We start from the raw sequence: 129,247 nt of genomic DNA on the forward strand, positions 1-129,247 counted from the left end.
AAACGGATGAAACATATACATGGGAGCTATAGCTATATCTGAACCGATTTTAACCAAAATTGGAAGTACTGTTTTCTGGGCTAAGTTCCATTGGAAGTGCCAAAACTCAGTACAGTTAGGTGGTTATCAGCCATTTGATGCACAATTAACCCGAAATCGAATTCGAACCGATTTTCACCAATTTCAATAGGGTTCGTGCATGGGCCAAACTAATAATGTTTGCAAAATTGTATCTCAATCGGATAATAAATGCGACCTGCATTTTATTCACAAGGATACATGGACGGACGGACGGACAGACTGAAATGCATGAATCGACTGTGAAAGTGATTCTATAAAGATCCTCAAAAGTAGCTATGGGTCTATCTCGCCTCCTTCTCCATGTTACAAAAAATGCACACACACATAATACCCTTACCAGTATGTGGTGTAGGGTATAAACATTATTTATGTACATATATAGTCTGTAAGGAAATATCCATAGACGAACTAAATTAAATAAATTAAACACCACAATCCGTTCAAGTACTTACAAATTTTGTGAATTTTTGTAATGGTATTCGAGTTTATAAAACCGCTTTGGTTCGTTTATCTTACACAATATCAAATACCCTCATTATAAATTTCAAATTTCCAGTCAGATTTCATCTCTTCAAATACCAAATTGAATACCATTTAGTACTTTTTAGTACATGTTTCCAAAATATCTCCTCCCAACCTCACAAAAAGTGACCCTTATACCAAATTTCAGTTTTCCACATTTTTCAACCATTTCCAAGTCTCACTAACCAATACCAACATTTCCGACTTCAGCCTCATCCGTTCCTCCAAACCCAAGTTACACCAAATTTTATTACCATTTAGTACAGTCCTTACATTAGTTAAAATTTCCAAAAGCACCCACTTTACGTATACAAGAGCTTCAATTCTTAGCAACTTTTAGTTCTGATTTCCAAAAACCCGCATTATATCACGTTGTTTTTATACCCTACACCACATAGAGGTAATTATACACTATACCACATAGTGGTAAGAGTATTATGTCTTTGTGCATTTGTTTGTAACATGAAGAAGGAAGCGAAATAGACCCATAGTTACTTTTGAGGATCTCCATAGAATCACTTTCTGAGTTAATTTATGCATGTCAGTCCGTCTGTCCGTCCGTCTGCCATGTATTCTTGTGAACAAAATGCAGGTCGCATTTATTATCCGATTGAAATGAAATTTTGCACAAATCATTTGTTTGGCCCAAGGACGAACCCTATTGAAATTGGAGATAATCTGTAAAAATTTAGATATAGCTCCCATATATATCTTCGTCCGATTTGCCTTTTATTGTGCACCAAACATATAATATCAGCCAGAATAGTATGTAATTTTGCACATAAAGCCAAATTGGGCCTGAAAATAAGTATGCCAAATTTGATCGAAATCGGTTCAGATATAGCTATAGCTCCCATATATATTGTTCATCCGATTTGTTTTTTTTTTTTTTTTTTGTCCTCCGCAGCCTTAATATGCTCCCTGTAACAACAATATTTGAGGAAATATATCAAATTCAGCTCAGAAATACCTTTGCCAAATTTTATGGAGATCGGTTCAGATTTGGATATAGCTCCTATATATAACTACATCCGATTTACCTTTTATTATGCACCAAACGTCTAATATTTGCCCAAATGGGATAGAATTTGGCACATACGACCGAATTAAGTCTAGAAGCTAGTATGTCAAATTTGGTGAACATCGATTCAGATATAGCTATGGCTCCCATATATTTTGTTCATCCGATTTGTTGTATTTGTTACCCACAGCCTTAATATACACTCCGTAACAACGATATTCAGGGAAATATATGAAATACAGCTCAGAAATATCTTTGCTAAATTTTATTGAGATCGGTTCAGATTTGGATATAGCTCCCATATATATCAAATAGGCAATACAAGTCTGAATTTAAAAGATACAAATGCTTCGGCATATTTAGTCTTTTGAACTTTAAATTATAATCATAGCGTGTAACATTGAATTCTCCCATAAAAACTTTTAATTGTTATGTGGAGCTCTACTAAATTAGCAAAGTGGTGTAGGGTATCATAAAATCGGCCCCGCCCGACTTTGGGACTTTATTTTCTTGTTATAGCATACTGTTGCTGATATTTTGGAAAATTTAAACCACTTTCAAAAATTTTATGGTTGTGAAATAGCTTAGCCTGGGGGTCTGTAACAGCAAATCTACAAAATAATCTACGAGAAAAGAGAAACATAAATTCGCTAAAACAATCATTAATCATTTTCAAACTCTTTTGATTTATGACATACAAACAAATCGGTAACCATCTCTCAAAACATTTCCATTTCACCCTCTTGAGAGCATAAAACTTCTTGCGTAAAGCACCAACCAAAAACTTTAACTTTAAACAAACAAATCACTGCAATTTATTCACGCATACATTCATCCATCCATCCTTCCATCTATCCAGCTATTCATTTTGAGTTTCTGTCATGATATCATTGAAGAATTATATGGCGCATTATAACGCCAATTTCAACTCTCAGGCAAGAAGTCATCGCTCACAGCGTTGCAGACAGATAGACTTCTGGTATCATAACGGCAATGACGAGAACGATGATGATAACGATGATGATGATGAACATCGCCCAAACTCCAAGGAAAAGCAACGCCCACTTTCCATTTGAAAATGCCATATCATCATCGATCAACCAACAAAATAACTTTGAGCCGGAAAATTTTCAACAACACCAAAAACATGCCAATAAAAAATGATGTTAATATTCATCCCCCACACCCGGGTGGCTTGAAAAAACAATGAAGAAGATGAGGAACTTTCGCGTTTCCCACCCCCCCCCCCCTTTATTGAATAATACATATTTTTTGGGGTTTCAATGTTTTCGCATGCTTCATTTGATACTTCGTGAAAAGAAAACATACCCCCTCCGCCACAATACTCTCAACGTAGAGGAGTATTTTCTGAATTTTAAAATATTCATCTACTTTCTTACTTACCAAGAGAACTTTACGAAAATGGCGATGATGATTTTGATGGAATGAATAAATTATGAAATACACGGTAGCCTTTGGGGAAAGTGATAGAAGATGAGAAACAAATAAAAACGCATTCAGTACCCTGCAACTTGTTTAATGCCCTCCACAATGAGGTAAAGGCAATCTTAAAAATAAAAATACATTGTGAGTTCTAAATACCAAATTCGCGGAAAATCTGTGAACAAGGTGGCTAAAATCATTAAAATACCAAATATTTGGAGTAACAGTTATATGGGTCATATATGAAATCATGGCCCTGTTCCAGCAGCCTTCCGCCAAAGAAAACAGAATTCATTATAAAAGCTTTACACTGAAATTTAAATGATTCCGCTGAAAAATGTGGAATCAGAATATCGAATATGGGGAGGTACCATATAGGGGGGCTACAGAAAAATGTGAATCTTACGAACGTTGGAAATTGTGATTTAAATCGTCCGAACATCAAAGGGTACCGTTATATGTGGGCTATACGAAAACTTGGATCACATAATTCATTTACGAACTTAAATTGACGAGAATTTTACGCGGGACGACAGCGTTAATATCAAATTTCAGACTTCAACCACTACCAGTTCACCTAATACCAAATTTTACCAAATATAGTACTAGCTTTCCATCCTTGATTCTCATACAAAGTTTGAAGTTTTTAGCTCTATCCGTTCACATAATACCAACCTTAAAGTTTGATTTCCCAAAAACCCTTACGTACATCTATTCTGCACTCCATCAGCGACTCTCATTTCAAATTTTAGAATCCCAGCTCAATCGGTTCATAAAAATTCCAATTTGTACCAAATTTAGTACACATAAGTACAAATGTCAATAACAACCTTCAACATACAATCCAATATAAATCTTACTTCTCAATTTCTGGATTCCAGCCCTATCGGTTCATCCAAATCTGAATTGTACCAAATTTAACACCATTTAGCATTCATAAGTACGAATTTCCAAAGTTTCCTACATACCCCAATCCTACACTGCCACAGTAATCGCAATTCCAAATTTCAGGCTCCACCCTATCGCCCATATAAAAACTGTACCAAATTTAGTACATTTTAGTAAAATTCCAACATTACACAATCCTACACTCCGACAGTAATTTTTTCCAAATTTCAATATAACAGCTCTATTGGTCACCAAAATCTAAATTGCATCACATTTAGTACCATTTAGTACACATAAGTACAAAATTCCCTTACCAACTACATCATACAATCCAATAGAGGTCTTATTTCCAAAATTCAGGATTTCAACTCTACCGGTTCTCCCAAATTTTAAATTCTAACAAATTTAGTTCTATTTAGTAAAAAAAGTACGACTTTTCAAAACTTTCTACACACTCCAGTCCTACAATGAAATAGCATTCTATCTCTGACGGTTCGTCGAAATTGTACCACATTTAGTGTTTATGTGTATCACCAAAAGTACCTGCATACCGCCGTCCTACAATCCAAAGTAATATTATTTCCAAATTTTGAAATTGTACCAAATGTAGTCCATTTAGTACTTTCGTGTACATAATTAAAAATTACAAAAATTACCTGCATATCCCAATCCTACACCCTGCCAACTCCATATGTTCCTTCAAATTCAAATTGTACCAAATTTAGTACTGCTTAGTATCCCACGTATACGTGAGTTCACACTTCCAAAGTTACCTCCTTACATCGACCCTACTCCTCAACCTTGATTCCCATTCAAGAGATTGGGAGGCGATTTGGAAATGTATATATATATATATATATATATATATATATATATATATATATATATATATATATATATATATATATATATTATATATATATATAGATATATATATATATATATATATATATACTGCAACGAGTATGCAAAAATTCAAGCATACTCGGTTTCTTACCTGATTTTTGTTGATGCAGTCGTTTAGTTTGATCTGAATGAAATGACCGTTTTCGCTTCGGATCGAATCGAACGCTCAGTTTGAATCACTTCACTCACAATCAACATGAGCGTTCGAGACGGTTTGATGTGTTCAGCAACGTGAGTTGATCGAACACATGAATGTAAATGAGCAATCACAACCGTGATTGTCTTCTTTGAATCGAGTTCGCTCAGCGTCATTGTTTATTCAACCATTTAATCAAGTTAGGACAGTTTATTTTGACTTTTTTAATATTTGAATTTGGAAGAATATTGTGATAGTGCGAACGAAATTGTTGCAAGTAGAAACTACACAGGTGTAGGTAAACGAAGAGGTCGAAGTTTGTGAAAAATCTTGACCAATATAGTAAAATAAAAAAAATATTTAAACATCTTTAGTTTTCTAAATACCAATGATGTGTTTCTTTATTAAAAAATTTATTTTTTTTTTTCAAATAAGTCACTGAAGTCTAACACACCAAAAAACCAAATAAAACGAAAACATTGTTTAAATATAATTTGCACCAATTTTTTTATGGGGACAGCTTTTAGTTATGAAATCCTTTGTAAAATTACAATCATGATTTCGCTCAGTTTCGAACATTTGTGTTTTAATCAATCAAATCACTCACTTAACTGGGATGAATCAAACCGACAAGACTCCTCATAGATGATCGACCCGTTATGAACAATTCAACATAAGTTCGTAAACAAATAACTCATGTGAGCTGTTTGATTGCGATCACAAAACTTCGATCAATACATGTTTGATCACAACTTTTTCGTTTGGCTTGAGTAACTCGAATGAACATGTTGCATCTGACCGACTGATTGAGTTTGATTGTATTTCCACTGTGTGTGATCAAGCCTACTCGATCATATATATATATATATATATATATATATATATATATATATATATATATATATATATATATATATTATATATATATAATATATATATATATATATATATATATATATATATAATATATATATAAATAATCTATATATATATATATATATATATATTTAAATATGAAAAGCACTAAATGATGAAGGAATGAAGTTCTGACATTTGATATAGATGCCAAAATTGATCTATTTGGTTCAGATATGGAGGTGATTTTGGAAATGTGTACTATAATTGTTCGAAAAGTACTAAGTTGTACTAAATTAGATATTGGGTGAAGGCATAGTGCTAGAATCCGGAAATAGGATTTTGAAGGCACTGTTAATCGAAAATTATTAAATGCTACTAAATTTGGTATTGGTGAAAGGGAAAGGGCTAGAATTCTTAATTTGATATGGATGCCATTGTTGGTGTGTGTGGTTGAGAGAAATTGTACCAAATGAACTAAATTTGGTAATGGAGGATATTAAAGAGCTGGTTGTGGTTTGTACGTACGATGTTTTTTCGAAAAGTTCTAAATGGTACTAAATTTGGTATTGGGTGAAAAAATAGAGATGAAATTCTGAAATTTGGTAAACATTTTCCTATTATTCTTTCCGAAAAAGAAAAAAAAATTGAATTATACAGGGTGAGATGAAAAAAACTGCAACCATCTTCAGGCTGCTGTCATTTCTAAGCCATTCGTCCGACAGCTGTTAAAATTATTCCAGTGAACCAGCATCCAGCATTTTGGTGAGAATTTTCCAAAAGTTATTCGTGATGGAATTCAACCGTGATAGTGTGATTTCTTTATATTTGGCTGGAACACCACAAGTGGCTATCGTTAGAGCACTCCACCATTTAAATGTGAATAAATCTTCTGTGTCTCGTACCATCGCTCGTAACCGTGATACTGGTAGCGTAACCCGACGTCAAGGAAGTGGACGCAAGAAAACAGCAACATCAGCAGAAATGGTTCGAAACCTAAAGAGGCGATCGAAGCCCGCGTCGCAGTAGACGAAAAATGGCTCGTGAGCTGAACATATCGCATTTGCTGAACATATCGCATTCCATTCGGCAAATATTGAAAAATGAGCTCGTGGTAAAGCCATTCAAATTCCAAAAAATGCAAGAACTTACACCTCAACAGATAGAAAATAGAATCAAAAGAGCTAAAGAGTTGCTTCTTTTGGCCGAAAGTTGCGAACTGCCGAATTTGGTTTTCTCAGATGAGAAAACATTCGTTGTTCAGCAGTTTGTAAACAAACAAAATGATCGTGTTTACTTGTCAAAGTGGTCAGCTGAAAATGTGCACCTTCGGTTGGCCACCAGAACTCAAGCGCCGGCCATGGTGATAGTATAGGCCGCTGATGGTCGCCCTCCGTGGCATCAGAATAAATGCCGAATATTATCGCGAAAATATTCTGAAGGGTGTATAAAAGCCTTGGGCGCGCAAACATTTTGGCCGCAGACCTCCGACATTTCAACAGGACTCAGCACCATCGCACTCAGCACGCGCCACCCAAGAATGGTTACAAACTGAGGTTCCTCGCTTCATTTCCAACGCACAATGGCCACCACAATTTCCGGATACCAATCCGATGAACTATTGTGTCTGGAGTATTTTTGAAAGCAAGGTTGCCACTAAAAAATACCAAAGTGTCGATCACCTCAAGTAAGCGTTTCGCCAGGAATGGGCCAAAATACCGCAGAGCAACATTCGGGCAGCATGTGACGGTTTCATTGGCCGTTTGAAGACCATAATTCGTGCCAAAGGTGACCAATTGGAACAAATCTAAACTTATTCTAAAATTTGATGTCATTTCCGACATTTTTTGCTTTCATTCAATAAAATTTTAAAAAAATGTAAAAATTATAGCCTTTGCATTTTTTTATCTCACCCTGTATATACAAATGTTCTAGTGTATACGAATATACATATACGAAGACCTGTTTCTTCATAAATAATTTATTATCATAGGCTTTAGTACCCATTACGAAATTCAAATACGAAATTTAAAACAATTCTGGTGAATAATTCCGCTAAAATCATTCAAATATTGAATATAGGGAGGTATCGTTATATGAGGGCTATCCGATTTTTGTCATGGGCTGTAGTACCTATTACGAACTTTAAATACGAAATTTGAAAAAATTTCGGTAAAAAATATCTCTAAAAAAATCATCAAAATGCCTAATATTGGGAGGTACTGTTATATAGGGGCTATATGAAAACGTGGACCGACACGGCCCATTTACGATCCTGCCTACTTGATTACAACAAACAGACCGACGGACATCGCTAAATCGACTTCGAATTTGATGCTGATGAAGAATATATACTTTGTTGGGTGTGACACACACAAACGGAATGCCAATGTTAATATATGTTAATATAATGTTAATATACCCTGCATAAAATGGCGGAGGGTACAAAAATGTCTAACAAGAACTATTGGAACGAATATAAAATTTTAAGCCGGGCTTTCGCTGAAGAAGTAGCAAGTGTTTGCTAGTTGTATATTCGTTTCCGTAAAGTTCCCATATAACGGTACCTTTAATATTTCATACACATTTTCTATCATCCTAAAACACAACACCCCGCAAACATCCCTGCAGACCCGTTTTAATGATACATCATTATTTAATCGATCACCAAAAGATTGCATGTTTCAAAGAAATAATGATGCTCCATTATTATATGACGTACAGCTCGGCTTGGGGAGATAAAGTAAGAGCAGCATCAATATCAACAACAACGTCAATAGCCTGGCTCCAGGACATTAATATGAAATCGCACAACCTGGCAGCATTTAAGGGTGTGGAGTAAATATAAAGAAATGAATATAAAGTTGAATTTTGCGCTTTAATGGCACTTCCCCACGAACAAAAGGCAGCTTGATGTAACTCCAAGTAACAACTTTCGTTTTTTCAATTTCTATGAATGACTTCTTCTTCGTCTTAGGCTAAATGAGAAACTTGAATAAAAAACTTTGGCCATTAAATTTGGTGGGTGGGAGTTGGGAGCTGAAATAAAGACAAAATTAAAAGAATTACAGAATATTGATAACATAAAAAATACTGCTGGTGTTGTTCGTTAACTTATATTAATTCAATTTTCTTCAAATTTTCTGGATGTTGAACTTTTAACTTAATCATATTTAGCGTCCGCAGAGAAGAATTATCGCTTTCTATAAATTCCATTCAAATTGATGACTGACATCTTTAGACACACGTCCTTCAATGTTATTGTATAAACATGACATCGTCTTATTTATTTCAGTCATGAATGGTTCCCGGGCAAATTTTCCTGGAAGGTGTGTCACATTAAAATGTTTCATAATTAAATTTCTTTCATTCGGTTTTTACAGGATACACTAGCTAGTTAACAGTCTGTTAGAAAAACTGAATACAATTATTTGTCTTTTTAGCTGATTTTTAATCCACCCTTCGATTTAAGGGTCCATTAGGTTAGGTTGAAAAGAGGGGCGTAAAGATCGCCAAATGTCCTGGTGGACAAACACTTAAGCCAATATATGTCTGGTATGCTCTAGACTAAGAGAAATACAGTTGCCTTAACAAATTCCTTAACTGTTTTCTTTCATTTACCATGATCTGATTTAGTTCCGGTATGGAGACGTTCCCTAAGAATTTGGGTATTTGGGAAAATGCTCCTAAGTTTCATCATCTTCCCCGCATGCCCTGCATATGCTGTTATCTGCACAACCTATCTTGTACAGACCACTAATCTTTGCTTGCCTAATATTAGAAGGTTCTCCCATAGGGGTCGCCCTATAAATTTTTTATGGTTTTCCCCACGCCTTCATTGTTCCATAGGCGTTTCCTGCGCATGTTTTTAACTCTAGACGTGACACATTTTGTGGTATTGGATTGTACAAATTTACTGTTGCTAACCCCCTGTCTGTTTTGGCGAGAGAGTTCGCTATCCCGTTACCTCTAATAAGGTTCCATTATAGAATCCACGTTTAAAAACCTATATCTGTCGCTGCTATCTTAATTCGTTTTTACTCCAGCGTGATTACAACAAAGGGACGGACAGGGCTAAATCGTCTTAGGCTTTTATGCTGTTAGATGTGGAGCATCTTGTAAGTTTAGATTTGTTCGAATTGGTTACCTTTGACACGAATTATGACCATCAAACAGCCAATGAAACCGTAACACGCTGCCCGAAATTTGTTCTGCGGTATTTTGCCCATTCCCGGCGAAGCGTCTGCTTGAGGTGATCGACACTTTGGTATTTTTTAGTGCCAACCTTGTTTTCCAAAACACCAGACACAATAGTCCAACTGATTGGTTTTCGGAGATTTTGGTGGCCATTGTGCGCTGGAAATTAAACTTCATTGGGTGGCGCGTGCTGAGTGCGATAGTGCTGAGTCCGGTTGGAATGTCCAAGGTCTGCGGCCAAAATGTTTGTGTGCCCAAGGCTTTAATACACCTTCCAGAATATTTTCGCGATAATATTCGGCATTTATTCTGATGCCACAGTCGACTAATATGAGCGGAAAGCGACCGTCGGCTGTTATGGTGGCCCACACCATCACCATGGCCGGCGCTTGAGTTCTGATGCCCAACCGAAGGTGCTCATTTACAGCTGACCTCTTTGACATGTAAACACGATCACTTTGTTTGTTTACAAACTGCTGGACAACAAGCCGCCAAGCGAAGCAACTCTTTAGCTCTTTTGAGTCTATTTTCTTTCTGTTGTGGTGGAATTTCAATGGCCTTACCCCGAGCTAATTTTTCAATATTTGTCGAATGGAATATTTCAGCTCACGAGCCATTTTTCGACCACTGCGATGCGGGTTTCGATCAAGTCGCTTCTTTACTCTGTGGAAATCACTCTAGCTTCCGAACGAAATGAAGTTTGTTGATAAAAATTTACTCAAATGTGTATTATATCTGCAGTACTTTTGGTATTGAAAATAGGCCATGTAGGTCCACGTCTTCGTATAGCCCCCATATAAAGGTATATTCGGTATTTTGATGATTTTAGCGACATTATTTACCGGAATTGTTTCAAATTTATCATTTGAAGTTCGTAATGGATAATACAGCATAAGACAGAAAATGGGCTATGTAGGAACACGTCTTCGTATAGTCCCCATATAACGCATTTGAAGTTAGTAATGGATACTACAGCCTATGGCAGAAAATTGTCTGTGCAGGTCCACGTTTTATAACCCTCATGGTACCTCTCTATATTCGGTATTTTGATGATTTTAGATACATTCTAAACAGATTGTTTTCAAGTTTCGCATTTGAATATTGTAATAGCTTATGACAAAAGTTGCCTATGCACGTCGTCGTATAGACCCTAATATACGGCTACTTTCGGTAGTTTTAAGATTGTAGGGTTTTAAGATTGTATTACGAGGTTTTTTACTTGTTTAATATAATCCTTATCGAAGTCATATCATGCACTATACAGCAATGCTATTTGGTTCATAGTAGGTATTTACTTCCCATAAATTCCCAATATAAACTGTTTTTGTTACTAGAGCTTTTCTAAAAGGGTATCATATAGTCGCCCCGCCCGACTTCTGGTTCTTTCTGGTTTAGTATTCGAAATGGAATCTGACATAAATATGACCTATAAATTACCAAACATATTTATTTTTCCAAACATCATAAATCAGGGAAAGGCTTAAACAATCGGATGCCACTTTTATGATTTGGTTTACGTATCATTAGCGCGATCAGCTCCCCCACTATTCGCATAAATATTTCTTTATCCTACGATTAACTTATATGACTCAAACTCCCACGACATGTGGATGAAGACGAAAAATAAATCACTACCGAATATATTTTGTTCTTTTTTTTTAGAACACAAAAAATGATGCCACCATTCCTTAAAAGACCATAAATAAGAATCAATTGATGTTAATCTTGAGATCTTCTGACGAACATCGATGGACACGTGACTACAGTGTTAACACAGTGACAACATGGAAATATGAAAATAAAACAGAAGATTATTGTAAAACAAAAATCGAAATGACAAATGGTGAAGGTAAGAAGAACGAAACAAAATCCCAAAAACTTGTCGATGATATTTGAACGCATGGCCGGGCTACATGGTAAGGAAGGGGTGGTTATTGAGTGTGTGCGTGCGTGTGTGTTTGTAAATGAAAAATGACAAATTTTCCCCGCTTCCGTTATTGTGGTACCAGTTTAGAGGCAAACAAATCGCCCAGTTTAACCTTTTGCCATCCTGCCTTATTTTTAACGCTGCCAGGCAGATTATTCGCCAAAACGTCTCATGGTTTCCAGTTTCCTGCATGTGTTGGAGATCATCATAAAAAAGGATTAAACACAGATTTTTCCTACCGATTGTCAGCCGAACTATCCACCCCAACTCCAGCAGGAATGGCATAACTAACTCCTCCATATTAATGAGTAATTTGATGTTAAACATGAAAATTTGAGCTGTAACGTGTGCCATGCAAAGTCAATACGGAAACAGATTAACATTCTGACAAAACAAGCTGGGAAAATATTGAATGTAAACCAGGCGGCCTATATGCATTTACAATACGCCAGGAAATGTGAGAAAAATGTCTCGTGTCATCGTGACAAACAAATCAAATCTCCAATAGATTTGTTACAACTTTTATTCAAGGAAAAAGGGATGACAGTTTCTGTTCTCCTGCCTAAACGAAGAGTTCTCTGGGGATTTTAATTTTCTCTTTTGTTTACTCGACGTTTTCCTAGAAATAAAATACAATTTACTTTTTTTTTTTTAAATACTGTTGAATCAGTAAAAAAATGTAATTTATTTAACGCCATATCCAAGTAAAAATCTCTTTTGATAGTTGTCCCCAGAGTCTTTAGTGCGGATAAATTAAACGCTTTCTTTTACATCAGAACTTGTCATTCCTTTGACACTTGCTGCTAGAAAGCAAAGCAAACAATGGCTACGAAATGAAAAAAAAAAAACAAAGAAAACTAGTAAAAAAGCAGTAAGTTCGGCCGTGCCGAACTTTGAATACCCTCCACCATTTGGAACGAATTAGAAAATATTCATAAAATAAAATCCATTGAAAATTCTGTTAAAATCCTTAAAATACCTAATATCGGAAGGTGCCGATATACGGGGGATATACGCTATTGTGGACCTATATAGACAAATCAATGTCTGGGGGTAAAGTACTCACAAGGAACTCCTTGTGTGGATTTTCAGATAATTCCATTGGAAAAAGTGGCTAAAATCATCAAAATCCCGAATATCGGGAGTACCGTTATATGGGGGATATACGATATTGTGGACCTATATAGACAAATACCTTTCAGGGGTTAAAGTGATCACAAAAAATCCTTGTGTGGATTTTCAGAGAATACCATTGGAATATATAGCTAAAATCATCAAAATACCGAATAACGGGGGTACCGTTATATGGGGGCTACACGATATCGTTAACCTATATAGAGAACTCTATGTCAGGGGGTAAAGTGCTCACAAAAAACGCCTTGTGTGAAATTTCAGACAATTCCGTTGAAAAATGTGGCTGAAATCATCAAAATACCGAATATCAGAGGGTACCGTTATATGGGGGATAGGCGATATCGTGGACCTATACAGACAATTCTGTTTCAGGGGTAAAGTGCTCACAAAGAACCCCTTGTGTACAAAGAATCCCTTGTGACCATTCCGTTGAAAAATATGGCTAAAAACATCAAAATACCGAATATCGGCGGTACCGTTATATAAGGGCTACACGATATCGAGGACCTATATAGATAATTATCTGTCGAGGCATAAAGTACCCACAAGAAACTCCTTGTGTGGATTTTCAGAATATTTTAAGACAATTCCATTGAAAAATGTGGCTAACATCATCAAAATACCGAATATCGGGGGGTACAGTTATATGGAGGATATACGATATCGTGGACCTATATAGACAATTCTTTTTGAGGGGGTAAAATGCACATGGATATATATATGGAGGCTATACGATATCGTGGACCTATATAGACAATTCTTTTTGAGGGGGTAAAATGCCCACAAGGGACTACTTTTGTGGAATTTCAGACAATTTCATTGAAAAATGTGGATAAAATAATCAAAATACCAAATATCAGGGGTACCGTTATATTGGGGCTATACGATATCGTGGACCTATATAGATAATTCTCTGTCGAGGTATAAAGTACCCACAAGGAACTCCTTGTGTGGATTTTCAGAGAATTCCGTTGAAAAATGTGGATAAAATCATCAAAATACCGAATATCGGGGGTACCGTTATATGGGGGCTATACGATATCGTGGACCGATATACCCCATCTTCGAACTTGACCTGCCTGCAGACAAAAGAGAGATCTGTGCAAAATTTTAGCTTCCTATCTTAATTCGTTTAGACTGTAGCGAGATTACAACAGACGGACAGACGGACGGACAGGGCTAAATCGTCTTAGAATTTTACGCTGATCAAGAATATATATATACTTTGTTGGGTCTAAAATGATTATTTCGATGAGTAGCAAACGGAATGACGAACTTAATATACCCTCCATACCTTTTTTGGTGGAGGGTATAAAAAGAGTTAGTTCGGCAATTTTTATACCCTACACCACAAGGTGGTCAGGGTATTATGTCTTTGTGCATTTGTTTGTAACAGGCAAAAGGAAACGAGATAGACCCATAGTTCCTTTTGATGATCTGCATAGAATCACATTCTGAGTCGATTTATGCATGTCCGTCCGTCCGTCCGTCCGTCCGTCCGTCCGTCTGTCCATGTATTTTTGTAAACAAAGTACAGTTCGCATTTATTGCCCTATCCACATGAAATTTTGCACAAGTCATTTGTTTGGCTTAAGGACGAACCCTATTGAAATTGGAGATAATCGGTCAAAATTTAGATATAGCTCCCATATATATCTTCGTCCGATTTGCCTTTTATTGTGCACCAAACGTGTAATATCAGTCCGAATAGTATGGAATTTTGCAAGTACGATCAGATTGGACCTGAAAATAAGTATGCCAAATTTGATCGAAATCGGTTTAGATATAGCTATAGCTCCCATATATATTGTTCATCCGATTTGCTATTTTTTTCCACCGCAGCCGTAATATGCACCATGTAACAACAATATTTGGGGAAATATATCAAAAACATCTCAGAAATACATTTGCTAAATTTTATCAAGATCGGTTCAGATTTGGATATAGCTCCCATATATAACTTCGTCCGATTTACCTTTGATTGTGCACCAAACGTCTAATTTTATTTTTTTATTTTTTATTTTGCCCAATTTGCCCAAATTGGATGAAATCTGGCACATACGACCGAATTGAGTCTAGAAGTTAGTATGTCAAATTTGGTGAAGATCGGTTCAGATATAGCTATAGCTCCCATATATACTGTTCATCCGATTTGTCATATTTGTTACGCACAGCCGTAATATGCACTCCGTAACAACGATATTCAGGGAAATATATCAAATACAGCTCAGAAATATCTTTGCCAAATTTTATCGAGATCGGTTCCGATTTGGATATAGCTACCATATATATTTTTATCCGATTTCAAATTAATTGTGCACCAAATGGGCAATACATGTCCGAATTTGAACGATACAAATGTTTCGGCATATTTAGTCCTTTGAACTTTAAATTATACTTATAATCATAGCGTGTATGATTGTGTATGTGTATGATCTCTACTAAATTAGCAAGGTGGTGTAGGGTATCATAAAGTCGGCTCCGCCCGACTTTAAGACTTTCTTTACTGGTTTATATTTTCCCTTATGGAACAAAGGAATTCTTTCTATTCATTGAGCAACCTAAACCTCAATTACAGTCAATTTCGTTGGAAATGTAATATTCATTTCATCATTAATTTATATTCAAAAATTCTTGAATAAATTGTATATGTCTATTCACTGCAATCGGAACTTAATCATATGATCCAAATTTCAACCTAATTAGACAAAAGTAGCACGATCTCTATAAAATTTAATAGAGTTATTTTCGAGCTGTATCTGATGACCGGTATCAAATATCATTGTTGTGAGGTGTATATTACGCATATGAGGGACTTTAACAGCTACTCGGATGAAACATATATATATATATGGGAGATATAGCTATATCTGAACCGATTTTCACCAAAATCTGAATCACTTGCTTTTAGGCTAGATTCCATCGGAAGTGCCAAATTCCCTCCATTTGGGCTGATATTAGCCATTTGAAGCACAAAACCCCAAAAATCGGATAAAGATATATGTGGGAGCTGTATTCAAATCTGATCCGATTTTGACAATTTTAAACACTTTTTTCCGAGCTATTTCTGATATCTGGTACCAAATATTTTTGTTGTAGAGTGCATACTACGCATGTGAGGGACTTTAACCCCAAATCAAATGAAACATATATATATATATATATATATTCACCAAATTTAAAGTACCTTTTTCTAGGATGACTTCAGTTGAATTATAAAAAATTAAGTGCATTTGGGAAACCTGATAATCGGATAATTTGGCAGAAGTATTTTCGAGCTCGATAAGTTATCTGGTACCAAACCCCAAATCGGGTGAAGCATATATATGGGAGCTATAGCTATATCTGAACCGGTTTTCACGACATTTGATTTACTTGCTTCGGGACTGAAAATCTTTCAGATGTGCCAAAATACAGGTCATTTAAACTGATATTGGTCATTTTGTGCACAATTAACCCGAAATCGGTATGGGAGCTATATCTAAATTTGAACCGATTCTCACCAACTTCAATGGGGTTCGTCCTTGGGCCAAACAAATCTTATTTGGAAAATTTCATATCAATCGGATAATAGATGCGACCTACATTGATTCTATGTGCATCACGTCTAGAGCTAAAGACATGGACAAAAACGCCCCCTTATCCCTATGGAACAATGAAGATGTTGTAGAAAAAACCACAAAAATCTAGTGCGGATATCCCAAATAGGTAAAAACGAAGAAACTTTTATTACAGGGTGGCCCAGAAAGGCGGAAATGGTACGAATTCCTTATTACTTTTTGATTATAATTTATTTTCATTTTCAGTATTTTGTAAAGAAGACTGGGACAACTTATAATGGATTAAAACACCACTGAACAACGTATCTAAATCGTTGAAATTTACTTTTCATAATAATATTTCCATACAAAATTCAGCTTGTCCAAGAATTGAAACTGACAGATTACCAGCAACCTTACCAGACTTGACAAAAGAATTTATTTCCAGCAAACAGCACAAGATAATCCAAATTTTATATTTAGTTCATTTCGAACAATTATAGTACGAATTTGCTAAGCCACCACCAGATCTCTTAACACGAGATATCAACACAGACTTCCAATATCAAACTTTTGTAGCTCTATAAAATTATATATGCACACATTTCCAAAACCACCTCCATATCTTAATCCTAGATACCAATAGAGATTTTACTATACATTACCAAATTTGGAACTTTTCGTACAATTATAGTGCACATTTCCAAAATCATTTCACAGTAACCAACAGTGACATCTATATAAAATGTCAGGTCTTCAGCTCTATTCCTCCACTTAATACCAAATTGTGTACCATTCAGTACTTTTCGTACAATTATAGTACACATTTCCTAACCCACCTCCATATGCGAGGCTAAAAACTGCACTACATCTGTTCACCCAATACCTAATTGTAGAGTTGCTTCGCTTGGCCGAAAGTGGTGAACTGCCGAGTTTGTTTTTCTCCGATCAGAAAACATTCGTTGTCCAGCAGTTTATAAACAAACAAAATTATCGTGTTTACTTGCCAAAGAGGTCAGCTGAAAATCTGCACCTTCGGTTGGTCACCAGAACTCAAGCGCCGGCCATGGAGATGTGTGGGCCGCCATAACATTCGATGGTCGCTCTCCGTTCGTATTAAGCGACCGTGGCATCAGAATAAATGCCGCGAAAATATTCTGGAGGGTGTATTAAAGCCTTCGGCACAGGAGTCCAACAGGACTCAACACGCGCCGCCCAACAATGGTTACAAAATGAGGTTCCTCGCTTTATTTCCAGCGCACAACGGTCACTAAAATCTTCGGATACCAATCCGTTGGATTATTGTGTCTAGAGTATTTTGAAAAGCAAGGTTGGCACTAAAAAATACCAAAGAGTCGATCGCCTCAAGCAAGCGCTTCGCCGGGAATGAGAGCAACATTCGGGCAGCGTGTGACGGTTTCACTGACCGTTTGAAGGCCATACTTCGTGCCAAATGTGACCAATTCGAATAAATCTAAACTTATTCTAAAATAGAACAGTGTTGGCTTGTTTCCGAAACCTAGGTATTCCCTGCCTTACCCCTGGTAAACATTCTCCACTAATAAACAAACGTTGTTTTTATAAAAACAACAATAAAGGGATAAAGCCTGGCCATTTTGCAACAACAAAATACTACGGTATCCCGAACAAACAAGCCAACACTGTTCTATTAATAGGCACGGTCGACGAAGGGGTTTTTGTTGTAACAGACAAAACCGACTTACATGGTTATGCTACTACGTTCAGGTTGAACGAAAGCATAACAAGTGGAGAAAGCTGCAAATGTTTATAAGTGCGGTTGTAAGATTTAGACGACTTTCCAAAAGAATTTTAGTTTTATTTAATTATTTGGTTCCTCTTCCATTGAGCTTATTCCCTGCCTTACACCCTGGTAAACTTTACCATCGTTCTCCACTAATAAACAAACGTTGTTTTTATAAAAACAACAATAAAGGGATAAAACCTGGCCATTTTGCAACTTATTCTAAATTTTTATGCTACTTCCAACATTTTTTGCTTTCATTCAATACAATTTAAAACCAGTAAGGAAAGCTCAAAAGTCGGGCGGGGCCGACTATATGATACACTACACCACTATACATATTTAGTAGAGCTCTCGTAAAAAGGTTTATACAAAGCATTTCAGAGCTCTATGAGATATTTGGTACAAAATCAAAATCTATCTAATTCTATCGTGCATTTTACGAACTATAGCTATCTCTGAACCGGGTTTCTCCAACGGCCATTTGGTGCACAATAAACCCGAAATCGGATGAAGATATATATGGGAGCTATATCCAAATCTGAACCGATTTCGATAAAATTACAAACAGCTATTTCTGGGCTGTATCTTATATCTGGTACCAAATATCATTCTTGTGGAGTGCATAGTAGGAATGTGAGGGACTTAAAGATCAAACCGGATAAAAGATATATATGGGAGCTATAGCTATATCTGAACCGATTTTCTCCAAACTTTATATACTTGCTTCTAGGCCGAACTCGGTTGGGTGTGCCAAAATTCAGGTAATTTGGACTGATAGTGGACATTTGGTGCACATTTAACCCGAAATCGGATGAAGATATATATGGGAGCTATATCTAAATTTGATCCGATTCTCATCAATTTCAATAGGGTTCGTCCTTGGGCCAAAAAAATATTGTTTGGAAAATTTCATCTCAATCGGATAATAAATGCGACCTGCATTTTGTTCACAAGAATACATGGACAGACGGACTGACATGCATAAATCGACTCAGAAAGTGATTCTATGAAGGTTCTCAAAAGTAACTATGGGTCTATCTCGTTTCCTTCTCCATGTTACAAACAAATGCACAAAGACATAATACCCTTACCACTATGTGGTGTAGGGTATAAAAAAATTATGGCGTTTGACTTTGATAAAGTTTTTTATCTCACCCTGTAGGTCCACGTTTAGGTATAGCACCCATATAACTCTACCTCCCTATATACGGTATTTTGATTATCTTAGCGACATTACTCATCGGAATTGTTTCAAATGTCGTATTTAAAGTTCTTAATAGGTACTACAATCTATGACAGAAAATTGCCTACGCAGATCCAGGTCTCCGTATAGCCCCTAAATATCGGCACCTCCCAATATTCGGTATTTAGATGATATTAGATACATTATTTAGCGGAATTGTTTAAAATTTCGCATTTAAAGTTCGTAATGGGTACTTCAGTCTACGACGGAAAATTGTCTACACAGGCTAGGTATTTGTATAGCCCCCATATAACCGTATCCCCCTATATTCGGTATTTTGCTGATTACAGCGACATTATTTACCGGAATTGTTTCGAATTTCGCATTTGAAGTTCCTAAAGAATACCGTATTCAGTGTCAGAAAATTGTCTATGCAGGTCCAGGTCTCCGCATAGCCCCTAAATATCGGTACCTCCCGATATTCGGTATTTTGATAATTTTATCTACATTATTACCGATTTTTTTTAGTTTCGCATTTGAATACTGTATGACAAAAGTTGCCTATGCAGGTCCACGTCGAAATAATATGATGGCTACATTCAGTATTTTTAAGAATTTAATAGAATTTTTAACGGATTTTATTATTATTTTTTTTTTTTTTAATTGCCAAATTCGTTCCAAATGGTGGAGGATATTCAAGGATGCTTTTTATACCTCTTTTACATATAAAAACGATAGAAAAGAGTTACTTTCCAATGGTGAAAGAAGTTCGACTGAACTGAATTTATTTACCTGAAGGCCATCACATAATATTATATATTTCTTTAGAATATTGAAATATAAAAATCCCGGTTTTATGTACTGTTTAAATCTGACCTAACTTAGTTTACCTTGACTCAAGGAGTATATTCAATGGTTTTTAACCAAATCATCTTCAATTTTTCACTGTCATAGTAAACATACTTACTTCCTTGATTTTCATCACATTTACTACTATTTGTAAAGGACTCTGCTGCCAAGTGGATTTTGTTGACATTGTCAAAAGTAATAAAAATGCATATAAGAAAATATCAGATGTACAGACGAAAAAAAAAGAAAACACCCCCTGACATGTTGCTACAAGCCAATATTTTCATTATTATGACAGGCGAACAAACAAATTTCACGCACTTTATTATCCTGCCAACAGGACATATGAGAAATTGCCACTCATCGTTACAAGTTGAAGCTACTTTGTTTTGTTTTGTTTCGTTTTTTTTTTTTTCATATATTTTTTCCCTCGCAAAAGATGAGAAAACCGGATTGGATCGGCATCCAGTGTCCTGTTGACATTTTTATAAGGACAACAATACGACAATGAACGAAATTGTTTGAATGTGTCGTGCGACGTCTGTCTGTCTGTTTGTTTAACAGCCCTTATCATGTTGAGATTTTTGTCTGTTGTTTGCATGCATTTCCACCAAACGACGTCCTGAGCGGAGCTGAACTGGTAGATGGTGTTGTTTTGTTGGTGTTGGCGTTTTTTACGCGCTTTTATGTTTTTCAATTATTTTACGCACTTTATTTTAAATTAAGTACTTGCCATTTTTTTCCTGTCCACAATCAAAATCGGTGCGTGAGGGAAAGAGAGACAGAGACAGACGGCCATCATCCCCCAGCTATGTCCTTTATGAAGTTGGTTTTTTCCGTTTTTGGTGTGTGTTGTTGTTTTTTAAACGTTTCTTTACTTCCCTATTAAGGGGTGTTTGACATAAGTGGTGTGGTGCAATATCCTGCTGTTATAATTTGTTATTTTTTGTCAACCTAAACACACGTATATTTCAGATTCATAGTCCAATTTTCCAAACGGAATTGTGTTACTTTAGCGTTTTTTATTATTTGTTTGTTCGACTTGAAATTGTAATGTCCCATAAATTATTGAAAACAAATTTGTATTTACTTCAATACAAAATTGGACAACACAGAAAATCGTCACTTTGACATTTTGTCAGTGGTAAATTAACATTCCTCATTGACATTGTTTTATTGGTAAATCTGACACCAAACACCTAAGCTGAACAAATTAATGGGCGTACAAACATAAATTTATAAATATGATGTCCTGTAAAAATTTTAAGTCTTAATTGTATGATACCAAAGTGTCTGTAATTGCAAAGCGTATTTCCAGGTGTCGGATTGGGGAAAAAATCTATTTATACCTTCCACCATTATATAGAGAGTATATTAAGTTTGTCATTACTTTTATAACACCTCGAAATATAAATTTTAGACCCCACAAAGTATATAAAATCCTATGTCGAAATTCGTCCATTTGTCTGTCTCTCCGTCTGTGGAAATTACTCTAGCTCCCAAACGTAATAAGATTGGTTGCTAAAAGTTTACACAGATATGTTTTAGGTTTGCATAGTACTGAAAATGGGCTAGATATTTCCACGTTCAACGGTTTATGGCATTTTGATGGTTTTTTTGTCCGAATTTCCTATAAATTGACAGTTGGTGTTTCCAGCATGAAGGAAACATCATTGCAGGTTAAATTTAGTTATAGTCCCCATATAACGGCACCTACGAATATTCGATATTTTGCTAATTTTTTCAACAGAATTATCTTAAACTTCTTATTTGGAATTCGTAATATTCACCACTTTCTTTGGCATATAATTAGCTGTAGAGATCCACTTATAGCCCTATATAAGTGTCCATATAAGTGTATCACCAGCTTTTCGGTTTTTAAAATGATAACGGCATTTGTAACCGATTTTTTTTTTTGAGATTTTGAAGTTCCTTCCAATAAGTAAAATTTCGGACCCTTAACTGCCTTCTTACTTGTTATGCCCTCCACCTTGGAAAGGAGGGTATATTAACTTTGTCATTCCGTTTGTAACATGTCTAAATATTCGTCGTAGACCCCATAATGTATATATATTCATAATCAGCATAAAATTCTAAGTCTATTTAACGATGTCCGTCTGTCTGTCTGTCCGTCTGTCTGTTGAAATCACGATACAGGTCCACGTTTTGGTTTAGTCCCCATATAACGGTACCTCCGATATTCGGTATTTTGATGATTTTTGTCGCATTTTTCATGGATTTGTCTAAAAATTGGTATTTGTTGGTCATAATGTGTTCTAGCTCCGCTGGCGAAACATTGCATGTATAAGTCCACGTTTTAGTATTTTGATGATTTTTTCCCACATTTTTCAATCGAATTGTCCGAAATTGCAGACAAGGAGGTCTTTATCAGCACTTTACCTCCTGACAGAGAGTTGTCTATATAGGTTCACAATATCGTATAGCCTTCATATAACGGTACCACCGATATTCGGTAGTTTGATGATGTTAGCCACATTTTTCAATGGAATTGTCTGAAATTCTACACAAGGAGTTCCGTGTGAGTACTTTGTCCCCTAAAATGGAATTGTCTATATAGGTCCACAATTTGTAATAAATTTTATTTTTTGAAGATATCCTAATTCGTCCCAAATTGTGGAGGGTATTCAAAGTTCGGCCCGGCCGAACTTAATGTTTTTATACCCTCCACCATACTATGGAGGGTATATTAACATTGTCATTCCGTTTGTAACTCCTCGAAATAATCATGTCAGACCCAACAAAGTATATATATTCTTGATCTGCGTAAAATTCTAAGTCGATTTAGCCATGTCCGTCTGTCTGTCTGTTGTAATCACGCTATCTTTCGAACGAATTGAGATAGAAGGCTAACATTTTGCACACGTGTTTATTTTTCCAGTAGGCAGGTTAAGTTCGTAAATAGGCCATGTAGGTCTACGTTTTCATATAGCCCCCATGTAACGGTACCTCCTGTTATTCGGTATTTTGATGATTTTAGTGACATTTTTCACCGAAATGGTTTCAAATTTGGTATTTAAATTTCGAAATGGATACTCCAGTCTAAGACTGAAAATTGTCTGTGCAGGTCCACGTCTTCGTATAGCCCCCATGTAACGGTACCTCCTGTTATTCGGTATTTTGTTGATTTTAGCGACATTATTCACCGGAATTTTTTCAAATTTGGTAGTTGAAGTTCGTAATGGATACTACAGCCTAAGACACAAAATTATATGTGCACGTCCACGTCTTCATGTAGCCCCCATATAACGGTACATCCCGATATTCGGTATTGTTATGATTTTAGTGACATTATTCACCGGAATTGTTTCAACTTTGGTATTTGAAGTTCGAAATGGATACTACAGCCTATGACAGAAAATTATCTGGGCAGGTCCACGTCTTCGTATAGCCCCCATATAACGGTACCTCCCAAAATTCGGTATTTTGATGATTTTAGCGTTATTATTCACCGAAATTTTTTCAAATGACGTATTTAGAGTTCGTAATGGGAACTACAGCCTGTGACAGAAAATTGCCTCCCTATATTCGGTATTTTGACAAGTTTAGGTACAATATCCACCGAAATTGTTTGAGATATCGTATTTGACGTTAGTAAAGTAAGTATAGCCTGTGGCAAAAAATTGTCTATGCTGGTCCAGGTCTTAGCACAGCTCCGATATATCGATACCTCCCTATAGACCCAATATAACGGCTATATTCGGTATTTTTAACATTTTAACCGAATTTTTTGAGGATTTTATTTTTTGAAAATTTTCAAATTCGTTCCAAATGGTGGTGGGTATTCAAAGTTCGGCCCGGCCGAACTTACTGCTTTTTAACTTGTTTTTACTTGTTTTATTTAAAGATGTATTTATCGGCGCTGTTGTTCCTCTAAAACATAATTAAATCATCAAAAATCGAAAGTTGTGTTGCAGGGCTTTAAAACCTATTAATGACGAGTGTCACGCTGTTATCACACAGCGATCATGTTCAGATGTCAGAATACTAGCATCACTAGTCGAGCACACACATGTGATCTGGGGCCAAAGAAGTGAGCTAAAAATTAAGCACAATTGCATCGAAGTCATATACGCCTAAGCACATTCCCAAAGCAGGAATAACAAGTAAAAAACCCTCCACCATTTGCAACGAATTAGGAAATTTAAAAAAAATAAAGTTCATTAAAAATTCTGTTAAAATCTTAAAAATACCGAATATGGAAGGTACCGATATATGGGAGATATACTATATTGTGGACCTATATAGACAATTCTATTTTAAGGAGTTGTGAGTACCCCATGTTTAGAATTTCAGACAATTCCATTGAAAATGTGGCTAACATCATCGAAATACCGAATATCGGCGGTACCGTTATATGGGAGCTATACGATATCGTGGACCTATGTAGATAATTCTCTTCCAGGGGATAATATACTCAAAAGGAACTCCTTGTGTGGATTTTCAGACAAATGTGGCTAAAATCATCAAAATACCGGATATAGGGAGGTGCCGTTATATGGGGGATATACGATATCGTGGACAATTCTCTGTCAGGTGGTAAAGTGCTCATAAAGAACTCCTTGTCTGCAATTTCGGACAATTCGATTGAAAAATGTGGCTAAAATCATCAAAAAACCTAATATCGGGAGCTGCCGTTATATGGGGGATATACGATATTGTGGACCTATGTAGACAATTTTCTTTCAAGGGGTAAAGTACTCATATAAAACTCCTTGTGTATAATTTCAGAAAATTCCATTGAAAAATGTGGCAAAATCATCAAAATCTCGAATATAGGGAGGTACCGATATATATCCCCCATATATATAGACAATAATCTTCCGGGGGTAAAGTGCTTGGAAGGAACTTCCAGTATGGTTTTTTAGACAATTCCATTGAAAGTTGTAGTTAAAATGATCAAAATTCCGAATATGGGGAGGTACCGTTATATGGGGACCTATATAGACAATTCTATTTCAGGGGTTAAAGTACTTACAAAGAACTCCTTGTCTGCAATTTCGGACAATTCGATTGAAAAATGTGGCTAAAATCATCAAAAAACCTAATATCGGGAGCTGCCGTTATATGGGGGATATACGATATTGTGGACCTATGTAGACAATTTCCTTTCAAGGGGTAAAGTACTCACATAAAACTCCTTGTGTATAATTTCAGAAAATTCCATTGAAAAATGTGGCAAAATCATCAAAATCTCGAATATAGGGAGGTACCGATATATATCCCCCATATATATAGACAATAATCTTCCGGGGGTAAAGTGCTTAGAAGGAACTTCTAGTATGGTTTTTTAGACAATTCCATTGAAAGTTGTAGTTAAAATTATCAAAATTCCGAATATGGGGAGGTACCGTTATATGGGGACCTATATAGACAATTCTATTTCAGGGGTTAAAGTACTTACAAAGAACTCCTTGTGTAGAAGTTCAGACAATTCCATTGAAAAATGTGGCTAACATCATCAAAATACCGAATACCGGAGGGGTACCGTTACATGGGGCTATACGATATCGTGGACCTATATTAATAATTCCTCTCCAGACGATAAGATACTCCTTGTGGGAATTTTCAAACAATTCCGTTGAAAAATGTGGCTAAAATACCGAATATAAGGGGGTACCTTTACAGGGGGGCTATACGATATCGTGGACCTAAATAGACAATTCTCTGTCAGGGGGTAAAGTACTCACATTCCTTGTGTAGAATTTTAGACAATTTCATTAAAAATGTGACTAAAATCATCAAAATACCGAATACCGTGTGGGGGAGGTACATTTATATGGGGGCTATACGAATCGTGGATCGATATAGCCCATCTTCGAACTTGACCTGCCTGCAGACAATAGACAGAACTGTGCAGAAATTTTTGCTTCCTATCTTTATTCGTTTTGACTGTAGCGCGATTACAATAGACAGACAGCCGGGCGGACAGGGATAAATCGTCTTAAAATTTTACGCTGATAAAGAATATATATATATTTGGGTCTAAAATTATTATTTCCATGAGTTACAAACGGAATGACGAACTTAATATACCCTCTATACTGTATAAAATGCATGTAAGGCATCCAAAGGCAAGGCATTCAAGAGGGGTTCAGCTGAGGCAATGGCCAAGAAGTTCATGACGGCAAAGGCGACGACGGCGAAGAAGGTTTTCATTTTGATCTAAGGAAATTTTATATGTAACAAAAAAAAAATAATAGATAAATAATTGAAAGAAAAATTAATAAATAAATAAATCAACGAAAAAATTTACTAATAGTTAATAAAAAAATAATTAACCAATAAATACATATAAACAAATGATTAAATAAATAAAAATAGAAAAAAGTGTAAAAAATATGTTAAATATTTTTTTATTAATCCAATCATTTTCTATATTCTATTTTAAATTAAATGCTAATTATATGTATATATAATTTTTATTTATTTATTTTTTTTATTTAATTAATATTTACTTTTGTTTGTGTTGTCTGAATATTTAAAAAAAAACTGTATGAATTCAGCAACGATATTCAGAGCTTTTATACTCTATTTTGCCATGGTAAAATCAGAAATGTTTAAAGAAAAATTAATTAAAGACAGGCACGACATTTTGTTTCAATAAAATGAAATAGAAAATAAATTTATGACAGTGGTAATAAAAGTAGTAATGTATAAGCAAGCGTAAACAAAGAACATTACATTCTAGATTTTTCACTCTACCTAAACTAATGTTAAAAACCAGCAAGGAAAAGTCAAAAGTCGGGCGGGCCCGACTACATGATACCCTACACCACTTTGCATATTTTGTAGAGCTCCCATAACAAAAGAATTTATTTCAAGTAGATCATAGATATCAACATTTGGCTTTAGAGCAGTTATAGTTTGCTATAGAGTGCATTATATCACACGCAGAAGGATTATATTAAACATGTTAAAAAGCAGTAAGTTCGGCCAGGCCAAACTTTGAATACCCTCCAGCAATTGGAACGAATTTGGAAATTTTCAAAAAATAAAATCTTTAAAAAAAATCTGTTGAAATTTTAAAAATACCGAATAACGGCATTATTCGGTATTTGAGGTCTATACGACGTGGACCTGAACCAGATCAACAGAACGCAAACATGTACTACTGCTACAACAACAACAACAAAATGGAAATGTACGTCCCGAAACTCACCCCATTTGGGCTGATATGAGCCATTATTTGCACAACAAACCGAATTAAGAATATATATGGGAACTATATCCAAATCTTAGGCGTTCTCGATAAAATTTTGCATAGGTATTTCCGAGCTCTTTAAGATATCTGGTACTAAATATCATTTTTGTGGAGTGCATATTACAAATGTGGAGAACTTAAACACAAAACCGGATGAAATCTATGTATGGATGCTATAGCTATATCTTAACCGATGTTTGGTGTACAATTAACCCGAAATTGGTTGAGGATATATGAGGGAGCTATATCCAAATCTGAATCGATCTTGACAAAATTTGATACACTCATTTCAGAGCGGTATCTGATATCTGGTAACAACGATCATTGTTGTGGAATACATATTATGCTTGTGAGGGGCTTTAAACCCCAAATCGGATAAAACATATATATGGAAGCTATAGCTATATCTGAACCGATTTACAAATTTGAAGTACTGGTTTATAGGATGAATACAGTCGTAATTGCCAAAATTCAGCACAATTGGGCTGATATTAGCCATTTAGTGCACAATATATCTGATACCGGATAGATATATATGGAAGCTATATCCTAATCTGAATCGATCTCGATAAAAATTGATCTGATGTCCGGAACCAAATATTATTCTTCTAGAGTGCATATTATGCATGTGAGGGACTTAAAATACCAAATTGGATGAAACGTATATATAGGGTGAGATGCAAAAACTGCAACCAATTTCAGATTGTTGTCATTTCTAAGGCACTCGTCCGACAGCTGTTAAAATTATTGCAGTGACGGCTCATCATATTGTTTACAACCGTACAAAGGCATTTTGGTGAGAATTTTCCCGAAAAAAAGCTATTCGTGATGGAATTCAAGCGTGATAATGTGATTTCTTTATATTTGGCTTGAAAACCACAAGTGGCTATCGTTAGAGTACTCCAGCATTTAAATGTGAATAAATTTTTTGTGTATCATACCATCCATCGTTACCGTTACGGTGATACTGGTAGCGTAGCCCGACGTCAAGGAAGTGGACAGAAGAAAACAGCAACATCAGCAGAAATGGTTCGAAAAGTAAAAAAGCGACCACGTCGCAGTGGCCGAAAAATGACTCGTGAGCTGAACATATCGCAATATTCCATTCGGCAAATATTGACAAATGAGCTCAGGATAAAGCCATTGAAATTCCAAAAAGTGCAAGAACTACACCGCAACCGAAATAAAATAGACTCAAAAGAGCTAAAGAGTTGCTTCGCTTGGCCGAAAATGGTGAACTGCCGAATTTGGGTTTCTCTGATGGGAAAAAATTCGTTGTCCAGCAGTTTGTAAACAAACATGCCCTGGTGATAGTATGGGCGGGTGCTACAACCTATGACAAAGAACTGGGTATGCAGGCCCACGTCTTCGTGTAGCCTTCATATAATGGTACCTCCCAATATTCGGTATTTTGATGATTTTAGCGACATTATTCACCGGAGTTGATTCAAATTTCATATTTAGAGTTCGTAATTGGAACTGCAGTCTATGGCTAATCTAATCGTATAGGCCCCATATATCAGTATCTCCCTATATTCGGTATTTTGATGATTTTAGCTACATTATTCACCGGATTTTTTTTTTTCAATTTTCGTATTTCATTATTGCAATGGCTTATGACAAAAGTTGCACTTCTTCGTATAAACCCCAATATAACGGCTATATTCGATATTTTTAAGATTTTAACAAAATTTGTAGCGGATCTTATCCTTTTGAAAATTTCCAAATTCGTACCAAATGGTAGAGGGTATTCAAAGTTCTGCCCGGTCGAACTTACTGCACACATGTTTATTTTTCCAGTAGGCAGGTTAAGTTCGTAAATGGGCCATGTAGGTCCACGTTTTCATATAGCTCCCATATAACGGTACCTTTGGATATTTGGTATTTTGATGATTTTAGCGACGTTATTCACCGGAATTGTTTCAAATTTGGTATTTGAAGTTCCAAATGGATACTACAACCCTAAGATAGAAAATTGTCTGTGCAAGTCTATGTCTTCGTATAGCCCCCATATAACGGTACCTCCCGATATTCGGTATTTTGATGATTTTAGCGACATTATTCACGGGAATTGTTTCAAATCTGGTATTTGAAGTTCCAAATGGATACTACACCCTAAGACTGAAAATTGTCTGTGCAGGTCCACGTCTTCGTATAGCCCCCATATAACGGCACCCCGCTATGTTCGGTATTTTGATGATTTTAGCGACATTATTAACCGGAATTGTTTAAAATTTGGTATTTGAAGTTCGTTATGGGAACTACAGTCTGTGACAGAAAATTGTCGGTGCGGATCCAGTTTCGAATTTGAATATGGTAATGGCTTATGACAAACAATGCATATGTATGTCCACGTCGTATAGACCCCAATATAACGGCTATATTCGGTATTTTTAAAATTTTAACAGAATTTTTTAAGGATTATATTTTTTGAAAATTTCCAAATTCGTTGTAAATGGGGAGGGTATTAAAAGTTCGGCCCGGCCGAACTTACTGCTTTTTAACTTGTTTACTTGTTAAAATTGTAGCGACATTTTTAAGTAATTTTTTTAGATTTTAAAATTCCTTCCAATAGATAAAATTTCTTCTTTCTTGTTTTATTTAGAGATATCTTTAACGGCGCTGTTGTTCCTCTAAAACATAATTCAATCATCAAAAACCAAAAGTTGTGTTGCAGGACTTTATTTGAATATCATCAAAGGAACTATGGATGTATCTCGTTTCCTTCTGCATGTTGCAAAGAAATGCACAAAGGCCCCACCGTGTGGCGTTCGGTATAAAAAGTACTGAAATCTTAAATTGGTCATGGAATCAATACTAGCTAATGTCTTCTACTTCGTATGCGGGAAAAGTAATTTATATTAAGTGAATTTATGTGTGATTTTTTTACCCAAAGAGACTGCACTGTAGACCACTATTTCTCTTGCATGTTATAACCTTAACGACTTATTTCAATATAAATCGAAGTAGTTACTTTAAATATTGTAAGGAAAGGTCAAAAGTAGGGCTGGCCGACTATATGATACCCTAAACTCTCTCCGTATTTATTTAGTCTCGTAACCAACAAGTTTAAATTGGGAATTTATGTGAAGTAGATCATACCACTCATAGTAAAATTCGATTGAATATAAAAAAATATTAAATTTGAGCTGATATTACATACATGGGGAGCTATAGCTATATCCGAACCGATTTTCTCCAAATTTGATGTAATTGCCTCTAGACTTAATTTGGTTACAATTAAATCATTTGGTTAAAATTCAGATCATTTGGTCAGATATTGGCCATTTGGTGCACAATTAACACGAAATTGTTTGAAGATATATGGGAGCCATATCTATATTTGAACTGACTCCCACCATTTTTAATAGGGCCAAATATGGGGCACTTGCTATCAATAAAGAAAATTTTTTCGCAATGGATTCGACTCATTCATTTATAAGATAACAATAATTATGATGAATTAAGAATTAAATTAAAAACAATATTTAAAAAAATTTAAAAAAGGATTTGAGACTGGATTGTTATTTCCAAAAAACGTACTGATTCGGGCCAATATACCTAAATTGTATTTCTAAACCCAAGCTATTGCCCAAAATTTTCCAAACAACTTTTTTATATTTATTCAAAAACGAGATAGATCGTAAGTAATCTACAGATGTAGAATTTTGATGTTAATTGTATATTACGTAGAAATAATGCCAGAGTTTGGGCTTGTCACCAAAGCTGCCTTTTTTCTCTATTTAATTGAAAATAAGTGAAAAAATCAATCAATAATACTCTAATCCAATTTTCTGTAAAATTTAATTAAAAGTGTCACTTTCCGTGCTGTACGCGTGACGTTTAACGCAAAATGATCTGAATAAATGAATTTCATCACAGCAGGCGGTTGCTCGAGTCATTTTAGAAATTATCATGAGGTAGACGACGACTTTCCAGTTTTTTTAAAGGTTTTGTGTGTTTGCACAAAATATTAACCAAACATTTATGTGCAATTTTATAGTCTTGTCGTTTCTTTTTCGTATAACCCTTCTTTTTTGTCATTAGCACCCCTTGAGGTGTAAGCACCCTGCCACTGGGTGGTGAAGTTGGTTGATAACATCATCAGTGCGTTTACCCTTTTGCTATATTCAATTTGTTGGCATTTTAAAGTTACAAAAAAATTAAAAACCATAATTTGTCATTTATCGTGTCTCCGGGGGTTTCATGTGGCGCCCAAATGGAATGCGGGAAATGGTTGTGGATTTAGTTTTTATAATCTACACCACATAGTGGTAAGGGCATTATGTCTTTGGTCATTTGTTTGTAACATGGAGAAGGAAGCGAGATAGACCCTTAGATACTATTGAGGATCTTCATAGAATCACTTTCTGAGCCGATTTAGTCCGTCATTCCATCCGTCCATGTATTTTTGTAAACAAAATGCAGATCGCATCCACCACCATACATAGTATGGAGGGTATATTAAGTTCGTCATTCCGTTTGTAACTTATCGAAATAATCATTTTAGACCCAACAAAATGTATATATTCTTGATCAGCGTAAAATTCTAAGACGATTTAGCACTGTCCGTCCGTCTGTTGTAATCACGCTACAGTCTAAACGAATTAAGATAGGAAGCTAAAATTTTGCACAGATCTCTCTTTTGTCTGCAGGCAGGTCAAGTTCGAAGATGGGCTATATCGGTCCACGATATCATATAGCCCCCATATAACGGTACCCCCCGATATTCGGTATTTTGATGATTTTAGCCACATTTTTCAACGGAATGGTCTGAAAATCCACACAAGGAGTTCCATATAAGTACTTTACACCCTGAAAGAGAATTGCCTATATAGGTCCACGATATCGCATATTCCCCATATAACGGTACCCCGCGATATTCGTTATTTTTATGATTTTAGATACATTTTTCAACGGAAATGTCTGAAATTCCACACAAGGAGTTCTTTGTGGGCACTTTACCCCCTGACAGAGAATTCTCTTTATAGGTTAACGATATCGTATATCCCCCATATGACGGTACCCCCGATATTCGGTATTTTGATGATTTTAACTGAGTTTTTAATGGATTTTTTTTTTTTTTTTGAAAATTTTCTAATTCGTTTCAAACGGTGGAGGGTATTCAAAGTTCGGCCCGGCCCAACTTACTGCTTTTTTACTTGTTATCCGATTGAGATGAAATTTTCCAAAAAATATTTGTTTGGCCCAAGGACGAACCCTATTGAAATTGGTGATAATCGGATCAGATTTAGATATAGCTCCCATATATCTTCAACCGATTTCGGGTTTATTGTGCGCCAAATGGCCAATATCAGTTCAAATGACCTGGCACATCTGAGCGAATTCAGTCTGGAAGCAATTTCGCGAAATTTGATAAAAATCAGTTCAGATATAGCTATAGCCCCTATATATATATGTTTCATCCGATTTGGGGTTTTAAGTCCCTCACATGCGTAATATGCACTCCACAAGAATGACATTTGGTACCAGATATCAGACACAGCCCAGAAATACGTCTGCCAAATTGTATTAAGATCGGTGGAGATTTAGATATAGCTCCTATATGTATCTTCAACCGATTTCTGGTTTAATGTACACCAAATGGCTAATATCAGCGCAAAAGATGCGAATTTTGGCAATTCCGACTGAATTCAGCCTGAAAGCAAGTACTTCAAATTTTGGTGAAAATTGGTTCAGATATAACTATAGCTGTTATATACAGGGGGAGATAAAAATACTGCAACAAAGTCAAACCCCATAATTTTTACATTTTTTTTAATTTCATTGAATGAAAACAAAAAATTTCGGAGATAGCATCAAATTTTGCAATAAGTTTAGATTTATTCGAATTGGTCACCTTTGGCACGAACTATGGTTTTCAAACGGCCAATGAAACCGTCACACGCTGCCCGAATGTTGCTCTCCGGTATTTTGGCCCATTCCCAGCTAATCGACACTTTGGTATTTTTTGCCATGCTTTTCAAAATACTCCAGAAACAATAATCCAACGGATTGGTATCCGGAGATTTTGGTGACCATTGTGCGCTGGAAATGAAGCGAGGAACACCATTTTGTAACCATTCTTTGGTGGCGCATGCTGAGTGCGATGGTGCTGAGTCATGTTGGAATGTCCAAGGTCTGCGGGCAAAATGTTTGCGCGCCCAATGCTTTAATACACCCTCCAGAATATTTTCGCGATAATATTCGGCATTTATTCTGATGCCACGGTCGATTAATACGAGCGGAGAGCGACCATCGGCTATTATGGCGGCCCACACCATCACCATGACCGGCGCTTGAGTTCTGGTTCCCAAACGAAGGTGCACATTTTCAGCAGACCTCTTTGGCAAGTAAACACGATCATTTCGTTTGTTTACAAACTGCTGGACAACAGATGTTTTCTCATCGGAGAAAACCAAATTTGGCAGTTCACCACTTTCGGCCAAGCGAAGCAACTCTCTCAATCTCTTTTGAGTCTATATTCTTTTTGTTGCGGTGTAAGTTCTTGCATTTTTGGAATTTCAATGGCTTTAGCCCGACCTCATTTTTCAATATTTGCCGAATGGAATATTGAGGAGTGCTCTAACGATAGCGACTTGTGGTTTTCCAGCCAAATATAAAGAAATCGCACTATCCCGCTTGAATTCCATCACGAATAACTTTTTTTCTGGAAAATTTTCACCAAAATGATTTTGTACGTTTGTAAACAATATAATTAGCTGTCACTGGAATAATTTTAACAGCAGTCGGACGAGTGGCTTAGAAATGACAGCAGTCTGAAGTTGGTTGCAATTTTTTCATCCCGACCTGTATATTTGATATAATATCAGCCCAAATAGACTGAATTTCGGGACGTACGTTTCCATGTGGAACTCGCCTTCTCGAAGTGATATCATACACTCTATAGCAATGTTAATCGGTATAAAAGATTAAAATGTCTCCGACGAATTTAGTGAAAATCGATTCAGAATTGGATATGCCCCCTATATTTAGTTCCCACTGAAACCAAACTATAATTGCTCTAAAGCCAAATGTTGATAGGTGGTATGATCTACTTGAAATAAATTATTTTGTTACGGGAGCTCTACTAAATATGCATAGTAATGTACTGGTTTCATATAATCCTTATCGAAGTCATATCAGGCACTATACAGCAATGTTATTTGGTTCATAGTTGGTATGATCTACTTCTCATAAATTCCCAAGAGAAACTTTTTGCTTACGGGAGCTCTACTAAATATGCATACTGGTGTAGGGTGTCATATAGTCAGCCCCGCCCGTCTTTTGATCTTTACTTACTGGTTGTAATAATTGTTATATGACATATCAGATTCCTTGGGAGGTATGCATTTCGAAGTTTTAAATTGGCCTGTGCGGATTAACAATTTACAATCAGATATTAATTTTAGGAAGACGTCGAGGAGTGGAAAGCGTATATAAAAAATAGATCGGATTTTTTCTACTCCCCACTAAAATTATCTCGGCAGACACAGGTTTTCAATTTTGTCAGTAGTTCAAAATCTGAGTTAATTAAAAAAATTTACGCAATATTTTTTTTTAAAACTGTGTGTTTGTTGATAAATATACCTATTCTCCAAAGAAGCAGGATGTATTATTATTTATTTATTTATATTTATTTTTATTATTTATTTTATTTTATTTATTTTTTTTTTTTTTTTTTGAAAATGTTTATTACCGTTTCCAACTTCCTTCTGATGGCCCATGAACGATATTTTCTAGGTATTAATAATAAAACTGCTTATTCTTACAAAATTCCAACATCCTATTTATGTACCTTCACACAAAATAATATATCCGACTGCAATAAATTCGAACCATCTTGTTTATTCCTTATCTACTCCCCCTATTCATTCCTAACATCCTTTTCACAACATCCATGATATTGTCACATAAAAACAAGTAACAAGTATTCCCCAAAGGCTAAATATATGAAGATTTCAACATATGACTGAATATATCCGCACTCAATCTAGCTATCCATAACCGATTATGGCATAGTTGTCAATAACAATTTTCTACGCATATTATCAACAGGGTCACAGATGTTTTTATTTTCCACTTATTTGGCACGATGGCATGAGGGAACAGTTTACGACCTGTGGACAAGTCCATAAATTGCAATTTGACAAACTACCGAGCGACCGACCGAACAACTAACCAATCAAACAACCAACCCCCCACCCATTGGCATTGCACTGAACCTTGACACTGTTGACCGTTGCAATTCGCACACAACAAATACATAATTGGTCACATCCACTTTACTTGTAATGGATACCCTTAGTCTTTGTTACTAAACAATTCAACAGACACCCTTAACGAAGTACTCTCCATGGTGCAAAAAAAAAAAAACAATTCCAATATTGGGTGTTTTTAACCCAAAAAATAAAATTTGTTTTATGAAAGGAACACCAATTTTTTGCATTAACAACGCAGAGATGAAAAAGATAAAATTGTTTTTTTGTTGCATCGAAGGTGTTGTTGGGGGAGAGGGGGTGTTTATCTTATACAGAATACACATTCTTAGACATACAACAACGGTATAAAACAACCTAATAGAATGCTCTGTAAGAGTAGAATCGGCTCGACATCAAAAAATTGAGTTTGCTCGATTTTTTTTCTTTAATCAAATTCAACCGAGTTTTTCGGAGGCCTAATGGCAATACCTTCACTGGAATTGCCAGAGTCAGTCAAAGTTGTTCTTGCTTATCAAACTATGTTCATAATTTCTTTGAAAATAATTTATTGGCATTAACTGCTATACGGTCAGCCAAAATAGATGCTAAAATTACCACAAAACTAAATTTTGGTATGAAGTTAAAATTTAAAATGATAGATATAGTTCGCTCTAAGAGTAAAATCTAATAGAAACCAGTAAGGAAAGGTCAAAAGTCGGGCGGGGACGACTATATGATACCCTACACCACTATGATGTTACATATACAGGGTGAGATAGATAATCTGCAAACGCCATAATTTTTACATTTTTTTTTTAATTTTATTGAATGAAAGCAGAAATTTCGGAAATAGTATCAAATTTTAGAATAAGTTTAGATTTGTTCGAATTGGTCACCTTTGGCACGAATTATGGCCTTCAAACGGCCAATGAAACCGACACATGCTGTTCGAATGTTGCTCTGCGGTATTTTGGCCCAATCCCGGCGAAGCGCTTGCTTAAGGTGATCGACACTTTGGTATATTTTAGTCCCAACCTTGATTTCCAAAATACTCCAGACACAATAGTCCAACGAATTGGTATCCGGAGATTTTGGTGGTCATTGTGCGCTGGAAATGAAGCGAGGAACCTCTATTTGTAACTATTCTTGGGTGGCGCGTGCCACTGCCGATTACTACGACCGAAGGTGCACATTTATAGGTGACCTCTTTGGCAAGTAAACACGATCATTTCGTTTGTTTACAAACTGCTGGACAACGAATGTTTTCTCATCAAAAAAAAAAACAAATTCGGCAGTTCACCACTTTCGGCCAAGCTAAGCAACTCTTTAGCTCTTTTGAACCTATTTTCTCTCTCTTGCGGTGTAAGTTCTTGCACATTTTGGAATTTCAATGGCTTAACCCCGAGCTCATTTTTCAGTATTTGTCGAGTGGAATATTGCGATGGGCTACGCTACCAGTATCACGGTAACTAGCGACGGTACGAGACACAAAATATTTATTCACATTTAAATGCTGGAGTGCTCTAATGATAGCCACCTTTGGGTTTCCAGCCAAATATTAAGAAATCACACTATCACGCTTGTATTCCATCACGAATAACTTTTTTCTGGAAAATTCTCACCAAAATGCTTTTGTACGCTTGTAAACAATATAGTGAGCTGTCCCTGGAATAATTTTAACAGCTGTCGGACGAGTGGCTTAGAAATGACAGCAGTCTGAAGTTGTTTGCAGTTTTTTCATCTCCCTGTATGGTGAGCAATAACTGTACAATCGGATGAAGATGTATATCGAAGCAACATAAAAACCTGAACCGATCTCGATAAAATTTGGCAAAGGTATTTTCGAGCCGTATCTGATGCTCTGTACCAAATATCATTGTTGTGGAGTGCTCAATAAACATGTAAGACACTTTAACACTAAAGCGGATTAAACACGCATATATCGGAATATTGTTTGGAAATTTCATCTCAATCGGGTAATAAATGAAACCTGCATTTTGTTCACAAAAATAAATGAACAGACAGACGGAAGGACTGAAATGCATAAATCGACTCAGAAAGTGATTCTATGAAGATCCACAAAAGTAACTATGGGTCTGTCTTATTTCCTTCTCCATGTTACAAACAAATGCACAAAGACATAATGCCCTTACCACTATGTGCTATAGGGTGTAAGAAACCTCCATATCCCAACCTCAGATATCAATGAAATCAAATTTAAGCTCTTTAATTTCCCCCCATTACCAAATTTAGTACCATTTTGTACAATTATTGTACGCATATCCAAAATTGGCACCTTCTCTCAACCACAGACATCAACAGTGACATCCATATCAAATTTCAGGATTCCAGCTCTATTCAGAAAATATTCAGTGGTTCGTTTTTATAGCATTTTCAAACAAAATATTATTGGGCGGACCGTTTATTTACAGTTCTTACACTTAGCACACATTTTTTGAAGACGCCTGCTCATATCAACTCTACTTCCCAAAATTGATTCTCAAGCCAAATGTCAAGATTTTAGCTATATCAGGTTAACATAATTAACTTTTGGTTCGTCTATCCTACACAATATCAATTGCAGAATTAAAGCTTTCCAAAAAGCTTGATTTTTCGCCCCTATACCCTACATGTAAAACTTCACGTTCTAGCTTCAGTTGTTTCGCCACCCCCTTCTCAATAGCATGCATATTTGCCACGCAGTCGTTTATCAAAGTTTGTTGTCTTTCCACCAAAAGTCGTTAATTATTTTTGGTCCCCAATAAATAACCGATTTTGGGCGTAATTAGAATTTATTCGAACATCAGCATTTATTTGTAGAGACATTTTAATGTAAACGAGTGTAATTTGGTAATTCTTTAGTTTTTCTTTTGCTGTGAATTAACGTCTACACTTTGTCAGGTCATTGGTTGTCGATAAATAATTTTCTTGTGACACAAAAAAAACTGATGTTGCAAATAAAACATTAATTCAAAACTTCTGCAATAGAAGAATAAATGCTTATATGCCAATACATATGTAAACAATTGAGATTTTTCGGAAATTGTATATGTCTAATATATTGTCATAAAGGAGTAGAAATATTGGAATGATAGAAAATATGCTATTGTTTATTTTTGGACACTTCGTGTGTAAAAAGTCTTTTGAGAACCTATTGTTGATTCGAAACTATGAAACTATTCACAGAAGTAGTAGGTCTATAGATTTTGCCATATATAAACATGGAAATGTTTAGCAGAACTGTAAAAACATAAGAAAATCGGAATATAATTCTTCAAATTCGATTCTACCTTAAACACAAACCCTTTTTTTCTTATTCTCGAATTCCGCACTTTTCATCCCCAAAAGAAACCCACTTATTTACGTCTCCCCTTTAAATTCTATCACCCCACCGCTGTAATATTGAACAAATTTTTTCTGTAATATAATTTAGAGGTGGCAACCGAAAAACACACGGAATTACACACAAATACAGGCATGCACGTGAATAGGCCATATCTAAGATTGTAAATAGGTCCCTGGTGACTAATAAATTTACAATTACAATATTTAACATTAACATATGAACATTTATAATGTACGTGTATTTGTAAATGCTAGTTGAAGTGACTAAGTTTTATGGAGCAGGACATCAACAACGCCCCATTTGCTACACCTACCCTATGTTTCTAAAAGAAGGTTTTTGGTGGTATTTGCAAAAAAAATGTACAGGAAGACCAAGAAAAATATATTTCATTATCAGAGGTCATTTATCAACCGGCGGAGGTTTGTTTGTGTGTGGCAGGGAAGTTTATTTGTGTTTTAAATTAAAGGTTTATAAATTCTAACTCTAACTTTGAATAGCTCCTTCACTGACACCATATTTATATACCCTCCACCATAGTATGGAGGGTATATTAAGTTTGTCATTCCGTTTGTAACACCTCGAAATATACATTTTAGCCCCCACAAAGTATGTATATTATTGATCAGCATAAAATTCTATGTCGATTTAGCGATGTCCGTCCGTCTCTCCGTCTGTGGAAATCACTCTAGCTTCCGAACGAAATGAATTGGCGAATTAGCGATATTATTCACCGGAATTGTTCCAAACTAGGCATATGAAGTTCATAATAGATACTACAGGACACATCTTCGTATAGCCCCCATATAACGATACATCCCGCTATTCGGTATTTTAGCGACATTATTCACTGAAATTGTTTCAAATTTGGTATTTAAAGTTCGTAATGGATACTACAGCTTTTGACAGAAAATTGTATATACAAGTCCACGTCTTCGTATAGCACCCATGTAATACTACATCCCTATATTCGGTATTTTGATGAAAACGTGCACCGATATATCTCATTTTCAATACCATCCTACACACAATACAAAGCTCTACGTCAAATAATGTGGGCTGTATCGTAATGTCAACAGACAGACGGTCATAGTTAAATCGACTTAGAATTTGATGCTGATAATGAATATATATATACTTTATGGGGTCTACGACGAATATTTAGGGATGTTACACCTTTTCAAGGGCATAACAAGCAAAAAAGCAGTAAGTCAAATCACTCCACCATTTGGAACGAATTTGGAAATTTTCAAAAAATAATATCCGTTAAAAAATCATTTTATATCTTAAAACTATCGAATATAGCCACCATATTGAGGTCTATACGAAGACGTGGACCCGCATAGACACCTTTTGTTATGGCCATTACAATATTCAAATACGAAACATGAAAAAAATCCTGTGAATAATGTAGCTAAAATCATCAGAATACCGCATATGCGGGCTATACGAAGACGTGGATCTGCATAGACAATCAGAGGTTGTAGTACCTATTAGGTACTTCAAATACGAAATTTCAAACAATTTCGGTGAATATTGTAATTAAAATCGTCAAAATACCGAATATAGGCAGGTACCGATACATGAGGCTATACGAAGACTTGGACCTGCATAGACAATTCCTGTCATAGACTGTAGTTCATATTACGACAAGATCAAGACTGATCTTTGCAAAATTTAACTTCCTATCTATATTCATTTTGACTCTATCGTGAACTAGGGGGTAGTAAATTTGATAGATCTGGAATTCCGAAATTTTGATATTGGGGTCTCTATTGGCATCTAGGATTAAGATATGGAGATGGTTTTGGAAGCGTGTTATATAATTGTACGAAAAGTACTAAAGAGTACTAAATTAAGTATTGTGTGAAGGGATAGAGTGGAAATCCTGAAATTTGATATTGAGGTCTCTGATAGTATCTGGAAATAAAATATGGAGGTGGTACTGGAAATGTGTACTATAATTGTACGAATAGTACAAAATAGTGCTATTTTGAGTATTGGGTGAAGGAATAAAGCTGAAATAAAATTTTTATGTATTGATCGATTAGGGATACTGTCTTCAAATTTGGAATGCGTAACGGAATTTGGAACAAAAATAAATTTGCCAAATTATATTGAAATCGGTTCAGATTTGGATATAGCTTCTATATATATTTTTTTAAATGGTGACCTTTCCTAAGTAGAATTTGCATCTAGCTTTCCATCCCTAGGACCTACATTGTGCTTCAGCTGGAAGATGCGAACACATTCAAATAAAAAAGGCCGACACAGCTGTGTGAGACTCATATCAAAATGTGGACCTACTTATTTCATATGGCAATAATCCATCGAAAGGAAACTCAAAATGTAAGATTCATGGGGACTGCAATGAGTGCAATGAAGAGGCGCTGCAATATGTGGACTATACAAATTGAAAGAGGGAATTAAACCTGTAATAAGAAAAGGATTCATGTTCTCCGTAAATTCTTCCGAACCCTAAAAACACACTGTGCCACAAACAATCATTGTTTTGGGATAAAAATCCCAGTCCAATATGTTACATGTAGAATCATTTGTTCAAAAATAGGTGTTGGGATAGCCACCATTTAAAGTATTTTTTAGTCATCTTAGCCATATTTTTCAAACTAATTTCAGAAAATGTTTGGTAATTTGAGCAGTCTATAAAAATCATTATAGAGGTTACATTTTTCAAGATAAATGAATGAAATTAGACATTAGTCTCATTAAAATGATACAATCCCCTTTTTCGTTGTTTTGAAGATTTCATCTCACCTCATATATAATTGGACATTTCGTGTTCCCAGTGGGTAGCTTAACTTCTAAAAAATATTCAATTTAATTATAGCCTCATGTTACAGAACTTCCACATTTTAAAGATTTTAAGGAAAGACGATTTGAATGTTACAAGCAAACATATAATACCCTATTCCACAATATCATGTATTTTATGGTACTTAGAAAACTGGCTAAATAATGCAGCATTACTTTGCTGGCAATTTATTGGAATCTTGTAATTTGGCGCCTTAAAATATGCTACAAATTTCCAAAACAAATTACTCGTCAACACAATACCAATTTTCCAATTTCAAAGCAAGTCGCTATCTTCAAATTTTATTATTTCAACATTCATACAAAAAAGCAGCTAAGCGATAAAGCCTCGCGTATCCTTTGTACACATACATACACAGATGTGTATACAATATATGGTTATCCTTATTTATTTAAATTTTATTCATAAAAATAAGAAACACATATTTATGTTTCCACATATCTTCAGATAGGCTTAGTAATCTTATGAATACGAAAGAAGAAAAAATACATCTCGTTGATATAAATGTGAAATCCTATTTAAGCCGCGTCATAAGCAATAATGTGACGTCGTTTTCGTTTTAGCTATGCGGATTCTTATGTTTTTTTTTTTTTTTTTTTCTTCTTCTTTTATTTCTTTCTCGACATCACCCAAAATGACAAAACAAAATTGCATTTCCTTTGGTTTTATGTATTACGAGCAGAGTTTTTATCTGTTAAATATGGTTGCCTTCCTTCTTCTACTGCTTTGTGATGGGCTCCATCCACCGCCTGCTCGCCCTCGCCATGTTATTGGTTGGTACATGGTGTTTAGGTTTAATACTTGACGATGATTTTTTCCATCAGATATAAATGAAAACAGACAAACAAAAATTGCCATAAGATTTGCTTATGTCGGTTATAACCAAAAACAAAAAAATGGCAATCCAACTACGTGAGAGAGGGCAGGAGAGAATAACTGAAAGGGAAAACTGATGCAGAAATGGAAAATTGGATTTCGTTTCTATGAGAAATATGTGTTGCCGTTTTAGCTTTTACACATATCTCGGAGAGCTTAGTTTAATACATAAATATGTGTGGGTTTGTCTCTCGCTGTGTCTGTGTGTGTGTGCATGCGAATATAAGTGAACATAAATGTTTATGGCAAGTCATATCTGAAAGATATAAAAATGCAAAAAGGCAAGCATATGCAAACGTTACAGCCTGGATGAGATTGATAGCAGGCGAGGGGTGTAATCAGAGAGAATCTATTTTGAGGGATTATTGAATATATCCATAGCTAGTAAAAATATAGCAATCTAATTCTATCTATACTTTTGATATCCTCTGCTATTAGAAAATTAAATGATTTGGAGATATGTCTAAAGGAAAGCATTTTAAATAATCAGGACATTTTTGCTTTATTGCAATCCTAACTTCCGATAGGTTAAGTTATCCTTATAAGTGGACTATTCCAAGAAGTTGAGCGATATGACCCATTTTCTGTGTCAATGATTCTGTATGTAATCCAAAGATCTCTATCAAATGTCAAAGCTCTATCCTAAATATTGCGAAATATATCTCAAGTTATAGAGGTCCCCCTATTTCAGAATTAAAAAAGCCCTCAGCCAAATGGCTAGTTATATATCATTTGGTACGGCTAAAATGTGCCTTATCGAAATAACGATTTTAGACCCTAGGTTTCTTTGGACCAAATCCGTTTCAGGATATTTGGAGTCAATATAGCGATGTCTGCCGGACCGTCTGTCTGTCTCTCTGGCTGGCTGGTGCGCACGATAACCCTCGAAGGGAGTATCCGATTAGGTCCAACTTGGTACGTCATAATAGGATTATCAAATTTAAATCAAGTTCGGAGATGGGCAATATTGGTGCACTCCTTCTGGTACCTCCCCCACAAAAAGTCGATATTTTCAAAGAAAATTTTACTGCACAGAATGATAAAAGTTGATCCGATTTTGCTACAACTTTGCAAATCCTAATATTTGCATCAGTGCTTCGTCAGGTGCGAAAATGGACAATATCGGCCCACTTCATCATGTAAAGGGTAAACATTTTGAATAATTACAACTCTTATAAAATGTGATGTAAGAGTCTGATTGTCTTCAAATTGCACACATCACAATATTTTTATTAACGCAAGGTCTGGTATTAAGATGGAATATATCGCTTTACTCCTTCTGCTACCTCCCCCTCAAAGGGTCAAAATATCCATGAAGCTCATAAAACGCGAAATTAACATCCACTTCCATTCAGACTTGGTACATCTCAATATTTCCATCAACACAAGATCTCTTATAAAGATGGTAGAGAAACTTGAACCGTATGTGGGGAAGGTATCAAAAGAAATGGTCCGATCTCTACCATCTTTACAACAGATCTTGTCTTTCGCACATGCAAACATTTTTGCTGTTGTGAAGATGACATATATCTGTGAACCCCTTCTGGTACCTCAGTCACAAAAGGTCACAATTTTCAATATTTTTATCTGTCATAACATGCGAAACTAGTCAGCGATTCTTTACAACTTGCCATATCTAAATATTTCTCTCAAACAGAAACCTGAGATGAATATAGAATTTATGATTTCGAATAAAATTGGATATAAATGTTCGATTTTCTTGTAATTTTGCTCATACCAATATTTTTGTCGGTATTAGATAAGATTGAAATGGAAAATGGTCGACTATATCTGGTAGCACACGCACATTTTAACATTTTCTATAAATTATCACAAATTTTGATCTAGAATAATTCCTCCTTTTAGATTTTAACTCGAATTTAACGTGTTAAATTAACAGTACAAAAGCAAATACATAATTTTCACTTTTAGAAGAATATTTCTTCCTTTGACACCTTTCGCCTGAAACGAAATTTTATGTAACTTTCAGTTTTCAACTCGAAAAAAGTCCGAGGAAAAATTAATCAAAAAAATAGCAATTTTTTTTTATTTTTTTGATATGCATTCGAAATAGAGAATTCTTTTCCTTGGTGACTTGTAGTAAAATTTGATGTAGAATATTTTTGCCTTTGACGTCATTCTTCTAAAATAATGCTTTGTTACAGATTTTTGCACAAACAGTACGACTTTAATCCTAAAATGTGTTTCTCATATGATTTCCTGATATTTGGGTAAATTGCAGATTTTTGATGTCTTCTAGGACCTAGAATACTTCGACTTTTAACGATCCAATTCAAAGGAAGTTTTCAACCAAATTAAAAAAAGACCAATAAGCCCCTTTGTTGAGGGTTAAAACTTTCAACCAAAATCTGCCTCCTATTTTTATCTGCAATTCCAAAAAAAACCTAAAATGCACGAATTCCGAGCAATCTTAATCTGAAAATTTCCAAAAGTGTAGAAGAGGGGGGAAGTAGCCCCCCTATTTTGTTTACCTTTCGATGTAAACTTTCCCAGCTCCGACACGCGTGTCTTCTTTTTTTGGCTCTTCTTTCATAACCTGCTAGATTTTCCCCATAATTATTGAAAACCAGTAAGGAAAAGTCAAAAGTCGGGCGGGCCGTATATGATACCCCGCACCACTATGAACATTTAGTAGAGCTCCCGCAACAAAAGAATTTATTTGAAGTAGATCATACCACCTTACAACATTTGGCTTTAGTGCCCAAATAGAAACGTACGTCCTGAAATTCACTCCATTTGGGCTAATATTAGCCTTTATTTGCACAATAAACCTAAAATCGGTTGAACATATATATGAGAGCTATACCCAAATCTGAACCAATCTTGATAAAATTTGGCGGAGGTATTTTCGAGCTTTATAAGATATCTGGTATTAAATATCATTGTTGTCGAATGCATATTACGAATGTGGTGGACTTAAAACCCCAAATCGGTTGAAACATATATATGGGAGCTATAGCTATATCTGAACCGATTTTCTCTATATTTGACGTACTTGCTTCTAGACTGAATTCGGTCGGATGTGCCAAAATTCAGGCCATTTGGACTGACATTGGCCATTTGGTGCACAATTAACCCGAAATCGGTTGAGGATATATATGGGAGCTATATCGAAATCTGATCAATCTTGACAACATTTGATACACTTATTTAAGAGCAGTATTTGATATCCGGTACCAAATTTCATTTTTCTGGAGTGCATATTACGGGACTTAAAACCCCAAATCGGATGAAACATATACATGAGAGCTATAGCTATATCTGAACCCATTATCTCCATATTGGATATACTTGTTTCTAGACTGAATTCGGTGGAATGTACCAAAATACAAGTCATTTGGACTTATATTGAGTATTTGGTGCACAATTAACCCGAAATCGGTTGAAGATATATGGAAGCTATATCTAAATCTGATCCGATTATCGTCCGCTCGTCCTTGGGTCAAACAAATATTGTTTGGAAATTTTCATCTCAATCGTGTAATACATGGGACCTGCATTTTGTTTACAAGACTACATGGACGGACTAAGAAACTGATTCTAAGAATATCCTCAAAAGCAACTATGGGTCTATCTCGCTTCCTTCTCCAAGTTACAAAGAAATGCACAAAGACACTATACCCTTACCACTATGTGGTGTAGGGTATAAAAAAGTATTTAGTCGCACGGTGTTATCAATTGAGAAGTCTAAAAATCGGAAATTGTTGTTGTCATTACTAGTAAGGCCGAGAGTGATACCCTTTCGCTGGGTATGAATTTTCCTTACTGAAATTGTGGAGATAAGTAAAGGCTTATCATCCAGGCATTAGTATATTAAAAATCCTAGTCATATTTTCCACCCGTAGAAACTGTAGTTCATGTCTCTATTTCATTTTCTTTCAAAAAGTTTTCAACTCGGAAATTTTTCATATTTTTTTATTATAGCATAACCGATTATTTATTAAAATTGTCAGCCTTATCGAATTTTTCTTAGATTCTAACAATGCCAATACCAACTGCTACATTTCCCCACACAGCTGTACCTTAATATCTTTTAATATATATAAACACGAAATAATCGAAATCATTGAAACAACAAAAAATACAGAAGGAGAATTCGAAAACATGAATACCATTTTGTAAATGCCATCATATAACTGGAAATGGGCTACAATCGAATGGCATCGTCATCAACATCACATCCAGCGAGGACAACGCCAAGAAGATACCAAGTTACGAGTGTGAACAGATACCAAAATAAACATTCATATGATTATACCACCAAACAAACCATCGAACCGACCAAACAACCAACCATCCGACGAATATCCACAAATAAAGAAAATGGTGGAATCAAGTTTATTCTTAACAATATTTAAGGATCTTTTTATGGTTATTTTATACAAGAAGAAGAAGAAGAAAAATAAGAGGGCTATGATGAAAAAATAATAAAATAGAAACTTATGTTACAAAACATAAGTTCAGCAGGCATACACATATATACATACATATTTATTATATTCATTCATATATATGGTGTTGCAGATTGCTGGGGTGGGTGATGTTTTTCTATTGAGATATATGAAACCGAAAAAAAATATCCATATCGGAAATGAAGATCTCTGGGCATTTAGTTGTAGCGAAATGTTTATTGGCTGAGCGGCTTCATATTTATTCATTTTATTTATTCGTTTTTCGTTTATCTTCCATATTAGAAAATTGTCCCAATATAATGAAATGCAAACCCTATTGGCTGTATTTCCAATTCATAAAAGCCATATATTTCAGCCTTGTTAATATAATTTTTACAACTTTTATGCAAAATGAAAAGAGCCCTACACTCCGAAATTTAATTTCAAATCATTTGCAAAATTTATAGCAGGGTCAAGCAAATGCCCTCAAGGAGCGTAAATCTCTCCACAATCAGAACTATTGAACACGTTAAAAAGCAGTAAGTTTGGCCGGGCCGAACTTTTAATACCCTCCACCATTTGCAACGAATTTGGAAATTTTCAAAAAATAAAATCCTTAAAAAATTCTGTTAAAATTTTAAAAATACCTAATATAGCCGTTATATTGGGGTCTATACGACGTGGACATACATAAGCATTGTTTGTCATAAGCCATTACCATATTCAAATTCGAAACTTGAAATAAACGGTGAATAATGTAGCTAAAATCATCAAAACATCGTATATAAGGAGGTGCCGTTAAATTGGAGCTGTGCGAAGACCTGGACCAGCATAGACAATTTTCTGTCACAGGCTGTAGCATCTATTACGAACTTCAAGTACCACATCTCAAACAATTTCGGTGGGTATTGTACCTAAAATCGTCAAAATACCGAACATAGGGAGGTACTGATATATGGGACCTATACGAAGACCTGGACCCGCATAGACAATTTTCTGTCACAGACTGAAGTTCCCATAACGTACTCCAAATACCAATTTTGAAACAATTCCGGTGAATAATGTAGCTAAAATCATCAAAATACCAAATATGGGGAGGTACCGTTATATGGGGGCTATATGAAGACGTGGACCTGCACAGACAATTTTCTGTCTTAGGGTGTAGTATCCATTTTGAACTTCAAATACCAAACTTGAAACAATTCCCGTGAATAATGTCGCTAAAATCATCAAAATACCGAATATCGGGAGGTACCGTTATATGGGGGCTATATGAAAACGTGGACCTTTACGAACTTAACCTGCCTACTGGAAAAATAAACACGTGTGCAAAATTTTAGCCATCTATCTCAATTCATTCGAAAGATAGCGTGAATACAACAGACAGACGGACAGACGGACATCCCTAAATCGACTTAGAATTTTACGCTGATCAAGAATGTATATACTTTGTTGGGTCTGATATGAGTATTTCGAGGAGTTACAAACGGAATGACAAAGTTAATATACCCTCCATAGTATGGTGGAGGGTATAATAATGTAATTAGAGATAAATAAAATTGTGAGGACATGAATGTTCGACTCTGTGCCGTGTTGTGTTTTCAATATATATAGAGTTATTTGCCTTATCCGCGGTTAGAGACATACCACTGATTCTTGCCGAGCAGATATATTTCGAATTAGTTAGTCCAAATTAGTTGGTCACCAAACAAATCACCAAATAAACTCAAAGCTTGGGGCCTTGGAATTACTACCCATTTCGAACGACATACCCTTGTTTAAATAATGGGTTAGGAATCGGATTTGAAATCGTTTTTTTCCTGGGTAGTATTTTGTAGTTAAGGAATGACTACCAATTTCGAGTTCATGCTCTACTTAAAATAATGGTTTTGAAATCCGATTTGTAATAAATTCATTATCCACTACACCACATAGTTGCAAGGTGTCTTTGTAAATTTGTTTGTAACATGAAGAAAGAGGCGAGATAGACCAATAGATAATTTTGAGGATCTTCATTGAAACAGTTTCTGAGTCGATTTATGCAAGTCACTCCGTCCATCCGTCCGTCTGTCCATGTATTTTTGTGAACAAAATGCAGGTCGCATTTATTATCCGATTGAGAAATTTTCTACAAATCATTTGTTTGGCCCAAGGACGAACCTTATTGAAATTTGGTGAGAATCGATTCAAATTTAGATATAGCTCCCATAAATATTTTCAACCGATTTCGTGTTAATTGTGCAACAAATGTCCACTATCACTCCAAATGACCTGAATCTTGGCACATCCGACAGAATTCTGTCTATAAGCAAGTAGATCAAAATCGGTTCAGGTATAACTATAGCTCCCATCTATATCTATAAAAGAGGAAAATGTTTGTATGTTTGTTTGTTTCTTTGTTTGTTTGTAATTTATGGACTCGAAAACCGCTGAACAAATCTTCCTGAAAATTTGCATGTATACTGCAACATCGCCTGAAAGTAACATAGGCTATATACATTTTTGAAATTACACTTGGAAGTGGAGATATAGCATCAGAATCGGAGGTACCTCCCAAAAATTTAGATTTTGTAGGCACATATCTATTGATCGATTACAGATACAGTCTCCAAATTTGGAATGCGTAACGGAATTTGGAACAAAAATATATTTGCCAAATTATATTGAAATCGCTTCAGATTTGGATATAGCTCCCATATATGTTTTCGACCGATTTCAAGCATTTGATGCACCAAACACGCTATGTATCCCAAATTTCAATGAAATTTGAAACGTGTGATGGATTTTATCTAAAAAATTGATTTCCCAAATTATATTGAAATCGGTTCAGATTTGGATATAGCTTCCATATATATTTTCGACCGATTTCGTTCATTTGATGACTCAAACACGATATGAATGTTCGATTCCAATGAAATTTTGAATGTTTAACGGGATTTGATCCGAAAATAAATTTATCAATTTATATTGAAATCGGTTCAGATTTGGATATAGCTCCCATATACATTTTCGGCCGCACCAAACACGATATGTATGTCCAATTTTAATGAAATTTAAAATAAGTAACGAAATTGGGAGCAAAAATGAATTTGTCAAATTATATTGAAATCGGTTCAGATTTGGATATAGCTCCCATATATATCTTCAGCCGATTTCGTTTATTTGATGCACCAAACACGATATGTACGTTCGATTCCAATGAAATTGGGAATGTGTGACGGGATTTTGATTAGAAAATAAATTAGTCAAATTATATTAAAATCGGTTTAGATTTGGATTAGCTCTCATATATATTTTCGACCGATTTCATGTATTTTATGCACCATAAACGATATGTATGTTCGATTCCAAAAAAAATTGGAATATGTGACGGGATTTTGATTAGAAAATAAATTAGTAAAATTATATTAAAATCGGTTCACATTTGGATATAGCTCACATATTTGACGCACCAATTCCAATGAAATATGAAAGTTGTGGGGGAATTTAGTGTAAAAGTAAATTTTTTAAAATTATATTTAAATCGGATCAGATTGGGATATGATTTTAATAAGAACCATTAACAACCCACAACGCCTTAGGCTAACACTAAAAAACAACACAACAATTTATTTGAAATATGCTTATTACGGGGAAGTATGTTGCTACCTCGAATTCACTAATTGGAATAGAAATGCCACTCAACTTGGTCACTGCACGCTTGGTATTTGCTATGAAATAAATAAATCCAAAGGACAAACCCTTCGTGTATGCATGTCATGTTACTGCTTTTCTAATGGTTTTGTTTATTAACGCATTAAAGTAGTGCAATATTTTTTTTTTCATTTTTAAATTTGTTTTTTTTTTATCCAACATATATTCGTAAATAAAATTTTGAATGCATATAAAATCAAAAGGGGTAGCGAAGCGCACCGGGTTCAGCATATATATATATATATATATATATATATATATATATATATATATATATATATATATATATATATATATATATATATGTCATCTGATTTGGGGTTTTAAGTCTCTCACATGCGTAATATGCACTCCACAAGAATGATATTTGGTACCAGATAACTTATGGAACTCAACAAAAGCTCTGTCAAAATTTATCGAAATCGGATCAGATTAGGATATAGCTGCCATATATATATTTTTCCGATTTCAGGTTTTTTGTGCACCAAATGACTAATATCAGCCCAAATGAAGTGAATTGTGGCACTTCGGACGCAAAGGAAGAGCTTCAAATTTTGGTGAAAATCGGTTCAGGTATAGCTGTAGCTCTGTCATTTCTAAGCCACTCGTCCGACAGCTGTTAAAACTATTCCATGGACAGCTCATTATATTGTTTATAAGCGTACAAAATCATTTTCGTAAGAATTTTCCAGAAAAAAAGTTATTCGTGATGGAATACAAGCGTGATAGTGTGATTTCTTTTTATTTGGCTGAAAAAACACAAGTGGCTATCGTTAGAGCACTCCAGCATTTGAATGTGACTAAAAGTTTTGGGTCTCGTACTATCGCTCGTTACCGTGATACTGGTAGCGCAGCTCGACGTCAAGGAAGTGGACGGAAGAAAACAGCAACATCAGCAGAAATGGTTCGAAAAGTAAAGAAGCGACTTGATCAAAACCCGCGTCGCAATATTCCATTCGGCAAATATTGAAAAAATGAGCTCGGGGTAAAGCCGAAAATGGTGAACTGCCGAATTTGGTTTTCTCCGATGAGAAAACATTCATTGTCCAGGAGTTTGTAAACAAACTCGTGTTTACTTTCCAAAGAGGTCATCTAAAAATGTGCACCTTCGGTTGACCACCAGAACTCAAGCGCTGTCCATGGTGATGATGTGGGCCGCCATAACAGCCGATGGTCGCTCTCCGTTCGTATTAATCGACCGTGGCATCAGAATAAATGCCGTATAATATTGCGAAAATATTCTGAAGGGTGTATTAAAGCCTTGGGAACGCAAACATTTTGGTCGCAGACTTTGGACATTCCAACAGGACTCAACACCATCGCACTCAGCATGCGCCACCCAAGAATGGTTACAAAATGAGGTTCCTCGCTTCATTTCCAGCGCACAATGGCCACCAAAATTTCGGGATACCAATCCGGACTATTGTTGAACTATTGTGTCTGGAGTATTTTGGAAAGAAAGTTTGGCAGAAAAAAGCGTTGTTGCTATGAGAACACGTTATATTTGACAGTACCTATGTTAGAACCCCTATCACCTGAAAATCATTCATGTATATTAAATGAAAGCAGCCAAGAATACAATACAGAAAGGCAAATGAAACTGTCAGAAAAAAAGTATAAACGTTTTCAAGACATTCATGCCACCCTGAAAAGTACATCAAAAATATAAATGTATATAAAGACTGTATTTGAAAGCTCCGCCCTCCTCTCTCTCCTCAAACTGAACATGCAGACTAGTTGAAAAAAAAAGAATTTAAAAATTTTGTCAGATATGAAAAAAGGAAAAAAGAAAAATAACATTTTGTTAACAATATTCTTTAACAAGCATACAAAAAAAAACGGCCACCAACATTCCTAACACTCACCTCCCAACATCTAACCATGATTTGAGTTTTTCTTCTACTTCATTTTTTTTTTGGTTGCATAGGAAAGTGTTTCCTTATTCTCCATTACACCCAAATAAGGCGCATAGATATGTTTTGTATTTGGGGTTCGGGGTGGTGAGACAAGCTATGAAAAGAATATTCATGTTTTCCACATTCATAAAAAACCAACACCAAACTCCTGAAAACTGTTTTTTCCCAACAAAATTGCTTTTCATCCGGCAACAACAGCAAAAAAATGAAAAAGCAATGAAACCAAATAAATAAATAGAAAACCGTTTCTGGATTTTTTTGTTGATGGTTCCTTATCCTAAACACACACCCACCCACCAATTGCTGATATTCAACGATGATATCCTCCTTGTAGGTATATTGCCTTTACCGTTATCCAACCATCACGACCACACACTCTTTGCGCCCATTTATGTTTTCTTATTTTATTTATTTACATTTTTATTTTCCAAAAAAAGGAAATACCAATATTGCTTAAGTACGTGTCGGTATGCCATAAATACAAAAGTATAAATGTTATATTTTCCATTTTATTCGGAGGAATATTTTGGGGGGAAGTGGGCTGGTCTCGGAAGTTTGGATATTTAACCAGTAAAGAAAGTCAAAAATTGGGCGGGGCCGACTACATGATACACAACTAGGCATATTAAGTAGAGCTTTCCGTAACACAAAAAGATTTATATTGGTAAATTATGTGAATTTGATCTCAACTATGAACATTTTTGGAATGCCTATATTGCCTTAAGAGCAGTTATAATTTGGAATCAGAGCGAACCAACATATGGGAGGTATATCCCAATCTGAATCTACTTCCACGAAATTTTACGGTATCTTTCGTACCAAATAACATTGCTATAGAATGCATTATATGACTTCGACAAAAGTTTATTTTAAAAAACTAGGAAGTGCCCGCTATTTCATCAGCGAAAAGTCCAACAAAAAATTTTAGATTCAACCCAACAGTTCGTGTTAGGCCTGTTTAGTGCCCAAAATGTACAATTTGTTCAGTTTGACAAATATATTTAATCAAATCTTCATACATCGTATTAAGTTTTCAGACACTCAGGGTTTTATACAGGGTGAGATAAAAATACTGAAACAAAGTAATTTTTTTTTAATTTTATTGAATGAAAACAGGCAATGTCGAAAGTAGCATCACATTTTGGAATAAGTTTAGATTTGTTCAAATTGGTCAACTTTGGCACGAATTATGGTCTTCAAACGGCCAATGAAACCGTCACACGAATGTTGCTCTGCGGTATTTTGGCCCATTCCCGGTGAAGCGCTTGCTTGAGGTGATCGACACATTTGGAATTTTTTAGTGCCAACCTTACTGTCCAATATATTCCAGACACAATAGTCCAACGGATTGGTATCCGGAGATTGTGGTGGCCATTGTGCGCTGGAAATGAAGCGAGAAACCTCATTTTGTAACCATTCTTGGGTGGTGCGTGCTGAGTGCGATGTTGCTGAGTCCTGTTGGAATGTCCAAGATCTGCGGCCAAATTTTGGAGTGCCCAAGGCTTTAATACACCCTCCAGAAAATTTTCGCGATAATATTCGGCATTTATTCTGATGCCACAGTCGATCAATACGAGCGAAGAGCGACCATCGGCTGTTTTGGCGTCCCACACTATCACTATGGCCGGCACTTAAGTTCTGCTCATCGAAGAAAACCATATTCGACAGTTCACCATTCTCGGCCAAGCGAAGCAACTCTTTAACTCTTTTGAATCTATTTTCTTTCTGTTGCGGTGTAAGTTCTTCCACGAATTGGACTTTCAATGGCTTTACCCCGATCTTATATTTTAATATTTGCCGAATGGAATATTGCGATATGTTCAGCTTACAAGCCATTTTCGGCCAATGCGACGCGTGTTTCGATCAAGTCGCTGATGTTGCTGTTTTCTTCCGTCCACTTCCTTGACATCGAGCCACGCTACCAGTATCACGGTAAGGAGCTATGGTACGAGACAAAAAAGATTTATTCACATTTAAATGCTGGAGTGTCTAACGATAGGCACATGCGGTTTTCCAGCCAAATATAAAAAAAATCACTCTATCACGCTTGAATTCCATCATTTTATCTCCCCTGTATTTTATTCAAGTTTTTCCTTTTTCGCAAAGAATAATAGGAAAATGGGTACCTTTTCCACCAAAATGTCTTTAAAATCTGTCATTTTGAAGTTTTCCGAGGAGGAAATTAGTATCCTCCAAAATCCAATTTTCAGTCAAAAACGATTTCAACGTCTCCATAACGCATATCCCAATCAATCTGCATTTCTTCATCGTACACACCAACAGCCATTTAGTACATTTCGTATATTTATAGTTTTAAATACCTTTCCAAAATCACCTCCAATCTCAATTACAGATACTAACAGAGACCTTAATATCAAATTTGAGGCTCCTGCCCTATCCCTTCACTCAAGACCAAATATAGTACCATATAGTAGTTTTCGTACAATTTTAGTACTCATTTGCAAACCCACCTCCACATCTCAATTCCAGATACCAACAGAGACGTCAATATCAAATTTCGGGACTCCAGTCATATCCCTTTACCCAATGCCAAATTTAGTACAATTTAGTTCTTTTTATACAAATATGGGACACATTTCCAAGTTACCTCCAGACATCAAACACAGATACCACCGGTAATTTAAATATCACATTTCTGAGTTGTATCTCTTGTATTTGCATAATTTGTAATTGTATCTCTATTCCTTACCAATACCAAATATAGTACCATTCAGTACAATTATAGTACACATCGAAACCACTTTCATGTGTCCAAATTTCAGATTTCAAGCACTATCTGTTCACACAACACCATATTGTACCAGAAATAGTCCTTTTTGGTACTTTTCTTGCACTTGTGGTACACTTTTACAAGACCAACTCTTTATCTTAACCCAACCAACCAGCAGTGACCCCAATACCAACATTTTACATTTCCCGTACAATCTGTTCAACTAAAACCAAATTGTACCAAATTTAGTACAGTTTAGTATAGCTCGCACACTTAGACAAACATTTCCAAAACCACCTACTTACATCAACCGCATTTCTAAGAATTGATTATCATACCAAATTTCAAGATTTTACCCTCTATCTGTTCACATAATTCCAAATGGTACCAAAGTTAGTGCATTTTTGTACTTTTGGTACGCGTTTTGTTAGAATTTCGAAAAACATTTTAGTTTGTGTATCCTACACAATATTAAAGACTCTCACTTCAAAATTTCCTTCCCTAAATACCAAAGTTAATACTATTTAGTACTTTTCGCACTTTTTAGTACGTATTTCCAAATCTCTCGCCATATATCAACATAAACCGCACAAAATGTGATCCTTATATCAAATTTTAGACTTTCAAATCAATCCCTTACCCAAATACAAAATTTACTACCTTTTACTACGTATTTCCAAACCCACCTCCAAATCTCATCTCTAAACATTAAAAGTGATCATAATGCCTAATTTCAGATTCCATATAGTATCCGTTCACGCAATTGTAAATTTAATACCTTTCGTACGTTTGTTGAACGAATTTCCAACCCCATTTCTTTATATTAACCCTACCAGCAAGCAATGACCTCAATATCAACATTTTAAATTTCCAGCGCTTTTTAGTACTTCTACTCCCACATGCCAAATTTCAAAATTCTATCCATTTAGCCTGGGGGTAGATAAATCAGTCACTTATTTTTTAATCTATTTTATATATAGAGAAAATATATATCGGAGCAATAGATATACAGGGTGAGATGAAAAAACTGCAACCAACTTCAGACTGCTGTCATTTCTAAGCCACTCGTGCGACAGATGTTAAATTTATTCCAGTGACAGGTCATTATATTGTTTGCAAGCGTACAAAAGCATTTTGGTGAGAATTTTCCAAAAAAAAAAATTTATTCGTGATGGAATTCTAGCGTGATAGTGTGATTTCCCTATATTTGGCTGGAAAACCACAAGTGGCTATCGTTAGAGCACTCCGGCATTCAAATGTGAATAAATCTTTGTGTCTCGTACCATCGCTTGTTACCGCGATACTGGTAGTGTAGCCCGACTTCAAGGAAATGGACGGAAAAGAACAGCAACATCAGCAGAAGTGGTTCGCAAAGTTAAGAAGCGACTTGATCGAAACCCGCGTCGCAGTGACGGAAAATGGCTCATGAGCTGAACATATCGCAATATTCCATTCGGCAAATATTGAAAAATGAGCTCGGGGGTAAAGTCATTGAAATTCCATGAAGTGCCAGAACTTATACCGCAACAGAAAGAAAATAGACTCAAAAGAGCTATAAAGTTGCTTCGCTTGGCCGAAATTGGTTAACTGCCGAACTGGGTTTTCTTCGATGAGAAAACATTCGTTGTCCAGTAGTTTGTAAACAAAGAAAATGATTGTGTTTACTTGCCAAAGAGGTCAGCTGAAAATGTGCACCTTTGGTTGGCCATCAAAACTCCAGCACCGGCCATGCTGATGGTGTGGGCAGCCATGACAGCCGATGGTCGCTCTCCGCTCGTATTAATCGACCGTGGCATCAGAATAAATGCAGAATATTATTGCGAAAATATTTTGGAGGGTGTATTAAAGCCTTGGCCACGCAAACATTTTGGCCGCAGACCTTGAACATTCCAACAGGACTCAGCACCATCGCACTCAGCATGCGCTACCAAAGAATAGTTACAAAATGAGGTTCCTCGCTTCATTTCCAGCGCACAATGGCCACCAAAATCTCCGGATACCAATCCGTTAGACTATTATGTCTGTAGTATTTTGGAAAGCAAGGTTGGCACTAAAAAATACTAAACTGTCGATCACCTCAAGCAAACGGTTTCATTGGCCTTTGAAGGCCATAATTCGTGCCAAAGGTGATCAATTCGAACAAATCTAAACTTATTTATTCTAAAATTTGATGTTATTTCCGACATGTTTTGCTCTCATTAAATTTTTATACCCTCCACCATTGGAGGGTATATTAACTTTGTCATTCCGTATGTAACTCCTCGAAATATTTATGATAGACCCTACAAAGTATATATATTCTGGATCAGCGTAAGATTCTAAGGCGATCTAGCGACGTCCGTCTATCTGTCTTTCTGCCCGTTTGTCTGTCCGTCTCTATGTTGTAACCACGCTATCTTTCGAACGAATTGAGATTGAAGGCTAAAATTAAAAATATAGCCCCCATATAACGGTACCTCCCGATATGGGGTATTTTCATGATTTTAGCGACAGTATTTACCGGAATTATTTCAAATTTCATATTTAAAGTTCGTAATGGGTATTACAGCCTATGACAAAATTTTTTTTTCGCAGGTCCACGTCTTCGCGTAGCCCCCATATGACGGTACCTCTCAATACTCGGCATTTTTATGATTTGTGTATTTAAAGTTCGTAATGGGTACTACACCCTATGACAAAAATATAAAGGTACATCCCGATATTCGGTATTATAATGATTTTAGCGGCATTATTCACCGGAAGGACAAACAATTTTGTAAGCAGGTCCATGCTCCATATAACAGTTTTCATTTTAGTGGTAGTTTCAGGAAGTTTTTTGACATTTTTCAAGTTCCAAATGGTGGAGTGTATTAAAAGTTCGACCCGGCCGAACTTTGCTGCTGTTTTACTTGTTTTAATTTTGTATCTCACCTTGTATGGTGCACAGTAACCATGAAATCGGATGGAGATATATATGGAAGCTTTATCCATTATAACATTTGGCAGATGTATTTCTGAGCTGTATCTGATACACAATATTATTGTATTAGAAAGCATGTTGAGTGCCTCAAAATAAAATGGAAATTGGACGAACATACATATGGGTTTGTCCTGGTATTTTTACTCGCAAGAAAAGTACCTCTCAACTTCTTCTTCTGCTGCCTTTTTCTCTCCTTGGCATTTTTACATGTCTTTAACAGTTTTTGGTTAAAATCTTGAAATTTTCCAGAGGTTTTCAAATATGACTTTGGCAAACTTCCGCCAAACCCCACCGGTAATATAATTTTCTATGAAAAAACATATCTTGTTTTCAAAAATTCCTCAAACCGAAGAAACACTTTGCAACAAACATACGTTCTGTACGCTCTTCCCAAACACAGGCCCGTAGAAGTAACACAAAAAGCTGGAGCTGATAATGGTGGCGGTGGTGGTGATGGTATGTGGTAACAATTTATTTACATTTTACAAACGCCCCAAATAATCTTCCTCTCTTTCCCTTCCTACCCCAAAAAAATGCTTCTCCCTTACGGGGTGCAATCATAAAAATCCAGCAACAACGACGACGTCGATAAACGAAAAAAGAAAAACAAGAATATTTTGTTTCCATTTAATACCACCACAAATAAACGAAATAAATAAAATATGCAAACACAGACATTGATAGGAAAATACACAACGCATTCTATTGCAAAGCGAACAATATAGGGGTTCTGGGGGCGGTGTTGGGTGGTGAGGGGTTGGAGTATAGCGCAACAGTACTTGATACAAAATCAAATTAGAAAAGTCTACAATTCATTGGCAAACATACATACAGTCAAACACAACGGTGTCATAGACACTCACTCACTCACACACACACGCACGCACGCACATACAAACACAAGGTGTGTCAATCTTTTGTAACACAGGCATATTTACATTGGACCCATAATTCAATTTGAAAACGATATCGAATTTTTTAAACTTGCCAATATTTCTTTCTTGATTTGAAAATACGTTAAGGTAAAGTTGTTGATAGATTTAAATTTGGGATATTGCGAGTATATTTTTACAAAGAAAGTTTTTTTTTTGCCTGGAAGATATATATGTAGAAGCTAGAAACATGAAGTCTTTGTGCATAGGCCTGTGATAAGGCTTAGTTTTTTAAAAATCCGTACTTAAAGGGTACAAAATGTACTAAAATATATTAAAAAATATTTTATAGGGCGCCAACGGAATAAGCTGGTATTCGGAAATTTAGAATGAGAAAAATGAAATGAAATGCGAAGAGGTTTTTGAATTACGAAAAGTTCCAAATGGTACTTAACTTCTATAATGGTACCATATGGTATTATTTGAACGGATAGAGCTAAAAACTTGAAATTTGGTATGAGAATCAAGATTGGAAAGAAAGTTTGATATACGAAGGTAGTGCTAATGTGCGAACTGTAATAAACTTGGAACAGTTTGGTTTACGAAGATGGAACTTTAAGATTTTGTAAAGGGGTCTCTGTTGGTTGTAGGTGTGAGAATTTTTTGAAAATGTGTACCAGAATTACTAAATGGCACTAATCTGATACAATTTAGTGAATGGTGAACAGATGGTACCTGTAGTTTGCAATTTTTCATTGGGCTCGCTGTTCATGTGCAGTCACGACATATGGAAGTGATATTGGACGAGTGTATTATAATTGTACGAAAAGTACTAAATGGCACTTAATTTGATAGTAGGCGAAGGGATAGAGCTGGAATCCCGAAATTTGATATTGAGGTCTCTGTTGGTGGTTTGGGAAATATGTACTATAATTGGACGAAACTTGCCAAGTGGTACTAAATTTGGTATTGGGTGAAGGAATAGGACTGAAATCCTGAAATTGCATATAGATGTCATTTTAATGTCTGTGGTTGCGTACTTTAATTAGGTCTAGAATTACATATTGAGTCGTTGAAATAAATTTGGACAAAAAATTGGTCTTGATATAATAAGTTTTCGCCATTACTACAGCTTATTTTAAATCCTATATTTATGTATGACTGCATAGCGTTAAATCCTGATTTTCGGTTTTATGGTGAGCATGAAGTTGTGTATCGAAGCTATTTAAAAATCTGAACCGATCTCAATAAAATTTGGCAGAGGTGTTTGTGAGCAGTATTTGATGCCCGATATCAAATATTATTGTTGTGGAGTGCATATTACGCATATGAGGGACTTTAATACCTAATCGGATGAAACATACATATGGAAGTTATAGCTATATCTTAACCGATTTTCACCAAATTTGATGTACTTGCTACTAGACTTAATTTGGTCGGTTGTGCCAAAATTCAGGTCATTTGGGCTAATATTCGCGATTTGGTGCACAATTAACCCGAAATCGAAATTGGAACCGATTCTCACCAATTTCTATTGGGTTCGTCCTTGGGCAAACAAATATTTTTTTTTTTTTTTGGAAATTCCATTCCAATTGGATAATAAATGCGACCTGCATTATGTTCACAAAAATACATGGACAGACGGACTGACATGCATAAATCGACTCAGAAAGTGATTCTATGAATATCCTTAAATGTAACTGTGGGTCTATCCTTCTTCCTTCCTTCTTCCTGTTACAAACAATTGCTCTCAATTTGGTCTCTTTGGACCAAATCCGTTTCAGGACACTTAGAGTCGATATAGCGATGTCCGTCTGTCTGGCTGGTGCGCACGATAATTTTCGAAGGGAGTATCTGATTTAGTGCAAATTTGGTACATTGCAATATTATTATCAAACTTAGATCGAGTTTGGAGATGGGCAATATCGGTCCACTCCTTCTGGCAGCTCCCCCACAAAAGGTCGAAATTTTCAAAAAGAAAACATATTCTATTGCACAGAAAGAGAAAAGATTATCCGATTTTGGTCTTACTTTGTAAATCCTAATACTTGCATCAGTTATATGTCAGGAGCGAAAATGGACAACATAGGTCCACTTCATCAAGTACCCAAGGGTCAAAATTGTGGAAAATTATAACTCTTATAAAATATGATGTAAGAGTCCGATTGTCTTCAAATTTCACACATCCTAATATTTTTATTTTTATTAACCCAATGTCTGGTGATATGATGGAATACATCTGTACACTCCTTCTGGTACCTCCCCGACAAGAGGTCGAAATTTTCAAAAAAAAATATATAATTTCTGCATAGAAAGAGAAGCAGTAATCCGATTTTGCTTTAACTTTGCAAATCCTAATATTTGCGTCAGTTCTAGCTCAGGTGCAAAAAAATGGATAGTATCGACCCCCACAAGGGGTCAACATTTTGAATAATTACAACTCTTATAAGATGTAAAATTAACCCCAGGTCTGGCGTTAAGATGGAATATATTGGTCCACTCCTTCTGGAACCTCCCCCACAACAGGTCGAAATTTTGTATATCCACTAAGCTCATAAAACGCGAAATTACCATCCGATTACATTCAGACTTGGCACATCTGAATATTTCCATCAACACAAGATCTGTTATAAAGATGGTAGAAAAGGGTCAAAGTTTTGAATAACCAAAACGAATATAAAATCCGAAATATGCATCCGGTTCTCTTCATATTTCACACATCCCGTTATATCTACCAACACAAGATCTGTGAAGATGGGATGTATCGGCCACTCCTTCTATTACCTGCCCCACAAAGGCTCAAAATTTTAAATATCCATGAAGCTCACAAAACGTGAAATTAACATCCGATTCCATTTAGACTTGATACATCTAAATTCAGACTTGGTTCATCTCAATATTTCCATCAACACAAGATCTCTTATAAAGATGGTAGAAATCGGACCATTTCTTCTGATACCTCCCCAAGATTTTGAAAAACAAAACGCTCAAAGAAAGCGAAATAAGCATCCAACTCTCTTCAAATTTCACACACACAAACATTTTTGCTAATACAAGATCTGTTGTGAAGATGATATATATCTGCGAACCCCTTTTGGTACCTCACTCACCAAGGGTCACAATTTCCATTTTATTTATTTATTTTTATACCCTCCACCAAAAAAGTATGGAGGGTATATTAAGTTCGTCATTCCGTTTGTAACTCATCGAAATAATCATTTTAGACCCAACAAAGTATATATATATTTTTGATCAGCGTAAAATTCTAAGACGATTTAGCCCTGTCCGTCCGTCCGTCTGTCCGTCTGTTGTAATCAGGCTACAGTCTAAACGAATTAAGATAGGAAGCTAAATTTTTGCACAGATCTCTCTTTTGCCTGCAGGCAGGTCAAGTTCGAAGATGGGTATATCGGTCCACGATATCGTATAGCCCCCATATAACGGTACCCCCGATATTCGGTATTTTGATGATGTTAGCCACATTTTTCAATGGAATTGTCTGAAAATCCACACAAGGAGTTCCTTGTGGGTACATTATACCTCCGCAGAGAATTATCTATATAGGTCCCCGATATCGTATATCCCCCATATAACGGTACCCCCCGATATTCGGTATTTTGATGATTTTAGACACATTTTTCCAACGGAATTGTCTGAAAATCCACACAAGGAGTTCCTTGTGGGTACTTTATACCTCGGCAGAGAATTATCTATATAGGACCACGATATCGTATAGCCCCCATATAACGGTGCCCCCGATATTTGGTATTTTGATGATTTATCCACATTTTTCAATGGGACTGTCTGAAATTCCACAAAAGGAGTATTTACCCCCTCATAAAGAATTGTCTATATAGGTCCACGATATCGTATATCCCCTATATAACGGTACCCCCCGATATTCGGTATTTTTGTGATTTTACCCACATTTTTATCGGAATTGTCTGAAAATCCACACAAGGAGTTCCTTGTGGGTACTTTATACCTCGACAGAGAATTATCTATATAGGTCCACGATATCGTATAGCCCTTATATAACTGTACCCCCGTTATTCGGTATTTTGGTGTTTTTGGCCATATTTTTGAACGGAATGGTCACAAGGGGTTCTTTGTACACAAGGGGTTCTTTGTGAGCACTTTACCCCCAGACATAGATTTGCCTATATAGGTCCACAATAGCGTACATCCCCCATATATCGGCACCTTCCGATATTAAGTATTTTAAAGATTTTAACAGAATTTTGAATGGATTTTATTTTTTTGAATATTTTCTAATTCGTTCCAAATGGTGGAGGGTATTCAAAGTTCGGCCGAACTTATTGCTTTTTTACTTGATTTTTTTTTTTTTTTTTTTTTTTTTTTTTTTTTTTTTTGTTTTGTTAATTTAACCCTCTTTGCGTAGTCGTTTCTTCAATGCTTTTTTGGCATATTAGAAACACAAACACATATTTAAATGATAAAACAATTAAGACAATTTAAGAATAAATTTAAAACAACCAAAGCAAAGGAAATGAGCATCAGTCAAAAGTTATCTCTCCGAATGAATTTGAAAACTGTTGATTAATTCACATGTCTGGTTGCAAAACTTGTGATTATGTTTAAGATATGTGTTGTATGTAGATGTGTGTGTGTGTGTGTTTGTACGTCTGGTTTTGTTGCTTCCATCAATGTGTCATCATTATCATAACACTTCTCCTCCGAATCTGAAAATTTCAAAAAAGTCTAGACAGTCCATAACCAAAATGGACTAACAACTGCACCTGTAATTATGTGAATGAAATGATTTTGGTTTCGCAACCACATGCAAGGTTAGTCGTTGTGTTCGGTTTGATGCTAAGCATTTTGAAATGAGTCCTTTTGGCTCCGTTATTATGACAGATGACAAGAGAAATTATTTTTAATTTCAACTAAAAGTATGAATGGAAATTTTGGTTCTTGGACCATTTTTAGTTTTGGGTTGTGTTACGGCAACGACGAATGTTTGTCCCGCAAAAGACAATGTCTTCTTGGGTTGCTGTTGAGTGGACCCTTGTCAAAACTACGTCAGCATAATTTGTTGCTATACCTTTGAGAATATTATTTAAACTATTAAATCGAAACTTAATTTTAATACATCAAATTAAAATTTAAAATATTTGACACTTTAAAGCCAATGGCTAGTTCCTGTTTTGACAGTTTCAATAGAGATTCCTTTCTTCTTGGAGGCAAATGGCAGATGGTTAAATATTGCACATGAGTTTATTTTTAAAATGTTATTATAATAAGCGAATCAGACAAAGAATTATTTTTGATGCATTTGATTTAAGGCAGATCCAAACAGGTACAGCAGATAGATGATGAATTAAAAAATATAAAGTTCGAAAAAAAATTAATGAATAGTTACCAATTTCGAGAGCAAGTTGAATTTAATTTATTCCTAATTATTTTCTTAGTCAGGAAATGAAAATATTACCTCAAGAGAAGATCCATCCATCCTTTTGAGAATATAAACAAGTTAGAAAGTATCAGTCGGTTTTGCCGACAGATGTATACCCTCAGCCAATGTTCGATTATTTAAATATATTTTGACTTCTGTTATGATTATTCAAATTACTGACCCTTTATGGAGTAGGTTCCGAAGAAATGGGCCAATATTGTCCATTTCGTATCGGACCTAAAAAAAATATGATATAAATATTGCGACGTGTCAGGTTTGGAATATATCGACTAAAGTGAAGGAACTTTGTACGAGATATGTGAAAATGTTCAGAAAATGTTAAAATATGCGTGCAGTACTAGATATAGTCGACCGAAGTATTCCATTATCATACGTCATTTAATACAGATAAAAAGTTAAAAAGCAGTAAGTTCGGCCGGGCCGAACTTTGAATACCCTCCACCATTTGGAACGAATTTGGAAATTTTCAAAAAATAAAATCCTTAAAAAATTCCGTTAAAATTTTAAAAATACCGAATATAGCAGTTATATTGGGGTCTAACGATGTGGACCTACATAGGCATTGTTTGTCATAAGCCATTACCATATTCAAATTCGAAACTTGAAATAAACGGTGAATAATGTACCTAAAATCATTAAAATATCGTATATAGGGAGGTTCCGTTATATCGGAGCTGTACGAAGACCTGGACCAGCATAGACAATTTTCTGTCACAGGCTATAACATCCATTACGAACTTCAAATACGACATCTCAAACAATTTCGGAGGGTTTTGTACCTAAGGTACTGATATATGGGGCCTATACGAAGACCTGGACCTGCATAGACAATTTTCTGTCACAGACTGTAGTTCCGATTACGAACTTCAAATACCAAATTTGAAACAATTCCGGTAAATAATTACGCTAAAATCATCAAAATACTGAATATAGGGAGGTACCGTTATATGGGGGCTATACGAAGATGGGGACCTGCACAGACAATTTTCTCTCATAGGCTGTAGTATCAATTACGAATCTCAAATACCAAATTTGAAACAATTCCGGTGAATAATGTCGCTAAAATCATCAAAATAACGAATATCGGGAGGTACCGGTATATGGGGGCTATATGAAAACGTGGACCTACATGGCCCATTTACGAACTTAACCTGCCTACTGGAAAAATAAACATGTGTTCAAAATTTTAGCTTTATATCTCAATTCGTTCGAAAGATAGCGTGATTAAAACAGACATACCCACAGACGGACATAGCTAAACCGACTTAGAATTTTACGCTGATCAAGAATATATATAAAGAATCGCTGACTGGTTTCGCAAGTTATGACAGATAAAAGTATTGAAAATTGTGACCCTTTGTAGGTGAAGTACCAGAAGGGGTTCGCAGATATATAGCATCTTCACAACAGATCTTGTGTTAGCAGAAATGTTTGTGTGTATGGAATTTGAAGAGAGTTGGATGTTTATTTCCCTTTCTTCGAGCGTTCGGTTTTTAAAAATCTTGAACCCTATTAGGGAGAGGTACCACAAGAAATGTTCCGATCTCAACCATCTTTATAACAGATCTTGTGTTGATGGAAATATTGAGATGTGGCAACTCTGAATGGAATCGGATGGTAATTTCGCGTTTTATGAGCTTTATGGATATTCCAAATTCTGACCCTTTATGGAGAGGTACCAAAAGGAGTGAATCGATATATTCCATCTTCACAGCAGATCTTGTGTTAGTAGAAATAATAGGATGTGTGAAATATGAAGAGAGCCGAATGCTTATTTCGGATTTTATGATCCTTTTTATACCCTCCACCCTCCAATAAGTTTGTCATTCCGTTTGTAACACCTAGAAATATATATTTTAGACCCCACAAAAGTATATATATTCTTAATCAGCATAAAATTCTATGTCTTTTTAGCGATGTCAGTCCATCTATCCGTCTGTGGAAATCACTCTAACTTCCGAACGAGTTGAAGTAGAATTTTACTCAAATGTATGTTAATATAACGGTACCTCGCGATATTCGGTATTTTGATGATTTTAGCGACATTATTCACCGGAATTGTCTCAAATTTGGTATTTGAGTTTTTTTTTTGAAAATTTCTACCTTTTGCGGGGGAGCTACCAAAAGGAGTGGACCGATATTGCCCATCTCCGAACTCGATTTAAGTTTGACAATAATATTACAATGTACCAACTTTGGACGGACGGATCGACTCCAAATATCCTGAAACGGATTTGGTCCAAAGACACCTGGGGTCTAAAACCGTTATTTCGATGAGGCACGTTTTGGCCATATCAAATGATATATACCCTCTCTGACCATATGGCTGAGAGTATAATGACTAGCAAGTGCTCGCTACTTCGTCAGCTAAAATCCCAGTTTAAAACTTTAGATTATATCCAACAATTCGTGTTAGGTATTTTTTCGTCAAAATTCCATGCATCGTTTCAAATTTTCAGATATTCAAGCTTTTCTCTTTTCGCGAAGAATATTAGAAAAATTTCAACTTTTTACACCTAAAAAAATCTTAAAATTTTTTAATTATACCCTCCACCATACTATGGGGGGTATATTAACTTTGTCATTCCGTTTGTAACTCCGTTTGTAATACTCATGTCAGACCCAACAAAGTATATATATTCTTGATCAGCGTAAAATTTTAAGTCGATTTAGCCATGTCCGTCCGTCTGTCTGTCTCTCTGTTGTAATCACACTATCTTTCGAACGAATTGAGATAGAAGGCTAAAATTTTGCACACGTGTTTTTTTCAGTAGGCAGGTAAGTTCGTAAATAGGCCAGGTAGGTCCACGTTTTCATATAGCGGTACCTCCCTATATTCGGTATTTTGACGATTTTAGCTTCATTATTCACCGGAATTGTTTCAAATTTGGTATTTGAAGTTCGAAATAGATACTACACCCTAAGACAGAAAATTGTCTGTGCAAGTCCACGTCTTCGTATAGCCCCCATATAACGGTACCTCCCAAAATTCGGTATTTTGATGATTTTAGCGACATTATTCACCGGAATTGTTTCAACTTTGGTATTTCAAGTTCGAAATGGATACTACAGCCTATGACAGAAAATTATCTGGGCAGGTCCACGTCTTCTTATAGCTCCCATAAAACGGGTTTTTGCGGCATTATTCACCGGAATTGTTTCAAATTTGGTATATGAGATTCGTGATGATACTACAGCCTATGACAGAAAATTGTCTGTGCAGGTCCACGTCTACGTATAACCCCCATATAACGGTACCTCCCAAAATTCGGTATTTTGATTATTTTAGCTCCATTATTCACCGGATTTGTTTCAAATTACGTATTTAGAGTTCGTAATGGGAACTACAGTCTGTGACAGAAAAATGTCTATGCAGGTCCAGGTCTTCGTATAGCCCCCATAGCGCCATTATTCACCGGAATTGTTTCAAATTACGTATTTAGAGTTCGTAATGGGAACTACAGTCTGTGACAGAAAAATGTCTATGCTGGTCCAGGTCTTCGCACAGCTCCGATATAATGGTGCCTCCCTATATACGATATTTTGATGATTTTAGCTACATTATTCACCGTTTATTTCAAGTTTCCAATTTGAATATGGTAAGGGCTAATGCCAAAAAATGCCAATGTAGGTCCACGTCGTATAGACCCCAATATAACGGCAATATTCGGAATTTTTTAAGTATTTTATTTTTTTAAAATTTCAAAATTCGTTCCAAATGGTGGAGGGTATTAAAAGTTCGGCCCGGCCGAACTTACTGCTTTTTAACTTGTTTGTAAATAAATTTTCACACCAAAATTAAACTTCATGTAAGGTATACAGAAATTATACGAATTGTTCGACTTATTCGATTAATCGAATTATTCGAGCAATTTAAAACTTTTAATGGATTAATCGAACAAATTAAAAACCCCAAAATCGATTAATTTTTTAATCGTACAAAACCTAACCCCGATTAATTGGCTACTCTAGTAAATAGAATATCGATGTAAGCAAAAATTGAATACATCGAAAGAATCTCCTTAAAGTTATTTGAAAGACAATTTGCTTTTCTTTGAAAAGGATTGATTGTTTAGCTTTTAAATATTATTCTTAGATGTCATAAGGCAAATATAATTAAAACGCTCGAGGAAAAACTTATTTTAATTCTTTACCAACAAACAAACTAAAAAAACTAGTATTAAGTGATCCAACATCAGATGGCCATTTTTGGCAAATAATAAGTTCTTATATTCAATATTTCTTTAAAAATACTCAAAATCAAGTTCGAATGTGGTTTCATCTAAATTGGCAATCCTTATATATTTTGTAATGTTTAATTTTTTTGTTATGTAACAAATATTTTCTCTGAGTTAACAACAGAAAAATGTGTTCTTTCAATTTTAAGCAAATATTTACCAACATAAGTCTATTTAATAATAGTCTTAAGATTGTGGCTAAAAACGAAAGTAAATATGAAGACTTGGCATTGCCAAATGTCCAGATATGTGTGTGTGTGTGTGTCTATGTTTGTTCGAGTAAACATCTTTGAAATATATGTGTTACATACGTACATTTCTAGAATTGTGGATACTTTCATTATTGTTGTGTATGTCAATTACAATAAAAATAGTAGTTATCATCAATAATCTGCTAGACATGATATAAACAAGAAATTTTCCTGGTCGCTTAATTGGAAAATTGCTGTATTGTTTTCAGTATATGTGTGTAGTTATACGAAATATATATTTGGGTGGAACGGATTGAAATTGAAAAGGAAAGAGATTAAAAAAAACTATTTACTTTAACATGTTTTTAATAAAAAAAAACAGTAAAGAAAGTTCTAAAGTCGGGCGGGCCGACTTTATGATACCCTACACCACTTTGCTAATTTTGTAGAGATCCACATAACAATTAAACGATTTTGTGGGAAAATTTAATCATAAACGCTTTGATTATAATTGTAATTTAAAGTTCAAAGGACTAAATATGCCGAAGCATTTGTATCTTTTAAATTCGGACTTGGATTGCCCATTTGGTGCAAAATTAATTTGAAATCAGATAAAGATATATATGGGAGCTATATCCAAATCTGAACCGATCTCGATAAAACTTGGCAAAGATATTTCTGAGCTGTATTTGATATATTTCCCTGAATATCGTTGTTACAGAGTGCATATTGCGGCTGTGGGTAACAAATACAACAAATCGGATGAACAATATATATGGGAGCTATACCTATATCTGAACCGATCTTCACCAAATTTGGCAGCTTCTAGCTTCTAGACTCAATTCGGTCGCATGTGTCCAATTCCATTCCATTTGGGCAAATATAAGACGTTTGGTGTACAATAAAAGGTAAATCAGACGAAGTTATATATGGGAGCTATATCCAAATCTGAAGCGATCTCGATAAAATTTAGCAAAAGTATTTCTGAGCTACATTTGATATATTTCCCCAAATATTGTTGTTACAGAGTGCATATTACGGCTGCGGAGGACAACAATAACACATCGGATGAACAATATATATGGGAGCTATAGCTATATCAGAACCGATTTCGATCAAATTTGGCATACTTATTTTCAGGCCTAATTTGGTGGTATGTGCAAAATTCCATACAATTCGGGCAGATATTACACGTTTGGTGCACAATAAAAAGCAAACCGGACGAAAATATATATGGGAGCTATATCTAATATTTTACCGATTATCTCCAATTTCAATGGGGTTGTCCTTGGGCCAAATTTCATCTCAATCGGATAATAAATGCGACCTGCATTTTGTTCACAAGAATACATGGACAGACGGACGGACGGACGGACATGCATAAATCAACTTAGAAAGTGATTCTATGGAGATCCTCAAAAGTAGCTATGGGTCTATCTCGCTTCCTTCTCCATGTTACAAACAAATGCACAAAGACATAATACCCTTACCACTATGTGGCGTAGGACATAATAATATGATTTAGTATAATATAATATAATATAATATAATATAATATAATATAATATAATATAATATAATATAATATAATATAATATAATATAATATAATATAATATAATATAATATAATATAATATAATATAATATAATATAATATAATATAATATAATATAATATAATATAATATAATATAATATAATATAATATAATATAATATAATATAATATAATATAATATAATATAATATAATATAATATATATAATATAATATAATATAATATAATATAATATAATATAATATAATATAATATAATATAATATAATATAATATAATATAATATAATATAATATAATATAATATAATATAATATAATATAATATAATATAATATAATATAATATAATATAATATAATATAATATAATATATAATATAATATAATATAATATAATATAATATAATATAATATAATATAATATAATATAATATAATATAATATATATAATATAATATAATATAATATAATATAATATAATATAATATAATATAATAATATAATATAATATAATATAATATAATATAATATAATATAATATAGTATAACACAGTATAATGTAATATAATATAGCATAATATTTATATAACCTTATCCTAATATATATCTCCCAACCACAAAAGGTAAATCTAATGAATATTCCATACGAAAGTAAACTATAATTTCTTTGTATGTATGTGCGCAAAGAAAGTTGCACACTCTGCCAAACATATGTATGTATATATATATTTGCTAAGAAAAATCTGAAAAAGACAATTTGATTGATGTCTTACAGACAAAATATTTTGTTTGCTCTAAGGATGATTGGTTGTTGGCCGTTCAAGTGTTTGACTTAAAAAGAAAAGAAAAATAATTTTGAGGTATTCCCAACAATAATGTTTATTCAAGCAAAACTTTTATACCAACACACGCACATGAACGCATGCACGAACTCACACTCACGCATATACGAGATATACACATGCATGACAAAAACATGATTATTGTTGAGGTGAATGAACATCGTTGGGAAAATCAATCAATGTTTAGATCAAAGGAAATCCCCCCGAACCACAAACGGTGTGGGATTTTAATGAAAATCTTCATTGAAAAATAAAAACGGGTGTCAACAGCCACCCCCTTGTAATACAAAAGCGGTTATTTTACATGCGCAGTTTTTTCTGAAGAAAACAAAAACAAACGTCTTGAACTGCATTTCTTTAACGTTTTTATAACAGGAAATTATGATTGGCCAACCCCCATATCCATAATTTTCTGAACATTCATAACCACAATATTTCATAACTTTTGATAACATGCGCATTAGTTCCCCATGTACACAGGGGGGTTGTAAAAATGTAGTATTTTGGGGGTTGCATCAACTTATGACTATGAATGTCACAAGTCATAACCACAGAAATCATATTCATATTTTGGTGGTGTTTATCAACTAATGATTCCCTTCTTTGGTTACCACCCACAAATATATATAAAATGGCGGAAAGAATTTCAGTCACCTGTATTAAAAAATGCACATAAGTATTAATATTTCATGCGCCTGCCTTTTGGTTTGTCGAGATATTAAGCTTTTGGGCTTTAGAAAAAGCTAATCTCACCGAAAAGTCCACCTAAAAATTTTAGATTCGTTCCAACAGTTCGTATTAGGCCTTTTTTTACCCTTCACCATAGTATGGAGGGTATATTAAGTTTGTCATTCCGTTTGTAACACCTCGAATATATTTACAAAGAATATATATTCTTGATCCGCATTAAATTCTATATCGATTTAGCGATGTCCGCTGTACGTTTGTGGAAACCACTCTAGCTTCCGAACGAAATGAAGTAGGTTGATAACATTTTACTCAAATGTATATTATGTCTACAGGACTTTTGGTATTGAAAATGGTAGGTCCACGTTTTGGTATAGCATCCATATAACGGTACCTTCCGATATGCGGTATTTAGATGATTTTAGCGACATTATTTATCGAAATTGTCTCAAAATTGGTATTTGAAGTTCGTAACGGATACTACGGCTTAAGACACAAAATGGGCCATGTATGTCCACGTCTTCGTATAGCCCCCATATAACGGTACCTCCCGATATTCGGTATTTTGATGATTTTAGCGACATTATTTACCGGAATTTTTTCAAATTTGGTATTTGAAGTTCGTAATGGATACTACAGCAGAAAACAGAAAATGGGCCATGTAGGTCCACGTCTGCGTATAGCACCCATATAACGGTACCCCCCCCCCCCCATATTTTCGATATTTTGATGATTTTATCAACATTATTTACCGGAATTATTTCAATTTTGGTGTTTGAGGTTTGTAATGGATACTACATCCTACTACAGAAAATGAGCCATGTAGGTCCACTTCTTCGTATAGCCCCAATATAACGGTAGCTGCCAATATTCGGTATTTTGATGATTTTAGAGACATTATTTACCGGAACTATCTCAAATTTAGAATTTGAAGTTTGTAATGAATACTACAGCCTATGGCAGAAAATTGTCTGTGCAGGTCCATGTCTTCGTATAACCCTCATATAACGGTAACCCCCGATATTCGATATTTTGATGATTTTGGCAACATTATTCACCAAAATTGTTTCAAATTTGTTATTTGAAGTTCGTAATGGATGCTACAGCCTACGACAGAAAATTGTCTGTGCAGGTCCACGTTTTGGTATAGCACCCATATAAGTGCACCTCCCTATATTCGGTACTTTGATGATTTTTGCAACATTATTCACCGATTTTTTTCAGTTTGACAAAATGTTTAAATCAAAGCTTCATACATCGTATAACATTTTCAGGCTTCCAAAATTCACACACAGAAGCCTTAATATCAACATTTCGGGATTCCCGCTCTATTCCTTCATCCAATACCAAATTTAGTATTTTTCGTACAATTATAGTACGCATATCCGAAACCAGCTCCTTCTCCCAATCACAGACACCATCAGTGACATTCATATCAAATTTCAGGATTCAAGAAGTTCTATTCCTTCACCCAACACCAAATTTAGTACTAATTAATACTGTTCGTACGCATTTCCAAACCTACCTCCATATCTCAAAGATCTCAATATCAAATTTGAGGATTCCAACCCTATCCCTTCACCGAATTCCAAATTTAATAACATTTATGATCACTTTTCGAAAAAAATCATAATGCAAAACCAACACCAGATAACTAACAGGGACCTCAAGATCAAATTTCGAGATTCCAGCTATAAACATTTACACATTACCGAATTTAGTACTTTTTAGAATATTTCGTACAATTATAGGACACATTTACAAAATCATCCCCATATCTTTATTCCTGAGACCAACAATGACCTCTATTTCAAATTTGAAGATTCCAGCCCTATCCCTGCACCCAATACCAAATTTAGCACCATTTAGTACTTTTCGTACAAATACAGGACACATTTGCAAAACAAGCACCAAATATCAAACACAGATACCAACAGTAATCTAAATATCAAATTCCTATACTTTTCGTGCACTTGTAATATACATTTCGAAAAACACATCTTTAGCAGAAACCTTCCACCAACAGGGACCCCGATACAAATTTAAAAATTCCACATTAATCCGGTCACTCCAAAGTAAACTGTTCCACATTTAGTACCATTTAACACAGTTCGAACACAAACTTACTTTATAACCTTGATTCTTATAGCAAATTGCAAGTTTTTAGGCCTGTTCCTTCACATAGTACCAAACGGGACCAGTTTAGTACCATTTTAATACCTCAGTGACTCTCACTCCAAATTTCAATTCTAGATCATTCCGTTTGTCCAATACAAAGTATTAAATTTTCGTATCTTTTTAGTACGAATTTCGAAAAACCCAGCCTTATTACGTGCCTACTCAACAAGACTGATCTTCGCGCAAAATGTCCAGATTCTAGCTTCAGCCGTTTCTACTGGGCGTTCATTTGCGATCAGTCAGTCAGTTTCTTTACTACTTTCAGTTGGCCTATTTGATTGCTATATCGAAAATTATTATTACCCCACAATTCCCTGCCTGCACAAGAGGAGAAATCTCTAATTTATCAAATCAAACCTGACAAAAAATTATCCATTTAAGAGATTAAATTCGGGTAATCAAGTACAACATCCCCGTGTAAATGCAACATGGCAAATATTTTCAACGGACATTAATTTTCAACATTCAGACGCTGGAAAACACAGCTAACCACCATTCGAATAACTGCTGTTGTTGCTGGTGATGTACGGAGCAGGAGAAGAATAATTAGAGGCATAAAGACAAAATAGACAAGTCAGTCATTGTGGACAAGAGAATTCCTCCTCAACCACCACAGCAAGTAAGAGAGAGAGGAAGTAAGAGTAGCTGGCGATGGCTAAAAGGATACCAAACACCCCACAAAAAAATAATCCGTTATTAAAAGCATCACACGAAGGCCGAAAGTCTGAAGACAATCGTCAGCAAAACAATTGCTCAAATAAGGATCATTGTCGGTCATGCGAATAAATGATTTGTTGTACTTTTGTTATCCAGCACGCACGGCAACCCAACCACACACATGTATAAATCTCCCCCCGAACACACACATTCCAATAACTCGAAGCTAGAGGATGAGTTAGAATCCTTCGTTACAAAGGGAAATAATAGACGACAAAGACGGCGGTGTTAGTGGTGGTGGTTCTAAAAGCCAGAAGTTCAATTTTGGATGATGCGTTTATTGTCTGCTGCCTGCAATTTAGTGGGTGTCATTATCCTGCTTTTTTGGTGTTGTTGCTGTTGTCTTTTGATGACGATGATGATGACAACGGGTGCTTGTCTTTTGGCTTTTTGTTCGATTTCAAGTATTTTATTTTTGTGAATTCATATTCATGAGCATGAGTATGTGGGTGTGTATGTGTGTACGTTTGAGCTATACTGATACACTTGTATTTACTTGTGTTCCAACATATGCCAGAATTTTCACTATCACTTACAATAGAAATATGTTGAGGCTTAATAGAATAGAAAATGATGAAATAAAATTGACATCACGCTTGGTGGCAAAAGGACAATGAGGAAAATTTAAAGAGATTATCTGCAGAAGAAAAAGACGAAGCTTTGTCATAATTTTTGGTCACATGGTGTCAGGAAATTCGATTATAAATAATGTTTTTTTTTTTCAAATTTTTCCTAACTTTTTATACCCTCCCCCATGTTAAAAAAATATATTATAGCGATAACGATTGTCTTAAATTTTCTAAAATTTGTGGCTTCGGTCACATATCCAAACTTGTGAAAATGCTGAAATTTAATGTATTCAGTTTTTAGAAACTTAGCAATTAAAAAAGTATCAGTCGATTTTGCCACAGATATCAATGTCCGATAATTAAAAAAAAATATGTATATATATATATATATACAGATAAAAATATTGGTATACGCAAAATTACAAGAAATTCGACCCTTTTTCCCCAATTTTATGAGAAATCATAAATTCCACATTCATCTCAGGTTTCTGGTTGAGAGAAATATTTAGATATAGCAAGTTGTTAAGAATCGCTGACTTGTTTCCCAAGTTATGACAGATAAAAGTATTGAAAATTGTGACCCTTTGTGGGTGAGGTACCAAAAGGGGTTTCCAGATATATATCATTTTCACAACAGATCTTGTGTTAGCAAAATTTTTTATAGGTGTGAAATTTAAAAATAGTTGGATGTTTATTTCGCTTTCTTTCAGCGCTTGGTTTTTGAAAATCTTAAACCCTACGTGGGGGAGGTACCAGAAGGAATGGTCCGATCTCTACCATCTTTATAACAGATCTTGTGTTGATGGAAATATTGAGATGTGCCAAGTCTGAATGGAATCGGATGTTAATTTCGTGTTATATAAGCTTCATGAGTATTGACCCTTTGTTGAGACGGTACCAGAAGGATTGAACCGATATATTCCAGCTTCACACCAGACATTGGGTTAATAAAAAACATTGTGATTTGTGTAATTTGGAGACAATCGGACTCTTACATCAAATTTTATGAGAGTTATATTTATTCAAATTTTTGACCCTTTGTGGGGTAGGTACTTGATGGAGTGAACATATATCTATATATACATATATATATCTTGAAATTTTGGGTGAGGAACACTCTTGGTCCAAAGGCTAGGTATTTGGAACGGTACGAAAAACACAAAAATTTACGAACCAGTAGAGCTTTCTTTGGAATGAGGTTACCAAAGTGTTATTGAAAATTCGCACTATAAGTGTACGAAAAGTACTAAAATGTACCATAGTTGATACCATTTCTTATCATGTGAACGGTAAGAGCTAAAAACGTGAAATCTGTAATGGCAATCAAGGTTGAGGAGTAGGGTCGATGTTTGAAGGTAGTTTTAAAAGTGTGTACTTATGTGCAGGAAAAATACTAAATGGCACCTGGAATGCTGAAATTTCGAAACAAGATTACTATACTATTGGAAATTCGTACCAAAATTGTACTAAATTTGGTACAATTTACATTTTTGGAGAACCGAAATTTGGAATTAAGATGGAAGTTTTGGAAATTCGTACTTATATGCATTAAATTTGGTACAAATTGGAATTGTGGTGAACCCATAGAGCTGAAATCTGAAATTTGATATTAGGGTCGCTAATAATGTGTAGCCTGGACACATGGAGGTGGTCTCAGCAATTTGCACGAAAAATGCTGAATGGTACTGCATTTGGTATTGGGTGAAGGAATAGAGATAAAATTCTGAAATTTGATACTAAGATCACTGATTGTATCTGTGTTTGATATTTGACAGTAGTTTGGAAATGTGCCCTATATTTGTACGAAAAGTATTAAGTGATACTTAATTTGGCCTAGCGTGACGGAATAGAACTAGAATCCTCAAATTTGTTGGTAACTGGAATTGAGATATGGAGGTGGTTTTGGAAATGTGTACTATAATTGTAAGAAAAGTACTAAGTATTACTAGAATTGGTATTGGGTGAAGGAATGGTTCTGTGGTTCAGATTTGAAGGTGGTTTTGGCGATGTGTTGTATAATTGTTAGAAATGTACTTAGTGGTACTAAATTGGAAATTGGGTGAAGGGATAAAGCTGAAATCCTAAAATATGATATTGAAGTCATTGTTTGTATCTGCGATTGGGATATGGAGGAAGTTTTGGAAATGTGTACTTTAATTGTACGAAAAGGATCTTCATAGAATCACTTTCTGAGTCGATTTATGCATGTCTCTCCGCCCCTCCATGTATTTTTGTGAACAAAATGCAGGTCGTATTTATTATCCGATTAGGATGAAATTTTCCCAACAATATTTGTTTGGCCCAAGGACTAACCCTATTGAAATTGGTATCGGATCAGATTTAGATATAGCTCCCATATATCTCCAACCGATTTCGGGTTTATTGTGCACCAAATGGCCAATATAATTCCAAATAACCTGAATTTTGGTACATCTGACCGAATTCAATCTAAAAGCAAAAACATCTAATTTGGAGAAAATCACTTCAGATATAGCTATAGCTCCAATATACATGTTTTATCCGATTTGGGGTTTAAAGACCCCCACAAGCGTAATATGCATTCGACTACAATAATATTTGGTACCATATATCTTATAGAGCTCGGAAATCCCCTTGTCAAAGAAAACGAGAACGGCTAGGATTTGGATTTAGCTCCCATATATATCTTCAACCGATTTCGGATTTACTGTGCAAATAATGACTAATATCAGCCCATATGGAGGGAATTTCGGGACGTATGTTTCCATTTTGTGAAACTCGGCCCGATATACATTTTTTTAAAGATAATCCGAAGTGATATCATACATCCTATAAAAGATTAAAATGTATCCGTCAAATTTAGTGAAAATCGATTCAGAATTGAATATGCCTCCCATATATTAGTTCCTTCTGAAACCGAACTATAACTGCTCTAAGGCCAAATGTTGATGGGTGGTATGATCTACTTCAAATAAATTCTGTTGTTACGGGAGCTGTACTAAATATACATAGTGTTGTAGGGTAGGGTATCATATAGTCGGCCCCGTCCAACTTTTGACTTTTGCTTATTGGGTTTTTTGGGAACATTAAAGCAAGCATTTTGTTGATATACGTTGGAAATAGAGATTTCTTCCCATTGATGACTTATAGTTAAATATGATGACGAATATTTTTGTAGTTAACGTCATCCTTCGAAAATAATGCTTTGTAGGAGATTTTTGCATAAACTGACGTAAACTAATGTTTTAATCCCAAAATGTTTATACCCTACACCACAAGGTGGTCAGGGTATTATGTGTTTGTGCATTTGTTTGTAACAGGCAAAAGGAATCGAGATAGACCCATAGTTCCGTCCGCCTGTCCGTCCGTCTGTCCATGTATTTTTGTAAACAAAGTACAGTTCGCATTTATTGCCCTATCCAGATGAAATTTTGCACAAATCATTTGTTTAGCCCAAGGACGAACCCTATTGAAATTGGAGATAATCGGTCAAAATTTAGATATAGCTCCCATATATATCTTCGTCCGATTTGCCTTTTATTGTGCACCAAACGTGTAATATCAGTCCGAATAGTATGGAATTTTGCACGTACGATCAGATTGGACCTAAAAATAAGTGTGCCAAATTTGATCGAAATCGGTTCACATATAGCTATAGCTCCCATATATATTGTTCATCCGATTTGTTATTTTTGTCCTCCGCAGCCGTAATATGCACTCTGTAACAACAATATTTAGGGAAATATATCAAATACATCTCAGAAATACATTTGCTAAATTTTATCGAGATCGGTTCAGATTTGGATATAGCTCCCATATATAACTTCGTCCGATTTACGTTTTATTGTACATCAAACTTCTAATATTTGCCCAAATGGGCACTTACGACCGAATTGAGTCTAGAAGCTAGTATGTCAAATTTGGTGAAGATCGGTTCAGATATAGCTATAGCTCCCATATATACTGTTCATCCGATTTGTCATATTTGTTACCCACAGCCGTAATATGCATTCCGTAACAACGATATTCAAGGAAATATATCAAATACAGCTCAAAAATATATTTGCCAAATTTTATCGAGATCGGTTCCGATTGGGATATAGCTCCCATATATATTTTTATCCGATTTCAAATTAATTGTGCACCAAATGTGCAATACAAGTCCGAATTTAACAGATACAAATGCTTCGGCATATTTAGTCCTTTGAACTTTAAATTATAATTATAATCATAACGTGTATGCTTGAATTCTCCCATAAAAATTTTTAATTGTTATGCGCAGCTCTACTTAATTAGCAAAGTGGTGTAGGGTATCATAAAGTAGGCCGGACCGACTTTAAGACTTTCTTTACTGGTTTTTTTTATTGTTATGAGTTCCTGTCTTTTAGGCATTTTATGACAAATAATTTTGTGGAATATTTTGACTTACTATTATCCTATTTAAAGGGTGTTTTAGCCATAACAAAAGATACCCTTTCGGTGACTCGCTTGAGGCTTAAATTTTTCAAAATAATCTTCATATTGTTATCTGCAATATTGTCGAAGACATTATATACCTACAATGAACCGATTCCAAGGAATCTTCTCTCTCTCTACTTAGCTTACTTTGCAATGTAAACTTTCAAAATGCCTATGTACGTGTCTTCTAATTTTAACTTCACATTCATAACCTGCTGCATTTTCTCCGTAATTCTCTGTAAATATAAAATTAAATTATTTTTAATATAAATATATTTAAATTAAATTAATTATTTTAGAAATAAATGATGAGAAATTCGTGTTTGGACCAGGAAAATCGAAATCTCAATCACTGTGCGTCGTCTACGTCGCTAGTCAAAAGAATCGTTTTAATAACTTTTATTCTAGCCACTAATCACCTTGAAGTGAGAGTAGATATTATTAATGTCTGTCTCCATTACTACCCGCAACAATTTATTTCAAATTCATTGACATGAATTTCTTGTTGTTGTTATTGTCTTTCTGTCTAAATGTTCTTCAAGACTGAATGAAAACAAAATCATTAACGCCAGTGTTCAGTTTTGCAGTTTGCCAATATGAAATTCAATTTCACCCAGTGGGCCAGTGCACCAAATGCATTGTTTGTGGCTCGTTTACTTCGAACGGCGACGGTGTCGGAGTTGGAGTCGTAGACACTACCAACGCTAATTGTTGCTGTTGCATTTTCCTCCTCAACCAAGCGTTTGTTTTTTTTTCTTCTTTTTTTCCCACTTTCTGCGATTAAAAAACAAATCTTTCTGAAATTGATGGAAAACAATTTGAAACGAAAACACGCATCACGTGCCCAAGGTTTTCTTCTTGCCATGGATCTGCATTTAATGATGAGTGTCTAAGTTAATCAACTCATGAGGAGGGGGTAGAAAACCCTATTAAAAACAAGCGTACTTTAAAATGGAAATTATAGAAATATTTGGAAATTCAAAATTCATTGACCGCTAATTGTGAATGGCGATCATTAAACTTCAATGGAAAAGTGATTATTCGATGATTTATTGAAACGTCTTTTCAAGATGTTAGCCAAGCTGCTGTAACTTAATCGGTTATTGTTCCTTTGGCCTCGTGGAATAAACATATGGTAATATACATTTACAAGATACGAAAAAAATAGATTAAGCCTAAAGCTTGAGAAAGTGAAGTTTAGAAGAAAAAATATAAAAAAAAAACTTAAAAATAAAAAAATATTTAAATATTTCTTATAATTCCTTTTAAGGAATAAAAATATATATTCATTCATTTTCATATGGTTACTGGCCCTGAATCCCTCAATAATAGCCAGGAAAAATCCTTGCTTAGAGCTCCAATACCCTCAAAAATAGCAAGGCTCTTGGAAATTAGCAAAGTCTTAAATTTGGAATGAGAGTCACTAATGGCGCTACGAATGCACAAAAGGAATTTTTTGAAATACCAACTTTAAGGTTACAAAAAGTTCTAAAACGGTACTTTTTGGTATTATGCGAACGGTATGAGAATCCAGGTTGGAAAGTAACTTTACTATAAACCAGTAAAGAAAGTATTAAAGTCGGGCGGGGCCGACTTTATGAAACCCTACACCACTTTGCTAATTTAGTAGAGCTCCACATAACAATTAAAAGTTTGATTATAATTATAATTTAAAGTTCAAAATACTAAATATACCGAAGCATTTGTATCTTTTAAATTCGGACATGTATTGCCCATTTGATATACATGGGAGCTATATCCAAATCTGAATCGATCTTGATAAAATTTTGCAAACATATTTTTGAGCTGTATTTCATATATTTCCCTGAATTTTGTTGTTACGGAGTGCATATTACGGCTGTGAATAACAAATATTACAAATCGGATGATCAATATATATTGGAGTAATAGCTATATCTGAACCTATCTTCACCAAATTTGACATAATAGCTTCTAGTCTCAATTCGGTCGTAAGTGCCAAATTTCATCTCATTTGGGCAAATATTAGCAAAGGTATTTCTGAGCTGTATTTGATATATTTCCCCAAATATTTTTGTCACAGAGTGCATATTACGGCTGCGGAGGAATTTGGCATACTTATTTTCAGGCCTAATTTGGTTGCATGTTCAAAATTCCATACAATTCGGACTGATATTACACGTTTGGTGCACAATGAAAGGCAAATCGGACGAAAATATATATGGGAGCTATGTCTAAATTTTGACCGATTATCTCAATTTCAATAGGGTTCGTCCTTGGGCCAAATAAATGATTTGTGCAAAATTACATCTGGACGAATGCGAACTGTACTTTGTTCACATGACTGTTTGTTTGTTCATGGACAGACGGACGGACGGACATGCATAAATCGACTCAGAATGTGATTCTATGCAGATCATCAAAAGGAACTATGGGTCTATCTCGTTTCTTTGTCCCTGTTACAAATAAATGCACAAAGACATAATACCCTGACCACCTTGCGGTGTAGTAAAAAAGCAGTTAGTTCGGCCGAGCCGAACTTTGAATACCCACCACCATTTGGAAGGAATTTTTAAATTTTCCAAAAAAAAAAAATAACGTCCGCTGAAAATTCTGTTAAAATCTTCAAAATATCGATTATAGCCATTATATTGGGGTATATACGAAGACGTAGACAACTTTTGTCATAAGCCATTACAATATTCAAAAAAATTCCCAAAATATCGAATAGTGGATGGTACTGTTATATGGAGGCTATACGAAGACGTGGGCCTGCATACGCAATTTTTTATCATAGGCTGTAGTACGTAAACACGTAATTTGAAACAATTCAGGAAAATAATGTCCATAAAATTGACAAAATATCGAATATCGGGGGATACCGTTGTATGTGGGCAATACAATATCGTGGACCTATATAGACATTTCTCTTCCAGGAAGTAAAGTGCTTGGAAAAAACCGCTGTATGGGGGATATACGATATCTTAGACCTATATAGACAATATTCTTTCAGGTGCTAAGGTAGTCACGAAGAACTCTTTGTGTAAAATTTTAGACAATTCCATTGAAAATGTGGCTAAAATCATCAAAATATCGAATATCGGGAGGTATAGTTTGTTTTTCTACTTGTTGTTGTTTTTTTTTTTTTTTTGTGAATGCGTGTTATAGCTTTAGAGCAGTTATAGTTTTTGAATCAGAGGGGCTAACATTTGGGAGGTATATCCAACCCTGAATCGATTTCCACCAAATATGTTGCAGGCATTTGTACCTCTCGTATCAAATAACTTTGCTATAGAGTGCATAATAGGACTTCGAGCAGGATTGTAATAAAAAAATATATATCGGAGTAATAGATATATGGGAACCGAATGTCAGCAAATGTTTTTATTTGCTTCCAGGATAAAGACAGTTGATTGTGCACCAAATTTTGGGCTGATATTACATATTTGGTGGCAATAACAATCTAATTGGATGAAGATATATTTGGGACCTATAATAATCTGTGCTATAATCTGAACCGATATCGATATCTAAGCTGTATCTGATATCTGGTCGTATGTGCAAAAATCTAATTCATTTGTGCTGGCATTAACCATCTGATGCAGAATAAACGTCAAATCGGATACAAAATACATATGGGAGCTATATCCAAATTGCAATCGATCTTTATGAAATTTGGCAGAAGTATTTTCGGGGCATAAAATCGGATGGCACTATATAAAAATATAGCCAAATACGATCCGATTATCACAAATTTCAATATAATTCGTCCTTGGGCCTGACAAATGATTTGTGGAGAATTTAAGGTCAATCGGACAGTTAATACGATACATAATACCCTGTACAACAGTGCGGCGTAGGATATAAAATTCCCAATTAAATTTTCTTAAAAACTATTGTACTTGGATGTGTGATTTATGTGAAGAATACATCTTCTTTTGATAGATTTTACCTAGCATTAACTCCGTGCACATATACCTTTAGCTTCCATATATTTATTTCGTCTGATTTGGTGTTTAAGTCCCTGACATGCGTAATATGCACTGTACAATTATGATATTTGGTACCAGATATAATATACAGCCCAGAAACACCTCTGTCACATTTTATTGAGATCGAATCAGATTATATATATAGCTCCCATATATATCTTTTTCCGATATCAGGTGCATTATGCACCAAATGGCTAACATCAGCATCGGATGCAGCTCGAAAATACCTCTGTCAAATTTAATTGAGATCGGTTCAGATTTTTATACAGCTTCGATATATATCTTCATCAGATTTTAGCTCCCATATATATCTTTTTCCGATATCAAGTTTTTTTGTGCACCAAATGGCTAACATCAGCATCGGATACAGCTCGAAAATACCTCTGTCAAATTTAATTGAGATCGTTTCAGATTTTTATACAGCTTCGATATATATCTTCATCAGATTTTACGGTTATTGCTCACCATATCATATTCAACCGAATTTTACCATTTGGTGAAACTCAGTCCGGTATTTCTATCGTCTTGCGTGATTGATCCGTTATCCCTTCAATTCCTATATAGTACCTTTTTCCTGACTGTTATTTATATGGGTTTCCAATATGTAAAAATTCTGTTATTGTATCTTTATTAAATTTGTCTTTTTTTTAATTTCATCAAGACTTCGAAGCGTCCACTTGCCAAAAATGAAACTAGTATACTGCAATCACCAATTCAGCCATCATTCCGGCCAGCATCATGTGTGGTCACTTCATGAATATGGACATTTCTTTTCACTCCAAATAGAATTCGGCACAGAGCTAAAGATATCTGATATACTCCAATTGTTCATTTTCCATTTATTGGCCATACTTTTACTACGAAGCTAGCAGAGCACCGGCACACATACATATGTATGTACAATAATTTGTTGTTCTAGATTATCGTGAAATGTTAATTCATAAAAATCGCCAATCCCATTGGTCATAAAAATCCAAAAACAGCAACAACATAGAATCAGAAGAACTTTCGGCAATTATGTTGTTAAACTGAATCATAAACCATAAATTAATCAAGGCTGAACACACACACACACACATGAAGACGAAAAAGAAGAAAGATATTAACACGAGAGCAAAAACATCGGCAGCGCTTAAAGAAAGTGCAAACAAAAATAAGCAACAACCGAAACAGTTAATAATTTCGTTTCTCATTTATCAAAAGGAAAATATTGCAAAGAAAAACAGAAGAATGAACTAAGTGGCGAATGTTTATTTTTGAAATGTGAGCATGGACTGAAAAAAAACATGTCAGCTCATTGAAAATCTATTTTAATGCCATTTATGATAGCCAGAGAAGAACAAATGACGGCACTCAAAATTTAGTATGTTTACAAATTCGATCATTTAAAAGTCCGTTAAATTAAAGTAGGTTGGGTTGACACTTTCACAGAGAGTTACTGAGGTTTGCAATTTTTTATTGGGAAAATTTCTCTGTTATGATTTGATAGTTTTATCAGCTGGTTTGTGCCAGATGAGAAAATGCCAGATTATTACACTGTGTCATAAAAAACCAGAAAGGAAAAGGCAAAAGTCGGGCGAGGCCGAATATATGATACCGTACACCACTATGCATATTTAGTAGAGCTCCCGTAACAAAAGAATTTATTTCAAGTAGATCATACCACTTATCAACATTTGGCTTTAGAGCAGTTATAGTTTGGTTCCAGAGGCAACTAATATATGGGAGACACATCCAATTCTGAATCGATTTTCACTAAATTTGACGGAGACATTTTAATCTTTTATACCAAATAACATTGCTATAGAGAGTGTGATATCACGTCGAGAAGGGCCGAACTTTGAATACCCTCCACCATTTGGAACGAATTTGGAAATTTACAAAAAATAAAATCCTTAAAAAACGGTGAATAATGTAGCTAAAATCATCAAAATATCGTATATAGGGATCAGAGGGCTGCAATGAGTATGATTGAGTAGGCTTGATCACACACAGTGGAAATACAATCAAACTCAATCAGTCGGTCAGATGCAACATGTTCATACGAGTTACTCAAGCCAAACGAAAAAGTTGTGATCAAATATGTATTGATCGAAGTTTTGTGATCGCAATCAAACAGCTCACATGAGTTATTTGTTTACGAACTTATGGTGAATTGTTCATAACGGGTCGATCATCTATGATGAGTCTGATCGGTTTTATTTATCCTAGTTAAGTGAGTGATTTGATTTGATTAAAACACAAATGTACGAATTTGAGCGAAATCATGATTGTAATTTTATTTACTTCATAACTAAAAGATGTCCCCATTAAAGAAATTGGTACAAATTATATTTAATAAGCATACAATTTTTCATTTAATTTGGGTTTTTGGTATGCTAGACTTCAGTAACTTATTTGAAAAAAAAAAAAAAAACACAAAATTGAATTTTTTTATAAAGAAACACATCATTGGTATTTAGAAAACTAGAAATGTTTAAATATTTTTTTATTTTACAATATTGGTCAAGATTTTTTTACAAACTTCGACCTTTTCGTTTACCTACACCTGTGTAGTTTCTACTTGCAACAATTTCGGTCGCACTATTCGGTCGCTTGAATTTTTGCATACTCGTTGCAGCCCTCTGATAGGGATGTACCGTTACATCGGAGCTGTGCCAAGACCTGGACCAGCATAGACTATTTTCTGTCATAGGTTGTAGCATCCATTACAAAGTTCAAATACGACATTTCAAACAATTTCGGTGGGTATTGTACCTAAACTCGTCTAAATACCAAATATAGGGAGGTACTTATATGTGGGACCTGGACCTGCATAGACAATTTTCTGTCACAGACTGTAGATCCCATTACGATATCTAAATACGTAATTTAAAACAATTCCGGTGAACAATGACGATAAAATCATCAAAATACCGAATATTATTAGGAGGAACCGTTATATAGGGGCTATACGAAGACGTGGATCTGCACAGTAAATTATCTGTCTTAGGCTGTAATATGCCTTTGGAACTTCAAATGTCAAATTTGAAACAATTCCGTAAAAAAATGTCGCTAAAATCATCAAAATACCAAATATCGGGAGGTACCGTTATATGGGGGCTATATGAAGACGTGGACATGCACATATAATTTTCTGTCTTAGGCTGTAGTATCCATTACGAACTTCAACTACCAAATTTGAAAAAATTCCGGTGAATAATGTCGCTAAAATCAACAAAATACCGAATATCGGGAGGTACCGTTATATGCGGGCTATACGAAGACGTGGACTTACATGGCCCATTTAATAACTTAACCTGCCTACTGGAAAAATAAATATGTGTGCAAAATTTTAGCCTTCTATCTCAATTCGTTCGAAAGATAGCGTGATTGCAACAGAAAGACAGACAGACAGACAGACACACAGACAGACAGACGGACATGGCTAAATCGTCTTAGAATTTTACGCTGATCAAGAATATATATACTTTGTTGGGTCTGACATGAGTATTTCGAGGAGTTACAAACGGAATGACAAAATTAATATACCCTCCATAGTATGGTGGAGGGTATAAAAATATGTATCGGAGCCGAGTTGCAAAATATAGAATCGTACGTCCCGAAATTCACTCCATTTGGGCTGATATCATCTGTTATTTGCACAATAAACCTCAAATCGGATTAAGGATATATATGGGAGCTATATCCAAATCTTAGCCGATCTCAATAAAATTTGGCAAAGGTATTTCCGAGCTCTATAAGATATCTGGTACCAAATATCATTGTTGTCGAATGTGAGGGACTTAAAACCAAATCGGATGAAACGTATATAAGCGAGCTATAGCTATATGTGAACCAATTTTCTCCAAATTTGATGTACTTGCTTCTGACTGAATTCGGTCGGATTTTTTGACAGATATTGTCTATTTGGTGCACAATTAACCCGAAATCGGTTGAAGATATATATGGGGGCTATAGGTATATCTTAACCGATTTCAAATTTGATGCACTTACTTCTATACTGAATTCGGTTGCATATGCCAAAATTCAGGTCATTTGGACTTATATTAGCCATTTGGTGCACAATTAACCCGACATCGGTTGAAGATATATGGGAGCTACATATAAATCTGATCTGATTATCACCAACTCCAATAGAGTTCGTCCTTGGGCCAAATAAATATTGTTTGCAAGATTTCATCTCAATCGGATAATAAATGCGACCTGCATTTTGTTCACAAGAATACATGGACAGACGGCGGACTGACATGCAAAAATCGACTTTGAAAGTGATTCTATGAAGATCCTCTAAAGTAAGTATGGGTCTATCTCGCTTCCTTCTCCATGTTACAAACATATGCCCAAAGTCATAATACCCTTAGCACTATGTGATGTAGGCTGTAAATATTTCAAACAATGTTCCAAAAAAACAAAAAAAAACTTTTAAGTCAATTTTTCTCGACCTTTTCCGAGTTTACCCCTGAAAGTTACATAATTTATTTTAGATGGAAAGTATTAAGATATGAAATATTCTACATAAAATTTCACCGAAAATCTCGAAATAAACCATACACATAGGTACAATAGTTTTTAGGAAATTAAATTCGAAATTTATATACTGCAAGTTAAAACTTTTTTAATACCCTCCACCCTACATAGTATGGAGGGTATATTAAGTTCGTCATTCCGTTTATAACTCAACGAAATAATAATTTTAGACCTAACAAAGTATAAAACTTCTTGATTAGCGTAAAATTCTAAGGCGATTTAGACCTGTCCGTCCGTTGTAATCACGCTAGAGTCAAAACAAATTAAGATAGGAAGCTAAAATTTTGCACAAATTTGCACAGATTAGTAATTTGTGTGCAGGCAGGTGAAGTTTCGATACCCCATTTAACGATACCTTCCGATATTCGGTATTTTGATGATTTAAGCCACATTTTTTGATGGAATTGTCTCCAAATCCACACAAGGAGTTCCTTCTGAGTACTTTACCTCTCGCAAGAGAATTGTCTATATAGGTCCACGATACCGATATATCCCCATATAACGGTACCTTCCGATATTCGATATTTTGACGATTCACCGGAGTTATTTCAAATTTCGTATTTAGAATTCGTAATGGATACTACAGCCTATGACAAAAAATTGCATATACACTGGTGGCCAAAACTAAAGCAACTGCAATTACAAGGAGAATAAATGCCCTGTAACTTTTTCAAATATTAAGAAAATGAGAAAGTTTTCTTGTTTTAAATTAGGTACTTTATTCACTTTTTAAAAACCTAAAACATAAAACCAAAATTCATTTTTATATAAAAAATAATGTTTGGTAAAATCAATTAACCCGATTTTGGCTTGGACAAAACAAAAGCAACTCTGTTGTCCACTCATATAACCGCTGCGATTCCAGTTGTTTTTACTGTGATATTTATCGCTTTTTGCTTCCTTCGGCAATTTCGCTTGTCATAAATCCTTTTTGAGAAGTTTTTTACAACAGTATGTGTTTTTCTTTTCGTTTTTTAAGTACTGCCCAAAAAAATTTTAAAAATGGCTAAAAGCAAATACAGTACCTGAATAAAACAGCAATTCATCAGTTACTATATAGAAACAACATATCACAGAAAATGATTTACGAGAAATATTTCATAAATATTTATGTGATTTCATAATTATTTCTGTATACTAATTAGGTTTTTTGAAATTGGATCAGTAGTAACAGTCTATAACGGATGAAGGCCGTGAAAAACTTCAGCCCGTACTGATCCACAAATTGTGAGAGAAATTAAAAACAACTATTTAAGAGTTCAACTGGATTGGTGAGAGAGCAATCATTGGATATAAGCTCGAGATCAATGCGTAGACGAGTAGTGGCAGCTGTTCTGGATGCCCGTAAGACATCAAAAAACCATTCATATCTGAAAAAATCAAAAAGGCTTTCGAAAACGATAATATTAAGTGGAATCAAGCTCAATGGAAAAACCATTATTTCTACGTTTAATATTAAAAGATCAGACGTGAAAAATTTTACGGTGAGAAGACAAAAAAAAAGAAGGACTCAAGCCGCAGTACAGTGAAGCATGAGGGAGGGTCAAAAATGGCGTGGCGCTGTTTTTCTTCCTATGGGCTTGGGCCTATCCATGAAATAAAGGAAGTTGTGGAACGGTTTGCTTACAAAGATGTGTTAGACATCGCGTTGTTCCCTTACGCTGAGTGAAATATTCGGCTGATTTGGGTGTTTCAGCATGACAATGATCCCAAACTTGTATCAAAACTTGTCAAATATTGGTTGCGGGAGTCAAAAATTCATGTTTTGTTATGGCCGGCACAAACACCTGACCTAAACTCCTTAGAAAACCTTTGGAGTATCGTAGATAGGAAGATCTAGAGAGATTCGGAAATAAATAAGCACAACATTTTCTAAAGAATTCGGGGTGCCTGGGAAAGCACACCCAAGGATCAAATTTAGCGTGTTATAGATTCAATGCCTCGTAGGTGTGCAGCTGCTATCAAAAATAGTGGTTATGCTATCGACTACTAGCCAAAATTTAATTATTTTAAAATAAAACCAAAAGTTGCTTTAGTTTTGACCAAGCAAAAATTGGGTCATTTTAGCTTTCCACATATTATTTTTCGTTCAAAATTATTTTTGTATTTTTATTTTTAGTTTCTTAAAAGTGAATTAAATCCCTCATTTAAAACTGGAAAAATAATTACGATTTGTTTATTTTTGTAAAAGTTACAGGACATTTATTGTCTTTGCGATTTAAGTTGCTTTAGTTTTGGCCACCAGGGTATATACGTACCACGCAACATTCGGTATTTCGATGATTTTGACGACATTAGTCACCGGAGTTGTTACAAATTTCGTATTCAGAATTCGTAATAGGAACTACAGTCTATGACAGAAAATTGTCTATGCACGTCCAGGTTTTTATATAGGCCCCATATATCAGAACCTCCCTATATTCGGTATTTTGACGATTTTAGGTACAATATTCACCAAAATTGTTTGAAATTCCGTATTTGAAGTTTCTGATAGGTACTACAGCCTGTGACAGAAATTTGCCTATGCAGGTCCAGGCCTTCGAATAGCCCTGATAAAAAGGTACCTCCCCATATTCGGCATTTTGATGATTTTAGCTACATTATTCAGCGGATTTTTTTCAAGTTTTGTATTCAAATATTGTAATGGCTTATGACAAAAAATAGACCCCAATATAACGGGTATATTCGGTATTTTTAAAGATTTGTAAAGGAATTTATTTATTTATTTATTATTATTTTTTAAAATTTCAAAATTCCTTCCAAATGTTGGAGGGCATTCAAAGTTCGGCCCGCCGAGCTCACTGCTTTTTTCCATGTTAATCCTTAGAGTGCTCCTGCTCCAATTCAAGCTAGTTTTACTATTTATTCAAACTCCAACGTGTTTTTCGGAGGTATGCATCAGTTTTACGAAATGACACATAATTCATTCGGTACTTTCTTGAATGTGTTGAAAATAGTACCATTGTACTGGAATTTCCATTCCTTCCAGATATAATTATAATCAATTTATTCTACTCCCTCCCTTTCTCATTTAGCTCATTAAAATAGAGAGAGAGAGAAATAAAGAATGAGAGAGATAGTGCTTCTCTTAAACCAAGCAATGCTCTCTGACCTTACATGAGATATTTTATACATCGTAATACAAATGTTCCCTCCCATCCCTTCTCTTAAGTTTGGACAACCCAGACAACATGCCGCTAGGGTGAATAAATAAAAACTAATTAAACATCTATGAAACATTAGACGCTCTGGAGAAACATTAAACGCTGATTGTTCGATGGAAAATTATGAAGAAATAGAAAATATGTATAGCACGAAAATTTGTTTTCGTTTGTTTTCTTTTTGTAAATTTTTTTTATTTATTTTATTCGCCAATCCAGGCAGGCAGTCAGCCAGCCAAAATACCTAAAAGATGCTTAAGAAACACGCTAACATTTTCCATATCAGTGATTAGCAGCAGCAATGCTAGAGAGGAGAAAATGCTGCTTAATTTATAAAAGCCGGTATCATCGGAAAATCCAATTGCAGTTGCATTTAGAAAACAGTTGAGTGGTGGTGAGAGACACGAGATAAAAATAGCAAAAGAACCAAAAAAAGGAAACAATTAAAAAATTATTGCAATCCCCATATCCTAGAAAGTGTGAAAGTGAAAGGATTTGGCAAAACGAAAAAATTTATTTTTAAGATCTGTTATAAGATCGACGAACGAACGAAGCGATACGAAACAAATTTTTATAGTGGATTAAAAAAAATTGAAATATCCCGAAATGTCTAGCAATAGAAAGCTAACAGGATTACTATTCCTGGCCTATTGTGTGGTCACAAATATCCATGGCATTGAAGGACATCAAAGGACACACAGAACTGCTGGCCGGACCACTACGGCATCTTCGCTCAAGACCAATGCCATACCGGCCTCCAAAAGCAGCAGCACTGGAGCTCACAACACACCCACATCCTGGCTGGGTCCTGAATTTCAAATTATACGACGTGTCTATGATGACTGCCAAGCCAAAGATGATTTTATGAATTGCCTGAAGCAGAAGGCCTTAAATGGTCTTGGTCGGGCCATAGAACAGGATTCCATTAAGATATTCGATGGTGTTGTTTTGGAGAAACAAAATCAAACCGAAAAACAGAGTATTATTGGTATGTTGGCCGATGCCAGGTCGTTAAATAGCCTAGGGCCCTTGGATCGAGCTCTATTGTCGAAAATTGATAAACTTGTGCGCACCCATTCGCTTAAGGTCGATATGAGTGTGGCCCGTTACGGCGGCGGGGGAGATGACAAACATAAGGAAAAGAAAAAGGAAGAAGGTGGCCATGTTAAATATGTCATTGCAGCCTTACTTACAGCCATGGGAATAGCCGGACCAATTGGCCTTAAAGCTTTGGCCGCCATAGCAGGCAAGGCTTTGGTTATTAGTAAGGTTGCCTTGACCATTGCCAGTATTATTGCCCTGAAGAAACTCTTCTCACATGACGGGCATGAGGAGACCAGTTTTCAGGTTCATGCCGGTGATCACAATAGGTAAGTCTGCTAAAAAATATTCGAATTAATTTCCTGCTTTAATTAATTAATTATTTTTCTTATCGTTTTTTGCAGACGCAACACCTATGTCATACGTCCCGTACCCAAAACTGCCGGCATTCCTGCAGGTGTGGGCGAGACTCCCGTTGTAGATCCATATCGTTATTATTATGAATATCACTGATTGCCTCGCCGTTAACATTACCTTGTCTGTCTGTCTGTATGTCGGTCTGTCTGCCTGTTTGTAATTATATATATTTTTTGGTCATACATTGATGAGACATTTATTAGAGTAAATTATAAGTTCTTAAATAGAAAGAAGAAGTTAATAAAGAAGACACAGCTAATAAACCAAAGATTGGGAACTATTTATGTTTATGAAATAAATGTTAACATTTGTAATCGAAAAGAAAATGTACCTATCTCTAAGGAAATATTAAACAAATAAATGTAAAAAACGATTTGTTACAAAAGAAGCGAAAGTTGTACACATTTCTAATTTGCAGTGCTTTTTATGTCATGAGAAAAACTCAAAAACTTTTAAGTATCATTGGGAGACAAAATTATTTTTTTTTCAATAATTACAGGAAAAATCTAGCAGATTATTAAAGCAGAGCTAAAACTGCAAGACAAAGTAACCTATATAGAGAGGGCAAGTCACCTTCCCTCCCACATTTTTGGAAATTTTTGAATTAAGATTCTTGCATTTTAGGTATATGGTGTCTTCGGCAATATTTGATCCTTTTTTTCAAAACATGGTTAAAAACTCCATGTTCATGGGATCTTAGCAAGTCAAAATATTTTACAAATTTATTTGTCATAAACATCAAACACCCAGAAAACTAAAGCTTACCAAATGCCAGGAATTTCTATATATTAACCAGTAAGGAAAGGTCGAGCGGGGCCGACTGTATAATACCCTACACCACCATGCGTATTTAGTAGAGCTCCCGTAAAAAATATATGTGCAATAGATCATACCAACCTTATTTAAAGGCGTATCATAGTAGTAGTCACAACTTGGGACCTATATACAACACTGAATCGATTTTTAACAAAGTTAACGGAGGCTTTTGTACCTCTAGTACCAAATAAAATTGCTGTTTAGTGATATGACTTCAATAAAAATCATATTAAAAATATTTATTGGAGAATATCTATTGCTTTCAAATGGAAAACTGCAGAATATGAAAAAATCGGCAGAATATGAAAAAAATCTATCCCAAATTGGGCTAATATTACATATATGGTGGGCAATAACCGTAAAATCGGATGAACTTTGAGACGATCTTAACAAAATTTTAGACACTAATTTCTGAGCTGTAACTGATATCTGGTACCAAAGATCATATTACGCATGTGAGGGACTTAATACCTCAAATCGAAGGAAACTTTATATGGGAGCTATAGTTATATCAGAACCGATTTTCAACAAATTTGAAGTACTTGTTTCTAGGATAAATTCAGTCGGAACTGCCAAGATACAGTTAATTTGGATTGCCATTTGGTGCACAATAACCCTGATATCGGATAAAGATATATATGGGAGCTATATCTAAAATTTAAACCGATCCTCACAAATTTCAATAGGGTTCGTCCTTGGGCCAAACTAATTTTGTTTGAAAATTTCATCTCAATCGGATAATAATCGCGACCAGCATCTTGTTCACAAAAATACAGGGACGGACATACTCATAAGTGTTACAAACCAATGCACAGACATTATACCCTTACCACTATGTGGTGTAAGGTATGAAAACACATTTAAGTGTTAAAGCCATAGTCATGTTTTCAGTCATGTGTGTTAATGCAAAATTCTTCTATAAACCATCATTCATCATCAAATTTCACTATAAGTCATTAACGCAAAGATATCTGTATTTCATTTGCATCAATGTCACCAAAAACAAGTAAAAAAGCAGTAAGTCCGGCCCGGACAGAACTTTTAATACCCCCCACCATTTGGAAGGAATATGGAAATTTTCAAAAAAAAAAATAATAACATTCTCCAAAAATTCTGTTAAAATCTTAAAAATACTGAATATAGCCGTTAATTTGGGCCCTATACGAAGACGTGGACTTGCATTGGCAACTTTTGTCATAAGCCATTACAATATTGAAATACGAAACTTTAAAAAAATACACAAAAAGCTGAATATCAAAGGAAATGTGGTAACACGCAAAATATTCATTCATTCACATGAATACCAAACATTCTAGACGTTATACAAATTCATGTAGCAAATTTCAAAGATGAACATTAATAATGTATTGTCTGTTCCAATCTTAATTGGATACCGATATAGGATTTTACTTTCATCTCAAATATAGACAATGTTGAGGTCTCAGGCAATTAACGACAACATTTATTGGGATTTTCTACCAGCTCAGAATTGATGATTAATTCTAAAAACATTATTCTGCCATCTATTTATCAAACTGAGAACAAATTTTATGTTTACTTGTTATCGCCCTGTATGTTTGTAGCTCATACAACAACCTCTTAAGAATTTCCTTACATTTGGTGTTATAGTAGTACAGGCAACAACAATAATCTCATAGCTATGTCGCAACAATATGGCAGCATTACAGTTCAACAACGAAGCATAGCATATCTGTAAAATATTAATTTTTGGAAGTATCCATGTTAAAATTGCGAATTTTTTCATAAAATTCGTATTTTCATTAATTGTATTATTTTTACGAAAAATACAAACCACGTTTGTAATTTTCGTAAAAAAAATTAAACATTGTTTTGCTCAGAGCAATCATTCCAGAAAAGTCGATTTCTAGATCCCTCATCAATTCGGATTCGTTTTCGATCTGTTGAACTCTATTCATATTTCTGTCATTCCATCGTCATTCTAAACAAAACGTGCATTTTTAGGAAAGCTATGGAATTTCGAAATAAAGGTAGGGAAAATATGAAATATTTGTGGATTCCTGACAAGTTCAGTGTTTGCTGTTAAAGGTCAAGGCTAGGACCATCAAAATTCCGAATATCTGTGGGTACCGTTATATGAAAACCTTTAAGGAATGTGGACAATGTTTTGGCACCTGTCGTAGAACCCATTATGAACTATAAATACCCAATTTGGAACGATTCCATGCAAAAATGGGGCTTAAACCGTCAAAAACCAAACATCCAATGATACCGTTGTATGGGTGCAGAAGGCAGAACTTCCCAACATACCAAAATGGCTTGAGAATAATATTACAATAAGCTTATGAACATAAGCCTTAAGCTTGAGAAAATCTTGAGAAAACATTGAAAAATGTTTGTATAACAAGTATAGAATAATCGAAACTGAACCCTTATTTATAAGCTTATACTTGAAATTGTAGAATAAGCTTACAAAAATAATATTATAATAAGCTTATTTTTGTAATAGTATAAAATATTATTTTTTTTTAGTTTTTAATCATTTTTAACGTTTTTTCTTGATGGACATCCCAGTAGTCACTGCCGCATGTGGCCTTGATACCCTGACGCTTTCTTCTCCCTTATTTGAACTTCTGCATCTCTTCCACTAAGACTACACATTTATTGAATTCCTGCAACTTTTTTGATGCTTCCAATCTGAAATGGGATTGGAATAATTTATGTGAAAGATTCCCGGATTTATTATTCATCCATACCTTAAGGGTTCGGTCCACAAATGGGTCCTAAATTCGCGTGATTTTGTTTTTTGCCAAAGAAAATAATTTCTTGCTGACAATTTTCACAAAAAATCAAAACTAATTTGTCAACAAGGGACAGACTTGAGAAATGTTTGTGGAACATAAGTGTTTCTCAAGCATTGTTGAAAAATTATATTTTTATAATATTGTTCTCAAGCTGTATTGTATTTTTGGTATGTTGGGTTGTTACAAACACTCAATACCAATTTGAGGCTAAAACAAGTAAAAAAACATTAAGTTCGGCCGGGCCAAACTTTTAATACCCTCCACCTTAGGGTAAAATAAACATTAGAAGAAATGTGGCAAAAACCATTAAAATGCCGATTATGGGGAGGTACCGTAATATGGGGGCTACACCAAAACGTGGACCTATAATTACAATGTTTCGCCACACGAACTAGGACCCATTATGGCCCACAAATACCAATTTTTAGACAAATCAGTGAAAAAATGTGGCAAAAACCATCAAAATACCGAATATCAGGAGGTACCTTTATATGGGGGCTATATCAAATAATGGACCCATGCATGCAATGTTTCGCCACCGAAGCTGGAACCAATTATGACCAACAAATACCACATTTCAGACAAATCCGTGAAAAAAATGTGGCAAAAATCATCAAATTACCGAATATCGGGAGGTCCCGTTATATGGGGGCTATACCAAAACGTGGACCTATAATTACAATGTTTCGCCACACGAACTAGGACTCATTATGACCCACAAATACCAATTTTTAGGCAAATCAGTGAAAAAATGTGGCAAAAACCACCAAAATACCGGGAGGTACCGTTATATGAGGGCTATACCAAATCATGGACCCATACATGCAATGTTTCGCCACCGGAGCTGGAACCCATTATGACCAACAAATACCGATTTTCAGACAAATCCGTGAAAAAATGTTGCAAAAATCATCAAATTACCGAATATCGGGAGGTACCGTTATATGGGGGCTATACCAAATTTTGGACCCATACATGCAATGTTTTGCCACACGCTCAGGGACCTGCTATGACCTACAAATACCAATTTTAAGGCAAATCCGTGAAAAAACGTGGCATAAATCATCAAAATACCGAATATCGGGAGGAACCGTTATATGGGGACTATACCAGAAGATATATCTCATTTTCAATACCAACCATCCTAGACACAATGCAAATAGCTCTGCTAAATTTTGGAGCTCTACGTCAAATAATGTGGGCTGTATCGTGATTTCAACAGACAGACAGACGGACAGACAGACAGACAGACGGACATCGTTAAATCGACTTAGAATTTTATGCTGATTATGAATATATATACTTTATGGGGTCTAAGACGAATATTTAAGGATGTTACAAACGGAATGACAAAGTTAATATACCCTCCTTTCCAAGGGGGAGGGTATAATTATGTGCGCTATAGGAAAACGTAGACCTATATATAGCCAATGTTAGACATACCAAGAGGATAATTCGCAAGCTCCGCCAAATGCTGGCCACTTAAGTAATAAATTTAAAACAAAAAACTGCGTCTCGTAGATTGTGTTGGACATAAGCAGAATAAAAGTCTCCCGAATTTAGGCTTCTTAAAATATTAATTTTATAAAAACGTAGACATGTTCAATGAATAAATATAAAAAGAGGCTTTACTCTGAGCTTTTGAGCCCTATATGTCGGGAAGTAAGAAGTTTTACTACTTCAGATTATAACATCACCTTATCCGATTACGTTCTCTTATGGACATGATAAAAACTGTGCAGCATAATTCTAATAAAGTAAAACTTTCTTGTACATATCTGTTTTGAAAATATAAAAGAGAGCTTATCAATTTTTGCTGTTTGCTTCCCCACGTAGAGAATACCTACTTGGCTTTCATTGAATAAATACGATTTTCAGAAAGTAGAACATAATAAACTATTTTTAGCATTAAACTATTTTTAGTTGTAGATGTCGGTAAATACGACGAATTTTGTAGAATTCTACGTGTCAGGATAATTTCAACACCCACTGTGCCTCAGCTAAGATATTTCTGCCAAGACAATATTAGTATCGGTGAAATGCTTATAAAGAGCTAACCAAATATTAAAAAGTTTAAGATTCTATGAAAAATTCGCTGAATAAAATTCAGGTCCAAATGTCCTGAATTTTGGCATATCCAACCGAATTCAACCTAGAAGCAAGTACATCAAATTTGGTTCAAATAGGTTCAGATATAGCTCTCATATATATGTTTCATCCGATTTGGTGTTTAAGTCCCCCACATTCGTAATATGCATTCAACAACAATGATATTTGGTACCAGATATCTTATAGAGCTCAAAAATACCTTCGGCTCCGATATATATTTATACTCTCAGCCATATGGCTACAGGGGGTATATATCATTTGATACGCCCAAAACGTGCCTCATCGTCAGGTGCGAAAATTGGCAATATCGGTCCACCCCATCAAGTACCTCCCCCACAAACGGTCAAAATTTTGAATAATTACAACTCTTATAAAATGTGATGTAAGAGTCCGATTGTCTTCAAATTTCACACATCCCAATATTTTTATCAACCCAAGATCTGGTGTTAATATGGAATATATCGGTCCGCTCCTTCTGGTACCTCCCCCACAAAGGATCAACATTTTTAATATCCATGAAGCTCATGAGACGCGAAATGAACCTCCGATTCCATTCAGACTTGGTACATCGCAAGATCTATTATAAAGATGGTAAAGATCGGACGATTTCTTCTGGTACCTTCCCACATAGCGTTCAATATTTTAAAAATTTTACACATACAAACATTTTTGTTAACAAAAGATCTGTTATTAAAATGACATATATCTGCGAACCCCTTCTGGTACCCCACCCACAAATGAGCACAATTTTCAAAACTTTTATCTTTACAACTTGCTATGTATATATATATATATATATATACATTAGGGGCCAATCGAAAAATTTATAGCATTTTCTGATAGGAGGATTACTTTTGCCCCACCTGTTTTATAAACGACTAGTATAGAATCATAAACCAAAAACATTTCTTAAACATTTGTGAACACGTATCTGATATAGATATTCCGATCGGAACTCTTAGAAATCGTTAAATTTTGAAGTCTTACCAGTTCTACTATTATGAGGTCTGAAGCGATTATCTACTTCTTTCGGTCCATACCTGCTGCATGATCAGTTAAATTTATGAATTACTCCATATATATGTTTAATGAATAGATTTTGTATGGTATTTGAACAATGTCCAGTTTCTGTATCGGAAAAACCCTGAAATTATATTGGTTAGATCTTTTTCTGAGCCATGGCCTTAAAAATCAATTTCTTCCAAAGCAAATATTTTTACAAAATTACTCGCAGATTACTTTTAAAGGCAGGGGTTTCTTCATGCGGTCTTAAAAGGAAGGAATTTAGCAACGCCGCTAAAAATACTCTGTCCTCAATAGCATTGCCTTTTGTGTGATATTTTCTTCTTCCGTTTGCTAGACACAACATCTTCTTATTCAATACTTGCGGTCTTTTATCTGCTCGGCGTATATGATCCAAATCACAATGAATTTGATTAACTTTCTGTTTTCTGCAAAATAACTTAAGGATTTTTTCAAATGAAATAAGTTTATTTAAATTATATTTCAAAGCCAACTGATCCAGACTCAAGTTACAAAATCCATACGAATTGCTTAGCCAGACTATGTATCCAATGCAGGGCTAGGCAGAGAGCCTCAAAAATTTTTTGTGATTGTATGTGTTTTGAAATAACAAAATATTGCAAGTGTTTTTTGCCTCTCTTTACACAGTGAGAAATAATTTGTTATCTTTATATTTTCAATTTATAATTTTTCCGTTTTAAAAACAACTTCGTTATTAAAAATTATTATTTTGATCAGACAATTCGGAGATATATTTGCACAGTTATTTCAATTATGTTTCATTTTAAAATAAAAAAATATATAAAATAAAATTTTATATAATTTTTATTTAAAAAAAATATTAAACACAAATAATAATTTCGGACTTAACATCCTAACCATCTAAGTTGATCCTTTAAAAATTAATACCGATTACCACAGGCTGACATACGCAAATAGTTGTAGAATTGTATGCTGATCAGAAACGCATATCCTGCGTTGGGTCCTAAAATATTATGTCTATGAATTACAAACAGAATGACAAACATCACATCCTGTTATTTTCCCTAATATTGACTAAGAACGTACATATAATTTCAGAGAAATCAAGGGATATGAAAATGTCCATTAATTTGGAAGGACAATAAATGTGTCTAACAATATGAAATAAATCCCTATTCCTGAATTCGTATGTAAATTTCGTCAAATAAAATTCAATTAAAAAAAGAAAAATCTTAAAATTTATAATTTTTACAAATTCGGAAATATTTGTTCCAAATATGTAGTAAGATATATTTGTGCTCCAATATTTCTTACGATGTATTCATAAAAATATCCGACAGCACCTTCCTCAACGACTGCTCGAACAAAACTAAATATTCTCCCAAAACCATTTTGACAGAAAATTCAAAACAATTTATTTTTTACAATTGTGTTGGTGAACACACAGATATCCCAAGGGATACTCTTTGCCTAGCCTTGATCCAATGTATATTCCATAATTTAAAACCAGTAAGGAAAGGTCAAAGGTCGTGCGGGGCCGACTATATGATACACTACACCACTATGCGTACTTAGCAGAGCTCCTGTAACAAAAAAGTTTATTTTAGGACTTTATGTAAAGTAGATCATACCAACTATGAACCAAATAACATTGTTGTCTAGTGCATGATATGACTTCGATAAGGATTATATTATAAAATATTTATTGGAGCAATGGATATACCGGACCGAATTTCACCAAATGGTACAATTCCGTTGAATATAAACAATCTATTCAATTTTGGCTGGTATTACAGACAGGGTGAGATAAAAAACTGCATCAAAGTCAAACGCAATAATTTTTACATTTTTTAAATTATATTGAACGAAAGCAAAAAATGTCGGAAATAGCATCAAATTTTAGAATACGTTTAGATTTGTTCGACTTGGTCACCTTTGGCACGAATTATGGCCTTAATTCGGCCAATGAAACCGTCACACGCTGCCCGAATGTTGCTCTGCGGTATTTTGACCCATTCCCGGCAAAGCGCTTGCTTGAGTTGATCGACACTTTGGTATTTTTTAGTGCCAACCTTGCTTTCCAAAATACTCCAGACACAATAGTCCAACGAATTGGTATCCGGAGATTTTGGTGGCCATTGTGCGCTGGAAATGAAGGAGGAACCTCATTTTGTAACCATTCTTGGGTGGCGCGTGCTGAGTGCGATGTTGCTGAGTCCTGTTGGAATGCCCAAGGTCTGCGGCCAAAATGTTTGTGTGCTCAAGGCTTTAATACACCCTCCACAATATTTTCGCGATAATATTCGGCATTTATTCTGATGCCACGGTCGATTAATACGAGCGGAGAACGACCATCGGCTGTTATGACGGCCCACACCATCACCATGGCCGGCGGTTGAGTTCTGGTGGCCAAGCGAAGGTGCACATTTTCAGCTGACCTCTTTGGCAAGTAAACACGATCCTTTGGTTTGTTTACAAACTGCTAGACAACGAATGTTTTCTCATCGGAGAAAACTTAATTCGACAGTTCACCACTTTTGGCCAAGCGAAGCAACTCTTTAGCTCTTTTGAGTCTATTTTTTTTTCTGTTGCGTTGTAAGTTCTTAAACTTTTTGGAATTTCAATGGCTTTACCGCGAACTCATTTTTCAATATCTGCCGAATAGAATATTGCGATATGTTCAGCGCACGAGCCATTTTACGGCCACTGTGACGCGGGTTTCGATCGAACCGATCTTGATAAAATTTGGCATTATCTGATGGCCGGTATCGAATATCATTCTTGTGGAGTGCATATTACGAATACCAAATCGGATGAAACATATATATAAGAGCTATAGCAATATCTGAACCGATTTTCAATAAATTAGATTTACTTGTTTCTAGACTGAATTTGGTCGGATGTGCCAAAATTCAGGTCATTTGGACAAATATTAATCCGAAATCGGTTGAATATATATGGGAGCTATATCCAAATTTGAAATGATTCTCACCAATTTCAATAGGGTTCGTCCTTGGACCGAAAAAAATATTGTTTGGAAAATTTCATCTCAACCAGATACTAAATGCGACCTGCATTTTGGTCCGTATATCCATACGGATGGACGGACTGACATGCATAAATCTACTCAGAAAGTGATTCTATGAAGATCCTCAAAAGTAACTATAGGTCTATCTCGCTTCCTTCTCCCTGTTACAAACAAATGCACAAAGACATAATACCTTTTCCACTATGGGGTGTAGGGTCTAATTAGAGACCAAATGTAGCCGAACAATTAATACAATTTATATACAATTTTAATTATTTTTAAAATGTATCAACTTTTTTTGTATTTTCTAAAACAAAACAGATCCTGGAGCTGTGCAATATGGAAACTTCATCAATTATTATCAATTTAATTCCGCAGAAGAACGTCTCAAACTGTTGCCTGCAGACCAATGGACCACTGACGATAACGCACCCAACGTGCCCTATCTTGTTCTAGATGTAGGCTGCAATTCTGGTGTTTTCACACAACTTTTACGTGATTATCTTAGCAAATTACTACCTCAACGTGACATTCTCATATATGGAGTAGATATTGACGATGCCCTAATTAAAAGAGCTAAAGCCGAAAACAATTGTGACGCAATAACATTTGAGTGTGTTGACGTTATGGACAATGAAGCTTTCGAAAAAATCAACGATTATTTGGCGAAACATCAACGATCGCATTTCGATGCAGTTTGTTGTTTTTCCATAACCATGTGGATACATTTGAATCATCATGACAGTGGTTTGCAGGAATTTCTACGCAAATTGTCTTCGTTGGCCAAATTATTTGTTGTAGAACCACAACCCTGGAAATGTTATCAAACTGCAGAGAGAAGACTAAAGAAATCGGGAGAAGTATTTCCTTTATTTCCAGAGTTGAAATGGCGTTCACAGGTCGAAGATGAAATCCAAAATTATCTTGAACTGACATTGCAAAGAAGAAAAGTCTACGAATCGTGTCCAACAAAGTGGAAGAGAAAAATTTGTTTTTACAGATAATTAAAAACAGATTTAGAAAATGGTAAAACAATTGTGTTTTTTTAAGTTTGTAGCTCTAGCAGTCATGTCGACCTAATGGTTTTAATAATCTAAATTAGATTTCGAGTTTAAATCGCACTATTCTCGAATAAAGTTCCCTCTTAGATCATATATATATATATATATATATATATATATATATATATATATATATATATATATATATATATATATATAAATGTATATTTTGATGTGTTACAAACGGATATATATATATATATATATATATTGTTATTCCGATTGTAACACCTCAAAATATACATTTTTGACCCCACAAAGTATTTATATTCTTGATCAGCATAAAATTCTATGTCCGATGCGATGTCCGTCTGTGGAAATCACTATAGCTTCCGAACGAAATGAAGTAGATTGATAAAATTTTACTCAAATGTATATTATGTCTGCAGGACTTTTGGTATTGAAAATGGGTCCTGTAGGTACACGTTTTGGTATAGCCCCCATATAACGGTACCTCCCGATATTCAGTATTTTGATGATTTTAGCGATATTATTCAACGAAATTGTTTCAAATTCGGTATTTAAAGTTCGTAATGGATACTACAGTCTAAGACAGAAAATTGTCTGTGCAGGTCCACGTCCTCGTATAGCCCCCATATAACCTTACCTCCCGATATTCGGTATTTTGATGATTTTAGCGGCATTATTCACCGGAATTGTTTCAAATTCGGTATTTAAAGTTCGTAATGGATGATACAGTCTAAGACAGAAAATTTTCTGTGCAGGTACACGTCTTCGAATAGCCCCCATATAACGGTACCTCCTGATATTTGCTATTTTGATGATTTTAGAGACATTATTCACCGAAATTGTTTCAAATTTGGTATTTGATGTTCGCAATGGATACTACAGCCTAAGACAAAAAAATTGTCTGTGCAGGTCCACGTGTTCGTATAGCTCCATATAACTGTACCTCCCAATATTCGATATTTTGATGATTTTAGCGACATTATTCACCGATTTCTTTTTAAATTTCGCATTTAAATATTGTAATGGCCTATGACAAAAGTTACCTATGCAGGGCCATGTCGTGGTATAAACCCCAATTTAAAAAAGCTATATTCGGTATTTTTAAGATTTTAACAGAATTTTTAACGGAATTTATAGTTTTTGAGGATTGGCAAATTCGTTACAAATGGTGGAGGATATTAAAAATTCGGCCCGGCCTTACAGCTTTTTAACTTGTTTTTTAATTTCTTTGATTCCCCCTTTACACAAAAACAAAGCACACATTTTTCATTATTATTTTTTCTTTTTGTTTATTAATTTGTACACTTTTATACACTAATTAAAGATCCTAAAACACATTTGTTTCTCTTAATTTTTTAACCTTTTTTTCTGTTAATTTTATAGATTTTAATTATCATTTCTCTTAAATAACTTTTAAATGATTTATTTCGTTAAAAATAAACGTATGTATTTTTTAATTAAAAAATTTATAAATTTAAATCGAAAGAAAAAAGTCCATTGGGAGGAGAAAAGGAAAGGAATTTGGAGGGGGTTGGAAAATAAAACAAAAAATATAATTCAAATGTTCAAAATGAAAACCTATTTTATTTTAAAAGGGGGAAACCAAGTATTTTTTTGGAAAAATGAATTATCTGTTGTAATTTGTTTTTGTTTCTTCACCTCGATTAAAAGTACACATACTTTATGAGAATAATTTTATAAAATATTAACAGTGATAAATTGTTTTGTTTTGGTTACTTTTTTTTGAAAAATAATGGGAAGCAGATTTACTTTGTGGGGAAGTAATATTTCAATGACAACTAGGAGGAAGGAGGAGGGTGGAATTTTTTCTTTTCAAAAGTAGAAATCTTCTTCGATAACATCTGTGGCATGACAATTGGTGCCGGTTATTACTTCTTCTCCTTCTTCGATATCTGTAACTACAACGTTATGCTGCATAACATTGGCTAATTCTAAATTATCCACAGTTGAAGATAAATGACGTTCTGGCTGTTGATCTAAACAAAGTCGCTGCTGCTGTTGTTGTTGCTGATGGGATGATACTACTGATGTTGGCGGTGATTGTTGAAGCGTTGATGTACTGACTGTGGATGTTAATGCTAGGGTTGATGGTAGCGGCGACGTTGTTGATCCTCGTTGTAACGCCCGTATACTTTTTGAAGTATAATTTCACCCGGCCACTTCTTCGCCGGCAAAGTCCAACTTAACGACATCTCCGGGCAAACACTCTTCAACATCAACTTCATGTTCCGCGGTATTAATGCGATTCAAGGTCATCGTAACATCGGGACCGGATGACTTCAGGGCCACACTGGTTCCTGTGGTGGCTACAGCCATGGTGGTAGTTGGGCTGGGAACAACGGATGTTGATCCAGGCGATACTATTGTGGTTGACTGCGTTACCAATGCCGCATTTGTAGAGTTGCTTACCAAATTGTTGGTAACCGTTGGGGACATTGCATTGGTGGTAACGGCAGCGTTGTGGCCCGAGGACAATGAAATTGTACCGCCTACCATTTGGGCCCCACCGCCTGTGCTGTTAGTGGGTTGTTGTAAAACAATATTCTCGGTTACTGTTACCGTAGAAGCTGTAGGCGGGGTAGATAATGCATTGGTTAAGTTTGTGTTCAATGATGTGGCTGCTGAAGATGGGGTCGATGCCAGCACATTTGTTGTTGCTGCAGCATTGTTAAGTGTAACGCCTGTAGATGTGACCACCGTTGCCGCTTGTTGTTGCTGCTGGGGATGCTGTAGCACAGTTAGAATACCTTTGGAGGCTTGTATTTGCTGGAACTGCTGTAGCGTTACACTAGTTGGCGCAATACTCGCATGGGTGGGTTGCAAAATATGTGTTTGCTGCTGTTGTTGTTGATGTTGCGCTTGAGCTTGTTGTAATTGCTGAAATTGTTGCGGCTGCAAGTGAACAATTTGTGGCTGGGTCAATTGGGGTGAACTTGCTGTTGTTACATTATTCAAGTTCACAATACTGGCGGCTGCACCACTTGCCCCACCACCTCCACCACTACCTCCAAGTGAAGTTGCACTGTGTGGCGATGCTTGAATTATAATTTGTTTAGGCGCTGTTTGAATGATTTGTGTAGGTGTTGAGGTTGTTGATGATTGTTGTTGCTGTTGTAATAATTGTTGTAAAGGTACAATATGTTGTATATTTTGTATGTGCACCGTTTGGGGCTGCGTTGTCGTTTGATGATGCTGCTGTTGCTGGGTCTGATGGTGCTGAGATGTTTGCTGTGCATTTAACACTCCCGTGGCAATTACAGTTTGCTGCTGCTGTTGTTGTTGCTGCTGCGATGGCTGATGTTGCTGCTGTACAATATGTTGTTTCAAAATCTGATGTGTTGGCTGCTGTATCTGCAATGTTTGCGGCTGCTGCTGTTGTTGTTGCTGTTGTGACTGATGTTGGTGCGTTACCGTCGTTGTTTGCGAAATTTGCTGCACCGTTTGTACCACATGCTGAACCTGTTGCATTGGTACTTGTTTCGCTGGTATACCGGCATCTTCAAAAGCTTTCTTCTTTAATGCCTGTCTGATTTGAGTCCTGCCAATGGGAAGAAAAAGAAAGATGCAAAATGTAATGTTAGTCATCTCTATTGTTAATAATATGTGAAAATGCCCTCTCGCTATATCCCTGTGAGAGGTTAAGAGGCTAATTAGGTTTATTTTCAACTTACACTGTCCTATTTTTTATGCTTAAACTGATTTTATTTAAATCATCTGAGAATCGTATTATTGATGCATGCAGCATATCAATTTCTTCATCAGTCCATTTTCTGTAAGATTTTTCAAATGGGAATTCCCGAGTTTGCAGAGTATATTTCAACAGAGAGTTGAAGGGTAGGTATTGTGGAATGATGGACGGACATAGCGAGAGAACAGAAAATAAGAATTAGTTTTTTCATAGGTTTTATATTCGTATAAAATATTGTGAAAATTTGTATTTGTATTATGTATCTGAAATTCTGCTGTGATTATAACATTTGGTGGGAGAAATTTTTTTTGGTAGGCCTAAGTATTCAGCTCAGCTCAATTCTTCTTCGTTTTCAAACAACTTTGAGGTTTTTCTTTTTAATTTTGGTAAAGATTTTTGACCAAATGTTTGACTGATGTGTCCTGAATGTTCTATAGATTTTCTTAAAATTACTTTTAATGTTTAGAAAAATACTACTTCCATATAAGTTTCATATAATGTGAGCTTGGCTTGGCAGTTTTATCTACATCTTTATTAAAATTTGTTATTTGCACTTGAAAGAGGGTCTGAGGGTGTCATAAAGGCTCTTCTAAAAGTCCAAAACAATGAGAGAAATGTGTTAACAAAGCGGACTTATTTAGGTGGTAAATGGATAGGAATCCATCCACATATAGCATAATAGCCTTCCTACTGTTATTTTATTGACAAGGTTTATCAGGATCAGCCACTCGGTGAAAATCAGAAAAAGAGATGGGATGTAAAAACAAAATTTAATAAAGGGAGATGATTGAGCGTCTTCCAGGAAGAGTTCTATAAATCAGACTTCATTTTAACTTTTCTGACTCCTATTATCTTATGAAACTTGTTCGTATTCTTCGGGATAACAACAATGAAGCGATATCAGCCGAGGAATGGCATTCGGAAAAAGGTAATAACTGCCCATATTAATACAATTTGTGATATTATCCTCATGGACTTTACTGACTTTGTGCTTTGTTGGATCTATAGAGATGTACTTGGAAAGTAGATGCAAGGTTTATTAGGATCAGCCATTCCGAACAAATCAGAAATCTAGATACATCCCAAGGCAAAAGAAAATAAATAAAAGGAGATGACTGAGCGTCTTCCAGCAAGTGTTCTATATACCGGGCCGAGGAAGAGCCTTCATTTAAACTTTTCTGACTCCTATTATCCTATGAATCTTGAGTCCAGCCCAGAAATGGAATTGAATTTGTGTTTTGTTGGATCTATGGAGATGACACTTGAAAACTGGATGCAAGACCATCTGGTCGTTTAGCTCGAGAAGAACCTCTGGGCATATTGACATGGCAGTATCAGAATATGACCTCTAAACATAACTGCTCCAGATTATTATAGGCTTCCGAGTATGAAGAATATATACGTTTGAGCTGCTACTATGCAAATGTCCCATGTTATCAAACTGGAGACATAAGTTACTTGGTACTTGGGAGGTAGAAACCCTAACGTTCTTTCTATTGCTAAAATCATATTCTACCTCCTACTACCAAAATACGTCCTCTTCCCTTTCCTATCGCCACTTCCTACGATGAACGAGCTGTAGATGAACATCCATCAACCAACCTAAGAACTAAGCACTGAATTTATTTTATAACCAGTTTTTTGTATTCTACATTACGACTAACATCAAATTTAAGATCTTAAGCTACGTTGACAAATATTTTCTAAAATTTTTACAAATTTGTAATTTTTTAGTATAATTGATGTACAAATGTGTAATCTTTTTTATACAAATCATTTTTAATTATAGTTGTCTTGTGAATAAGGCATGGCTGGACGACCTAAGACGCTAGACCCATATTTTCTACTGACGGTATTGTATAAAAAAACTTTTTTTTTTTGAAAATCTATTCAAATAAAAATCTATTGTTTTTGGAATTAATTTTAATAAAAAATTGAAAATTAATAACATCTCTATAAAATACATTGCATATAAAACAAAGTATATACAATATTATGACTTAATTTCACATATTCCAAATGTTTTAAATTCTGGTTGCTCCTGGAATTAATACTTCAAAACAAGACGAAAATTATTAGTTTATTTTCGTATCGACCTTGTTTAATAACTATTATGAGTTTTTCAATTCAATTTCAATTTTTGAAGTTGGCCAAGAATTGGACTAACTCTTCTTGATTGAATATCTTTTATATATTTCAGCAGAAATCACGAATATTAGAGTCTACTATTAATAGGTATATTAAATAACGAGCAAATCGGACCATAGCATGTCTTTTTTAAATATTTCTGTACAATAAATTTAATACTCATGTAATCCTTTCTCTATTTAAGACAGTTCTAAACATAATTCTAAAAATATTTCAGATACATAAACATCATTTAAAATATTTACATAAAATTAAAGATAAAATTAATAAATAGAACAAAAATACATACCCCGCTGGTGATTCTGCATTTGGATGTAATTGCATAGTTAAATCTCCTAAGCGACTAAAAGCCTGACCAGCAGCAGTGAATATTTCACCCACCTAAAATGGAATTGATAAAACAACAACAACATTCATGTAAACAAATCGAATAAAATTCGTTATCAAAATAAAGCAAAACAACTGGTATGCAAATCTCTTCTTGTTCCTGGTTGTAAACAAACAAATCTCCAATGTCCGTCCTTTTGTTATAGAAGAGTTTAGCCCACCTAGGGGATACCCATTCTGCGGTAGAAGTTCACGCAGAAGCCCTGTACCACTCGAAGTGCCTGTTATGGACGGACGATTGTTTTTTAAACAAATTCATTAGTTTGTTTGCAAACAATTTTTGTCGTTCTTTCCTCTTGACCGCCCTAAGGAATTCAGACGATCTGACACTTGCCGAGCGAGAGTTGTTTTGGTGTTGTGGTGTGTGACATGAGTGAGTCGTCGTCGAGTTTTCCCGCACAAATTTTTTTAGAAGTTATTTTATTGGCAAACACTGCAGACGATGTTATTTGTTAAATTCCGATCAAAAAAACTTACTTTTGTGGCTGAATTCATGGTATTTTAATGAAAAAATCTTGAGATTTTCTAAATTATTCTGTGAAAATTATAATATTGTACAGTTGTCAAAAACAGCGTAGGTAACAGCGTTGTAAAAAAAATTGACTGCTACATGGGTTATGTTGGGTTGGCAATCACAGGGTGATTCGTAGTAAGACAAAAGTAGCAATAAAAAAGACGCGAAATGAAATCAGCTAAATTAGATTTATGATATATTTTAAAATATAAGTAACTTAATTGTAAGGAATAAAAAATATATATTTTAAGTAGTAATATTTGCTTTTAGTGTTTTCGCAAGATATGTACGATTTATTGTACAACATTTTATTAAGATTAAGGAAATAAAAGTGATTTTTTGAGAGAGAAGAACGAAGTATAAGAACAATTTTTTTTTTATATTGGTAAAAAATATGAATTTATAAAGATTTTTTTTAATTGAATATGAAGAAAAAACTCTATTCTCAATAAAACTTGCTCAGCGTTTACAAAAGATATCGTCCTGTCTTTGTAGACGCAGTAATAGCACATTTATACAATTGAAGATTAACCCACTGAATCTATTTTAGTACATTTACATATAAATGGGTTAACACACTGGATTTGGATCAAAATTGTCATATCTATTTCTTATATTTCAAATAAATTCTCTTAAAGTAAGTTAACCCAACAAAAGGCATTGCATCCATTGGGTTAATCTTGTTTTTTAGATACACCCATGGCTCAACTTCAAAGAAACTTGGAAAAATGCAACTCTGTACTGGAACCTTATTATGTCAAATGGACTTTTAAATATACATAAATGATAAATTATATACAACAATTGGTTTGGTTTATTTTGCATTTTTCTCCACAAAAAAAATATATATTGGGGAAAATTCACAAAACATGAATGAAATATTGGCTTTTTCCACAAAATTGAAACCAAGATTCATTGACAATATTGCTTTATTCCAAATTTGTACATTTTGTTGCCTGTTAACCATGGTAAAATAATACAGGCAACAGCAAGTGTTGTTGTACAACAATTGTAACAACAACCAAATTCAAATTTGTTTTTGTAAATAATACATGTGTCAGAGTTATGTGTCCAAAAAAGTAAACAAAATAATTAGTTTTCAATAAATTATTTTAATTTAAAAAAAAAAAAATTGGAATTTGGATTATTAAATCGAAAATGCAGAAGAATTCTTCTTAAAATATTTAATGTTAATGCTTACATATCATTTTCCTGAATGTATAGTTGTTAGCTGTAGGTCCAATTCTCTGGCAATCCATCTGGCAACGCCATAACTTTTGACAGAGATGTCACATCGCTTAAGGACATACCGCGTTTGAAGCGTCAGTCCAAGCAGATTTTTACCATGAACCAATACACGACACGCGAGCGCTCTGAAATAATTAAAATTTACATTCAACAGAAGAAGTCAATCTTGAAAATCCAACGTGCTTTTAAAACATTAAAAAATGCGAAAAGTGCGCCTTCTAAGAACACCATTAAGCGTTTATACGAAAAATTTACGACTGGTAAGGCTCTTTCAAATCCGAAGAGGCCATATAAAAGTCGACCAAGGCGATCGGACGAGAATATCGCTGCCGTACGAGCCAGTGTTTAGAAGGTCTATATAAAAGTCGACCAAGGCGATCGGCCGAGAATATCGCTGCCGTACGAGCCAGTGTTGGTAGAAGAATATAGGTAGATGCATCAACGTTTGGGAACATTGATATGTCAAAATTTTTAAAATGTTTTATGAAAAATAAGTGGATTTTTAGATGTTTTTTATACGACGCAAATCAGAGGTTGTTAAAATATGAATTTTTCAAAAATTTTTACAAATTTTAATAAATTTTCATTTAAAATTTGCAATTCCAAAATCGACAGTTGACAGTTCATTGTCCCAGCAGCAGTGTCGATGCGACTACCTGTATTCTTCTACCATGGTTTATAGCTAATATGTTTAAACAGCTTACGTTTCATTGTGACACATCTTCAGTTCGGTCTATAATATAACCATAAATCGTCATAAAACGAAGAACGCTTGGAAATCATTAAATTTGAATAAGCCACAGTTTGGCTTATGAGTTGGTAGCCTCATTGAACCGTACTTCTTCAAAGATCGTAAAGTAAATGTGAATGGTGAGCGTTACTCAGCGAAGATATCCAATCTTTTGCCCAAAATGGAAAAGCTTTCTTGCATGACATGTACTTTCAATAAGACGGTGTCAGATGCTATATAGAACAGAAGAATTACCTTTCGGACAAAAATAATGAAATTTGTTACAATTTCGTTTTACTTATTTTTTTTAACCAAATTGAAGATGCCTCTGCGATAAAAATGCAGTGACAGTCAATTACATTTACAGAAACTAATAATTTTATTTCTATATCTCTGAAATTTTTTTTTTATTTTAAAGGAAATGAAAACCATATACTGTGAACTTGGCTTAAGTCATCGGCTGGCTTCTTTGTAAATGAACAAAGAAGCGTAGGATGCGCAAGCATAAATTATGGGCGCAATTGAACTAAGCCAACCTAGAACTCCTTTGTTCTTTTACGAAGAAGTCAGCCGACAACTTAAGCCAGTTTAAAGGTAAGAATACATAAAACGTTTTATTACAACCTTAAGCAAAATTTGTTATTTAAATTGTTATTAAATTTAAAACGACAAAAAAAATCTCTATTCTCAATAAAACGTACTCGGCGTTTGAAAACCCAGTAATAGTGCATTTATACAATAGAAGATTAAAGCTGAGAATACATGAAACGTTTTTGACTGGCTTGAGCCATAGGCTGGCTTCTTCGGAAAAGAACAGTAGAGCGTTGGGCCAAAATCGAACTAAGTCAACCTGAAAGCCCTTTATTCCTCTACGAAGAAGCCAGCCTATGACTTAGGCTGCAAATACATAAAGAGCATATTTGGCTGGCTTAAGTCATCGGCTTGCTTCTTCGTACATGAACAAAGTAGTTTTAGGTTGACATAGTTCGATTTTGGCCCTAGGCTCCTTTGTTCATCTACGAAGAAGCCAGCCGATGACTTAAGCCAGCCAAATATGCGCTTTATGTATTTCTGCTCTGAGGCCCTGGACCTTCAAAGACAATTTTTTGTCATATACTGAAGTACCCATTAGGAACTTCAAATACGAAATTTGAAACAATTTCGATGAATAATGTTCCGAATATTGGGAGGTACCGATATTTAGGGAGCTATACGAAGACCTCGACCTGAATAGACAATTTGCTAACATAGACTTCGGGTAAAAAATATCTCTAAAATCATCAAAATACCGAATATTGGGAGATTTGTTATAAGGGGACTATATGAAGACATGCACCGATATAGCCCATTTACGAACATAACCTGCCTACTGACAAAATACATATGTGTGCAAAACTTTAGCCTTCTATCTGACTAAGAATTTTACGCTGATCAAGAATATGTATACTAAGTTGGTTCTGACATGAGAATTTCGAGGTGTTACCAACGGGATGACAGAGTTTATATACCCTCCATAGAATAGTGGAGGGTATAAAAAGCAATCCTAAAATGTAAATTGCACATTCATTCTCTTCGAGTTTCCCAATATCCCAATATATCTACTAAAACAATATGTGGTGCAAAGATGGAATATATAGGACCACTCCTTGTGATACCTCCGCCACAACGCCAACGTGTCAAAATTTAGAATTACCAAAATTCTTATAAAATGTGAAATAAACAACTAATCTAAACTTCACACATTTCAATATTTCTTCCAGCACTACCTGGTTTGAAAATGGAATATATATGGTTCAATTCTTCTGGTACATTTCCCACAACTGGCCAACATTTTATCTAAATATTTCGCTCAACCAGATATCTACTGTGAACAAGTCAGCGATGTTCATCAAACTTCGTGTACCTCAATATGTCTGTTAACCATAGACCAATATTTATTTCGGTTCATTCCTTCTGGCTAAACGTTTCACTAAAGAGTACTCCTATATAATTGTAAATAAGTGTTCGATTTTCTTTAAAATTTACACAATCCAATATTTTTATCAGTATTACAAGAAGTGGAATACTTCGGTCCACTGTATAAAATATCGCATATCTCATATAGAGTGAGATATGTCCAAATCTGGCAACGTGTAATATTTACATAAGACTTAGGTTAGATAAGAAATGAACAATATTGACCAATCTTTTCGAAAACTCCTCCCATAAAGCATCAAAAGCTTAAATAATCATAACGCAAGTTAATATATATGTAAACAAACAGACATTGGCTGGGGGTATACATCTGTCGGCAAAACCGACTGATAGTTTTTAACTTGTTATCCGTATTAGATGAAGTGGAATACTTCGGTGCATTTGAACATTTTCGAACGATTATCGCGTATAAACTAGAGGAAAAAGTAATTATAAAAATCTGTCACATTCTAATATTTATATCAGATTTAAGTCAGATACGAAATAGACACTTTTGCCCACTTCTTCGAAAATCGTCGATGAAAATTCCATTGACTACTTATCGTGCCCTCTTTTATTGTGTAGTTCCAATATTTTATAGCAAACGTGACGCACCATCTAGCGGTGGATAGTGCACATTTTTCATCACATAAGAATTTTAGAATAGATATTATAATTAAAGCATATTTTAGGGGTTACTGTTTTTAATAAAAAATACCCGCCACAACATACTCTTCAAATTATACATTTAAATAAAGGCAGTTACTGATTTATTGACAAGTTTAGCAATATGAGAAAATAATTTTTATACCCTACACCACATAGTGGTAAGGATATTATGTCTTTGTCCATTTGTTTGTAACATGGAAATCGGAGCGAGATAGACCCATAGATACTTTTGAGGATCTTCATAAAATCACTTTTTGAGTCGATTTATGCATGTTAGTCCGGTCGTACGTCCGCCTGCCCATGTATTTTTGTGAACAAAATTCAGGTCGCATTTATTATCCGATTGTGATGAAATTTTGCAAACAATATTTGTTTGACCTAAGGACGAACCCTTTTGAAATTGGTGGAAATCGGTTCAAATTTAGATATAGCTCCAATATATATCTTCAATCGATTTCGGGTTAATTATGCACTAAATGGCTAGTTTCAACCCAAATAACCTGAATTTTTGCACATCCGACCAAATTCAGTCTGGGAGGAGGTATATAGAATTTGGTAAAAATCGATTCAGATATATCTATATCACTCATACATATGTTTTATCCGATGTGGGGTTTTAATTGCCTCACATGCACTCCACAACAATGATCTTTGGTACCAAATATCAGATACAGCCCAAAAATAAATTTTTAAACTTTTTTTCAAAATAGCTTCCATATATATCTTTATCCGATTTCAGGTTTTTTGTGCATCAAATGACCAATATCATGCCAAATGATCCAAATTTTGGCACATACGAACAAATTACATAAAATTTTGTGAAAATCGGTTCAGATATAGCTATTGCTCCCATATATATGTTTTATACGATTTGAGGTTTTAAGTCCCTCACATTCGTAAAATGCACCCCATAGGGATGATATTTAGTGACAGATATCAGATACCTATGCCAAATTTTATCAATCCCATATACATCTTCAAACGATTTCAGGTTAATTGTGCACCAAATGGCCAATATCAGTTAAAATGACCTGCATTTTGATACATCCGACCGAACTCAGACTAGAAGCAAGTATATACATTTTTGTGAAAATCAGTTCAGATATAGATATAGTTCCCATATATATGTTTCATTCGATTTGGTGTTTAAGTCCCTCACATTTGTAATATGCATTTGATAACAATGATGTCTTACAGAGCTCGGAAATACCCTTGCTAAATTTTATCGAGATCGGCTAAGATTTGGATATAGCTTCCATATAAATCGTTATATCACGTCAAATGGAGCGAATTTCGAGACGTACGTTTCCATTTGGCGGAATTCGGGTCCGATATACATACATTTTTTTAATATAATCTTTCTCGAAGTGATATCATGCACACTATAAAGATAAAAATGCCTCCGTCAGATTTAGTGAAAATCGTTTGAGAATTGGATATGCCTTCCATAATTTTTTTTCCCTCTGAAACCAAACTATAACTGCTCTAAAGCCAAATGTTGATGGGAGGTAAGGTCTACTTCAAATAAATTATTTTGTTACGGGAGTTCTACTAAATACGCATAGTGGTGTAGGGTATCATATAGTCGGCCCTGCCCGACTTTTGACTTTTCCTTACTGGTTTTTTTTTCGTTCCAAATGGTGTAGACTTTCAAAGTATCGATTATCAGCAGATTTCAAAAATTAGGGTACATTTGTACAATTAGGTACATACCAAATATATATATATATATATATATATATATATATATATATATATATATATATATATATATATATATATATTAAAAATAATATACAAACCATATTGAAATCACAATTCCATTTTCAATAAAACACTGTTTTCGTTTTCTTTTTTTTTCTTTTTTTGTTATTTTTATAGCAACAAGTTTATTGAATTCTTACTTTTGTTTCCAATATACTGAAGAAGATTTATGTAGTTCATTTATTCTGTTTTGTTTTTCTTTTCATTTGTTTTATTTACCATTCAATACCATTTAATTTTTCATTTTAGTTTTACTTTGCATTCATAGACATATTCCGATACAAGTATGTGGTGAGTTTGTTTTGGACTGGGGAGAGCGGGAAGGAAGTTTGGAATTCTTCATATACTTTAATATTTTTATTTAATTTTATTATTATTCTTTTTGTTTTTTTTTTGTGAGTGTGTTTGTGTAATTTTACATATACTTCTTGTTACCAAATACGTAATGTGTGTTTGTGTTGTCTGCGTAAAGTTTGTTTTATTTCACTCGAAAAAAAAATTATTTACTTTTTCGCATTTTTTTAGTTTTATTTATTTGTAATAATTTATAAAAAAAATTAATGTGATAAATTAAGAAAAAGTTTTTTTTTATTTTTCTTCCAAAAAAACTTTTCTTCTTCTGCACAATCAGACTTTGTTTTAATGAACATATTATTTAAATGAGGGGAAGAAAGTTAGCATATTTTTATTTTTTAATTCATATTTGGTTAAATATTTTTTTCTCTCTTTTTTTACTATTTCTTTAAAAAATCACAGCTTAATATAAAGTTTATTTTTATTTTTATGTTTATTTTTTTGTTTTTTAAATTAAAATAATGTGTTTTATAATAAAAGTTCATTTAAATAAAAATATATATTTCTATGAAAACCACAATTTTTGTAAATATAGCTTTTATAAGATTCACGAAACAGTCTCTCTTAATCCTTTTTTTCTTGAGATCAAACATTTCATTCATTAATTTTTTTTTTACTATTTAAATGCTATTATTATAAGATTTCTTTCACTCGCAATATTCACAATCAGGTCCTTATTTCAATTAACTGATTACTGTTGAACTGAAAATTCTACCAGAGAGAAACCCTGACCCAATTAATTATAATGACCAAATTGTTTTCAATTCGGGTCTTAAATACAATTATAAGAGTTAAACATAATTTTTAACCATAACACTGTGTTACAAAATTATTATTTTTTTTTCAATAATTACTGGAAAAAATCCTGACGACTATGAACATAGAGCTTAACAAAAATATGTACGTGTATTGACATTTTGAAAGTTTACATCACAAAATAACCTAAATAGAGAAGACACCTTCCCTCCTCTTAATCATTTTTTGAAAATTTCGGACTAAGATACCTTTCTTCCGTTCATTTTAGTTATATAGTGTCTTTGGCAATATTACAAAAAAACAGTACTAGGTTTGTAAATGAAAGCCTCAAAAGAGATTCAGGTTCTTATTTCAAACGTTTTAAAGGAAAGCTCAACCTAGAATCTTGAAATTCTTCACGAGAGTCAGTATTGGAGCTTAGTCGTGTATTAAGGCTGGTTTTTGGAAATTCGCGCTAAAAGCATAGGAGAAGTAAAAAACAGCAAAAGTAAGGAAAAGTAAAAAAACTGAAAAAAGAAAAAACTGCAACCAACTTCAGACTGCTGTCATTTCTAAGCCATCCGAAAGCTGTTAAAATTATTCCAGTTTACAAGCGTACAAAAGCATTTTTGTGACAATTTTCCAGAAAAAAGTTGTTCGTGATGGAATTCAAGCGTGATTTCTTTATATTTGGCTGGAAAACTAAAAGTGGCTATCGTTAGAGCACTCCAGCATTTAAATGTGAATAAATCTTTTGTGTCTCGTACCATCGCTAGTTACCGTGATACTGTTAGCATAGCCCGACGTCAAGGAATTGGATGGAAGAAAACAGCAACATCATCGGAAATGGTTTGAAATGTAAAGAAGCGACTTGATCGAAATCCGCGTCGCAGTGGCCGAAAAATGGCCCGTGAGCTGAACATATCGCAATATATTAAGCCATTGAAATTCCAAAAAGTGCAAGAACTTACACCGCAACAGAAAGAAAAGCGACTCAAAAGAGCTAGAGATTGACTTCGCTTGGCCGAAAGTGGTGAACTGCCGAATTTGCTTTTCTCCGATGAGAAAACAATCGTTGTCCAGCAGTTTGTAAACAAACAAAATGATCGTGTTTACTTGCCAAAGAGGTCAGCTGAAAATGTGCACCTTCGGTTGGCCAACAGAACTCAAGCGCCGGACATGGTGATGGTGTCGGCCGCCATAACAGGCGATGGTCGCTCTCCGTTCGTATTAATCGACCGTGGCGTCAGAATAAATGCCGAATATTATCGCGAAAATATTCTGGAGGGTGTATTAAAGCCTTGGTGCTAGCAAACATTTTGGCCGCGGACTTTGGACATTCCAACAGGGCTCAGCACCATCGCACTCAGCACGCGCCATCCAAGAATGGTTACAAAATGAGATTCCTCGCTTGAGTTTCAGCGCACAATGGCCACCAAAATCTCCGGATACCAGATGCCTTCTTTATTTCAGCTCCTCTTTCATAATCAACTGGGTATTTCCTTATTATTTTTTGTGTTGCACAGTGTTATAAAAATTAGCTCTCTTTTAAGCTAAATATTGCTAGATTTAGCCAAATATTTATAGTTATTATTTTTTTTATTTTCCTTATAAAATTTTATAGACACAAAAAAGCAATTATTATTTAAAAAAAACTGTGGTTTTCCTAGAAACATAAAATTTTATTTTAATTTTAAAGAAAACAAAAGGTTTTATGAATTTTGTTTAAAATCAAAACTCACTACTTACTCAAACTGGCCAACTGTCTGTGGCTCTCTCTCTCTCTCTCTCTCTCTCTGATTTGACTTACAATTTCAATTTCTTATTACCATACATTTGCCCTTTATTTTGTGTTTTGTTTTTCTTTTTGTTTGTTTTGTTTCTTAACTTTTATTACATACATATGAACTTTTCTTACATGCCTTTTTTGTTGTTGTTGTTGACCGACTCAGATTTTGTTTTGGTTACTTTCCTTATAAACTTTAGTTGCTATTTACGTATATGTTTTGTTGTTGTTGTTCTTTTTTTAATATATTGCACAATTATTGAAAATGTTTATTTTTGAATTTCTTATTTTGCTCAATTTTGGTTTTATTTTGTAGAAATTTTATTTCTATTTGTTATAACTATTTATTTATTTATTTATTTTCTTTTTTTGCTCTATAAGTTAGTACCTGAGAAGTTCATATTCGTTTTATTTATTATTTATTAATAAATAAAAATTACACTCAAAAACTGAAAATTAAACAAAAACGAATAAATATTAAATTTATAAATGCATGTATATAAGTGTTGTTGTTGGTGTGTATTTATATTTTAAGATTATTTTTTTAATGTATATATTATGAGTCTTTAATATGCCCTGAGTTTGCAATATTATAGATTATTTTATATTTAGAAAAAAAAATAAATTAAACTAAAAATAAATAAATAAATACTTGACGCAAGGTGCTTATATAGTGTACATATGTATACAAACATATGCATGTATGTACTAATAATCCTTAACATATGCAGATAATACTGAGTAGATTTGAATTTCACTTTTGCTTGATATAAAAAAATCTTTTCAAAACTCAGTAAGACCTGTGCATATCATACTACACAAGTTTTATATATCACCTTTTTTTAAATAAATCTAATACCTTTGTCTATACAGGGTGAGATAAAAAAACTGCAACCAACTTCAGACTGCTGTCATTTCTAAGCCACTCGTCCGACAGCTGTTAGAATTATTCCAGTGACAGCTCATTATATTGTTTAGCTCTCCACCCGTATTAATCGACCGTTGCATCAGAATAAATGCCGAATATTATAGCGAAAATATTCTGGAGGGTGTATTAAAGACAAAATGAGGTTCCTCGCTTCATTTCCAGCGCACAATGACCAACAAAATCTCGGGATACCAATCCGTTGGACTACTGTGTCTGGAGTATTTTGGAAAGCAAGGTTAGCACTATCTACTTAGCACAATCTAAACTTATTTTAGAATTTGATGCTACTTCCGCTACTGCTACTTTTGCTACTTTTTGACTCCCATTCAATAAAATTAAAAAAAATATGTAAAAATTATGGCCTTTGACTTTGTAGCAGTTTTGTTTTATCTCACCCTGTATTCTCATACCATTTATTTATATATACCAACTTCTTATGTTTTTCTGGTAAATTTTGCTTACTCAGCAGTTCAGAACATTCTTGGAATAAAAAGGGGTTTTTTCATAATGTAATTGTTTGTAATGTGTAACTCAAGTTTAATTGTATAATTTAAAGAAAAAACAACAAACTTCATTACAAATATTTGACATTTTTTTTTGCTCATTTTATTTGAATAAATAGCGAGAGAGGAAATAAGAAAGGGACAATTACTCAAAGAGAGTAACCAGAGTAACTTTTCGCTCCTTCTAAGGAAATATTTTTTTTACTTAAAACCAATTGAAAGGGCTCCTAAAAATTTCAAATATTTGTAAAACAAATTCAAACTAAAATAAAGAAATCATTTTTTATTTAATTTAATTTCTGCCTTGGCTTATCATAATTCTAGTTAAAACAGTCACACTTCTTAAAAATTACTATAGATTGGCTGTATAGCGTGTATGTATGTATCTATCTCACAATGTTTTATATATACACTTGAAAAATGTTGTTTTTTGTGTGGTATAAATTTTAGATTCATTTAAAAAAATTGATGTTTGTCGTATTCCTGAAAATTTTGTACTCATTTAATCCGAAAATGGTGTGTTTTTTGTTTTTAATAGCGTGTGACTTAAATTTAAAACTAAAATAAAAACCATTAATTTAATTCAAATCTAATAATACCACATTAATAGAGTTTTCTTGTTGTTGTTCTTATTGTAAGCCAATATAAATTACAAATCAAAAAATTTGTACTTTTTTAGGGGAGTATTTTTCTTTAATAAATATTTTAATTCTTAAGGATTTACACACAACTTGATTTACACATTGTGTTTTTTTTGGTTTTGGGTTTTAAGAATTTTTTTCTTGTATTTAAATCAAATATTGTATTTAATAATTTATAAGTATTTAATATTGTTTTTTCATTTTATATTACAATAAACATTGTTCTGAACTCTTCGTAATTGTTTAGGCCTAAAAGTGTTCGGTTTGTTTATGGTTTTTATGAATCAAATAAAAATTAAGAAAAATAATTAACAAATGGAAATAACGTGTTTATATTTATTATAAGATAAGAGGTTATTGCAAATGCAATTCTATTGAGTTTCAATGCCAAGTTTACATTTAAGGACCCTAATAAAAAACATAATCTAAAGAGGCTGAAGAAAACGCATATACCTTACATGAACATGCATATTACCTGAAATTTAGTTATAAGTGATAACTTTATAGTGCAAATGAGTATAATTGTAACAAGTAAAGAAGCAGCAAGCCTTGCCGAACTTTGAATACCCTCAACCATTTGGAACGAATTTGGACCTGCAAAGGCAATATTCTGTCACAGACTGTAGTACTTATTACAAAGTCCAAATACGAAATATGAAACAATTCCGGCGAAAAATGTAGCCAAAATCATCAAAATACCAAATAGACCGATATTTAGGGACTATACGAAGACCTGTCATAGGCTGTAGTACCCATTATGAAATTCATACAATATATATGTCGCTAAAATCATCAAAATACCGAATATGGGGAGGTACCGTTATATGGGGGCTATACGAAGAAGTGGACCTGCACAGACAATTTTCTGTCATAGACTGTAGTATCCATTTCGAACATGAAATACCAAATTTGAAAGAATTGCGGTGAATAATGTCGCTAAAATCGTCAAAATACCGAATATAGGGAGGTACTGATATATGGGGCCTATACGAAGACCTGGACCTGCATAGACAAAATAGGTTGTAGTAACCTTTACGAATTCTAAATACGAGATTTGAAACAATTCCGGTGAATAATGTCCCTAAAATCATCAAAATATCGAATATCGGGAGGTACCGTTGTATTTGGGCTATACGATATCGTGGACCTATACTTCTTGTATGCCAAGATTCAGTCCATTTGAGCTGATATTAACCATTTGGTGCGCAATAAACCTGATATCGGATAAAGATATATGTGGGAGCTATATCCAAATCTGAACCGATCTTGATACAATTTGGCAGAGGTATTTCTGGGCTAAATCTGATATCTGATACCAAACTTCATTCTTGTGGGGTGCATATTACGAATATGGGGGACTTAACCACCAAATCGGATGAAACCTACATATGGGAGCTCTAGCTATATCTGAACCGATTTTCTCCGAATTCGATGTACTTACTTCTAGACTGAATTCGGTCTGATATTGCTCATTTGGGGCACAAATAACGGACGGACGGACTATCATGCATAAATCGACTCAAAAAGTGATTCTATGAAGATTCTCAAAAGTAACTATGGGTCTATCTCGCTTCCTTCTCCATGTTACAACAAATACACAAAGACGTGATACCTTTACCACTATGTGGTGTAGGTAATAAAAAGTATGTTTTCAAAACAAAGTAATGTTGTCCAATGAGTTGTTGTCTGCAACTGTTTTTAGGAAACAATCGACCTAGAAACCCCTACATTGGGTTTGTAGTTAAAGTACGTTCATATATAGAATATTTACCCGCACTTACCCTAATAATTGACCAATCACAATAAATTTGACTATAGAAAATTACATAAACTTTATAGTGATCAGTAAATTGTCAGATTTTTGTATGTGAACGTACTTTTATAATTTACCGGATTTAGTAAACCCAGTTAATTTGAATTTCCAATTACATTTCTTACACGAAAAAAATCCTCATTGAGAATGCTAAACCTGCTAAGGAATTTTGATGTACGTTTACTATAATGCTATCATGGTAAAATAATAATATTGTAAAAATCCGCGACTTTCCATACATTTCTCACGATTTTCTCTTAAATTAAAATATTGTGAGAAAAGTTTCAAATAAACAAAACAATATGTTGCATAAAACGCTTTTTCGACTAGGCTTCTTCGTAAAAGAACAAATTAGCTTTTTTTGATTTAAGGTGAGAGTACATGAAATGCTTTTTTGACTGGCTTAAGTCATCGGCTGGAGGAACAAAGGAGTTTTAGGTTGTCTTAGTTCGATTTTGGCCCACCGCTAATTTGTTTTTTTTTTTCCGAAGAAGCCAGTCAAAATAGCGTTATATGTATTCTCACCTTTAGTTCAATTTCGGCCCATAATTTATTCTTGTTAAGGTGAGAGTACAAAAAACGTTTTTGTCAGTGGTTGGCTTTTTCGTAAAAAAGGGTGTAGGCTCAAAATCGAACTAATTCAAAAACTCCTTTGTTCTTTTATGTAGAAGCCAGTCGATGACTTAAGCTAGCCAAAAAAAAAACTTTTTTATGTACTCTCACCCTAAGGGTGGAAATACATAAAGCGCTTATCTGGCTGCCTTCTTCATAAATGATCAAAGGAGCCTAGGGCTAAAATCGAACTAAGTCAACCTAAAACTCCTTTATTCATCTATGAAGAAGCCAGCCGATGACTTAAGCCAGCCAGATAAGCGCTTTATGTATTTCCAGCCTAAGCCTGTCAAAAATCGCTTTATGTATTCTCACCTTAGGGTATTTTTATTTTCATTTATAACAGAACCCCTTGGGTAACCAGACAGACCTAATATCTCATTTTCATTGTATTGTGCATTGTATTTCCGTTAAATGTTTTGTGAATAAATACATAAACGTTGTTTTGTTTTCAAATTTTGAAAAAAGAATGAATTAAATGCCAATTGGGTTTATTTAAATATAATTTTATTTTCATCTTTATCCATATTCGAATACATTTAAAACTAAACAAAAAAAAATTGTATTTAAAAATTATAATAACTATGTAGATTTTGGTATATTTTTAAACTAATATATACTATATTATAAAAATTTGTATTTATTTTAAAGTTATTTAAAATAACTGAATACAACTAAAGAGGAATACTCAAAAGAAATATATAAATTAATTAAAATCATATTGAAATAGCAATTATGTATGGGAAAACTTATGTTAAATCTTGTTTAGCTCTTTAATTTTATGTTTTTTGCTTTACTCTATGGTTCACCTGAGATTGTTGGATATTTACTTCTAATGTTTATTATTTTTATGTTTATGATTTTATTCTTTCATGAACATTGCAATATGTATGTATGTGGGCCTAAAATACTTTATTTTACAATGGATTTATTATTAATTTGAATGGATACCACAAGCAAAGTTGTCAATGTCGATTGCCATAGGAGAGAATGACAAAAATTTGGAGGAATAGGATGGACATAACACAGCTTGAGTGGCAAGAAATTATAAAATACGTAAAGATCTTCTTGATCATATTTCTGAAAGAAAATCACTCCAATTTATTCATTGCTCGCGAATTTTAGTTAATTAAAAAAAATTGAAACACTTGTTGCATGTAATTTTAAATAATTTTGAAATGCACATGAACATGGCAACAGGGTTGTATTTTAATAGTATTTACGAAACTGTTTTACCTCCTTCTATTCTATATTTTCCTATGAGTATTTGACAATGAAAACTTTGCATCGCATCCATTCAAATGCTGTTATGTTATTATAAATGCATGTATGGTAGGAAGAAGTATTTTATTTCTACAATTTAGATTGGTCTGTACCAGTATGTCGTGGAATGGTGTAATGCTGTCATGGAGTTTTGTTCATATTGGAACCAACAAGAGCTTTATTTATAAGTTTTAACCGAAACAAAAATTTATATTTTCTGGAAAATCAGGATTATAAATCCTCATAAAGGAGGTTGATACGGCAAATTAATATTAAGTTTGTTTACGTGCTTTTTAAATAGTATTTACTCAGTAATTTCCTTCAAGAGACAAAAAGGCATTTTGCACTAAATCTTATCTAAAATTAGGTAAGTCTCGGTAAGAAACAGGGAAATTTTAGAAAAATTTGACGACTAAAAGTAAGTTTACATTAAAAATCTGAAAAATTAATGGAATCGAAAATTAATGGACAATATCGTGTTCCTAATATGATTACAATTCTTTTCATCCCGAAACGCGTTTGCAAAAGCGATAAATGTGAATTGAATTTTCATCAGAATTCAAAAAACTTTCAAAATTATTGTGTTTATTATTTAAAACATTATATACACATACAAAAACGGTGTACATGTTTTGTCATTAGAAGACTACCAAAAGAAGAAACAAAGACATAGAAGTATAAAGATGGGACAAGACAGAGTCAAAATATTGTCACCAGGTGTAAATACCTCTGTTGTTACGATATCATAACAACATAATCACCAATGTTAAAGGAATTTAACAGCAAATGCAATTTTCAATTAATTGAAAACTTCAAGGAATGCAATTTTTAGTCCAAATTTTTGCTTTACAGAAAATGTTATTCTTAAAATTGCTCTGTAAATATGATTTTTCTGCCAACATGTCCCTGTTGTGAGCAGCGCCCCTATATATTTTTCACATTAACTATTTTTCCATTATGCATTTTGTCCAGTCTTTACCATTTGAGGTCTTTGGAAGAAAATGTAATCAGGTGCTTGAGTAGGGTCCAAATCGAACTAGGTCAACCTAAAACTCATTTGTTCTATTGCGAATGACTTATGGTGAGAACACAGAAAAAGCTTTTTTGACTGGCATAAGTCATCAGCTGGCTTCTTCGTAGAGGAACAAAGGAGTTTTAGGATAACTTAGTTCGATTTTGGCTCTACGTTCCGTTGTTCTTTTCTGAAGAATCCAGCCGACGACTTAAGCCAGTCGAAAAAGCTTTTTATGTATTCTCACCTTGAAATTCATTACGAATGGGTCCATATATGTTGACATTTGAAAAATATGAAAACATTTGTTGTGTGTTATTTGGCAATCCTTCAAGCTGGCAACCATGCTACTTTTTTGTTTGGCTTAAGTCATCGTTCACCCTACGCTGCTTTGTTCTTTTACGAAGAAGCCAGCAGATGACCTTTAAGCTATTGGCTGGCTTCTTCGTAAAAGAACAAAGCAGCGTAGGGCGAACAAGTATAAATTGTGGGCCGTAGTTGAACTAAGGGTGAGAATACATAAAACGCTTATTTGACTGGTTTAAATCATTGGCTTCTTTGGAAAAGAACAAAGGAGCGTTGGGCCATTCAAATAAGCGTTTTAGGTATTCTCATGAATTCAAAGGAGCGTAGGGTACACAAGTATAAATTATGGGTCGAAATTGAACTAAGTCAACCTAAAACTCCTTTGCTCTTTTACGAAGAAGCCAGCCGATGACTTTAGCCAGTCAAAAAAGCCTTCTATGTATTCTCACCTTTAAGCCCACAATAAACTTCTTCTATGCGCTTTCACCTTCAGCCTTACTTGTTCTATGTGTTCTCATATATAAGCCAGTCAAACCAGATTTCTTATTATTCAACCAATGATGTATCTCGGTATAATGCATGGACTGCGTGGATTTTCGGAAAACTTCCGATTAAAGTATAAATGTTGCTTGCGCAGAATAAGCACTTTGGCGATCATTAATTCGAACCATCTACTATCTTAAAGTGCTAGGTATCGGTATCACTCGATAGGCAAGTATTGAACTTGGCCAGAATGGATACCTTCTTATGACTCCACATAGGGGTATCGAAGGTTTAAACTATGCACATCGGGGAATTATTTAAAAAGAAAGTTATTGCATTACAAAACGGAACCATTAAATTAAAATGCAAGAAGGAAGGCCGAAAGTTGACTTGAATTTTTTTTCAATTTTTTTTCAATTTTGGCACTATTGAGTTTCATTATATCTCGAAGAAGTTTCAGTACGAAGTGGTTATAAATGGTTACATGACACAACCCAGAAAATCTTTCCGTCTTGTGATCCAGAAACTGGACGATCGTAACCACCCAAACATACTTAACTTCATTATGAAATCATTCGACACAGGCATACTTCTTGAACCTTGAGTTGGAAGCACAGTCAGACCACAGTAGCAAAACTTTGATTACAAATTGTCTGTCAAAATTGTAAAATAAAATCCATTGGAACAGAACCCTATAGTTGTAAATTGAAGAATTAAACCCTCTAAAAATGGTTTCCATGTAAACTCAAAACAAACTGTATTGAAACTCTTACAAAATTCAATTTCATAGCTTTTACAGAATAGCTTTAAGCCAATCTTTTGTCATTTTCTAATTTGGAAAAATGATAAAGCTCTTGTTGGTCATGTTTTTTCTACGAATTTTTTATTAAAAAATAAACAAAAAATAATAATAGTTGGGGTTTTGGGTTTATTTTTCTTAATTTTTTTCTCTTCTCATTTTAACAAATATTCAGCATGATAAAAGTTCATGTTTACAAATTTTTTCATTTAAATTAACAAAAATGTTGCTTAAATTTTATTTCAATTTTGTGGGGGGTTTTTAGGTTTAGTAGTTTAATTTCTTATATGGGGGTTTCTTGTTTAGACATTTTTTATTTTGTACGTATCTTGTTTGTGTTTATATGTTCTATATTTGCGATTTGTTTTAGATAAGATTTTTTTTAACAAAAATGTGTATATATAATTACTTACAAATCATAAAAAATAAACAAAAATAATATATGTAATGATTAAATTTAATTAAAACCTAGTTTTTACAACATATAAACAATTACGGTAAAGATAAAAAAAATGAATAATTAAAAAAAAGTTATGATAAACATTTACAAAAGTAGTGGTAGGAAGAGTGTGTTTAAATTCTTAAAACAAACAGAAAAAATAGTTTTGCTATATATATGTTTATTTTCTTAATGTTAAAAATC

The 129,247-nt window shown here is 34.5% G+C and overlaps 3 protein-coding genes and 1 long non-coding RNA gene across 6 annotated transcripts; 2 read left to right on the forward strand and 2 right to left on the reverse strand.

The window, feature by feature from the left end:
• Window positions 1-26,530: 26,530 nt before the first annotated feature.
• On the reverse strand, window positions 26,531-100,625 carry LOC131800728 (uncharacterized). Its single transcript, XR_009341510.1, has 3 exons — window positions 100,423-100,625; window positions 100,171-100,327; window positions 26,531-26,629 (listed from the first exon to the last, which is right to left on the reverse strand). It is a non-coding gene; the product is annotated as an uncharacterized LOC131800728 (long non-coding RNA).
• Window positions 92,543-93,742, forward strand: LOC101896344 (uncharacterized). Its single transcript, XM_005182824.3, has 2 exons — window positions 92,543-93,387; window positions 93,463-93,742. The coding sequence occupies exons 1-2, from the start codon at window positions 92,624-92,626 to the stop codon at window positions 93,569-93,571; spliced, it is 873 nt and encodes a 290-aa protein (XP_005182881.2). The 5' UTR covers window positions 92,543-92,623; the 3' UTR covers window positions 93,572-93,742.
• On the forward strand, window positions 96,170-104,343 carry LOC131800505 (probable RNA methyltransferase CG11342). Its single transcript, XM_059118408.1, has 2 exons — window positions 96,170-96,300; window positions 103,538-104,343. The coding sequence occupies exons 1-2, from the start codon at window positions 96,282-96,284 to the stop codon at window positions 104,218-104,220; spliced, it is 702 nt and encodes a 233-aa protein (XP_058974391.1). The 5' UTR covers window positions 96,170-96,281; the 3' UTR covers window positions 104,221-104,343.
• A 2,064-nt stretch (window positions 104,344-106,407) lies between these two features.
• LOC131800729 (adenylate cyclase, terminal-differentiation specific-like) lies at window positions 106,408-111,110 on the reverse strand. Of its 3 annotated transcripts, none has more exons than XM_059118409.1 (4): window positions 110,969-111,110; window positions 110,394-110,485; window positions 107,940-108,038; window positions 106,408-107,806 (listed from the first exon to the last, which is right to left on the reverse strand). In XM_059118409.1, exons 1-4 carry the CDS (start codon window positions 110,984-110,986, stop codon window positions 106,417-106,419), a joined length of 1,599 nt encoding a protein of 532 aa, XP_058974392.1. In that variant the 5' UTR covers window positions 110,987-111,110; the 3' UTR covers window positions 106,408-106,416. The 3 variants fall into 3 exon arrangements, with proteins under 3 accessions (XP_058974392.1, XP_058974394.1, XP_058974395.1); XM_059118411.1 differs by lacking the exon at window positions 110,969-111,110 and adding an exon at window positions 110,653-110,908; XM_059118412.1 differs by lacking the exon at window positions 107,940-108,038.
• Between the last annotated feature and the right edge of the window lie 18,137 nt (window positions 111,111-129,247).

The sequence above is a fragment of the Musca domestica genome, unplaced genomic scaffold, assembly GCF_030504385.1.
Source record: "Musca domestica strain aabys unplaced genomic scaffold, Musca_domestica.polishedcontigs.V.1.1 128, whole genome shotgun sequence".
Lineage (NCBI taxonomy): Eukaryota > Metazoa > Arthropoda > Insecta > Diptera > Muscidae > Musca > Musca domestica.

Bases quoted from the DNA above. Each gene is read 5' to 3' on its own strand.
- LOC131800729 (XM_059118409.1), bottom strand. The intron at 108,039-110,393 runs GTATGTATTTTT...AAAATCTTACAG, and splicing joins AATGCAGAATCACCAGCGGG to AAAATGGACTGATGAAGAAA. The intron at 107,807-107,939 runs GTAAGTTGAAAA...TCCCATTGGCAG, and splicing joins AGCATAAAAAATAGGACAGT to GACTCAAATCAGACAGGCAT.
- LOC101896344 (XM_005182824.3), top strand. From the start codon at position 92,624: ATGTCTAGCAATAGAAAGCTAACAGGATTACTATTCCTGGCCTATTGT. The intron at 93,388-93,462 runs GTAAGTCTGCTA...CGTTTTTTGCAG, and splicing joins CATGCCGGTGATCACAATAG to ACGCAACACCTATGTCATAC.